The sequence below is a fragment of the Lolium perenne genome, chromosome 5, assembly GCF_019359855.2.
Source record: "Lolium perenne isolate Kyuss_39 chromosome 5, Kyuss_2.0, whole genome shotgun sequence".
NCBI classification, from domain to species: domain Eukaryota; kingdom Viridiplantae; phylum Streptophyta; class Magnoliopsida; order Poales; family Poaceae; genus Lolium; species Lolium perenne.
Window position 1 is genome coordinate 249,312,741 of NC_067248.2, and position 141,891 is coordinate 249,454,631.

The 141,891-nt window shown below is 45.1% G+C and overlaps 12 protein-coding genes and 4 long non-coding RNA genes across 22 annotated transcripts; 10 read left to right on the forward strand and 6 right to left on the reverse strand.

The window, feature by feature from the left end:
* Positions 1-16,428: 16,428 nt before the first annotated feature.
* Positions 16,429-18,664, reverse strand: LOC127304294 (uncharacterized). Its single transcript, XM_071821136.1, has 4 exons — positions 18,649-18,664; positions 18,218-18,520; positions 17,037-17,250; positions 16,429-16,955 (listed from the first exon to the last, which is right to left on the reverse strand). The coding sequence occupies exons 1-3, from the start codon at positions 18,662-18,664 to the stop codon at positions 17,066-17,068; spliced, it is 504 nt and encodes a 167-aa protein (XP_071677237.1). The 3' UTR covers positions 16,429-16,955; positions 17,037-17,065.
* A 1,054-nt stretch (positions 18,665-19,718) lies between these two features.
* Positions 19,719-22,326, forward strand: LOC127304295 (cysteine proteinase COT44-like). Its single transcript, XM_051334985.1, has 3 exons — positions 19,719-19,843; positions 20,524-20,648; positions 21,890-22,326. Exons 1-3 carry the CDS (start codon positions 19,719-19,721, stop codon positions 22,324-22,326), a joined length of 687 nt encoding a protein of 228 aa, XP_051190945.1.
* A 3,355-nt stretch (positions 22,327-25,681) lies between these two features.
* LOC127298345 (uncharacterized) lies at positions 25,682-27,280 on the forward strand. Its single transcript, XM_051328231.2, has 2 exons — positions 25,682-26,133; positions 26,240-27,280. Exons 1-2 carry the CDS (start codon positions 25,728-25,730, stop codon positions 26,962-26,964), a joined length of 1,131 nt encoding a protein of 376 aa, XP_051184191.1. The 5' UTR covers positions 25,682-25,727; the 3' UTR covers positions 26,965-27,280.
* A 23,398-nt stretch (positions 27,281-50,678) lies between these two features.
* LOC127302623 (oryzain alpha chain) lies at positions 50,679-53,480 on the reverse strand. Of its 7 annotated transcripts, none has more exons than XR_011745744.1 (3): positions 51,617-53,480; positions 51,345-51,539; positions 50,679-51,123 (listed from the first exon to the last, which is right to left on the reverse strand). XR_011745744.1 is itself a non-coding variant. In XM_051333114.2 (3 exons), the coding sequence occupies exons 2-3, from the start codon at positions 52,059-52,061 to the stop codon at positions 51,032-51,034; spliced, it is 537 nt and encodes a 178-aa protein (XP_051189074.1). In that variant the 5' UTR covers positions 52,062-52,104; positions 52,322-53,480; the 3' UTR covers positions 50,684-51,031. The 7 variants fall into 7 exon arrangements, 6 of the variants coding, with proteins under 6 accessions (XP_051189074.1, XP_051189079.1, XP_051189078.1 ...); XM_051333114.2 differs by lacking the exon at positions 51,345-51,539 and having other exon boundaries at positions 50,684-51,123; positions 51,617-52,104; positions 52,322-53,480; XM_051333119.2 differs by lacking the exon at positions 51,345-51,539 and having other exon boundaries at positions 50,685-51,123; positions 51,617-52,104; positions 53,242-53,480.
* Positions 53,481-54,404: 924 nt separating this feature from the next.
* Positions 54,405-55,876, forward strand: LOC127302622 (uncharacterized). Its single transcript, XM_051333113.2, has 2 exons — positions 54,405-54,864; positions 54,964-55,876. The coding sequence occupies exons 1-2, from the start codon at positions 54,459-54,461 to the stop codon at positions 55,686-55,688; spliced, it is 1,131 nt and encodes a 376-aa protein (XP_051189073.1). The 5' UTR covers positions 54,405-54,458; the 3' UTR covers positions 55,689-55,876.
* Positions 55,877-62,829: 6,953 nt separating this feature from the next.
* Positions 62,830-64,686, forward strand: LOC127302627 (uncharacterized). The gene is made up of 2 exons (XR_011745746.1): positions 62,830-63,515; positions 64,253-64,686. It is a non-coding gene; the product is annotated as an uncharacterized lncRNA (long non-coding RNA).
* A 540-nt stretch (positions 64,687-65,226) lies between these two features.
* Positions 65,227-66,399, reverse strand: LOC139831127 (uncharacterized). Its single transcript, XR_011745745.1, has 2 exons — positions 66,269-66,399; positions 65,227-65,514 (listed from the first exon to the last, which is right to left on the reverse strand). It is a non-coding gene; the product is annotated as an uncharacterized lncRNA (long non-coding RNA).
* Positions 66,400-68,715: 2,316 nt separating this feature from the next.
* Positions 68,716-71,516, forward strand: LOC127302621 (farnesylcysteine lyase). Its single transcript, XM_051333112.2, is given in 6 exon segments — positions 68,716-69,267; positions 69,540-69,713; positions 70,190-70,549; positions 70,752-70,890; positions 70,893-70,926; positions 71,064-71,516. Coding segments are annotated over 6 exon segments (1,524 nt in total). The 5' UTR covers positions 68,716-68,736; the 3' UTR covers positions 71,350-71,516.
* Positions 71,517-71,780: 264 nt separating this feature from the next.
* LOC127304296 (uncharacterized) lies at positions 71,781-75,390 on the forward strand. Its single transcript, XM_051334986.2, has 5 exons — positions 71,781-71,795; positions 72,128-72,469; positions 73,574-73,660; positions 74,161-74,228; positions 74,892-75,390. Exons 1-5 carry the CDS (start codon positions 71,781-71,783, stop codon positions 74,959-74,961), a joined length of 582 nt encoding a protein of 193 aa, XP_051190946.1. The 3' UTR covers positions 74,962-75,390.
* Positions 75,391-76,011: 621 nt separating this feature from the next.
* On the reverse strand, positions 76,012-78,300 carry LOC127302618 (ABC transporter G family member 5-like). Its single transcript, XM_051333110.1, has one exon. It carries the CDS (start codon positions 78,040-78,042, stop codon positions 76,150-76,152), a length of 1,893 nt encoding a protein of 630 aa, XP_051189070.1. The 5' UTR covers positions 78,043-78,300; the 3' UTR covers positions 76,012-76,149.
* A 35,701-nt stretch (positions 78,301-114,001) lies between these two features.
* Positions 114,002-115,094, reverse strand: LOC127302625 (uncharacterized). The gene is made up of 2 exons (XR_011746125.1): positions 114,960-115,094; positions 114,002-114,743 (listed from the first exon to the last, which is right to left on the reverse strand). It is a non-coding gene; the product is annotated as an uncharacterized lncRNA (long non-coding RNA).
* An 833-nt stretch (positions 115,095-115,927) lies between these two features.
* Positions 115,928-117,083, forward strand: LOC127304297 (uncharacterized). Its single transcript, XM_051334987.2, has 2 exons — positions 115,928-116,171; positions 116,356-117,083. Exons 1-2 carry the CDS (start codon positions 115,928-115,930, stop codon positions 117,081-117,083), a joined length of 972 nt encoding a protein of 323 aa, XP_051190947.1.
* A 5,759-nt stretch (positions 117,084-122,842) lies between these two features.
* LOC127304298 (uncharacterized) lies at positions 122,843-123,998 on the forward strand. Its single transcript, XM_051334988.1, has 2 exons — positions 122,843-123,086; positions 123,271-123,998. Exons 1-2 carry the CDS (start codon positions 122,843-122,845, stop codon positions 123,996-123,998), a joined length of 972 nt encoding a protein of 323 aa, XP_051190948.1.
* Positions 123,999-127,286: 3,288 nt separating this feature from the next.
* Positions 127,287-130,041, forward strand: LOC127302619 (farnesylcysteine lyase). The gene is made up of 5 exons (XM_051333111.1): positions 127,287-127,790; positions 128,063-128,236; positions 128,714-129,073; positions 129,276-129,451; positions 129,589-130,041. Exons 1-5 carry the CDS (start codon positions 127,302-127,304, stop codon positions 129,872-129,874), a joined length of 1,485 nt encoding a protein of 494 aa, XP_051189071.1. The 5' UTR covers positions 127,287-127,301; the 3' UTR covers positions 129,875-130,041.
* Positions 130,042-130,863: 822 nt separating this feature from the next.
* LOC127304299 (uncharacterized) lies at positions 130,864-133,883 on the forward strand. Its single transcript, XR_011745747.1, has 4 exons — positions 130,864-130,994; positions 132,099-132,185; positions 132,463-132,753; positions 133,417-133,883. It is a non-coding gene; the product is annotated as an uncharacterized lncRNA (long non-coding RNA).
* A 653-nt stretch (positions 133,884-134,536) lies between these two features.
* LOC127322141 (ABC transporter G family member 5-like) lies at positions 134,537-136,818 on the reverse strand. The gene has a single exon (XM_051351098.2). The coding sequence runs from the start codon at positions 136,568-136,570 to the stop codon at positions 134,675-134,677; it is 1,896 nt and encodes a 631-aa protein (XP_051207058.2). The 5' UTR covers positions 136,571-136,818; the 3' UTR covers positions 134,537-134,674.
* Positions 136,819-141,891: the final 5,073 nt, after the last annotated feature.

Here is a 141,891-nt window from a genome sequence, read left to right on the forward strand (position 1 = left end):
TGTTTATATTTCAGTTGATATTTGATAATTATACTCCAACTTCCGCTCCTTCCAATGTGTCGCCTTCTTCTTCTCACGCGAGGAGAACTTTGCCGACATCGCACTGTCGACGATACCTTGTCGCAAGAATCGGACGAACTTCGACAAAGCAGACTTCTGTATGCAAAGAAGCAAACACTTGTGATGATGGAACAATCTCGCAAGTCATCCGAAGCCGAAAAAGTTGCTCTCCGGCCAGCTCGCGAGGCCGTGGCTGCCAAGGAGTTTGCTGCTTCCGAGGCTGAAAAGGCGACTACTCGAGAAAATTTTATGCTCGAATTAATGAATGAAGCCGATGCAGATATGTCGGGTATGCCTGTTTCATCCTCTCGATATCTTTCATCTTCATGCTATTGTCTCTTAAAGGTTTCCACGTCTTTGTTACGATAGGTGCCTTTACCGATGTCGCCGCCGAGGAAGAGAGAGTAAGTGCTAGGACAAACCTCCTTGTTAATCTTTCCCTGGACCATGGTTCTTTGTTTTGGGCTACCCGGAGAGGACCCGCCAAATTGTCGTATTTCAAGATCGCACCTCTCGGACTCGCGATTTCCTTGACTTCGTACCAAGACCTTGTCCATGGTTTACAACTCCATGTTTCCTCGAACGTCCAACCAAAAACTCTTCCTGAATTGATGGAAAGATTTAAGGATGCTCGCAGTATCCATGACTTTGTCGAGCTCAACTAGTAGCTGGCGCCGCATTTGCTCTTATCATGCTCCAGATACGCCACTCGAAACTTGACCTTACCTGTGTTGTCGAGAAGGTTCACCAAAAGGTAAAACGTCGGAGAGTTGGTGTTGACAGGATTAACACGAAGGTTACGCCCATAGCCGAAGAAATGATTGAGGACCTGCTTCGGATGGATGCCGACTTTTTGCCGATGGCCATTATGCCGATTTTCTTGGTGCTGCTCCTGAGGAAAACAGAGTTACTCTTGATGACATACTGAATCAAGACTAATTATTTTCTTCTTGTAGATACTTCTTCTTTGTAATCCATGACTATATTGTAATGCAATCATTATATTTCTCTGTTTGTCTAGACCCGAGTGTTTCGGTGACTCTTTATTATATTTGTATATTTGCGAGGTTTTAAACCAAGGCATATATATACTTAAGGTGAATATGAGCCCCGAGCTTTTTACTCGAGTACTATTTTGTATTTTTATTGACTCACGAGGTATTTGAATACCAAGGCAAGGTTTTTCTTTTGTCGATGAACTATATTGAAATTCGTGAGCAAAGATTTTGGTCATGTCGATAAAGAAGAAAAGTTATATTGTCACTATCTTTATTATATTGCAGCACCGCGAGCCCGCCTCATTAAAAACCTTCTCCGGCCCCACTCGGTGCCCCGAAAACGGAAAGGAGTGCGTCTGAAAACTCGCGGGCGTTTCAAGACATTGAAGTTTTACAAGGACTATATTTCGACTCTAGGCGTAGAACCGCCTAAGTTGCGCCACGTTCAGGGGTTTGGCTCCTCCACCCCTGTCTTCTTGTCCTTTATCCTATATGCTCCTCCTCCGATTACTTCCGTGACGATGTAAGGGCCAAGCCATGGTGACTCGAGTTTTTCATGACTTTTTTGCGTGAGCCGAAGAACTAGGTCGCCCACCTGAAAAGATCTTGGCCGCAAACGTCGACTGTGGTAATTCTTCAAGTCCTGTTGATATTTGGTTACCCGAGATAATACTTCATCTCGAGCTTCATCAAGTGTGTCGACGTCGTCCTCTAGCGCTCTTCTCGATGTTTCTTCATCATATTCAGCGACACGTGGAGAGTTGTGCTCTATCTCGATTGGTAGTACTGCTTTCGCTCCATGAACCGAAAAAAACGGAGTTTCCTGCGTTCTTGTGTTTGGTGTTGTTCGGATGCTCCACAACACGCTTGGTAGTTCTTCTGGCCAGGTATGTCGAGCTTTTTCCAGTGGTCCTAACAAGCGCTTCTTAATGCCATTGCAGATGATACCATTGGCTTTCTCGACTTGCCCATTGGTTTGAGGATGTGCAACTGACGCAAAGTTCAGCTTGATACCCACCTCTTCGCAATAATCTTTGAATTCATGGGATGTGAAGTTATCGCCGTTGTCCTGTGACGATGCTATGGGGCACTCCAAATCAAGACGAGGCCTTTTACGAATTTTATCGCGGATGCTCCATCTCGGTGAATTTATCGGCTTCGCTTCTATCCATTTTGTAAACTTGTCGACGCTACTAGCATGTACTCCTTTCCTCCCGGCCAGGATTTGTGTAACTTACCCACCATATCAAGTCCCCATTGAGCAAAGGGCCATGACAATGGTATTGGTGCTAGCTCTGCTGCCGGAGAGTGAGGTTTTGCGGCAAACCTTTGACACGCGTCGCAAGTTCTTACTATGTCCTTGGCGTCCTCAATTGCCGTCAACCAAGAGAATCCTGCTCGAAAAACTTTGGCTGCGATAGCTCGACTACTTGCGTGGTGGCCACATATTCCCTCGTGTACATCCTTCGTAATTATTCTTCCTTCCTCTCGGTGTGACGCACCTTTGCAAGACGCCTGAAATACTTCGCTTATACAATTCTCCCTTGACCACCGTGAAAGCTTTGGAGCGTCGAATTACTCGCCTTGCCTCAACTGGATCGTCGGGTATTTCTTTCCTCAGGATGTATGATATGTACGGCTGCATCCACGGTATCCGTATCACCATGACCAGGTCCTGATCTTCTTCTTCGTCCTCTTGCTTTTCCTTGGTAGCCCCCGAGGGTTTCTTCTCCTTCTTTTTTGATTTTGTCGACTTAGTGGATCTCTCTGTTATTTCTTCCCAGAAAACACCTGGCGGGACCGCAAGGCATTGCGACCCGATGTTTGCAAGAACATCGACTTCGTCGTTGCTCAATCTGCTAATATGGTTTACTTCGCATCCATCGAACAACTTCTCGAGTTCGTTGTATACCTCCTTGTATGCCATCATGCTATCATTGACTGCATCACATTGGTTCATAACTTGTCGTGCCACCACCGTGAGTCGCCAAAGATTTTTAGTCGAGTTGCTCCGCAGTGTTTCGCCATCTTCATTCCATGTATGAGAGCCTCGTATTCGCTTCATTGTTAGATGCGTTAGGGAACGTCATCCGGAGGATGTACTTCAACTTGTCGCCTTCAGGTGATATGAGTACTACTCTCGCGCGCTCTCCTTCCGCCTTTTGGACCCGTCGAAGTTCATGGTCCAAGTTCTCGATAAATCTGAGGTCCTGTATTTTGCAACTCCATCCACTCTGCGATGAAGTCCGGCAGTATTTGCGATTTTATTGCTTTTCTTTTTCATACGTGATGTCCCGAGGGGAAAGTTCTATTCCCCAAAGGGAGACACGACCCGTAGCTTCGGGGTTGTTCAAGATATTTGACAAGGGAGCTTCATTGACCACTATGATCGGATGTGCCGAAAAATAGTGGCGCAATTTTCGTTGTCGTGAATACTCCATATGCTATCTTTTGGTACTGCGGATACCTTTGTTTAGATGGTGATAGAACTTCGCCGACGAAGTATACCGGCCTCTCGCACGCCGTGGAGTTTTCCTTCTTCTTCCCTTTCGACAACTAGCACCGTGCTCACCACTTGGGGTGTGGCTGCGATATATAGCAGGAGGGGTTCCCTTTCTTTTGGTGCCACCAGAATTGGCGGTGTCGAAATTGTGCGCTTCAAATCCTCGAAAGCTCTGTCGGCTTCTTCTGTTCCACTGAAATTTATCTCCTTGTTTTATCAAAGCGTAGAACGGCGGTGCCTTTTCTCCCAGCCTAGCGACGAATCTACTCAAAGCTACGACTCGCCCCGTTAGCTGTTGTATCTCCTTCAACTTTGTTGGCTTCCTCATTGTTACGATAGCTCGTATTTTGTCGGGATTTGCTTCAATCCCTCTTGCTGATACTAGAAACCCCAAAAGTTCTCCTGTTTGGGACGCCAAAGGAACACTTCGTCGGGTTCGGTTTGAGGCGAGAACTTATCAAGGTTGTCGAAGGTTTCCTTGAGATCCTCGATCAGCGTTGCCCCCTTTTTTGATGTTATGACGACATCAACAATGTATACTTGCACGTTCTTCCCAATCTGTGTCGCCAAACACTTCTGCATCATCCTTTGATATGTTGCTCCCGCATTTTTTAGACCAAAGGGCATTGTTCTGTAGCAAAACACGCCGTAAGGTGTAATAAACGCGGTCTTTACTTCATCATCTTCTTTCAATCTGATCTGGTTATAACCAGAATATGCATCCAGGAAGGAAAGACGTTCACATCCAGCCGTGGAGTCGATAATTTGATCGATCCTCGGGAGGGGAAAGTGATCCTTTGGACAATGTTTATTGACACACGTAAAGTCGACGCACATGCGAAGGACCTTAGTGTTTTTCTTCGGCACCCGACACGGGATTTGCTACCCATGTGGCTTCGTGGAATATCTCTTTGATAAAACCAGCTTCTTGTAGTCGATTAATTTCTGACGGCATGGCTTTGCGGTTTGGTTCCAAAAACGTCGCAAAGGTTGTTTGATTGGTCTCGCTAGTGGATCCAAGTTTAGGTGGTGCTCGACAAGTTCCTGGTACTCCTGGCATGTCAGCTGGACACCATGCGAAGATTTTCCGGTGCTCACGGGGAACTCGACGAGCGCGCTTTCCTATGCGATATCCATGTCATTTGCGATAGATGTCGTATTTTTGGGTCTGTCGGGTGAATCTGCACCTCTTTTGAATTTTTCTCGGTACTGAAAGTTGATTCTTTGTTTGGCCTTCCAACGTCTGGCAGTACGTCGTAATCAGTCATGCTTTTTGACGCCAAGTACTCAGCTTGCATCCCGAAGGTTTCTGACAACCGGTGGAAATCCTTGTCGCACTTATCGGCTAAGGCAAAGCTTCCTTTAACTGTGATTGGTCCCTTTGGTCCAGGCAACCTCCACAACAAGTATGTATAGTGTGGCACTGCCATAAATCTAGCATATGCTGGTCGTCCCAACAGAGCGTGATATTGCGACGGAAAATCCACGACTTCAAACTCGAGCCTCTCGATTCTATAATTTTCTCGGGTCCCAAAGCGAACGTCGAGATTGATCTTTCCCAATGGATAACTTGGTTTCTCCGGTGTGATGCCGTGGAACCTTGTGTCTGTTGGTTTCAAGTTTGCTAAGGATATGTTCATCTTCCTCAATGTATCTGCATACATAAGGTTTAAGCTGCTGCCGCCGTCTATGAACACCCGAGAGACATCAAATCCCGCGATAACCGTGGCGAGAATAAGTGCTTGATCGCCCTGGTCGAGGAACTTGCTGCGGATGATCTGCTATTGTGAAGCCGATATCTTGTCCCGACCAATTAAGGTACTCAACTGTTGGTGGAGGCATTTTCTCTGCCATAAACACCTGTCGTGAGATTACTTTACGAGCTCTATTGGACGGCCTTCCCTTACGAATCATCAACACCGCTCCATTGGAATTAGGATCAACATAAGGTGGTGGTGCAGTGCTGCCGCTATTCTGAGCTGATGCCGATTGTCGTCATGTAATCGCGGGAGGAGGCGGCAAGTGAATCTCGCTTCGGGTTCTCGAGGATTTCTCTGTGCTGCCCGCGCATTAGCGTTCTCTCGCATACCGCAACATTGCTTGAAAATTTCGACAATCCTTATGCAAGTGCCCTGACTGTCTTTTTCCGTTGCTGTCGAGGAAAAAATGCATCTGGCACGGTCCGTTCATCATCTCTTCAGGGGACACGAAAGGTCTTGGGAACCTAGGCCCGCTATTTTGCCTGTTGCGTGAATCATCCCTGTTATCACCTCGCTGCTCACTGCTTCTCTCGGTAATCATCTCTGTTGCTTCCTCCTGTGTTTGTCCGAAAACTGCCGAAATTTGTCCTGGAGCGTCGTAGTTACGGTACGTCCGAGGAAATCTTCACCTCGGTTGATAGTTTCGACCGCGGTCCTCCTCTGGCGACCCGTGTCGTTTGTTGTGGACGGCGTCTTCTCCGTCTGCCCATTTATTTGCTATCTCCATTAACGCGGATCTTGTCTTTGGATTGGTCCTTCCCAAATCTTCGACGAAATCTCCACGCACGACTCCTGCGACAAACGCATCTATTGCTCTCTCGTCGGATATATTTTCTGCTGAGTTTTTAATGATATTCCACCTCTGGATGTACTTCCTCATTGGCTCATCCGGCTTCGTCGACACGCTCTCAACTCCTCTAACGACGCGGGTTTTTTGCACGTGGATCTAAAGTTCTTGACGAACACATCCTCGAAACTTTCCCACTGTCGATGGATCCCGGAGCGAGTTTCTTTATCCAAGATCGTGCGGCTCCACTCAAATGCACCTGGATACTTTGCATGGCTGTTGCCCTAGTTCCTCCTGTGAGCTTCACCGTCTCCAGATAGTCGACTAGCCAATCCTCTGGATCTTGAAGGCCGTCGAACTTCTTGAAATTATCGGGTAACTTGAATCCTGAGGGGACTCGAGTTTTCCGGACTCTCCTCGTAAAGCATGGCAAGCCACACATATCTTCGTCGGTCAATTCCGGAGATTGCCGATGATCCCTTCGCTTTGCCGCGCTCGTCGACTCTTGCACGTGCTGCTTTGTGTCTCTTGCTCCACTTGGCCCTTCAGTCTTTGCCCCATTTGTTCGCTGCAGGTCGTGGAACTATTTTGCCTTGCCACTCCTTCGGGAGGCGTTGATACAAACGCCGTCCCCATAGCTCCAACTCCTGCTACCGCCATATTGTACAATGTTTCCCTTGGATCACCTGGAGGTGGTTTAGACGCAAGGATAAAAGCATGTGTCGCCATATACCCAGCCTCTGGTGTCTTAGGGATGATGTTTCCTCTTGTATCTATCGACATGAAGGACATGTCGAGGTTCTGGACCAAGTGCTCTCTTTCTGCTTCGGGTATGTATTGCAGCCTTGATCTTGCTCTGTTCCGCGCCTCCCGGTGGCTATCACCCGTAGTTCTAGATTGTCGACTTAGATCTGCCCTTCTCCTGCTTGGATGCAGAAGCTGCCTCCTTTCTCTGTTCAACTCAGCTGTCTGTTTTTCCAATTCCCTGGCAGCTCGTGCGAGCCTATATTGATATGCTTGCAATTCTTCTGGTGTGGCTGTGGTAGCCATTGGTTCTGTGCCGTTCATAGCTCTCGCGGCTCTGTCCCACGCTGCTTGTGAAAGTTGAACTCTATCTCGCGGCTCTGGCCCGACGTATTTGTTGCCCAGGCCTTGTCGCAGATTGGAGGGATCGACGTATGGATTTCCCAAGCGTCGAAAGCCTCAGATGTCTCCTCTTGATCTTCAATGGCGTAAATCTGATGATACTTTGTACTCAGATCTACGTTGGGTTTGGTGACATCATCGTTGAGATTGATGAAGACCTTGCCCACTGTGAGAGATTTGTCGATGAAGTCGTAACTGTCGACATCGCTTGAGCCATCGCTTATATATGAGTCCGCAGATGACTCGAACGACATGTCGTTGAAGATCTTGGCGAGTTTCTCTCTTGCTCTGGTGCTGACGTAACGTGTCGCCGAGGTTTCTTCTTCTCCTGACTCGGTTGACGATGCATAGTTTGAAAAATCGGAATCGACCACCGACGATCCCGACGAAATCGGAATCTCGACACGATACGATCCTTCCTTCTCGACGCGAAAGTGAAACCTTCCGAACGTCATCTCCATGGGCTCCGCCAGATACGCATATGCATCCAAACGGGAGGGTGGGTGAGGAACAAAATCGACAAGACCAGCAGCGATCTGTTTACCTCGATCCATTGTGTTGCTTGCGGTTGACGATGTCGAAGATCTTGAGCGTGCCATCGAGATCAGCTCCTTACGCCTCTAGTTCCCACAGACGGCGCCAATTGACAAGGTATCAACTTGTCAATGCCTATGGATTGTAGGCTAGGGTTTAGTTGGAAGTAGAGGGTAAGTAGATCCCGAAGGTTTCAGCCGGAAAGTACTCGACGAATATGAAAACTAAGGTTTGCAGACAATGATTCGATTCCCTTTTCGTCCCTCGCCTCCCCCTTTATATAGGAGGTGGAGCCGAGGGATTCGTGCTATACAAGTTACAGAGTCCGGGACGGTTTCTAACTCATCCCGCCAGATTACAAATAACACTTCCTATTACAACTCTTGACTTTCCTTAATATATCTTGGGCTCCCGAATCTTCTTATTCTTCGGGTAGTGGGCCTTCAGTAAACCCCGGGTACTATCTTCGGTAGGCCCATTTGGGATGCCTATGTCACTTGGCATTTTTCTGTGAACGGGGGCTTCCATCCATATCTGACAGCGACCTCCCTCTTTTTGAAGCTGCCACATTTGCAAGAACTCCAAGACGAGACCTCAGCATATTCACTCCAGGAGACCTGGTCACTCCGCAAGGAGAACCTCCTCCCTAGAAAAGAAAACAAAGGATATTCACATGGATCAGTGATCCATCCAGATAGAGAGGTGATGCGTGTGGTTGGCACGTCCGTTGGGAACCCCAAGAGGAAGGTGTGATGCGCACAGCGGCAAGTTTCCCTCAGTAAGAAACCAAGGTTTAATCGGACCAGTAGGAGTCAAGAAGCACGTTGAAGGTTGATGGCGGCGGGATGTAGTGCGGCGCAACACCAGAGATTCCGGCGCCAACGTGGAACCTGCACAACACAACCAAAGTACTTTGCCCCAACGAAACAGTGAGGTTGTCAATCTCACCGGCTTGCTGTAACAAAGAGTTAACCGTATTGTGTGGAAGATGATTGTTTGCGTAAAAACAAGTAGAACAAGTATTGCAGTAGATTGTATTTCAGTATAGAGAATTGGACCGGGGTCCACAGTTCACTAGAGGTGTCTCTCCCATAAGATAAACAGCATGTTGGGTGAACAAATTACAGTTGGGCAATTGACAAATAAAGAGGGCATGACCATGCACATACATATCATGATGAGTATAGTGAGATTTAATTGGGCATTACGACAAAGTACATAGACCGCCATCCAACTGCATCTATGCCTAAAAAGTCCACCTTCAGGTTATCATCCGAACCCCCTCCAGTATTAAGTTGCAAAGCAACAGACAATTGCATTAAGTATGGTGCGTAATGTAATCAACAACTACATCCTTAGACATAGCATCAATGTTTTATCCCTAATGGCAACAGCACAACACAACCTTAGAACTTTCTGTCACTGTCCCAGGTGTCAATGCAGGCATGAACCCACTATCGAGCATAAGTACTCCCTCTTGGAGTTACAAGCATCTACTTGGCCAGAGCATCTACTAGTAACGGAAAGCATGCAAGATCATAAACAACACATAGATATAACTTTGATAATCAACATAACAAGTATTCTCTATTCATCGGATCCCAACAAACCCAACATATAGAATTACAGATAGATGATCTTGATCATGTTAGGCAGCTCACAAGATCCAACAATGATAGCACAATGGGGAGAAGACAACCATCTAGCTACAGCTATGGACCCATAGTCCAGGGGTAGACTACTCACACATCACTCCGGAGGCGACCATGGCGGTGTAGAGTCCTCCGGGAGATGATTCCCCTCTCCGGCAGGGTGCCGGAGGCGATATCCTGGATCCCCCGAGATGGGATCGGCGGTGGCGGCATCTCAGTAATGTTTTCCGTATCGTGGCTCTCGGTACTGGGGGTTTCGTCACGGAGGCTATTTGTAGGCGGAAGGGCAGGTCAAGAGGCGGCACGGGGGGCCCACACCATAGGCCGGCGCGGCCAGGGGTGGGGCCGCGCCGCCCTAGGGTTTGGCCACCCCGTGGCCCCTCTTCGTCTCTCCTTCGGACTTCTGGAAGCTTCGTGGAAAAATAGGCCCCTGGGCTTTGATTTCGTCCAATTCCGAGAATATTTCGTTACTAGGATTTCTGAAACCAAAAACAGCAGAAAACAGCAACTGGCACTTCGGCATCTTGTTAATAGGTTAGTTCCAGAAAATGCACGAATATGACATAAAGTGTGCATAAAACATGTAGATAACATCAATAATGTGGCATGGATCATAAGAAATTATCGATACGTCGGAGACGTATCAGCATCCCCAAGCTTAGTTCTGCTCATCCCGAGCAGGTAAAACGATAACACAGATAATTTCTGGAGTGACATGCCATCATAATCTTGATCATACTATTTGTAAAGCATATGTAGTGAATGCAGCGATCAAAACAATGTATATGACATGAGTAAACAAGTGAATCATAAAGCAAAGACTTTTCATGAATAGCACTTCAAGACAAGCATCAATAAGTCTTGCATAAGAGTTAACTCATAAAGCAACAATTCAAAGTAAAGGTATTGAAGCAACGCAAAAGAAGATTAAGTTTCAGCGGTTGCTTTCAACTTGTAACATGTATATCTCATGGATATTGTCAACATAGAGTAATATAATAAGTGCAATAAGCAAGTATGTAGGAATCAATGCACAGTTCACACAAGTGTTTGCTTCTTGAGGTGGAGAGAAATAGGTGAACTGACTCAACATTGAAAGTAGAAGAATGGTCCTCATAGAGGAAAAGCATCGATTGCTATATTTGTGCTAGAGCTTTGATTTTGAAAACATGAAACAATTTTGTCAACGGTAGTAATAAAGCATATGCATCATGTAAATTATATCTTATAAGTTGCAAGCCTCATGCATAGTGTACTAATAGTGCCCGCACCTTGTCCTAATTAGCTTGGACTACCGGATCATCACAATGCACTGTTTTTACCAAGTGTCACAAAGGGGTACCTCTATGCCGCTTGTACAAAGGTCTAAGGAGAAAGCTCGCATTGGATTTCTCGCTATTGATTATTCTTCAACTTAGACATCCATACCGGGACAACATAGACAACAGATAATGGACTCCTCTTTTATGCATAAGCATGTAACAACAATTAATAATTTTCTCATTTGAGATTGAGGATATATGTCCAAAACTGAAACTTCCACCATGGATCATGGCTTTAGTTAGCGGCCCAATGTTCTTCTCTAACATATGCATGCTTAACCATAAGGTGGTAGATCTCTCTTACTTCAGACAAGACGGACATGCATAGCAACTCACATGAAATTCAACAATGAATAGTTGATGGCGTCCCCAAAGTGAACATGGTTATCGCACAACAAGCAACTTAATAAGAGATAAAGTGCATAATTACATATTCAATACCACAATAGTTTTTAAGCTATTTGTCCCATGAGCTATATATTGCAAAGGTGAATGATGGAATTTTAAAGGTAGCACTCAAGCAATATACTTTGGAATGGCGGAAAATACCATGTAGTAGGTAGGTATGGTGGACACAAATGGCATAGTGGTTGGCTCAAGTATTTTGGATGCATGAGAAGTATTCCCTCTCGATACAAGGTTTAGGCTAGCAAGGTTTATTTGAAACAAACACAAGGATGAACCGGTGCAGCAAAACTCACATAAAAGACATATTGAAAACATTATAAGACTCTACACCGTCTTCCTTGTTGTTCAAACTCAATACTAGAAATTATCTAGACCTTAGAGAAACCAAATATGCAAACCAAATTTAAGCATGCTCTATGTATTTCTTCATTAATGGGTGCAAAGCATATGATGCAAGAGCTTAATCATGAGCACAACAATTGCCAAGTATCACATTACCCAAGACATTTATAGCAATTACTACATGTATCATTTTCAAATTCCAACCATATAACAATTTAACGAAGGAGAAACTTCGCCATGAATACTATGAGTAGAAACCAAGGACATACTTGTCCATATGCTACAGCGGAGCGTGTCTCTCTCCCATAAAGTGAATGCTAGGATCCATTTTATTCAAACAAAACAAAAAACAAAAACAAACCGACGCTCCAAGAAAAAGCACATAAGATGTGATGGAATAAAAATATAGTTTCAGGGGAGGAACCTGATAATATTGTCGATGAAGAAGGGGATGCCTTGGGCATCCCCAAGTTTAGACGCTTGAGTCTTCTTGATATATGCTGGGGTGAACCACCGGGGCATCCCCAAGCTTAGAGCTTTCACTCTCCTTGATCATGTTGCATCATACTCCTCTCTTGATCCTTGAAAACTTCCTCCACACCAAACTTGAAACAACTCATTAGAGGGTTAGTGCACAATATAAATTGACATATTCAGAGGTGACACAATCATTCTTAACACTTCTGGACAGTGCATAATGCTACTGGACATTAGTGGATCAAAGAAATTCATCCAACATAGTAAAAGAGGCAATGCGAAATAAAAGGCAGAATCTGTCAAAACAGAACAGTTCGTATTGACGAATTTTAAAATGGCACCAGACTTGCTCAAATGAAAATGCTCAAATTGAATGAAAGTTGCGTACATATCTGAGGATCACTCACGTAAATTGGCATAATTTTCTGAGTTACCTACAGAGGGATTTTGCCCAGATTCGTGACAGCAAAGAAATCTGGAACTGCGCAGTAATCCAAATCTAGTACTTACTTTTCTATCAACGGCTTAACTTGGCACAACAAAACACAAAACTAAGATAAGAAGAGGTTGCTACAGTAGTAAACAACTGCCAAGACACAAAATAAAAACAAAGTACTGTAGGTAAAAACATGGGTTGTCTCCCATAAGCGCTTTTCTTTAACGCCTTTCAGCTAGGCGCAGAAAGTGTGTATCAAGTATTATCAAGAGATGAAGCGTCAACATCATAATTTGTTCTCATAATAGAATCAAAAGGTAACTTCATTCTCTTTCTAGGGAAGTGTTCCATACCTTTCTTGAGAGGAAATTGATATTTTATATTACCTTCCTTCATATCAATAATGGCACCAACAGTTCGAAGAAAAGGTCTTCCCAATATAATGGGACAAGATGCATTGCATTCAATATCCAAGAAAACAAAATCAACGGGAACAAGGTTATTGTTAACGGTAATGCGAACATTATCAACTTTACCCAAAGGTTTCTTTGTAGAATAATCAGCAAGATTAACATCCAAATAACAATTTTTCAGCGGTGGCAAGTCAAGCATATCATAAATTTTCTTAGGCATAACAGAAATACTTGCACCAAGATCACATAAAGCATTACAATCAAAATCTTTAACCTTCATCTTAATGATGGGCTCCCAACCATCCTCTAGCTTTTTAGGAATAGAGGCTTCGCGCTCTAATTTCTCTTCTCTAACTTTTATGAGAGCATTTGTAATATGATGTGTGAAAGCCAAATTTATAGCACTAGCATTGGGACTTTTAGCAAGTTTTTGCAAGAACTTTATAACTTCAGAGATGTGGCAATCACCAAAATTCAAACCATTATAATCTAAAGCAATGGGATCATCATCCCCAATGTTGGAAAAAATTTCAGCAGCTTTATCACAGGCAGTTTCAACAGTTTTAGCAGTTTCAGGCAGTTTTTCGCGCTTTGCATTAGAAGTGGAAACATTGCTAACACCAATTATTTTATTAGTGTTAGTAGGAGGTGCAGCAACATGTGTAGCATTAACATTACTAGTGGTGGTAATAGTCCAAACTTTAGCTACATTCTTCTCTTTAGCTAGTTTTTCATTTTCTTCTCTATCCCACCTAGCACGCAATTCAGCCATTAATTTTATATTCTCATTAATTCTAACTTGGATGGCATTTGCTGTAGTAACAATTTTATTATGATGATTCTCATTAGGCAAAACTTTTGATTTCAAAAGATCAACATCAGCAGCAAGACTATCGACTTTAGAAGCAAGTATATCAATTTTCCCAAGCTTTTCTTCAACAGATTTGTTAAAAGCAGTTTGTGTACTAATAAAGTCTTTAAGCATGGCTTCAAGTCCAGGGGGTGTGTTCCTATTATTGTTGTAAGAATTCCCATAAGAATTACCATAACCTTTGCCATTATTATAAGGATATGGCCTATAGTTGTTACTAGAATTGTTCCGGTAAGCATTGTTGTTGAAATTACTATTTTTAATGAAGTTTACATCAACATGTTCTTCTTGTGCAACTAATGAAGCTAATGGAACATTATTAGGATCAATATTAGTCCTATCATTCACATGCATAGACATAATAGCATCAATCTTATCACTCAAGGAAGAGGTTTCTTCGACAGAATTTACCTTCTTACCTTGTGGAGCTCTTTCCGTGTGCCATTCAGAGTAGTTGATCATCATATTATCAAGAAGCTTTGTTGCTTCACCAAGAGTGATGGACATAAAGGTACCTCCAGCAGCTGAATCCAATAGATTCCGTGAAGAAAAATTTAGTCCTGCATAGAAGGTTTGGATGATCATCCAAGTAGTCAGTCCATGGGTTGGGCAATTTTTAACCAGAGATTTCATTCTTTCCCAAGCTTGAGCAACATGTTCAGTATCTAATTGTTTAAAATTCATTATGCTACTCCTCAAAGATATAATTTTAGCAGGGGGATAATATCTACCAATAAAAGCATCCTTGCATTTAGTCCATGAATCAATACTATTCTTAGGCAGAGATAGCAACCAATCTTTAGCTCTTCCTCTTAATGAGAAAGGGAACAATTTCAATTTAATAATATCACCATCTACATCCTTATACTTTTGCATTTCACATAATTCAACAAAATTATTAAGATGGGCAGCAGCATCATCAGAACTAACACCAGAAAATTGCTCTCGCATAACAAGATTCAGTAAAGCAGGTTTAATTTCAAAGAATTCTGCTGTAGTAGCAGGTGGAGCAATAGGTGTGCATAAGAAATCATTATTATTTGTGGTTGTGAAGTCACACAACTTAGTATTTTCAGCGTTGGCCATTTTAGCAGTAGTAAATAAAGCAAACTAGATAAAGTAAATGCAAGTAAACTAATTTTTTTGTGTTTTTGATATAGCAAACAAGATAGCAAATAAAGTAAAACTAGCAACTAATTTTTTTGTATTTTGATTTAGTGCAGCAAACAAAGTAGTAAATAAAACTAAGCAAGACAAAAACAAAGTAAAGAGATTGAGAAGTGGAGACTCCCCTTGCAGCGTGTCTTGATCTCTGCAACGGCGCCAGAAATTTGCTTGATGCGTGTGGTTGGCACGTCCGTTGGGAACCCCAAGAGGAAGGTGTGATGCGCACAGCGGCAAGTTTCCCTCAGTAAGAAACCAAGGTTTAATCGGACCAGTAGGAGTCAAGAAGCACGTTGAAGGTTGATGGCGGCGGGATGTAGTGCGGCGCAACAGCAGAGATTCCGGCGCCAACGTGGAACCTGCACAACACAACCAAAGTACTTTGCCCCAACGAAACTGTGAGGTTGTCAATCTCACCGGCTTGCTGTAACAAAGAGTTAACCGTATTGTGTGGAAGATGATTGTTTGCAGAAAACAGTAGAACAAGTATTGCAGTAGATTGTATTTCAGTATATAGAATTGGACCGGGGTCCACAGTTCACTAGAGGTGTCTCTCCCATAAGATAAACAGCATGTTGGGTGAACAAATTACAGTTGGGCAATTGACAAATAAAGAGGGCATGACCATGCACATACATATCATGATGAGTATAGTGAGATTTAATTGGGCATTACGACAAAGTACATAGACCGCCATCCAACTGCATCTATGCCTAAAAAGTCCACCTTCAGGTTATCATCCGAACCCCCTCCAGTATTAAGTTGCAAAGCAACAGACAATTGCATTAAGTATGGTGCGTAATGTAATCAACAACTACATCCTTAGACATAGCATCAATGTTTTATCCCTAGTGGCAACAGCACAACACAACCTTAGAACTTTCTCATCCGTCCTGGTGTCAATGCAGGCATGAACCCACTATCGAGCATAAGTACTCCCTCTTGGAGTTACAAGCATCTACTTGGCCAGAGCATCTACTAGTAACGGAAAGCATGCAAGATCATAAACAACACATAGATATAACTTTGATAATCAACATAACAAGTATTCTCTATTCATCGGATCCCAACAAACGCAACATATAGAATTACAGATAGATGATCTTGATCATGTTAGGCAGCTCACAAGATCCGACAATGATAGCACAATGGGGAGAAGACAACCATCTAGCTACAGCTATGGACCCATAGTCCAGGGGTAGACTACTCACACATCACTCTGGAGGCGACCATGGCGGTGTAGAGTCCTCCGGGAGATGATTCCCCTCTCCGGCAGGGTGCCGGAGGCGATCTCCTGGATCCCCCGAGATGGGATCGGCGGTGGCGGCGTCTCAGTAATGTTTTCCGTATCGTGGCTCTCGGTACTGGGGGTTTCGTCACGGAGGCTATTTGTAGGCGGAAGGGCAGGTCAAGAGGCGGCACGGGGGGCCCACACCATAGGCCGGCGCGGCCAGGGGTGGGGCCGCGCCGCCCTAGGGTTTGGCCACCCCGTGGCCCCTCTTCGTCTCTCCTTCGGACTTCTGGAAGCTTCGTGGAAAAATAGGCCCCTGGGCTTTGATTTCGTCCAATTCCGAGAATATTTCGTTACTAGGATTTCTGAAACCAAAAACAGCAGAAACAAAGAATCGGCACTTCGGCATCTTGTTAATAGGTTAGTTCCAGAAAATGCACGAATATGACATAAAGTGTGCATAAAACATGTAGATAACATCAATAATGTGGCATGGATCATAAGAAATTATCGATACGTCGGAGACGTATCAAGAGGCCATAATTCACATGGCACCACACATATGTAAAACAAGAGAGGAATTGAAACAGATTTTCAATCAAATACTCACTTCGGATCTGGCCATCTTCGACTTCTTCTTCATATCCTGTAGCTCATTCGCTTGCTTCTTCTTCCTATCTTGTAGCTCTTTCCTCCTTGCAGCCACCTCCAACTTAATCTTTTTATTGTACTCTTGCTTTAGCCTCCTCTCTTCTTGCTTATGCCTCCTTTCTTCTTGCTTATGTTTCCTCTCCTCTTGTCTCTGCTTCCTCTCCTCTTGTCTCTGCTTCCTCTCCTCTTTCTTTCTCAATCTGCACTCAAATAAGTGTAATCAAAATTTATGGGAATAAAACATAAACAACGAAACGAGAAGATAGAGATGAGAGACTCACTTTCGCTGCTCATCAAGGGCATCCCACACCTACTGGTCCTCGTTGATGGTTTCCCACTTTAGTCTCTGCTTGTCAACATCACCCATGGGATCCAATTCTTCGAGCTCAACCGGCTTCATGGATGGGCCAGCCATTTCTTCGAGGTGAACCGGCTTCATGGATGAGCCAGCCAATTCTTCGAGCTCAGCCGGCTTCATGGATGGGCCAGCCATCCCTATATATTCAAGAACACATATAATGAACAAGGGCACAGTTTATTCCGAGTTTCTGACCAAATGAACAAGGGCACAACATAAGACAGTACAGTACACAGTATAGCGACACAAATGAAGCCATGCCAACTTTCTATAAGTTCTATAGCAGATGAATCAGTAGGGCATGTGTCTGTACTTGCTTGACTCTTGCATAATGAACATGTAAATATTAGGTATGTGACTTCTGTAGTTTGTAGTCCGACATGTTCTTCAGTACTAGTATATGGCTGGTCAAAAATCTGTAACTTGATGTATATATTAGCAGAAATCGGAAGGAGGTTTAAGTTACACTGAACATTGAAAAGTGTTTCACGTGTTTTCCCTGTGATGTGGTCACATTTTTGTACACTTTGAATTCCTGGAGTGTTGGACTTGTATCGTTTTTTGACCAACACATTGAGCAGCGTCCAAGCAACGGCATGCTTATGAACTGGCAACCGTAGTTGCTCGAATTGACTGCTTGCACTAGCTGGATGCAATAGACGTGTGTATATTTTTCTAGTTGTGGCATATTTCTACGATGAGATATAACAATGCAACAACTGAAATGAAATCCTAGTGAAAATAGGAGCATCATGTGATTTGTCTAGTTTGTTGTCAATCTTATCTCCTTGTACAAGGCAAAAATATTTCTGTACAGTTATGTGAAACCTGAATCTACCCCTGTCTTTTATAGTGTCCTAAATTCTGAACCTAACTCTGCTAGATCCATAATTCCTAAACGCCGGTGACCAGTTAGATTATACATTGACAGCAGAAACGTTGGCAAGCCATTCGCACATGTTTTCTAGCCATCTATACTAGGGGCAAAAGATAAAATTGGGAGTATGATGCCCCGACCAGCAAATATTTCAGACAACGCATACCCAGCAAATTCGTGCGAAGCAGACAAGCACAAAAGCCTCGAGTGAAGGAGAAGTTCCTCACCGTCGAGCACGGACTTGCTCCCGCCGCTGCATGGGCCTGCTGGTGCTGGAGCGGCCATGGTCGAGGCGGAGGACACGGGGAAGGTAGGCTCCGCCTGCGGCGCGTGCTGCTCCGTGGAGAAGGTGGTTGGGGGCGGCGCGTGCTGCTCCGCGGAGGAGGTGGTTGGGGGCGGCGCGTGCTGCTCCGCGGAGGAGGTGGTCGGGGGCGGCGTGGAGGAGGTGGTCGGGGGAGGAGGCGAGTGGCAGCGCGGAGGAGGAGCCCCTCCGTGGCTCCGTCTGCGCGTGTCTGCGCGAGGATGAGCCGCTGGAAATCGTGGGCTTTCCGGTTTTGTCCACCAACGTCATATAAATCTCGTGGTGGGCCGCTTACGCCATTTGGGCCGAATTTCGCGAGCGGCGTATGTGGGATCGCGAAACGCCGCTGCCACTTACATCCTGAGTCCTGCATCGTCCCCGTTAGTGTTCTCCGTCGATATCAATGTGTCAAGATTAGGGCTTTAAAACTACGGTATTCTTGAGAAACGGTTGAACTAAAGCGGAAGAGCAAAATGACCATGAGATTTTGCATGTACATAAAACAAGATCTCATTTATAGTGAAACAATGGTAGGATGCTTACTTGGCGGTTTAAAATTGGTTGGCACATTTGCTCACATCTTATTTTTGAAAACCTTTGTTTAGAAATGGTGCTTCTATCTACAAAAATATTATCGCAATTTTATCTAATTGTACACGTACTTGCTCGTGTGCGCGACTGTACTACTATACTTGTACTTACTCATGTGCGTGACTGTACTTTTGTACATTTACTTGCTCGTGTGCGCGAATGTACTACTATACTTGTATTTAATCGTGTGAGCGACTTGTACTTGCTCGTGTGCGCGTCCGTACTTATGTACATATACTCGCTCGTGTGTGCAGATGTACTTGTGATCGCTCGTGTGTGCAGCTATACTTGTGCTCGCTCGTCTGTGCAAGTGTAATTGTGCTCGCTCAAATATGTTCAACGAACTTCCGAAGACCATGATCTTTTAAATGTAAATATTACTTAGGTTGCAATTGTAATACTCTGATATTTCTATTGCGGAATACTGATATTTTCTAAGTATTTTGTGTGTGACCAAGTGGCGGAGCTTGACGGAGATTGTTAAGGGCCTATAACACTAATCATGTTAAACTTTGAGTAACATTCAAAATTTAGCATATGTAAATATCTTTAAGGAATTTTCGGAATTTTCTACAGTAGGGGGGGCATGCTCCCCCCCCCCCCCCCCCGCGCCCTAGGAAAGCTTCTCCACTATTGGGACATTGATGTCATGTCATCCTAGGGCCCCTAAAATCTAAGGGTCGGCCCTGAGTACACGTTGAAGATTGGAAAATGAGTGGATCGATCGCCACAACAGCTCATAGAGTGCAACAGCTAACTTTGTTTGGCTGCCATGGCGGTGACCAGGCTGCCGCATTTCAGAGCATGAAGCAGCTCGTCATGGGATCTTCTCCTGGATGGACTGCCTGTACGTGGCCGTCGCCACCTGGTGCTACCCGGCTTGCTATACAATGGGCATCCGGGACTGGGACTTCGTGGAGCCGAGGAACGAGAGGACGCTCAAGGCGGCCGTGGCGGAAAGGCCTGTTGTGTTGTGGCATTGACGGGAACAACACGGAGTTTTATAACTACAGTGGTGGCGTGTTCGTACTTGGGAGGGTCGTGCACCACGGACCTCACTCACATGATGCACCAGTGGGCTACAACACCACCGTAGAGGGCGCGCGGCCCGTACGGCGAGCCTTCCGACGTGGACTTCTGGATTCTGAAGAATCCGTGGTCGACGGCATGGGGCGTGGCCGGGTATATGAGGCTCCTGTGGGGTATCTAAATTTAGATAAAATATCTATATTCTTTTATGGGCGGAAAGTACTATATATATGTGTATGACCAATGAAATATCGCTTAGGTGATGGATATATATATATCAGATTACAATCATCTTTTTGTAGAGCATTTGTACATAACTACAGACAGACGAACAAAATAGTGAGCCGGCTCTCAAGGCAAAGGGGTGCAACCGGCGTTTGCGAAGAAGACACAGGGTGGTTCGTGCAATTCAACCTGAGAATCCTCACACGTGTCTGGGAAACGTCGCCACGCTCGTCGGGCCACCGCTCCGCGTGTCATCGCGTGGCCTTGGAAGGAGCAGAGACAGCTGCGAAAAGCGGTCGTTGATAACCAGATTCCGAAATGACACATCGCGTAGTGTTTCGTTCCTTGCTGACAAATGATGGAATGGGCCTTGCTCGTGATCATCAGGTTGCGCGCCTCCGCTAGCAGTATCAGGATTCAGGATGTCTCCAACAACGGCCCGTATTTTGGGCAGCCTCTATTTGTTTGGATCCGTTTGCGGCAGGCGAAGGATATGGAAGAGGCCCAGGCCTGTATGTACTAGTTAGCAGCGGACCCAACAACGTCTCACGTTTCGACCACGGTCTGGTTATTTTAGGTATTTTTACATCCAGATTTCAAACATATTTTTAAGTAATTCAAGTAAAACATAATAAATTGCAAATTCATTAAATTTTGGTGAAAATGATTGGAAGTTAAGTAGTTCAATCCCGGCCTTGCCGGCATACCCAAAGTTCCAAAAGTATGAGATACAGAGGGAATCGAGTGAATCGCACGTCTCGATCAAAGATCATCTTCTTCTCCTCCGCTAAGGCTCCAACCATGTCCGGGAAATACAATACATGGCGTCGGTCAGTGGGGTTGTCATGATCTTAGCTTCCTCGGTGAGTAAGGCGAGCTCCAATTTCTTTTACTTGTTATCTACCACCTATGTTGATGCACGTGCATTAATCTCTTCAATCTCAAGCTTCTTTCTTTGTATCTCATAGTAGTTCCTGATTGTCTCCTCTTTTCTCCGGTGCTTCCTCTCGCCCATCTTCTTACTTGACACCTCTTTATTGGGTAAAAGTGTCTTGATCGTCTTTGTGATCGATTGCAACGAGGCATCACGCTTGGGTGGCACCATATACATCGATGAGACTGGATTGCCCGTGTTTTGCGTTCGCATCATAGGACCCATAGATCTCACGACTGTCGTCCGACAATGGACAATGTTGAAATTCTTAATTTTGTTGGCAACCTTGAAGTGGGCCAAAGCTTCGATCCACCAGGTCCCCAACGCCAATGCCACTAGCTTTCCCTTCTTCATCGTGTCATACGAGGCGTTGCAGTTGGTGCATTGCTTACTGATCAGCGACCACCTTACTGTGAGCGAGGCCTCACCTGATCGCTCACAAGTGCTTGTGCTCATGAAAGTAGTTGTAAATCTTCCTCCAAAATGTGTCTCCCTTTTGTGGGAAACCTCAAATTGAATCTTGTCTGAATTCCATCAACACCTCGCAAAGACACATGTCCTTAAGCTTAGTGTATCCTCCGGTCCCTCTGAACCCTCATGTGGCTTGGCGAGCTCCAGTTAAGAGAACCAGGGCTCGTGTGGGAGTTGCTGGGCGTTCGCCATCACGACCGCACTCGATTTCCAGGACACGTTCAAGACTAGAAAAAGAGTGGATTTATGAGCGTGGACTGTGATGGCTACTCTCAGTTTGGCTACAAAGGTGGCGACCCGGCTGCCGCATTTCAGAGTGTGAAGCTCTCTCATGGGGTCTCTTCCTAGATGGACTACCTGCACATGGTCGTCGACAAGTGCTATGCGGCTCGCTATACGATGGGTATTTGGGACTGGGACTTCATGAGGCCGAGGAACGAGAGGACACTCAAAAGGTGGCCATGGCGGAACGGCCTGTTGTTGTGGCATTGAACGGGAACATCACGGAGTTTTATAACTACAGAGGTGGTGTGTTCAGAGGGTCGTGCACCGCGCACCTCACTCACGCAATGCTACTAGTGGGTTACAACACCACCGTAGAGGGCGACCCATACGATGAGCCTATCGGCGCCGACTTCTGGATTCTGAAGAATTTGTGGTCGACGACATGGGGGGAGGCCTGGTACATGAGGCTCCTGCGGGGGATTGAAGCGGATGGGGGAGTCTACGGAGTGATGCTTCGTTCGGTGTATCCAATGGATGCAGTTGACATCATTGAAAATTAAATGGGCGCCTAGCTATATTAATATAGCTATGCGAAAACCTGTTTTGAGCCTAGCGCGGACCTTAGTGGAGGCCAAAAGGGGGCCATGCCCCCCCCCCCCCCCCCCCCCCAACTTAATTGAAATGTACACAATACCACTTATTGTTTACCAATTTTTACCATAGAAAACACAAAATACTCCAAGTTCGCCCCCTCAGTTCCCGTCTAGCATTTTTTACCCCTCCAATAATAATGATCAAGGTCCGCCACTGGTAAATCCCAGGTGTCTTACATGATAGTTTCGATGTCATTCTTAACGTGAACATCCAATATTGCTGACCAGGGGCCACCTTTCAACCTTCTGTCCGGGGTTCCTTGGATCCCAAGATTGAAAACAGTTTTTTTAGCTATATATGGATGATTTGACCTGAATGGAAATTAAGTGGCCGCGGTAGCTTTTTTTTTTTTTTGAGGTCGAACATAGCGTTTTTCTCATTTATAATATTCTGGGGAATACAAACAAAGTCTGGCATATTCATAAGCTAAATATGGCGCCCCTCTTGAAGAGAAGAAGCAGTCTTTGCTAAATTATAAGCATCTACATTGAAAACCCTGTGTCATGACTAAAAATCGCCTCATGGAAGAGATAGGTACTCATGTGCATTATTTCCTGTAGGATCATCGTATACCTGCATGAGCACCTTTCTTCAGATTATCAAGGTACTCTAGTCTGCGATTGATCGAGAGCGGCTTGTTATTGCGTCATGCATGCACGAGGACACGAGGAGGATGAGGGCACTATCTTTGCTTTTCCGTCAGAGCCAGACCATGGGTCGATTCTTCCTTCAAATCTCCTTCCATGCATATGCGCGACGAGCTATCGATCCATCCAACTCCGCCCCGCGATTCTGGTTGTTGCCTCCAGCCAACGCACGTAAAAAAAGCAGAGGAACCGATTCTAGATTTCCGGTCGCTCCGTCCGTCTCTGGTCGATGGGGAAGGGGATGCATGGATAATGAGGACCGAATGCATCTAGTTTTTTCGATAAAGGGAATATATTAATATCGAGAGATACCAATTATACCCAGCCTCTGCAACAACGCACCACCCTAATGGCACTACGGATGCACACAACCAAAAAAAAGGAAAAGAAAACTAAGAAACAAAAGTCCCGCTACAGTATCACGGACCTAACAACAGCAATATATCCACCACCATGACAACACCTGAATTGCAGACTCTCCAAAAAACGACGCCTCCAAGAAGGGAACAGTGCTCCAACACCGTCGTCGCCCGATCAAAGATCTTAGGTTTTCACCCTGAAGATAGTCCCAACTCTCAAAACAATGCCTCCACCAAGGTCACTGCCAGGCACAACCAGTTAAGGCCAGACCTTGGGTTTTCACCCTGAAAGGTAGGACTCTGCGCTTCACATGTGTTGTCGCCCCCACTTTCATACCGCTGCTGTGAAGCCCGGACACCAAGCAAGCCCCTCAACAGCGCGGAGACTTGAACCTCCCTTAGCTAGTCCTCCCCTCCGGCCTTCATGAAATTCTCTTCTTCCGACTTTCATCATGGATCCATAGTCACTTGATGTCAACACAGAAAAAGAGCTTCGCGCCGCTCCCTCCAGAACCAAACGGTCGGAATAAACGCATGGGTGCGCACGACCGAATACCTCCGATCCAGCAAACTCAGGCAAAGCACTGTTACATTCGCCGGCGGAGCCTTCCGGAACTCAACCCTCCGGCCAGATCACGAGTCCAGGCCTCCGGTAGTTCCTCCTCTTCATGCAAGAGAGGCCCTAGGACGGCCGCCTTTATTCAGGCCGGACCCCCACGTCGGCGACCATCCCGGGCTGGCCAACCCAACCCTCCACCGGCGACACCATCGCCGGCTTCCATGCACCTCCATCTCACCGCCGGATGGCGATGATAGATCAAAAATCCACCACCACCAACCGCAGGCCGACCCTCTCCGGCGAAGAAGAGGCCACCTCCTCCGTCAAACCCAATGTTGCTGCCCCGGGCGCCCTCGTGTCGCGGAAGATGCCCGAGATCGCCTCCACGCACCAACGAGAGGCGGGGGTGGATGGCATGGCGCAGACCGAGGGTCTGGCCGCCGCCCACCACCAACCCCTGCCGGAGTGCTGCGGGAAGCCGACGAGAAGAGGGAGACCGCAGCGCCGCCCATCCCACCCGCGCCGACCGGTCCGCCAGGGGACAGCCGACGGGAGGAGGGCCGCCGCCGCCATCGCCCATCACATGCGCGTCTGCTCCGCCAAGCATCGCGGAGGTGGGGATCCGGCCGCCGATCTCCACGCGGCGACAAGGAAGGGCCCCCGCCGCCGCCACACCCCGAGGGACTTTTCCCCGGCGGCGCTACCGGCGGCGGCGGCGGCGGAGGGTTGGGGGCGGAGGGTTAGGGTTGGGGGCAGAGGCAACAAAGCAAGCTGATACTAGCCAGGAACGAGCTCCACTTCCGAATACATCTAGTTGACATGACCAAATTCACAACCGGTTTGAGTTACTTGGAAAAATAGCATGCTCATTCCTAACCGAAGTTTTAAACAGCGCGCTAGCGATGCTATAGAGGATTCACAACACTCCTTCTAAAAATAAGCACTTTCAGCGCTAAATAGAATCACTCGCTAACAGCTTTCTGAATGGCGCTAGAACGCTAAATATGGCTAAAAATAGCGTTATTTCTCCGCCAAACCCAAATATTTTAACATTTAAATTTAAAAGTTAGACCTACTTATGAAATATGCATATGCACTAATTTTATTACTACAATCATCATGATTGTTAAGTACAAGTTTGTATTACTGAATTTCTTGCCATATTTTTAGATGATATAAATTATTGATTATAATTTTTCTAGGGCTTTTTTGTTTTGTAGAAAATTTAAATGACTTGGCTCCTCGTGATAGAGGCTGCTATTTTAAAAAGTAATAGGGCCTAATGGCTTCAACGCATCTGCGTAGGACATGGTTGACGACGTGATCCGAAGAAGCAGCGATATGCCGACATGGCGTCGGGCTTTACAGCTGGTTACGCTCTTCATACTGCATCACTTCATGGATAATGAGGATCCAGAAGCCGACATGGACAGATGCATAATTTTGCATATTGTAAGACTGTTTACATATTCATTATGTATAGCCTATAGGTATAGCTAATGTCAACTGGACGACACTGACTTGGTCATAATGTTCCTGCAATCTGTGAGTATCTTTTCCTCCCCTACGCCACTTGCCAAAACTAAGTCACTTGACCTCTACTTTAGCCCCTTTATTTCACAAAGTCAGAGCCATCCATCGCCTATAAGAAGCTGTGGTCAGCACAGTACAAGTCATCCATATACACACACTGAAGCTTAGATCATCTCGATCGATCCGTTCACCAGTGATTGGCAAAGGTAATGGCCAGGTGCAATGGCGTGGCGGTGGCGGCTCGGCTAGGCTGGTGCTGCCTCCTAGTGGTGGCGCTTGCGCTAGGCGCCATGGGTCAGCCACCGCCTTCTCCCCGGAATGAGGACAACACTCCTCCTCCTCCCAATCCCGGGAATGGGGACGATCCCTGGGGCGGCGGGGGCGGATACGACCCTCCTCCTCCTCCCCCTGACAATTACTGGACCTATGAAGACGGTCATCCTCGAACCGAGGTAAAATCCTACGCAAACGGCCAGCCCTACCGCGCTGACTACAGCAAGCCAAACAAAATCTATACATGTGACGATGACTGGGGTAAAAAGTGCATCGCGCAGTGCCCGGATCTCTGCCCCAAGTCCTGCTACATGTCTTGCAGCGATTGCGAGACGACATGCAGTATGTTCCTTGGTTCACCACCATCCATCCATCCATGCAAGCATGCACACATCAGGACATTGCTTAATTAGTTATCTCGATTGATTCTGATACCACTTCTATCCAGGGTGTGTAGTATTCCCGGGAACATCGTGTGGTGACCCTAGCTTCACAGGCGGCGACGGCATCACCTTCTACTTCCACGGTAGGAGGGACCAGGACTTCTGCCTCGTCTCTGACACCAATCTCCACATCAACGCCCACTTCATCGGCAACCACAACCCCTCCAACGACCGTACCTTCACGTGGATACAAGCACTCGGCATCACCTTCGGCGACCACCGCCTCTACGTCGGCGCTCGCAAGGCCGTCGAGTGGGACGAGGATGATGACCACATCGAGATCACCCTCGACGGCGAGCCTGTAAAAGTAGACACCGTCAACAACGCTCGGTGGGTGTCCAAGGTCCTCCCCGATCTATCCGTGAAGCGCATAGACAATGTTAACTCTGTCAAGGTGGACCTTGCCGGTGTGTTTAGCATCTCGGCCAGCGCGGTGCCTATCAGCGACGAGGACTCGAAGATCCACAACTATGGCAAGACCATGAAGGACAGCCTCGTGCACCTTGACCTCCGTTTTAAGTTCCATTCTCTCACGAACAACGTCGATGGTGTCCTTGCCCAGACCTACCGGATGGACTACATCAACAAGATGAACGTCACCGCCAAGATGCCAATCATGGGTGGGGCGCCAAAGTACCTCTCATCTGGCGGGCTCTTCTCCACTGATTGCGCCGTCTCCAAGTTCCACCGCAATGTTGGCGGTAGCCATTTCCTTGCCTCGGCAGCGTAAACTGAGCCTCCAATCAGATGTTCAATCACATATCTATGGACTATGGTATCAGTGAATAACTCAACTAAGGATGCAAACATGCATGCATGTTAGTTGGCCGCGTATAATTAACTATATTGCACAAGAAGAAATAAGGTGTGTATTTTTTTCGATAAAGGATGTTTTATTACTTTGGCAAGCAATTACATCCAACCTCTGCATAACCAGGATGCACACAGCTGTTTCAAATGTCCAGAACGAGCAATAAAAGTAAAAAGGCGAAATACATATCGAGACGATAAACTATATAACGCCTAAGACGAGTGTGGAGCTTCAATCCTTAGACTATGCTGCCACCCATGTCGGAAAAAAGTATCCCTCGCCGTAGCCTCCAACCGTGTACAGACCTCCGTAAATAGGTTTCGGTTCTCCGCCCGCTGAAGAGGTAACCACGAACGGAGAATACCTGTACATCTGTAGATGACCTGCAACAAAGAACAGTTTTTATCGTTAAAAATCTTGTCATTTCTACATAGCCATAGCGCCCAGATAACTGCAAGCGCCCCCACCCTAAGAAGCAACTTAAACCTTGAATCAACACCATGAAGCCAATTGCCAAAGACATTTGCCACACTAGTCGGGGGATACAGGGTAGACGCTACTTGGATGACTGACCATATAGATTTCGCAAAACTGCACTGGAAGAATAGGTGTTTGATGGTTTCGTCATGATGACAGAAAACACACCGTGAATTTCCATGCCAATTCCGCTTAACAAGATTATCTTTAGTAAGAATAACTCCTCGACGAAGGTACCATCCAAAAATCTTGATTTTTAATGGTATCTTCATCTTCCAAATTTTCTTATTATTATCAACTGGTAAATCAGAATGGAGGATTGCATTGTATAAAGATTTAACTGAGAAAGAGCCATCTACATGAAGATTCCATCTAAATTCATCCGGTTCAGGGGATAATTGAATATCACCCAACCGTTGAACTAGAGTATTCCATGCTGTTAGCCTTTGTCCAAGTAAAACCCGTCTGAACGTCACATTCGAAGGTGAGGTAGCCATGATGGTAGCAATGGTATCACCTTTGCGACGAACAATACTATACAAAGCAGGATATTGTTCACTCAGGGAAGCATTGTCCAACCAAACATCTTCCCAGAAACGTATCTGTGCTCCATTCTTAATAGAAAAAGTACCATGACGAAAGAAAATATTTTTCGTTGCCATGAGACCAGCCCAGAAGTGAGAGTCCCCGGGTTTCCAAACCACTTGGGAGAGCGTCTTCGAGCCAATATACTTTCTCCGGAGAATAGTTTGCCAAGTCCCATTCTCGGTAAGAAGCTTAAAAAGCCATTTACCTAGCAGAGCAGAATTCTTAACCTCCAGGTCATGAATTCCAAGTCCGCCTTGATCTTTGGGACTACACACTATACTCCATTTAACCAATCGATATTTCTTTTTCTCGCTGTCCCCTTGCCAAAAGAATCTGGATCGATAATAATCGAGTTTATGCAGAATTCCTTTCGGCAGAAGAAAGAATGATAACATATACAGTACCATATTTGTTAGTACCGAGTTAATGAGTACCAGTCTTCCTCCTAGAGACAGCAATTTGCCTTTCCAACTACTAAGGCGTTTCTGTAATCTTTCTTCCACAATCTTCCATTCAGCCAGGGTAAGTCTCCGATAGTGAATCGGGATACCCAAATACCGAATAGGGAAATGGCCTTGCCCACAACCAAACAACTCTGTATACTGAGTCATATCGTTTTGGGCATCGCCGAAACAGAACAATTCACTCTTATGGAAGTTAATTTTCAATCCCGATAATTGCTCGAAGGCTGCTGATACGTCTCCAACGTATCGATAATTTCTTATGTTCCATGCCACATTATTGATGTTATCTACATGTTTTATGCACACTTTATGTCATATTCGTGCATTTTCTGGAACTAACCTATTAACAAGATGCCGAAGTGCCGATTCTTGTTTTCTGCTGTTTTTGGTTTCAGAAATCCTAGTAACGAAATATTCTCGGAATTGGACGAAATCAACGCCCAGGGTCCTATTTTGCCACGAAGCTTCCAGAAGATCGAAGAGGAGACGAAGTGGGGCCACGAGGCGCCCAAACCCTAGGGCGGCGCGGCCCAGGCCTTGGCCGCGCCGACCTGTGGTGTGGGGCCCTCGTGCCCCTTCCTGACCTGCCCTTCCGCCTACTTAAAGCCTCCGTCGCGAAACCCCCAGTACCGAGAGCCACGATACGGAAAACCTTACTGAGACGCCGCCACCGCCAATCCCATCTCGGGGGATTCAGGAGATCGCCTCCGGCACCCTGCCGGAGAGGGGATTCATCTCCCGGAGGACTCTTCACCGCCATGGTCGCCTCCGGAGTGATGTGTGAGTAGTCTACCCCTGGACTATGGGTCCATAGCTGTAGCTAGATGGTTGTCTTCTCCTCATTGTGCTTCATTGTCGGATCTTGTGAGCTGCCTACATGATCAAGATCATCTATCTGTAATTCTATATGTTGCGTTTGTTGGGATCCGATGAATAGAGAATACTTGTTATGTTGATTATCAAAGTTATGTCTATGTGTTGTTTATGATCTTGCATGCTCTCCGTTATTAGTAGATGCTCTGGCCAAGTTGATGCTAGTAACTCCAAGAGGGAGTATTTATGCTCGATAGTGGGTTCATGTCTCCGTGAATACGAGGGGTGACAAGAACCTCTAAGGTTATGGATGTGTTGTTGCCACTAGGGATAAAACATTGGTGCTATGTTCAAGGATGTAGTCACTGATTACATTACGCGCAATACTTAATGCAATTATCTGTTGTTAGCAACTCAATACTGGAGGGGGTTCGGATGATAACCTGAAGGTGGACTTTTTAGGCATAGATGCATGCTGGATAGCGGTCTATGTACTTTGTCGTAATGCCCAATTAAATCTCACAATACTCATCATAATATGTATGTGCATGGTCATGCCCTCTTTATTTGTCAATTGCCCAACTGTAATTTGTTCACCCAACATGCTGTTTATCTTATGGGAGAGACACCTCTAGTGAACTGTGGACCCCGGTCCAATTCTCTATACTGAAATACAATCTACTGCAATACTGTTCTACTGTTTTCTGCAAACAATCATCTTCCACACAATACGGTTAATCCTTTGTTACAGCAAGCCGGTGAGATTGACAACCTCACTGTTTCGTTGGGGCAAAGTACTTGGTTTGTGTTGTGCAGGTTCCACGTTGGCGCTGGAATCTCTGGTGTTGCGCCGCACTACATCCCGCCGCCATCAACCTTCAACGTGCTTCTTGGCTCCTCCTGGTTCGATAAACCTTGGTTTCTTTCTGAGGGAAAACTTGCTGATGTGCGCATCATACCTTCCTCTTGGGGTTCCCAACGAACGTGTGAGTTACACGCCATCAAGCTCTTTTTCTAGCGCCGTTGCCGGGGAGATCAAGACACGCTGCAAGGGGAGTCTCCACTTCCCAATCTCTTTACTTTGTTTTTGTCTTGCTTAGTTTTATTTACTACTTTGTTTGCTGCACTAAATCAAAATACAAAAAAATTAGTTGCTAGTTTTACTTTATTTGCTATCTTGTTTGCTATATCAAAAACACAAAAAAATTAGTTACTTGCATTTACTTTACTTGATTCATCATGTTTCCTTTTAATTTTACCACGAAAGACATACCGGTAGGACGTGGGTTTATAGTTGGGAGAAATAATATAGAAGAATTTTTCAATCATGTTAGTACCATTGAAGATTTTGAAGATAGACACTTGGTAGACCTTGCTCCCACTTATGAAATTGCTGCTGCGCATTTAGTTCGCCTGTTGGAATCTAAATTTGTTAATCTCAATCCTATAATCCAACACATGTTCCTTACACTTGGTGATATGGAAGGGGGGGGAAAGAAAGATTTTGTTTTAGAAACCCTTCTTAGAGAATTTGGTGGTCTAGCAAAAGAAGCTAGAAATGTCTTTGCTAAATTTAATATGCTTGGTTCTCATACTAATTTTGTTAGTCTCCTTGAAAAGATGGACATGGATAGAATAAGATACACTAATAATATTGATGATGGAGGGGAGATCAAAGCACCAATACCATGTAAACTCCTAGCTATGAATGATGCACTAGAAAATAACTATGCTTGGCTTGTTCCTGAAAATTTGTTTGATGAGAGTAGCAAGTCTAAGACTAATGAAAAGGGAGCCTCTGAAACTTACATAGATAAGATAACATGCATTGTTGAGGCAACTCCTAAAGCCCAAGGTAAGGATGATGCACCACCCTCCGATAATACTTGATACACACTTTCTGCGCCTAGCTGAAAGGCGTTAAAGAAAAACGCTTATGGGAGACAACCCATGATTTTTACCTACAGTACTTTGTTTTTATTTTGTGTCTTGGAAGTTGTTTACTACTGTAGTAACCTCTCCTTATCTTAGTTTAGTGTTTTGTTGTGCCAAGTAAAGTCGTTGATAGAAAAGTTCATACTAGATTTGGATTACTGCGCAGTTTCAGATTTCTTTGCTGTCACGAATCTGGGCTAAATTCTCTGTAGGTAACTCAGAAAATTAAGCAAATTTACGTGAGTGATCCTCAGATATGTACGCAACTTTCATTAAATTTGGGCATTTTCATTTGAGCAAGTCTGGTGCCGTTTTAAAATTCGTCAATACGAACTGTTCTGTTTTGACAGATTCTACCTTTTATTTCGCTTTGCCTCTTTTGCTATGTTGGATGAATTTCTTTGATCCATTAATATCCAGTAGCTTTATGCAATGTCCAGAAGTGTTAAGAATGATTGTGTCACCTCTGAACATGTTAATTTTTATTGTGCACTAACCCTCTAATGAGTTGTTTCGGGTTTGGTGTGGAGGAAGTTTTCAAGGATCAAGAGAGGAGTATGATGCAACATGATCAAGGAGAGTGAAAGCTCTAAGCTTGGGATGCCCCGGTGGTTCACCCCTGCATATATCAAGAAGACTCAAGCGTCTAAGCTTGGGGATGCCCGAGGCATCCCCTTCTTCATCGACAACATTATCAGGTTCCTCCCCTGAAACTATATTTTTATTCCGTCACATCTTATGTGCTTTTCTTGGAGCGTCGGTTTGTTTTTGTTTTTGTTTTGTTTGAATAAAATGTATCCTAGCATTCACTTTATGGGAGAGAGACACGCTCCGCTGTAGCATATGGACAAGTATGTCCTTAGCTTCTACTCATAGTATTCATGGCGAAGTTTCTTCTTCGTTAAATTGTTATATGGTTGGAATTGGAAAATGATACATGTAGTAATTGCTATAAATGTCTTGGGTAATGTGATACTTGGCAATTGTTGTGCTCATGTTTAAGCTCTTGCATCATATGCTTTGCACCCATTAATGAAGAAATACATAGAGCATGCTAAATTTGGTTTGCATGTTTGGTCTCTCTAAGGTCTAGATAATTTCTAGTATTGAGTTTTGAACAACAAGGAAGACGATGTAGATTCTTATAATGTTTACAATGTGTCTTTTATCTGAGTTTTGCTGCACCGGTTCATCCTTGTGTTTATTTCAAATAACCTTGCTAGCCTAAGCCTTGTATCGAGAGGGAATACTTCTCATGCATACAAATACTTGAGCCAACCACTATGCCATTTGTGTCCACCATACCTACCTACTACATGGTATTTCTCCGCCATTCCAAAGTAAATTGCTTGAGTGCTACCTTTAAAATTCCATCATTCACCTTTACGATATATAGCTCATGGGACAAATAGCTTAAAAACTATTGTGGTATTGAATATGTACTTATGCACTTTATCTCTTATTAAGTTGCTTGTTGTGCGATAACCATGCTTCTGGGGACGCCATCAACTATTCTTTGTTGAATATCATGTGAGTTGCTATGCATGTTCGTCTTGTCTGAAGTAAGAGAGATCTACCACCTTATGGTTAAGCATGCATATTGTTAGAGAAGAACATTGAGCCGCTAACTAAAGCCATGATCCATGGTGGAAGTTTCAGTTTTGGACATATATCCTCAATCTCATATGAGAAAATTATTAATTATTGTTACATGCTTATGCATAAAAGAGGAGTCCATTATCTGTTGTCTATGTTGTCCCGGTATGGATGTCTAAGTTGAGAATAATCAACAGCGAGAAATCCAATGCGAGCTTTCTCCTTAGACCTTTGTACAGGCGGCATAGAGGTACCCCTTTGTGACACTTGGTTAAAACATGTGCATTGCGATGATCCGGTAGTCCAAGCTAATTAGGACAAGGTGTGGGCACTATTAGTATACTATGCATGAGGCTTGCAACTTGTAAGATATAATTTACATGATACATATGCTTTATTACTACCGTTGACAAAATTGTTTCATGTTTTCAAAATCAAAGCTCTAGCACAAATATAGCAATCGATGTTTTTCCTCTATGGAGGACCATTCTTTTACTTTCATTGTTGAGTCAGTTCACCTATTTCTCTCCATCTCAAGAAGCAAACACTTGTGTGAACTGTGCATTGATTCCTACATATTTGCATATTGCACTTATTATATTACTCTATGTTGACAATATCCATGAGATATACATGTTACAAGTTGAAAGCAACCGCTGAAACTTAATCTTCCTTTGTGTTGCTTGATGCGTCTCCGACGTATCGATAATTTCTTATGTTCCATGCCACATTATTGATGTTATCTACATGTTTTATGCACACTTTATGTCATATTCGTGCATTTTCTGGAACTAACCTATTAACAAGATGCCGAAGTGCCGATTCTTTGTTTTCTGCTGTTTTTGGTTTCAGAAATCCTAGTAAGGAAATATTCTCGGAATTGGACGAAATCAAAGCCCAGGGGCCTATTTTCTCACGAAGCTTCCAGAAGTCCGAAGGAGAGACGAAGAGGGGCCACGGAGGGGCCACACCCTAGGGCGGCGCGGCCCCCCCCTTGGCCGCGCGGCCCTGTGGTGTGGGGCCCCCGTGCCGCCTCTTGACCTGCCCTTTCGCCTATAAAAAGTCTCCGTGACGAAAACCCCAGTACCGAGAACCACGATACGGAAAACCTTCCAGAGACGCCGCCGCCGCCGATCCCATCTCGGGGGATCCAGGAGATCGCCTCCGGCACCCTGCCGGAGAGGGGAATCATCTCCCGGAGGACTCTACGCCGCCATGGTCGCCTCCGGTGTGATGTGTGAGTAGTCTACCCCTGGACTATGGGTCCATAGCAGTAGCTAGATGGTTGTCTTCTCCCCATTGTGCTATCATTGTCGGATCTTGTGAGCTGCCTAACATGATCAAGATCATCTATCTGTAATTCTATATGTTGCGTTTGTTGGGATCCGATGAATAGAGAATACTTGTTATGTTGATTATCAAAGCTATGCTTATGTGTTGTTTATGATCTTGCATGCTCTCCGTTATTAGTAGATGCTTTGGCCAAGTTGATGCTAGTAACTCCAAGAGGGAGTATTTATGCTCGATAGTGGGTTCATGCCTCTGTGAATCTGGAGGAGTGACAAGAACCACTAAGGTTATGGATGTGCTGTTGCCACTAGGGATAAAACATTAGTGCTATGTTCAAGGATGTAGTCATTAGTTACATTACGCGCAATACTTAATGCAATTGTCTGTTGTTAGCAACTTAATAATGGAGTGGGTTCGGATGATAACCCGAAGGTGGACTTTTTAGGCATAGATGCGGTTGGATGACGGTCTATGTACTTTGTCGTAATGCCCAATTAAATCTCACTATACTCATCATGATATGTATGTGCATGGTCATGCTCTCTTTATTTGTCAATTGCCCAACTGTAATTTGTTCACCCAACATGTTGTTCGTCTTATGGGAGAGACACCTCTAGTGAACTGTGGACCCCGGTCCAATTCTCTTTACTGAAATACAATCCCATCGTAATACTTTGTTCTACTGTTTTCTGCAAACAATCATCTTCCACACAATACGGTTAATCCTTTGTTACAGCAAGCCGGTGAGATTGACAACCTCACTGTTTCGTTGGGGCAAAGTACTTTGGTTGTGTTGTGCAGGTTCCACGTTGGCGCCGGAATCTCTGGTGTTGCGCCGCACTATATCCCGCCGCCATCAACCTTCAACATGCTTCTTGGCTCCTCCTGGTTCGATAAACCTTGGTTTCTTTCTGAGGGAAAACTTGCTGCTGTGCGCATCATACCTTCCTCTTGGGGTTGCCCAACGAACGTGTGAAATACACGCCATCAAGCATATTTTCCGGCGCCGTTGCCGGGAGATCAAGACACGCTGCAAGGGAGTCTCCACTTCTCAATCTCTTTACTTTGTTTTTGTCTTGCTTAGTTTTATTTACTACTTTGTTTGCTGCACTAAATCAAAATACAAAAAAATTAGTTGCTAGTTTTACTTTACTTGCTATCTTGCTTGCTATATCAAAAACACAAAAAATTAGTTTACTTGCATTTACTTTATCTAGTTTGCTTTATTTACTGTTGCTAAAATGGCCAACGCTGAAAACACTAAGTTGTGTGACTTCACAACCACAAATAATAATGATTTCTTATGCACACCTATTGCTCCACCTGCTACTACAGCAGAATTCTTTGAAATTAAACCTGCTTTACTGAATCTTGTTATGCGAGAGCAATTTTCTGGTGTTAGTTCTGATGATGCTGCTGCCCATCTTAATAATTTTGTTGAACTATGTGAAATGCAAAAATATAAAGATGTAGATGGTGATATTATTAAACTAAAATTGTTCCCTTTCTCATTAAGAGGAAGAGCTAAAGATTGGTTGCTATCTCTGCCTAAGAATAGTATCGATTCATGGACTAAATGCAAGGATGCTTTTATTGGTAGATATTATCCCCCTGCTAAAATTATATCTTTGAGGAGTAGCATAATGAATTTTAAACAATTAGATACTGAACATGTTGCTCAAGCTTGGGAAAGAATGAAATCTCTGGTTAAAAATTGCCCAACCCATGGACTGACTACTTGGATGATCATCCAAACCTTCTATGCAGGACTAAATTTTTCTTCACGGAATTTATTGGATTCAGCTGCTGGAGGTACCTTTATGTCCATCACTCTTGGTGAAGCAACAAAGCTTCTTGATAATATGATGATCAACTACTCTGAATGGCACACGGAAAGAGCTCCACAAGGTAAGAAGGTAAATTCTCGAAGAAACCTCTTCCTTGAGTGATAAGATCGATGCTATTATGTCTATGCTTGTGAATGATAGGACTAATATTGATCCTAATAATGTTCCATTAGCTTCATTGGTTGCACAAGAAGAACATGTTGATGTAAACTTCATTAAAAATAATAATTTCAACAACAATGCTTACCGGAACAATTCTAGTAACAACTATAGGCCATATCCTTATAATAATGGCAACGGCTATGGTAATTCTTATGGGAATTCTTACAACAATAATAGGAGTTCACCCTGGACTTGAAGCCATGCTTAAGGAATTTATTAGTACACAAACTGCTTTTAACAAATCTGTTGAAGAAAAGCTTGGGAAAATTGATATACTTGCTTCTAAAGTTGATAGTCTTGCTGCTGATGTTGATCTTTTGAAATCGAAAGTTATGACTAATGAGAATCATCATAATAAAATTACTACTACAGCAAATGCCATTCAAGTTAGAATTAATGAGAATATAAGATTAATGGCTGAACTGCGTGCTAGGTGGGATAGAGAAGAAAATGAAAAACTAGCTAAAGAGAAGAATATAGCTAAAGTTTGGACTATTACCACCACTAGTAATGCTAATGCTACACATGTTGCTGCACCTCCTACTCATACTAATAAAATAATTGGTGTTAGCAATGTTTCCACTTCGAATGCAAAGCGCGAAAAACTGCCTGAAATCGCTAAAAGCTGAAACTGCTCGTGATAAAGCTGCTGAAATTTTTTCCAACATTGGGGATGATGATCCCATTGCTTTAGATTATAATGGTTTGAATTTTGATGATTGCCACATCTCTGAAGTTATAAAGTTCTTGCAAAAACTTGCTAAAAGTCCTAATGCTAGTGCTATAAATTTGGCTTTCACGCATCATATTACAAATGCTCTCATAAAAGCTAGAGAAGAGAAACTAGAGCGTGAAGCCTCTATTCCTAAAAAGTTAGAGGATGGTTGGGAGCCCATCATTAAGATGAAGATTAAAGATTTTGATTGTAATGCTTTATGTGATCTTGGTGCAAGTATCTCTATTATGCCTAAGAAAATTTATAATATGCTTGACTTGCCACCGCTGAAAAATTGTTATTTGGATGTTAATCTTGCTGATCATTCTACAAAGAAACCTTTGGGTAAAGTTGATAATGTTCGCATTACCATTAACAATAACCTGGTTCCCGTTGATTTTGTTGTCTTGGATATTGAATACAATGCATCTTGCCCCATTATATTGGGAAGACCTTTTCTTCGAACTGTTGGTGCTATCATTGATATGAAGGAAGGTAATATAAAATATCAATTTCCTCTCAAGAAAGGTATGGAACACTTCCCTAGAAAGAGAATGAAGGTACCTTTTGATTCTATTATGAGAACAAATTATGATGTTGACACTTCATCTCTTGATAATACTTGATACACACTTTCTGCCTAGCTGAAAGGCGTTAAAGAAAAGCGCTTATGGGAGACAACCCATGTTTTTACCTACAGTACTTTGTTTTTATTTTGTGTCTTGGAAGTTGTTTACTACTGTAGCAACCTCTTCTTATCTTAGTTTTGTGTTTTGTTGTGCCAAGTTAAGCCGTTGATAGAAAAGTAAGTACTAGATTTGGATTACTGCACAGTTCCAGATTTCTTTGCTGTCACGAATCTGGGTCCACCTCCCTGTGGGTAACTCAGAAAATTAAGCCAATTTACGTGCATGATCCTCAGATATGTACGCAACTTTCATTCAATTTGAGCATTTTCATTTGAGCAAGTCTGGTGCCATTTTAAAATTCGTCAATACGAACTGTTCTGTTTTGACAGATTCTGCCTTTTATTTCGCATTGCCTCTTTCGCTATGGTGGATGAATTTCTTTGATCCATTAATGTCCAGTAGCATTATGCAATGTCCAGAAGTGTTAAGAATGATTGTGTCACCTCTGAATATGTCAATTTATAATGTGCACTAACCCTCTAATGAGTTGTTTCGAGTTTGGTGTGGAGGAAGTTTTCAAGGATCAAGAGAGGAGTATGATGCAACATGATCAAGGAGAGTGAAAGCTCTAAGCTTGGGGATGCACCCGGTGGTTCACCCCTGCATATATCAAGAAGACTCAAGCGTCTAAGCTTGGGGATGCCCAAGGCATCCCCTTCTTCATCGACAACATTATCAGGTTCCTCCCCTGAAACTATATTTTTATTCCATCACATCTTATGTGCTTTTTCTTGGAGCGTCGGTTTGTTTTTGTTTTTTTGTTTTGTTTGAATAAAATGGATCCTAGCATTCACTTTATGGGAGAGAGACACGCTCCGCTGTAGCATATGGACAAGTATGTCCTTGGTTTCTACTCATAGTATTCATGGCGAAGTTTCTCCTTCGTTAAATTGTTATATGGTTGGAATTGGAAAATGATACATGTAGTAATTGCTATAAATGTCTTGGGTAATGTGATACTTGGCAATTGTTGTGCTCATGATTAAGCTCTTGCATCATATGCTTTGCACCCATTAATGAAGAAATACATAGAGCATGCTAAAATTTGGTTTGCATATTTGGTTTCTCTAAGGTCTAGATAATTTCTAGTATTGAGTTTGAACATCAAAGAAGACGGTGTAGAGTCTTATAATGTTTTCAATATGTCTTTTATGTGAGTTTTGCTACACCGGTTCATCCTTGTGTTTGTTTCAAATAAGCCTTGCTAGCCTAAACCTTGTATCGAGAGGGAATACTTCTCATGCATCCAAAATACTTGAGCCAACCACTATGCCATTTGTGTCCACCATACCTACCTACTACATGGTATTTTCCGCCATTCCAAAGTAAATTGCTTGAGTGCTACCTTTAAAATTCCATCATTCACCTTTGCAATATATAGCTCATGGGACAAATAGCTTTAAACTATTGTGGTATTGAATATGTAATTATGCACTTTATCTCTTATTAAGTTGCTTGTTGTGCGATAACCATGTTTACTGGGGACGCCATCAACTACTCTTTGTTGAATATCATGTGAGTTGCTATGCATGTTCGTCTTGTCTGAAGTAAGAGAGATCTACCACCATAGGGTTAAGCATGCATATGTTAGAGAAGAACATTGGGCCGCTAACTAAAGCCATGTTCCATGGTGGAAGTTTCAGTTTTGGACAACAATCCTCAAATCTCAAATGAGAAAATTATTAATTGTTGTTATATGCTTATGCATAAAAGAGGAGTCCATTATCTGTTGTCTATGTTGTCCCGGTATGGATGTCTAAGTTGAAGAATAATCAATAGCGAGAAATCCAATGCGAGCTTTCTCCTTAGACCTTTGTACAGGTGGCATAGAGGTACCCCTTTGTGACACTTGGTAAAAACAATGCATTGTGATGATCCGGTAGTCCAAGCTAATTAGGACAAGGTGCGGGCACTATTAGTATACTATGCATGAGGCTTGCAACTTGTAAGATATAATTTACATGATACATATGCTTTATTACTACCGTTGACAAAATTGTTTCATGTTTTGAAAATCAAAGCTCTAGCACAAATATAGCAATCGATGCTTTTCCTCTATGGAGGACCATTCTTTTACTTTTAATGTTGAGTCAGTTCACCTATTTCTCTCCACCTCAAGAAGCAAACACTTGTGTGAACTATGCATTGATTCCTACATACTTGCTTATTGCACTTATTATATTACTCTATGTTGACAATATCCATGAGATATACATGTTACAAGTTGAAAGCAACCGCTGAAACTTAATCTTCTTTTGTGTTGTTTCAATGCCTTTACTTTGAATTATTGCTTTATGAGTTAACTCTTATGCAAGACTTATTGATGCTTGTCTTGAAGTGCTATTCATGAAAAGTCTTTGCTATATGATTCATTTGTTTACTCATGTCATATACATTGTTTTGATCGCTGCATTCACTACATATGCTTTACAAATAGTATGATCAAGATTATGATGGCATGTCACTCAGAAATTATACGTGTTATCGTTTTACCTGCTCGGGACGAGCAGAATTAAGCTTGGGGATGCTGATACGTCTCCGACGTATCGATAATTTCTTATGTTCCATGCCACATTATTGATGTTATCTACATGTTTTATGCACACTTTATGTCATATTCGTGCATTTTCTGGAACTAACCTATTAACAAGATGCCGAAGTGCCGATTCTTTGTTTCTGCTGTTGTGGGTGTCCGAAATCCTAGTAAGGAAATATTCTCGGAATTGGACGAAATCAAAGCCCAGGGGCCTATTTTCTCACGAAGCTTCCAGAAGTCCGAAGGAGAGACGAAGAGGGGCCACGGAGGGGCCACACCCTAGGGCGGCGCGGCCCCCCCCCTTGGCCGCGCGGCCCTGTGGTGTGGGGCCCCCGTGCCGCCTCTTGACCTGCCCTTTCGCCTATAAAAAGTCTCCGTGACGAAACCCCGCACCGAGAACCACGATACGGAAAACCTTCCGGAGACGCCGCCGCCGCCGATCCCATCTCGGGGGATCCAGAGATCGCCTCCGGCACCCTGCCGGAGAGGGGAATCATCTCCCGGAGGACTCTACGCCGCCATGGTCGCCTCCGGTGTGATGTGTGAGTAGTCTACCCCTGGACTATGGGTCCATAGCAGTAGCTAGATGGTTGTCTTCTCCCCATTGTGCTATCATTGTCGGATCTTGTGAGCTGCCTAACATGATCAAGATCATCTATCTGTAATTCTATATGTTGCGTTTGTTGGGATCCGATGAATAGAGAATACTTGTTATGTTGATTATCAAAGCTATGCTTATGTGTTGTTTATGATCTTGCATGCTCTCCGTTATTAGTAGATGCTTTGGCCAAGTTGATGCTAGTAACTCCAAGAGGGAGTATTTATGCTCGATAGTGGGTTCATGCCTCTGTGAATCTGGAGGAGTGACAAGAACCACTAAGGTTATGGATGTGCTGTTGCCACTAGGGATAAAACATTAGTGCTATGTTCAAGGATGTAGTCACTAGTTACATTACGCGCAATACTTAATGCAATTGTCTGTTGTTAGCAACTTAATACTGGAGGGGGTTCGTATGATAACCTGAATTTGGACTTTTTAGGCATAGATGCTGTTGGATGACGGTCTATGTACTTTGTCGTAATGCCCAATTAAATCTCACTATACTCATCATGATATGTATGTGCATGGTCATGCTCTCTTTATTTGTCAATTGCCCAACTGTAATTTGTTCACCCAACATGCTGTTCGTCTTATGGGAGAGACACCTCTAGTGAACTGTGGACCCCGGTCCAATTCTCTTTACTGAAATACAATCTCCGCAATATCCGTTTGTTCTACCGTTTTACGCAAACAATCATCTTCCACATAATACGGTTAATCCTTTGTTACAGCAAGCCGGTGAGATTGACAACCTCACTGTTTCGTTGGGGCAAAGTACTTTGGTTGTGTTGTGCAGGTTCCACGTTGGCGCCGGAATCTCTGGTGTTGCGCCGCACTACATCCCGCCGCCATCAACCTTCAACGTGCTTCTTGGCTCCTCCTGGTTCGATAAACCTTGGTTTCTTTCTGAGGGAAAACTTGCTGCTGTGCGCATCATACCTTCCTCTTGGGGTTGCCCAACGAACGTGTGAAATACACGCCATCATTGCTTCAATGCCTTTACTTTGAATTATTGCTTTATGAGTTAACTCTTATGCAAGACTTATTGATGCTTGTCTTGAAGTACTATTCATGAAAAGTCTTTGCTATATGATTCACTTGTTTACTCATGTCATATACATTGTTTTGATCGCTGCATTCACTGCATATGCTTTACAAATAGTATGATCAAGGTTATGATGGCATGTCACTCCAGAAATTATCTTTGTTATCGTTTTACCTGCTCGGGACGAGCAGAACTAAGCTTGGGGATGCTGATACGTCTCCAACGTATCGATAATTTCTTATGTTCCATGCCACATTATTGATGTTATCTACATGTTTTATGCACACTTTATGTCATATTCGTGCATTTTCTGGAACTAACCTATTAACAAGATGCCGAAGTGCCAGTTGCTGTTTTCTGCTGTTTTTGGTTTCAGAAATCCTAGTAACGAAATATTCTCGGAATTGGACGAAATCAACGCCCAGGGTCCTATTTTGCCACGAAGCTTCCAGAAGACCGAAGAGGAGACGAAGTGGGGCCACGAGGCGCCCAAACCCTAGGGCGGCGCGGCCCAGGCCTTGGCCGCGCCGACCTGTGGTGTGGGGCCCTCGTGCCCCTTCCTGACCTGCCCTTCCGCCTACTTAAAGCCTCCGTCGCGAAACCCCCAGTACCGAGAGCCACGATACGGAAAACCCACCGAGACGCCGCCGCCGCCAATCCCATCTCGGGGGATTCAGGAGATCGCCTCCGGCACCCTGCCGGAGAGGGGATTCATCTCCCGGAGGACTCTTCACCGCCATGGTCGCCTCCGGAGTGATGTGTGAGTAGTCTACCCCTGGACTATGGGTCCATAGCTGTAGCTAGATGGTTGTCTTCTCTTCATTGTGCTTCATTGTCGGATCTTGTGAGCTGCCTAACATGATCAAGATCATCTATCTGTAATTCTATATGTTGCGTTTGTTGGGATCCGATGAATAGAGAATACTTGTTATGTTGATTATCAAAGTTATGTCTATGTGTTGTTTATGATCTTGCATGCTCTCCGTTATTAGTAGATGCTCTGGCCAAGTTGATGCTAGTAACTCCAAGAGGGAGTATTTATGCTCGATAGTGGGTTCATGTCTCCGTGAATCTGGAGGGGTGACAAGAACCTCTAAGGTTATGGATGTGCTGTTGCCACTAGGGATAAAACATTGGTGCTATGTTCAAGGATGTAGTCACTGATTACATTACGCGCAATACTTAATGCAATTGTCTGTTGTTAGCAACTTAATACTGGAGGGGTTCGGATGATAACCTGAAGGTGGACTTTTTAGGCATAGATGCATGCTGGATAGCGGTCTATGTACTTTGTCGTAATGCCCAATTAAATCTCACAATACTCATCATAATATGTATGTGCATGGTCATGCCCTCTTTATTTGTCAGTTGCCCAACTGTAATTTGTTCACCCAACATGCTGTTTATCTTATGAGAGAGACACCTCTAGTGAACTGTGGACCCCGGTCCAATTCTCTATACTAAAATACAATCTACTGCAATACTGTTCTACTGTTTTCTGCAAACAATCATCTTCCACACAATACGGTTAATCCTTTGTTACAGCAAGCCGGTGAGATTGACAACCTCACTGTTTCGTTGGGGCAAAGTACTTGGTTTGTGTTGTGCAGGTTCCACGTTGGCGCCGGAATCTCTGGTGTTGCGCCGCACTACATCCCGCCGCCATCAACCTTCAACGTGCTTCTTGGCTCCTCCTGGTTCGATAAACCTTGGTTTCTTTCTGAGGGAAAACTTGCTGCTGTGCGCATCATACCTTCCTCTTGGGGTTCCCAACGAACGTGTGAGTTACACGCCATCAGCTGCTAAAATTAATTTGAGATTACGAGCTTTTTCGAGATTATGATCCATAAAAAGAATTGTGTCGTCGGCATATTGAAGGATAGATAAACCCCCATCAACCAAATGTGGGATCACACCTTCAATTTGACCATCAGACTTGGCACGCTCTATGAGTATTGCCAGCATATCCGCTACAATGTTGAATAACATTGGTGATAGCGGATCGCCTTGGCGTAACCCCTTTCGTGTCTGGAAATAGTGGTCGGTGTCATCATTGACCCTAATTGCCACGCTACCTCCATACACAAAATCGTAAATTAGAGCACGCCACTCAGGCGAAAAACCTTTCATCCTGAGTGTCTGTTGTAGGAAAGACCATTTGACCTTATCATATGCCTTTTCGAAATCTAATTTTAAAATGACCCCATTAAGTTTCTTGGAATGCATCTCATGTACCGTCTCATGCAGAACTGCCACTCCATCAAGGATATTCCTTCCTTGCATGAAAGCAGTCTGAGAGGGTTGGACAACATGATCCGCGACCGTATTCAGTCTAATGGTGGCCACTTTCGTGAAAATTTTGAAACTGACGTTTAAGAGGCAAATAGGTCTATATTGTTGAATCCTTTCTGCCTCATTAACCTTCGGTAACAAAATTACTTCACCAAAATTTAGACGAAATAGTTCTAGTTGTCCTGTGTGAAGATCACTGAACAAATCTAGAAGATCCAATTTGATAGTATCCCAGAAAGTTTGATAAAACTCCGCTGGGAAACCATCTGGACCCGGTGCTTTATTGCACTCCATTTGGAAAATTGCTTTCTTAACCTCATCCTCAGAATAAGGCGCAGTTAAGAGGCCATTCTCCTCTGGAGAAACTTGGGGTATATCGTCCGTGCGGTCCTCATTAAGGGAGAAAGAACTTTCCTCCGGAGGCCCAAACAGATCCTTATAGTAATTAGTAATGTAAGATTTGAGTTGATCGTGCCCTTCAATAACCCCTTCATCTTGGATGAGAGAATGAATACGTTTTTTCCGATGCCTTTCATTGGCTAAGCCATGAAAATATCGTGTATTCGAATCCCCTTCCAAAATGAATTGGGCCTTCGATCGTTGATACCATTTGAGTTCCTCTTTGCGAAGAAGGCTCGCTATCTGCGCATTGGATTGATTCTTAATGTCAATCTCTTGCGTGGATAACGGTCTCACTTCTGCTAGGGCCTCTAGGTCATCGATCACTTGTGAAAGGCGAATCTTTTCTTTCTTAAGAATACCAGCCGTACGTGCAGTCCAACCCGTGAGATTTTTACGCGTAGCGCGCATTTTATTATTCCATCTCGACATCGGATTGTTGCCCCTGACTGGTCTTTCCCACACCCTCTTAACCATCTCGTGAAATCCATCTCGTTGTAGCCAACCTAGTTCAAATTTGAACGGCCGTTTACAAACCTGACGTGGATTCCCAGTGGTTAAGAGAATGGGAGCATGGTCAGACAGTTTTTCAATATGCTCTAGGGCGCGGACAGACACCATGGGATATTGATTCTCCCATTCGGTATCCATCAACACACGATCTAGTTTCTCGTATGTTGGCTCAGGCACGCTGTTGGCCCAAGTAAACTGTATGAAGCAATGTTTTAATCATTTCAATCGTTTGAATCTACGCAACATCCTTTTTGGTCACCTTGTTTTCTCAAAATATTGGAAGTGCACTAACTAACATAGAGGCCAGTATGGCCGACGGAGGAATTGAGTTACATATTTGAGTCTGCTTTCCGGGATCCAACGTTCTTGGCAGTTGATCAATGGAAAATTAGCTCCATCAATTTTATGAAACTTAGGTTGTGCATTAACTAATACTAGTATATATGTGATGTCACCCCGGTGCATATACATCCTTTATTTAAGATGCATTTTAAACATATTTAAAAATGTCAAAAAAATACAAAAAATGTCCCATGTATATCTTGATATATTACATGCTCACAACGTTGTCTCAGCAAAAACCGGCATGTTTTATGCCATGTGTAAAAAAGATAAATTTTGGTGATAAAACAATCCACAAAAATGTTAGTTTTACGTGAAACTTTACGTGCACACATAGAACATGTTCCTCTGCATGTGATTTTTTTCCTTAATTTTTTAACTTTTTGAAATATGTTTTGTACATACCGGGTGCATGCACCCGGATCAGTTTTGAGTTTCACGTTTTGGCTTTACTTTTAAAGGTTGAAAACGTAATAAAGTAGGAGTACTGTAGGACTAAGCTAGACTTCTTAGCGTTGTGTTATAAGTTTGTACTGAGTGTTATTTCTGTGCTTATTTGTTTATGTCATGTGTTGATTGTACCCTTTTATTTCGCGGCGATCGGCATGATTGTTAACGAAGGAGAAAGAGGAATAGCCATCTAGCCAAGGCAAGCCACCTCTTGATTCATATCTCTGATCCTACTATTTTACTATGCATTCTTTTACAGGTTTATAAAATTTCATGTTTACCTTTTATTATTATTGTGGGTGACAATGTCTAGCACCCTATATCCTCTTTGTCACCTATTTTCAAAGAAAGACGAACTATAAGAAGAGAGCCCTTTTGACTTCTACCTAAAATATTAGAAAGAATATTTGGAAATAGTTTTAAAGAAAATGAATTCTTTGAAAGCCTCGGAATGGTGCAACCCTGACCAAGTGTGAGGTTTATGAAAAGAAAGGTTTTCGAAAGATGGATGTTGAAGGCAAGTGGAGGAAGAAATGTTTTCAAAAACTTTAGCATCTAAGTATTTACCCGAACCAAAATATAGTGCAACCACATTACCATGAAATAAGATGGGGCTTAGCCCATAGTTTATTGTTATTCTTGTGTGGAGCATTATGGGTCTCCTGTTATGGTGTTGGAGCCATGCTTGGAGAGGTGAGCTTCAAGGGTGCCGGGGAGAAATATCTCACGTTATGGCGTTGGAGCAATGCTCGAAAAATGGAGTTGAGCTTCTATGGTGTTGGGAGAAACACCCCATAGGTCCCCATGGTGGGAATGCGAAATGTTTTGTTCAATTATCAAAAACCCTGCATACTTGTGTATGATGATTCGTGGATGATCATGTACTGAGTCTTGTAAGGAGTGTACAACCTCTGCAATATGTAAAACTATTCGAATAGTCATGTCTACGGTTATGGACGGTTGGGATGGCATGTTACCTAGCCTGAAGTATTTTGGTTTACTAAAAGTGTTTAAAATATTTTGGAAATGATACTAGCGGGTGTGAAAGAAAGGAGTACCATGATGGTAAGAAGGAAAGGTATTGGTCGTTCCGAAATGAACATAAAAGAAAATGGGTAACCCCTATCCTACCTAGTAGTCTTCAAAATAAAACTTGTTTTCTAACTATTTTCTTACAAATATATAGAGAAGCTATATCAACAAGAGAAATTTTTGTTTTCAGATAAAATAAGCCATGGAATAGAGCAGAGCATGTTACTTGTTACATCCATATTGCATTCGATATTCATTCTTACGTGGTTTGAGTACATTCAGACATACTCACCGGCATTGTTATCTATGGCTATTTACTTCGTCACTTTGAGGAGGAGTTACATGAAGAAGGAGGGAGGCTACGACTTCGGAGAAGATACGAACTAGGCCACTCTTCTAGTCAGTCGCATGTAGGGTTAAGACATGACTTGGAAAGCTTCTTTTGCTGAGACTTTAAATTTGATATATAAAGATGATGTAATTTGTATCAGTTCGATTATGTATTTACGACACATTGATTATAAAATCGTAAATATAGATACATAACGGGAGTACCGGACTACTAAGTTCGGGGCCTTACAATGACCCAATAATTCTAGAACGTGGATTTTGCTACAGGATAATGTTCAGCGTGAATCCAGCTGCTCTAAACCATTAGACTTATCAGCCCAATTACCAGAATTGATGCTTATGAGTATCCAGTTTCTGCAATTTTCTCATCATGCGTACGCACAACAACCGGCTGCTCAGAAAAGAAAGAAAAAAACCGGCTGCGCAATCTGTTTGAGAAGGCGATTTTGACAAAAATAATCCTTTTGGCGAAGAAAAGCACGAAATAACTCTCTGGCCAAACTATTTTGCTGGACTAACCCTTTTGTGTGGCGCCCTTGCGAGCGGCGCCACACTTGTCTGTGTGGCGCTCATGCGAACGGCGCCACACATCCAGGCCGACGTGGCGCGGTGAACGCTGCGCGCCGTTGACTAGCCGACGTGCAGGACGTGTGGCTCCGTCCGCATGGCCGCCGCACAATGAATGTGTAGCGCCGCTCGCAAGGGCGCCACACATCCACTTATGTGTGCCGCCCGAGCCCGCCCCAGCCCGAGCCTCTTCTTTCTCCCCTCTTCTTTTTCTCTGCGCGTTCGGAGCCGCCGCCGCGAGCCGCCTCTCCTCCGCCCCCCACCAAATCGTCCACGGATTGGACAGATCTGGCCGGCCAAATCCATCCCCATGCATTTCTCAAGGTATTCCCCTTCGTTTCCCTTCGATTCATCCAAGATTTGCTCCGATTTAATTCGATTTAGACATGAAACCTAGATTGGAAATTTTGGTTGTTGAAATCTATATTGTAGTGTATGTGTTGAAATCCATAGCCTCATGTATGTATGGAACCCTAGATATGAAATTTTACATGTATGTGTTGAAACCCTATGTATGTATGTGTTTAAATGCCTAATATTTGCTTAGGAAATGCATTCTATTGTCTTACATATGCCTAGTATTTGCTTAGGAAATGCATTCTATTGTCTGACATATGTCTAGTATTTGCTTAGGAATGACTCATATTTGTTAGGAAAATCCAAATTTAGAACATGTATGGTGATAATATGGTAGTTCTTATTGTGTGTATTTGTGAAAAAATGTTGGATGGTGTGGCTCATAGATGATTACTATGATAGGCAACACCGGGCCTATCATATCGCGGACCTAGGGAAGGTACTGAATTTATTTTGTTAACACCTCTTGTTTTATTTCATTGGATATGGCATAATATTATGTGTCTGGATGTGCTTGTAGGTTCTTGAGCCCTTGAAGATTCGTTACCACGGTAGCATGCGTGACATGTCGTATGACAAGCGGTACATGAAGCACATCGAGCCTACCGGTCTTCTCCCGTTCATCTCGCTTGTAAGCCGGCACATCAAGCTTCCTCCCCCGACACATGTGAGTGGCTACAAAACTGGTTATGTGCCAAGAGGGCCCTTTTTTAAAAGTTCTTGCACGGACAACCCATGGGCACCTACTATCGTCACATTTTAGCGTGTACCGCGTGTTCAAGTCCGAGTGAACAACGGTGTAAGGGCGATGATGCTTAATTGAGAACTCCTTCATCCATACCTTCAATTGGAAGAAGGTATCAAACGTGATCCCTTTAAAGATCATATTCGTCCTGACATCCACATCTCTCTTGGAAATTGGCCTAGCTCCAAGAAGTAAACTTTTACCACCATCAACCACGGCTCCATCCGCAAGGCTAACATCACGGAACAATGGTATCTGAATATCCGGTCCGGTTACCTTTCTTGAAGATGTCATCTCTTTCGGCTTCCTTAGCCGTCAAGCCATCCTCACCAACTTCTTCATCGGGTCCATCATCATCCGAGTCCGAGGCATAACATCAGGAATAAGGAATTGAGTAGTCCATGTCCTCTTACGTCAAATATGCATCCAAATCACTAACATTGGTGTAATTCATCTCAAAACCATTATCACCATCATCATGCTCGTCATACTCCTTCTCCAACGGTGCATCTTGTACAATGGGAGATTCGGTGGCTTCTTCTTGGCTCATGGGTGGTGGACTCCTAGCATCAACGGGGCAAGAGCGTCGGTTAAGGTCAAGCTCGAAATGAGCATCAACCGTCTTGGTTGCAAACAACTCCAGAGCCTTGTCTTGTGACTCAGCCACTGTCTCCTTGTAAACGGATCAACGTTGCTCGGAGTTGATACGCATTGTCTTCCAACGGGTGTGCATTTTCCAAACCCCACATTATGTCTTCCCTCTAGCTCAACACCATCATTTGGCTCATTCCAATTCAAGTCAATCCTCACTTGTGCTAACACCTCGGCAAAGCTAGGGCTACGGTCAAACACCAAGTCAACCTCTTCCGGGTCCGGCTCTAGGTTTCCCTTCAAGAAAGCATCCTTGTCCACATGATGAACATGAACAATTCTTTCCACCCCTAGCATAATGTGAACAACACATACATACATGTGTTCATTAGTTAACCATAATCAAAACAAATCAACCTAGGGTTTCTACCCATACAACCTACCCCTACCACTTGTCTTACTTCAACAAACCCTAAGATTCAAAATCCATCAACTTCACTTGCCAAATCAACTTAGGTTTCACATCTAGGGTTTCACATCTAGATCCAACCAAATACATCAATTCCATTGGATGAAAAGAAGGGGAACGGAGGAGATTACCTCAAGAAACGGGTTGAGAACGAACTCCACATACAGATCCAACGAAATCCACCAAGATTTGAGAGAGATTTGGGTGGCGGAGAGAGGTGGGGTGACTGGTCAGAGGAGGAAGAAGAAGATCTCGGTGGTGAGTGTGGTGTGGTCGGGTTGGGCGGGCTCGAGCCGCCACACATAAGTGGATGTGTGGCGCCCTTGCGAGCGGCGCCACACATTCAATGTTTGGTGCCCATGCGAACGGCGCCACACGTCCTGCCACGTCGGCTGGTCAACGGCGCACAACATCGACCGCGCCACGTCGGCCTGGATGTGTGGTGTCGTTCGCATGGGTGCCACACAGACAAGTGCGGCGCAACTCACAAGGGCGCCACACAAAAAGGTTAGTCCAGTGAAATAGTTTGGACAGAGGGTCATTCCGTGCTTTTCTTTGTCAAAAGGCGTATTTCTGTCAAAATCGCCGTTTGAAAAAGAAAATGGTTTCTCATGAAAAAATAGGAAAATGGTTTCTACGGAAGAAAATATTCAGAAAGCGTTGACTTTCTCGATGCCGCCCCTCCTCCTCCCCATCGTCCTCCTCCTGCTACCCTCCCTCCTCGCCGCCACCGCCACCGCCGACGACATCTGCATCGTCGGCAGCGGCATCTCGGGCGCCTCCACCGCCTTCTTCCGCACCAACTATACCACATCCCTCCCCCAGCTCCGCGTCTTCGAGTGCCGGGGAAAGGTTGGCGGACGCCTCGCCACCATCACCATCGGCGGGGACGATTTCGAGGCCGGCATCCACCCCCGCAACCTCCACGTGCGCCGCTTCGCCGACCTCCTCGGCCTCTCCGCCAGGGACGACGGCGACGACGACTGGCTCAGAATCTGGGACGGCGGCCGCTTCGTGTTCATTACCCTCCGCCCGCCGCCGGGAAGCTCCTGGCTGCGCCGCAGGCTGCACGGCCTCGCCAACTCGCTCCTGCTGCTCAGGCTCTACGGCCTCTCGCTGCTCAGGATGGACAACTTTGTGCAGGTTTGCTTTCGCCCTCTCTTCTTTTCTCATGCTCTTGTATGATTTCATCAAGACCACATGGCTTCAGTTCTAGGAAAAACAAAACGGCACGGTTAAATTGACCACTAATTGCAGTGGCATCCTGAGATCTCAGCAAGCAGTTCCCATCTGTCTGCTCATCTAATTGATAATCTGACTTTGACTGGGCATGATTGCCTTATAAATCATCTTTGCTTTTCGTTACTACCTTTTTTAGTTGAGATGAACAGATATTATATTCTCTACCGTGGTGAAGTGCATTAAATACTCACACTGTTATGCAGGAAATGTTGCAAAAGTTTCTGCTATACTACTATGGGTTTGAGTCCCGCCCTGTGTTCGACAGCGTTGAGGAGATGCTCAAGTGGTCGGGCCTGTATGGGCTCACTCAGAGGACCCTAGAGGAGGATCTAGCCCATTACAAACCCAATCGATTGGTTGACATACGTGCTGGAAACTGTAACCTGCTGCTGGAAGATGAAGATTTCTGTTGATGTGGATACTGAAACTATCACAATAAAAATCTAGTTCAGCAAGGACTTACGTTGAAGCACAAAGAGTCTTCCCCACCCACAGGCCAGCCAGTTGGTCCAAATGAAGTAAACAATGAGGAAACCACAAACAAACAGCATGTATATAATCAACCTCCACGCTGCCTTGTCCTTGTCGTGAACTGACTGAATAACTAGGCAGGGGGTAGCGCTGAACTCCTCCTGGGTGAGATCGGAGAAATTGTTGAGCCCCAGGCGGTACGAGTGGATCCCGGCGGCGTTATGCTGGTCGATTCGGCGCAGCGAGTCCTTGAACGTCGCGTAACGGCGCTCCTCCTCGCCGGCAGAGCTGTAGGTCTTCCCCATCTTAGCCTTCCACTCCACGAAAATCAGCCTCATCTCCTCCTCGCTCTTTTCCCTGTGCGGTATGGGGATGTCGGCCGCCGCCAGCGACACCAGCAGCAGCAGCGCCGCCATGAGAGCCGTGGAGCCCCTCATCGATCACGACGGGGAAGTGCGTGCGGTGACGGGTAGGTGGGATCTGCGGCCAAGGAGATGAGTGTCACGTTTTTATTAACAGCAAAAAATTGGCTGCAAAGAATGCATCAAGTTGACATGAACAAATTCACAACCAATTTTGAGTTACTTGGAAGAGAGCATGTCCATTCCTAACCAATTCGGCTTCTCATTCGATTCGAAAAAAGAAACAGCCATCGCACAAAACAAAGCACAGAACAGGGGTGGAGGCGGGAGCTCACCTTGCGGGTCTTGGCTAATAAGAAGGCAGTCCCCAGGCGAAGAAGAGCCGCCGGACAAGTAGAAAGCATAGTTTTAAAAACCGGACTGGTGACCGAACCGGCGAGGCTCTCGGTTCAGGTTTTTACCGGTCGAACCATTGGTTTATCGGTTCACTAGCTGGTTTTTTAAGATATAAAATGGTATTTTTTTGTTCATAAATGCTGAAATAAAGATGTAAATATATATAAAAATGAATTCAGGCAAAAGCAAAGCATATATCATTAAGAATTTAAGATGCATCATGCATGTAGCAGGCTAGCAGCGTCCAGGTCTGGCTCCAGCCATAGTTGACGCATGTACACTGTACAGGAGCAAGCCAACAAGTGAACAAACAGGTAACAATGAAAATATACTTCCAAGTTCCAAGGTTCCAGAATTTAAACAAGGAACATAATCTGATAATCGTCTGATATAACAAGCTTCTCATACATGCAACATATGCAAGAAATAAACTTTCAAAGTCTCAAGTTCGGGAAACATGGCGCCAAACTCAACGGTATTCGAAGGTCCAATCTGTCACACTGCCCCGATTCTCTTCATAAAAGGAGTCATCTTCATCTTCGTTATGTTCATCTACTCGAAGTACGATAAGAAATCTGATTCATATAATTCTATAACTAGAAGTATGATAAGAAATCTGATTCATATAAATCTATCAACATCAAATTCAAACAAATAAGCTAATCCAGTAAATCTATAAGTAAATACGAGGTACAGAGTACATACATACATGGGTACAGACTACACACTACACACTACAGAACGGAAGCATAAAGGCATGATGAATAACCGCGTACACGAACTGCAGAACAGCAATAACAAGTGCTAACTGCTGCCATCAGTTTGCTTCAAATTAAAAGATGAATGGTGACCTACTGACCTGCGGACGGAGTGCAGAGCTGAGGAGAGGAGTATGGCCGCACCGGACGGGATCACGGGAACAGGACGAAGACCGGGAGGAGTGAAGACTGTGGAGGACGATATTCTTCCTCTACTGCTGGCGGTCAGCGTCGTGGTAGGCCGGTCAAGCGGCGGCCATGGCCATGGCGTCGCCGCGTCTGCCTCCTGGTGGCGGCGGCACAAAGGGGATGACCGAGGCGAATGAATCGACAGACACGGAGCGACAGAAAACCTAAGGAAAGCCACGTTTTCCACCTTTTCCACTCTTGCCCTTCTATTTTTCACACAAAAATAAGTTAAACAATGGGGTATTTCTGGAAACGGCACTGAACCGTCCGGCTCGGCCTAAATCGTCCGGTTCAGTGGTTCTGGCGAAAACCGGCCGGTTCGAACGGTTTTTCCCGGGTCGCTGGCGGGGGCGGTCTTGTGCGCTTAACAAACCAGCAAGGCCACCGGTTCCGGTTTTTTCCGGTTCAACCGCCGGTCCGGTCCGGTTTTTAAAACTATGGTAGAAAGAGGGGAGTGACGCCGGCCGGGAGCGAGTGGTCTGCCGGCTAGGGTTTCATCGGGGATAAAAGACGCCCAGTCGAAACGTTTTCCTGAGCAAGGCTTCAGCTGGGCCACAATGGCTTCAACTGGGCCGCGCCACCACTAAGGCCATGATCGGAATCCAGGATTACTAGCATAGGAATTCGAAGTAACATCCGCTCAAACAAAAGGAATTCGGCCTCAATGGCTTAAACGCAGCTGCGGAGCACGTCCTTTGACAACGTGATCTGAAGAAGCATGCAGCGATATGCCGACATCGACATGCCGTCGGGCTTTACAGCTGGTTACGCTCTTCATACTGCATGGATAATGAGGATCCAGAAGCCGACATGGCTAGATGCATAATTTTGCATATTGTAAGACTGTTTACATATTCGGGTATAGCTAATGTCAACTGGACGACACTGACTTGGTCATAGTATTCCTGCAATCTGTGAGCATATATCTTTTCCTCCCCTACGCCACTTGCCAAAACTAAGTCACTTGACCTCTACTTTAGCCCCTTTTTTTTCACAAAGTCAGAGCCATCCATCGCCTATAAGAAGCCGTGTGGTCAGCACAGTACATGCCATCCATCCATACATACATACATACATACCCTGAAGCTTAGATCATCTCGATCGATCGGTTCAGTGATTGGCAAAGGTAATGGCGAGGCGCAATGGCGTGGCGGTGGCGGCTCAGCTAGGCTGGTGCTGCCTCCTGGTGGTGGCGCTTGCGCTAGGCGTCATGGGTCAGCCTCCGCCTTCTCCCCGGAATGAGGACGACACTCCTCCTCCTCCCAATCCCGGGAACGGGGATGATCCCTGGGGCGGCGGGGACGGATACGACCCTCCTCCTCCTCCCCCTGACAATTACTGGACCTTCGACGACGGGCATCCTCGGACAGAGGTCAAGTCCTACGCCAACGGCCAGCCCTACCGCGCTGACTACAGCAAGCCAAACAAAATCTACACATGTAACGATGACTGGGGTAAAAAGTGCATCGCGCAGTGCCCGGATCTCTGCCCCAAGTCCTGCTACATGTCTTGCAGCGATTGCGAGACGACATGCAGTATGTTCCTCGGTTCACCATCCATCCATCCATGCAAGCATGCACACATCACGGCATTGGTTCGTTATCTCGATCGATTCTGATACCACTTCTATGCAGGGTGTGTAGTATTCCCGGGAACTTCATGTGGCGACCCTAGCTTCACCGGCGGCGACGGCGTCACCTTCTACTTCCACGGCAGGAGGGACCAGGACTTCTGCCTCGTCTCTGACACCGATCTCCACATCAATGCACACTTCATCGGCAACCATAACCCCTCCAACGACCGTACCTTCACGTGGATACAGGCCCTCGGCATCACCTTCGGCGACCATCGCCTCTACGTCGGCGCTCGCAAGGCCATCGAGTGGGATGAGGACGAGGACCACATCGAGATCACCCTCGACGGCGAGCCTATAAATGTAGACACCCTTAACAACGCTCGGTGGGTGTCCAAGGTCCTTCCCGATCTATCTGTGAAACGCATAGACACGGTCAACTCTGTCAAGGTGGACATTGCCGGTGTGTTTAGCATCTCGGCCAGCGCAGTGCCTATCAGCGATGAGGACTCAAAGATCCACAGCTACGGCAAGACCTTGAAGGATAGCCTCGTGCACCTTGACCTTCGCTTCAAGTTCCATTCTCTCACGAACAATGTCGACGGTGTCCTTGGCCAGACCTACCGGATGGACTACGTCAACAAGATGAACGTCACCGCCAAGATGCCAATCATGGGTGGGGCGCCAAAGTACCTCTCATCTGGTGGGCTCTTCTCCACCGATTGTGCCGTCTCCAAGTTCCACCGCAACGTTGGCGGTAGCCATGTCCTTGCCTCCGCAGCGTAAATGGAGCCTCCAAGTAGAAGCTCAATCACATATCTATGGTATCAGTGAATAATTCAATTGCGGATGCAAACATGTTAGTTGGCCGCATATACGATATTGCACAAGAAGAAATAATGTGTATGAAGCAATGTTTTTAATCATCTCAATCATTTGAATCTACGTAACATCCTTTTTTGTCACCTTGTTAATTTTCAGAAATATTGGAAGTGCACTAACTAACATAGAGGCCAATATGACCGACTGATGAATTGAGTTACATATTCGAGTCTGGTTCCCTGGATCCAACGTTCTTGGCAGTTGATCAATGGAAAATTAGCTCCATCAATTTTATGAAACTTAGGTTGTGCATTAACTAATATATATGTGATGTCACCCAGGTGCATATGCACCCTTTATTTAAGATCCATTTTAAACATATTTAAAAATGTAAAAAATACAAATAATATCCCGTGTATATCTTAAAATGTTACATGCTCATAAAGTTGTCTCAGCAAAAACCGACATGGTTTATGCCATGTGTCAAAAAGATATATTTTGGTGCTAAAATAATTCACAAAAAATGTCAATTTTATGTGAAACTTTACATGCACACATAGAACATGTCCCTCTACATGAGAATTTTTTTCCTTAATTTTTAATTTTTTTTGAAATATGTTTTGTACATACCGAATGCATATGTGCCCGGGATCAGTTTTGAGTTTCACGTTTTGGCTTTATGTTGAAAAAAGTAATAAAGTGGGGGTATTGTAGGACTAAGCTATACTTTTTAGCGTTGTGTTATAAGTTTGTACTGAGTCTTATTTGTTTGTGTCATGCGTGTACTCTTTTATTTTGCGGCGTTCGACATGACTGTTAACGAAGGAGAAAGGGGGATTTTGTTTAGGGACCTAAAGAAGAAGAGTACCAGGGATTGCCACCTAGCCAAGACAAGCCACCTCTTGATTTTTTTTTTGCGAAAGGGATGATATATTAATTCTCCAAACTTACAGAAAGGTCCAAAACCAAAGGAAAAATTACAAGGAAGCCCTCTGGATCCCGACGACGACGACGAGCCGGAGCTGACGATGGCGCGCCGCTGCTGAAGCTCCCCAAACATTGGATCGCCGGAGCCCACCACACCGCAGACGGGAAGTCACCGAGCACCGCCTCCGAAGAGACTACTGCCGGGAACGCCGGCGCCGCCGCGAAGAACCTCTGTATCATCCACTTATTGAACTGCATCCAGATCCACCGCATACCTGGATCTGGCCGTGGTGCTCTTGATTTATATCTCAGATCCTACTATTTCACTATGTATTCTTTTATACGTTTATAAAATTTCATGTTTACCTTTTACTCTTCTTTGTGGGTGACAACGTCACTCTGAGTTTTAGTTTTCCACCCTTGTGGGTGTTGCCCCTCGTTGTACCGGCTGAACCACCCCATTAGTGACAAGGTGATTAGCAGCATGATGGTAAGAAGAAAAGGTGGAAATGTATTGGTCATTCTGAAATGACCAAAAAGTAAAATGGGTTACCCCTATCATACCTAGTTGTCTTCAAAATAAAACTTGTTTCCTAAATATTTTCTTACAAAGATATATAAGGGAGCGGTGTTTTCGAACATGGGTGCATATGCTCCCTATATTTCGTAATGCATCTTACATACATTTTAAATTTTTTAAAAATTGAAACTAAAAGTTTGCACATACATCTTCACATGCTACATGCTCACAAAGTCGTTTCATAAAAAAATTGACTTATCATGTGACGTGTGTAAAAAAGACAAAATTCAGTGCTAAAAATAATGCTTTTCACAAGATAAACTTTCTCTTTTTTATATAGACCACACAAAATATTGACTTTTCGTGAAACTTGACGAACGCACGTATATTATGGAGATGTACATGTAGAATTTTTTGTCCGAATTTTTCGACATTTCAAAATATAATTTTTTGGTAGTGGGAGCATACGCACCCGAAAGCCGAATAGAATTTCCAGATATATAATGCTATATCAACAGAGAAACTTTTGTTTTCAGACAAAATAAGCCATAGAATAGAGCATGTTACTTGTTACATCCATATTGCATTCAATATTCATTCTTAGGTGGTTTGCGTACATTACTACTAGCATTGTTATCCATAGCTATTAATTAGTCACTCGAGGAGTTACATGAAGAAGGAAGGAGTGAGGTCAGGAGAAGATGCGAACTAGACTGCTCTCCCAGTCAGTCGTATGTAGGGTTAAGACATGATGCAGGAATCTTCTTTTACTGAGACTTTAAATTCAACTAGTAATTGTGCACGTGCAATGCACGTGTAATCTTAGGTGATAAATATCATCACGTGTAATGCTTTATTGGAAGGAATCCATCAAAGTACTAGATGCAGTCCATTCTCAGAACAACTACCAAGATTAACCCGTGCTATGTGAAGTTATGAACATGAAGCAGGCGTAAGTTTCAACAAACTGAGTACATGTGTCCATAGATGCAAAATTTCGGGAAGTTTCGTACAATAGGCAAATGAGTAGGTTGTATGATAAATATAAGAAAAATTCAGTATATGTCATGCTATTAATACACTATATGCATGTGGCCAGCAGTACCTGTTGGGTTAGTTTTACATGGTTGTGCTTGCATGTCAGGTGTGCAATGTGAGGTGATCAAGGGGGAAAAAATTTCCCGGACTAATTTCTTATACTCCCTTTTTTGCGCAAGCATATTTCCTTCTCACCATCTGTCATTGATGAGTACCGATCCCTTTCACGTTGTCGTTTCTGATCAGAAGAATCACGCTGTCATTTCTTGTTGCAATATTCACTTTTTTCAGCGAAGCTCTATTGTCCATGTCCTCCTGCAGATGTGGATCCATTTTGCAGATCTTGTCCAGATTTCACATGAGAGATGAAAGTCAAATTACTGTGTAGCCAATCACTATGATCTCCGTCAAGCATTCTTGAGTCGCTGCATTGCTTGGCAGTATCCCTGCAAACCGAAGTAGAAAATAGGATGATACAGATGAAATGAAGCTCGCAGTTACGCTATGTATATTTTGCAAAATTTTCTGAATAGAGTTTTATATACCATTTGCAAGTGTCATGCATGGTTTTTTTTTTTTTTGCGCAGAAAAGGAAATTATATTAAAGTCCAGTTCTTACAGAAAGACCCAGAAACAAAGCCAGAAATACAAAGAAGACCCCTGGATCCCGATGAAGAAGACGAGCTCGATGCCGCCGGTGGCGCGCCGCCGCCGCTGCACCCCTTGATGGCTTGGATCAGGTGCAGCCCCTCCGCGGACGGGAAGTCGCCGGTCGCCAGCTCCTGAGAACTTACACCGCTGCACCCCACCTCCATCGCCGGACTCCTCATAACCTCCTTCTCCTTATTCTTGGAACTCCGGCTCGACCGCCACGCCGCCGCCGGTGAGGGCTTGACAAACTCGACGGATCCGCGGATCCGTGAGCTCGGGGAAGACGAGAGCTCCACCGCAGAGCTCCGAAGAGCACCGCCGTCGAAGAGGACGAGCTCCATCTCAAAACGCCACGCCGACCGCACCACCACCTTCACAGCACCGCCGGCAGGCCACCTAGAGAACCCTACACTATGTACAAGCCATGGATCGACGATTCCCCGCCCTCCCGCCGCCGGGGCGGCCGCCGGAGGAGGAGGAATCGACGACCCGACGGCGAGCGAGGTGGATCTCCGGTGAGGATTCAGAAAATCGCCCCTCCCTACTGTAGCGGGGGAAGGGGAACGACCAAGCTTCGTTTCTAAGTGTCATGCATGGTTACGGTGCTCAATGGGGTAATTTGCATCGGAGATACTTCTGCATGATTAAGAGCAGTCCGAGTTGCAGCATTCTTTCGATGGCGAGCTAACCGCTGCCTCTGTATATAGTCAGCTTTTTTTCTCGTCAGACAATTTAGCGTACCAACTTTTAGCACTTTAGTTTTTTTTTACCTCGATGTGTGTTTGATAGGACAGTACCCGAGTCACAGCCATCATATTGCAAGGTAGATGTTGACGATTGATCAAGAGAAGCATTACTGCAGCCCAGAACAGCTTCAAAACATGTGAACATCAAACATTGTTAGAAGATTTTGAAGATTACGTTCAAAAATGCAAAAAATGGCATGAAAGATTATATTACCAGGTATATGGTTTGGTGAACCGTCTGCATAGAATTGTGATGGTTCCGGATCCGGGCATTGAGATGCATAGGTATGTTGAACAAGTGGAGTCATGTCTACAAAATTCATTGTAGATGATAATTAAGTATTTGCATTCAAAAAATATGCCACATATATGCGTGAGTAAAGAACATATGACCTGGTGTTTTGTATTGCAGCTGGCTGACTCCGGATTGTGGAGGATCTGGTGTATGACATACTGTGTTCTCGTTTTTGTTTGCATCCGTTAAAGGAACTTGTTTTTTAAGTTCTCGTGCTTGGCACCGGCGTTTTGCAATTTCATCTTTATTTTTTTGCATAATACTCTCGGTTTCTCTGCCTTTTGGCCTCTTTAGGATCTGCAGTCATGAACCAATTTACTATATGTCGAAATAATAATAAGAGAGTTGAAAGCATCAGTCATTGTTAATCACCTTGATTCTGGCCGTTGGTGATATCTTGAAAACGGGTGCGCTTTGATGCTGACATGTGTACTGTTGGCTTACACTTTTCGTAAATGTAATTGATATTATAGAATACCTCTTCCCTGCAAAGTTAGAAGACCATAAAATATTACACATGTTATAACTGAGCAATATTGGTTGCAATGTTTCGGTGAAAATAATTGCAGAATATGATGCTGGATAGAGAATCACTAAATTTGTTCTGAGATAAGGAAACGAGTAATGTCGATAGATAACACCGTTCAAGAAAACTTCATTTTCTTGTGAAACAATTATGGTAATTTTCATTTTAGCTGAAAAGTTGTAGGGAGGGAACCGATAGTAGAAAACTAAAAGCTATATCACGATGTTTAATTGCTCTAACCAGGGATATTTATAAAATTAGCACAAAATTAGCAATCCTTAAAAATGTAACTATAAGCATAAAGCACTGCAAAAAAATTGAGACTGGCAATTTTGGAGTGGCTATGAACATCAAGTTACATAGTAGGATCCTAGAACTATGATATGTTACAAGATTGTCCAAATATGCCTATTTTACATATGGTCCTGATCCAAAATCTCATGCATAAACCAGGGAATCCAAGTTAATTCGCACTTGATTAACCACATTAGTAATAAGGAAAAAAAAAGATAACTAAAAGATCCTTGATGTATGTATCAGAGTGGTCGGTTACAGGCATGTGTGACCCTGGGACGGGATCCTCTAACGTTGAGCTACAAAGTTAGGTAAGCTACAGTAGTCTGACTTCTCTTCTTCCTAATTGTATGATTTTGGATTAAAACAACTTAAATTATTCTACATAATACAAATTTATATTATGCATTGAGATTAACTACATACAAATAAAATTAAGGTGTAATAAAATTTCGTTCAAACTTTTGTAGCTACAGTAATCATGTACAGTACTTAATTGCATCACAAAATATGATACTCATTGCTACTGTGCTCTGACTTTACCACACTATTTTCACTAACTTTGCTCCTCAACGTTAGAAGACCCCTTGATGTATGTCTTTCTGTATATAAACATCTATTTTGTAATCCATCTTTTTTTGGTGAAAGAAAAACTATTATAGAAAGACTTACAAAACAGATAATAAAAGTAATGGTTTCTCATGTCGGACCAGATATATGCCTGACATCATGAGGGAAAGTAGATATACGTCAGGCATCATGACTACAATTTTCCTAATTTATTTCTATTGAAAGTAAATGTGATCAGAAAACATGACTCTAATGGACCAGTTAATAACCATGCCCCATAAGATATGCATATATTAATTTCTAATGCACAAATAGACATTGCAAGAAGATTTCTCAATCCAGGAACATGGAAAGCCAATGATTTTCAGTTATAGAACTAAAAAATCATGATTTCTCTAAAGTTCTATAAATTCCTATATTACTCCCATACACAATATAATGTAAATCGTCTAGCATAGTTCATGAACAGGTTTCCTATCCCCTTAAACATTTTATCCTGGAGCTCCACAATGAACCACCTTGAGCAATAAAGTAGCCTCAGGCCAATGATTTTCACTTTTTCAGTTATACAATGCAAGCTTTTCATACATATAATTTATTTGTTTGAAATCTATGGACAACCTGAGTTGCTAAAACTTTATATTACAGTGTACCACTAAAATGATATATGCATAGTATATACCGCACATACATGAAGAAGTGAATGGATGCATATATCCAACCAAACAAAAGAAACTAACAATGTATTTCTGTCCATGTGCTCTGTACCTAACGAAAGCCAGAACAAATTTCTTCGTTAGTCCCTGATGTTCCAGCTACGTGAAGAAGACAATGGATGTTAGTGAACGAAGGGGAAATATTGCATCAGACCTTGATTTTGCAGTGTCCAATTAGTCTGCAGGTCTGCAGCGTTGGTTCTGGCCGGCCAGCAAGACGGCAGTGCAGGGGATGTGATGTCGGACAGCGATGTAGAGAAGCCGGGCGGGCTCGCGCACGGCGGTGGCAGACGTGCGGCTGCGTCCGCGCTTGTGAGGGACGACGCGGGCGACGGGCGGCGGGCGACGGGACGTGCGGCAGGACGTGCGGCGGGCGGCGGGTGGCAGGCGGCGAGCGACGGGCGGCGGGCGACGGGCGGCGGGCGACGGGATTAGGGCCGGGTGATTAGCGTTCTGGAGTTGTCAGCCTCGGCTGTTTTAGCGATAATTGTCGGCCTGGGATGTTTTAGCGCTAATTATGGTGGAGATTTGGAGCGTTAGATGGCCATCTGATGGCCATGTTCCATCCCCCTCTGTGCTTTTTTATAGAGTTCTTTTGTGGTACCCCCAAGTCAATAATAGCCCTCTATTTTAGTCCATCCAAAGGCTCAAAAGAAATCATACTGCTCTCAAAAACGAGAGAGGTATGTATCATACCGATGCCAAATTTCGCAGCAAACTAGAAAGAGGCCCTATCTGGGCCCAGCCCAGTAGACGCCCACGACCCAATTGACAGCCCGACACATGTGTGGATATCCTCGTTCATCAGGGAACTCGCTTCCACTCAAAAAAAAAAATCAGGGAACTCGCTGGGTTGGGTGCGGCCGGCAATCCACAAGTCCGACGCCGGCGTCCTTGCGAGATATCCACCTCCTCCCCTCCGCCGCCCCTTCCCGTACATGTCCTGGCCGCGCTCCCTTGGCCGGCGACGACATTCTCGGTCGCCAAGGCGGTCGATTCTGGGGAAGCGCAACACCGGCGCCCTCTTCCCGGCCGCGGCGCCCTGGGCCTCACCGCTGATTGAAGATGGTGCTCGCCGCCCTCTTCGCACGCGAAGAAGCCCGAGATATTCACAGTGGTTCGGGTGCGTTGCGTGGCGGTCATCGCGTCGCGGCGCCCGTGCCGGCTCGGCGGTGCTGCATGAGATTGGAGGAGGCCGACGATGTGAGGCGTCGCCTGCGCGTCGTCTTCTCCCGCGTTGGTCCTTCGCGGTGGTCGTCCTCGGCATCCAGACCGTGGTGGACTGCGAGCTGGACAGGAATTCGTCCCTAGCGACAAGACGGGGTTCGGCGTGTAGTTCTCGTCGCATAGGGGTTCAGCGGCGAGGTGGCCACAACAACCAGGTGGCCGGCGCTCGTGCGGGTGCCGGGAAGGTGTGCCTGGGCTCTGGGCGACTGCCTGGTGGCCAACATTGGGTCACTGTGCGAGTGCCAGCGCTCTGAACAAGACAGCGACATGCTCCCTGTAAGGTTTGTGTACCACATTCTGAAATGAATACTGAAATTGCAGTATAGAGTATTGGTATTGGTAGTTTTACTACACCATTGTATCATTTTTGGTGGAAACAACAATTTGCTTGATGCATAAAAGTTTACAATGCCAAAGAAATGAGGAGATAAAGTGTGAGTAGTTATGCTAATACAACACATTTTGCCGTTTGGCTGACAAAACATGGAAAAGAGGTGCCATACATCATTCTTGCACTCTAGAATATGTTTTAACAATTTACAAGTTTGTTGCATCCATTTCTTTTCTTCTGTAGTATGGTAGATCTGAACCCTTCCATGTGTTAACAAAAGTGTAGTTAGGCTACTTGTATGTTCATCATAATTCTCAAATACAACAAAAGTGATATTGTGTGCATAAGTAATATTCAAGTTGATGAGCAAAATAAAGATTGCAATGCTTATAAAGTTGTACTGAAGCTTATGGCTTGCACTTTTTTTAATAATACAAATAATATAGTAAGCCTTATGTCTTGTTCTTTCTTGAAAAATCAGTTTAAAATCCACTGAGCAAGTTTAATTTAAAAAGAATGTTTCCATGATAAATTTTTGCCAGGCCTCTTTGGTGGCTTTGATCACCAGTAGCAAGAAAATCATAGTAATTCATGCTTGCTTCCATCAGCTCTGTTTCTGTTTTCTTTTATTATTAGTCTCTGTAAGCATCATCGTACTGCATTGTACAAGTTTAAGACCTGGCGCAGCAAGATTGACGGCACAGGACCTGGATTTCATGGCTTTGATTAATTCAAAGTACGCCTGCTGTGAGCATCTCTACCCTGACGATGACGAAGACCTGAGCTGCAAGCACAAGTTTAAGACCTGGCGCAGCAAGATTGACGGCACAGGACCTGGATTTCATGGCGAGGCGTGATTAGAAGTTGCTATGATCAGCTTTTCTCCGGTGTTTACTTGAATTTGTCATGTTTTAGACTAGCTGTTTTTATCAAGTTTGGTACTAGTATTGTTTACTTCAATTTTTCATTCCGTTTGATACAGAGATCTTGTTATTTAATACTCCCTCCAGTCTGACGCGAGCGTGTATACTAATTAGCCTAGGTTAGGCACAAACGTTGCATCGATTAAATCCGACCAGATGAGTAATACAATTTGGATATCATTTATCCTATTTTTGAAATAGTTCAGTTGCACACTGAAACTCACCATCTACATATTGTTGTTGTGTCTGTGGTCCAGCTCAAATGGATCAACAGGACCAAGACAGCCGTTTTTGTGTCCATGGTACAGATCACAAGGATCAAAACAATTTTGGTTTCTAAAATGGGTCAAGCGACCTAACAAAGGTGGTACAATTTCAGCTCCTCCATGCCATATTTTCCTTAGCCAACAATGGGCTCTGTCGGCTCATCCAGAGAGACGGATACCATGTCCGTGCAAAACATACCTGACTATCGACTACATATGTATCGCTCTTCCGTAGCATTTTCAAGCACCCAAATTCTGGTACCACCAGTCCACCACCCTCACCTAGACCCCGAACCCCACAAGTGCGATCTTTCCCAGTAGCGTCAAAGCCGGTCAGTCCATTTCCGCCTCCAGATTTTGCAGATAGACAAGAGCATTCACATTGCATATGTAAAAACTACCAGATCTGACAACACTTTGTGTACAATAAGAAAAAGTATTATATTCCCTATAAATTTTAATTGATGCACTCTTTCTCAAGACCTTTTACTAAGCCATCATTTCATTTCATTCAAGGGGTACATGGAACGGAGAAAGAAAAACACCAGCAATACTGAGTTTTTTGTTGCAGATTAACTACGGGCTTCTACTCAAAGCAGCAAGAAAACATTTGTTTTGATCTTGCAAATTAACTGTGGCCATGAACATGTGTGCCGTTTGAATCAACTTAACACATCCATGATCAAGAAGGAGCAGCTATCAAATGCATAAGCAGAGATCAAGAATCCCCTGAGGAGCAGCATCCGTACAGTCAATGTACCTGAATAAATAGGAGTTAATATATTAGCATCCATACATCAGCATCTTAACTCTCTCATTATCATTGACCAAATCATGGACTAAACGAAACCCAACAACACTGATGCACATAATTCTTACGGAAACCAATAGTGCTGCACTAGCAAAAGAAATTGCATGCCAGGCATACATACCGTAAATTTTAATTCAGAGTGTCTAGAGGAATTCCAGGCATACACACAGTGAATTTTAATTTTTCCTCCAATCACTGATATCTTATATCCAAATCTACAATAAGGACTTAACATAGTTAGACAAAGTTTCCAAATATAAGGTTAACTCTTACGGGCAGACTGTTCTTTCGGTTGTCCTGACTGTCTTTCGCTGCTCTCAACTGCACAATGGTCTCTACTAGAGTGTCTAAATCGAACATACTCAAATGAAATTTATCATATGAGCAGTTAGTTTCCATAATTTCAGTTCAAGGCTTGTGGCAGATTTCACAATGGTTGACCAAAATAACAGCTATCCTTGTTGATATGTTACTATCATTGTATATATATAATTGACATAACTTTCTCACTCAGACATATGCTGTGCCTATACAATAGGTTGGTACTAAATTAGATCAATGACTTAACATCTCACTGGAACTAAAGTTCACGGTGAACTGAAACTTACTGGGGCTTTGAGATGCCTGTAGAAGCTCCTAGAGTTCAAAGATCCTATTAATACCACCAGAAAGATGAAGGAATTTCTTATGCAACTCAATGTACCTGCCGGCGAGATTGGTTCTGGCCTCTGTTGATGTTGTGGCATCGTCGACCTACTGGTGGTGTCGCTCGCCGGCCACGCACGATAGGGCTGACCTCCAAAATATATCTGCACCATTCAGCTGGCCCATGACCAAATGCAACGGATGTCTAATACTATCTTATACTAGGTTAGCGTGAACATACTTCAATTTTTACTATTTGCCTCATAAATCATGGGTACTGGGAACCTAACTTTGTAACTCTTCAGAGTCTTCTTATTTCCTGTAACAATAGCACTGTAGCCAACTCCACCCATTCTATGCCTACTGCCTAGCCAGGACTAGTTACTGAATTCCGGCAATTTGGTCCTATGGTGATTTGACTCAACGATTTCATATCTTTGCAGGTCATTTTTGTACTATTCTGTCTAAAAGATGCAATGAAGGGACTAGTTACAAACCTAGGAATAGGCCAATACCCACAGCACATGAACAACATACTCATGGCTTGAATACCGATATGGACAAAACAAGTTGCAGCCTTGTCGCCCTGCATCCACAATATGGTGTTCAGTGTATCTGCGGATGCTGGCCATGGCATTCAAGCCTTCCAGATGCACCAAGTGGCAAGCCAGACAAGTAACACCGTGCCTATTTTTCCGTTGGCAGCAGGACCGGGCCGATCCGCTGCGGCGGTGGTCGCCCTTGATGCAGGACTACGGGGAGTCGATGGCGGCGGCAGCGATCGCCCTCGATGCAGGAGGACCGGGTGTCGATGGCGGCGGTAGTGGTCGCGCTTCAGGCAGGACGACGGGATGTTGAGGATGTCGATGGCGGCGGCGGCGGCGGTCGCGCTCCACGCAGAGGATGACGGGATGTCGACGTTTGTGAGTTGTGACATAGGGGTCGCGTGCTAGGTTAATTGTTGGGCCGATGTCAAAACTGCTACTTTTAGTTTTTTTCTCTATTATCTACGTCTTGCTGGGCTGTTGGGCCGTTTAATCCTGACCGTTGGCTAAATCATACCTCTCCCCTCATCAGGTGTGGTAAAAGGTACTGTAAAAGAAGCCTTTTTATATTGGTATAGATTTATTTCTATTGAAAGTAAATGTGATCAGAAAACATGATTCTAATGGACCAGTTAATAACCATGCCCCATAAGATATGCATATATTAATTTCTAATGCACAAATAGACATTGCATGAAGATTTCTCAATCCAGAAACATGGAAAGCCAATGATTTTCAGTTATACAACGTAAAAAATCATGATTTCTCTAAAGTTCTATAAATTCCTATATTACTCCCATACATAATATAATGTAAATCGTCTAGCATAGTTCATGAACAGGTTTCCTATCCCCTTAAACATTTTATCCTGGAGCTCCACAATGAACCACCTTGAGCAATAAAGTAGCCTCAGGCCAATGATTTTCACTTTTTCAATTATACAATGCAAGCTTTTCATACATATAATTTATTTGTTTAAAATCTATGGACAACCTGAGTTGCTAAAACTTTATATTACAGTGTACCACTAAAATGATATATGCATAGTATATACCGCACATACATGAAGAAGTGAATGGATGCATATATCCAACCAAACAAAAGAAACTAACAATGTATTTCTGTCCATGTGCTCTGTACCTAACGAAAGCCAGAACAAAATTTCTTTGTTAGACCCTGATGTTCCAGCTACGTGAAGAAGACAATGGATGTTAGTGGGGGGAAATATTGCATCAGACCTTGATTTTGCAGTGTCCAATTAGTCTGCAGGTCTGCAGCGTTGGTTCTGGCCGGCCAGCAAGACGGCAGTGCAGGGGATGTGATGTCGGACGGCGATGTAGAGAAGCTGGGCGGGCTCGCGCACGGCGGTGGCAGACGTGCGGCTGCGTCCGCGCTTGTGAGGGACGACGCGGCAAGCGGCGGCGGCAGACGGACGTGCGGCAGGACGTGCGGCGGCCAGCGGCGAAGCGACGGGCGGCAAGCGCAGCAGCGACAGCGGCGGGCGGCGTGCAGCGGGCGACGGGATTAGGGCCGGGTGATTAGCGTTCTGGAGTTGTCAGCCTCGGCTGTTTTAGCGATAATTGTCAGTCTGGGTTGTTTTAGCGCTAATTATGGTGGAGATTTGGAGCGTTAGATGGCCATCTGATGGCCGTGTTCCATCGATTCTGCCCCCTCTGTGCTTTTTTATATTGGTATAGATTTATAATGGATGATGTAATTTGTATCAGTTCGATTATGTGTTCACCACATACAGATTATAGGATCATAAATATGTATACATAACAGAAATTTCGGATTACTAAGTTTCGGGGACTTACAGTGACCCGATGATTCTAGAACGTGGATTTTGCTATAGGATAGTGTTCAGCGTGTATCCAGCTGCTCTAAACCATCAGATCTAGCAGCCCAATTAACAGAATTGATGCTATGAGTATAGTTTCTGCAATTTTCCCATCATGTTTGAAAAGGAAAATGGTTTCTCATGATGGTTTATACGGAAGAAAAGATTCACAAAGCGTTGACTTTCCCGATGCCGTCCCTCCTCCTCCGCATCGTCCTCCTCCTGCTACCCTCCCTCCTCGCCGCCACCGGCACCGCCGACGACATCTGCATCGTCGGCAGCGGCATCTCGGGCGCCTCCACAGCCTTCTTCCTCACCAACTACACCACCTCCCTCCCCCAGCTCCGCGTCTTCGAGCGCCGGGGAAAGGTCGGCGGCCGCCTCGCCACCGTCACCATCGGCGGCGAAGATTTCGAGGCCGGCGGCGCCATCATCCACCCCCGCAACCTCCACGTGCGACGCTTCGCCGCCCTCCTCGGCCTCTCCGCCAGGGACGACGGCGACGACGACTGGCTCGGAATCTGGGACGGCGGCCGCTTCGTGTTCAGTACCCTCCGGCCGCCGCCGCCGGGAAGCTCCTGGCTGCGCCGCAGGCTGCACGGCCTCGCCAACTCGCTCGTGCTGCTCAGGCGCTATGGCCTCTCGCTGCTCAAGATGGACAGCTTTGTGCAGGTTTGCTTTCGCCCTCTCTTCTTTTCTCTTGCTCTTGTATGATTTCATCAAGACCATGGTCTCAGTTCACTAACTGCAGTGGCATCCTGATATCTCAGCAAGCAGTTCCCATTTGTCTGTTCATCTAATAGATAATCTGACTTACAGTTTGACTGGGCATGATTGCCGTATAAATCGTCTTTGCTTTCCGTTACCTTTTCTTCGTTGAGATGAACAGATGATTATATTCTCTACCGTGATGAAGTGCATTAAATACTCACATTGTTATGCAGGAAATGTTGCAAAAATTTCTGCTATACTACAATGGGTTTGAGTCCCGCCCTGTGTTCGACAGCGTTGAGGAGATGCTCAAGTGGTCGGGCCTGTATGGGCTCACTCAGAGGACTCTAGAGGAGGAGCTCATTGATGCTGGGCTGAATTCTCAAACTATATCAGAGCTTGTCACCGTAAGTTTCAATTTTTTTTCCCCTTCATCTAAATTGATAGCCCACAGTTCTCTGTTTTGGGGATATTCCGAACTATTCTATGATGCTCTGACTGTTGTATATTTGAAACTTCCTGGTACTTAATAGCCATCTTGCACTTTCTTCATGTATAGTACCTATTTAGCTCAAAAATTATCATCTTAAATATTGTTTGTGACATTTCCCTATTTGAAGAGGGATTCTCTAGGACCAACGGAGATTTAACAAAACACTTTTATACTTCAAATCCTCAGCAGGCCTAACTAGCAAAGCATATTATAAATCAGATAGTAATCAGGTCTAATTTGCTAGTGTGTTCTGCACAATGTAGAGTACACCATTAGCTGAAAAATCTTGACATGGTAATTCTGAAGAAACCTTTGGTCTTGCTGACATGTTTTTTAGAACCACGTTGGTAATCATTGTTCTGCTATAATGTTGCCCCCTGTCCTTGATAGGTGATAACAAGGATCAACTATGGACAAAGCGTGAGTATAAGTGGCCTTGCGGGCGCTGTGTCTTTAGCTGGCTCCGAGTCTGGATTATGGGCTATCAAAGGAGGAAACTGGCAGCTAGCTGCTGGGTTGCTTAAGACTGCTAACGCCACCTTGCATCTCCAAGAAGGCATAGACTCAATCTCTGATGCAGGGGATTACTACGTTCTGAAATCCAATGAAGGGCATGAATATAACTGTAAGGTGACGGTTGTTGCAACACCACTCGACGAGGTGAACATTAAATTTGCCCCTCCAATCTCCATTCCACCGAGGAAGATGCAGCACACCCATGCAACATTTGTCAAGGGCCTCTTGAACCCTGTAAGTGTTCTTTGCTCTTCCGTCGTCCTTCGTTTCTATATGTATATTTCAAGAAAAAGCATGGAGATTTTGGACTTAAAATGAATGACCAGCAAATAACAACTAGTAGCTGATAAATTGATGCTCAGTAAGCACTAAACCTGTCCAGTCTTCATTTGTTATATCACGAATAACCACTTACCTTGTGCCATTTGTAATGCAGGAATTCTTTGGTTTGGGCTCAGTTTCAGATATTCCACAGCTGATAGCAACCATGGAGCTCCCGGATATCCCTTTCTCATCCATCTCAGTTCTGAAGAAGCATGGGGAGCATGACATGACTTACAAGGTGTTCTCGCAGCGAAGCTGAATGACACTTTACTGGACCAGATCTTCAGGTAAGCACTTCAGTAGAGTAGACCGATATACGGTAGTAGTTAAATGAGTCATGAATATTTTTTGTGTGACTGCGTGACATCTTTAGTGCCTGACTCTTTTATGTGGCACGGCCAATGCCAATGCACAACGTATACAGCACAAGGGAGGAGACCATCCGGATAGACTGGCCTGCTTACCCCCACTACCATGCCCCTGAAGATTTCGCGCCGATCATACTGGACGGGAAACACCTGTACTACGTGAACAGCTTCGAGAGTGCTGCGAGCGCCATGGAGACGGGCGCTGTCGCAGCGGAAAACGTGGCAAGGCTCATCATCTCAAGGCTGCCTCTTGGCCTGCGAGCCGGGCTCTCGTCGGCGGTGTCTGAGCTTCACATCAAATCGTTCTCTGGCGAGCAAGATTCTGGGAGGGTAGACCTGTGAATGTTGAAGACAATGCTTAGTTTTGATGCCCAGAGTCGCTGTAGCCCCCCTGTTTCTGTACACGCATTGCAGGCTGTGTAGTGGAGTGTGGACCTGATGTATATACAATACAGGTAAAACAAAATACAGATTTAATAACAATTTTGCACTGTGTGTAATACTTTGAAGTACAGTACGTATGTAGAAGCAAAAAATGTGACATCATGTATCAGATATTCAGTTTAATCCAGAAACAAAAATAAAGCTGTGGTAGAAATGCAAGATAAGAGACATTTGTTTGTAATATTCCTTGGATCCAGTTCCCTATAACATGAAAAAACAAACATTTACTGAAATTTACCAAATCTGTGTGACCTCCAAGTCCCAGGGCAGATTGGTCATTTTCCTTGCTATTCTGAAAACACACTCCACTATAGTTCACTCTAGTCTCAATGTGTCTCCAGCTGGTCTACTTGCAAACAATGCGACGTTCTGCATTCAAAATCTACTCATGCACATAATGTTTGACCATACATAATTTTTTTGAACTGGACCATACATAATTCAACCACATGCATCCCTATGACATACAAACAACAAAATTTGAAATCTGACGAACTTTGTACAGACCAAGACCGAGGGTAGGCTGGTCATTTCCGTTCCCAAGCAAGCTGGCTCGAACACACTCCGCTCGCAAGTCCCAAGCAAGCTGGTCTGGCTTCCTCGGTTACAGTGAGGCGAAGGAGTCTTGCTGCGGAAGGAAACCGAAAATCACCATTTTTCCTCTCACAAAAAAAAGACATTTTCCCACCACCATTACTACGAGTCAGTCTTCCTCCGCACCCCACCCCACCCCACTCCCCACTCCCCCCGGAGAGACGAAGAAGAAGGCGGCGGAGGAGGGGATCCAATTCACTCCGATGGCGATGGCTCCGCCGCGTCTGCTGCGGGGCCTCATCGCGCCGCTGCCGCCGTCCGACTGGCTGCCGTGCAACCAGCTGGTCGCCTCCCTTCTCCTCCTTTCCCTCTACACAGTCTGGCCGATGATGCTCATTGCCCTGTTTCTTGGCAGAATTGCGGCCTGAATAAAGATGTTGTATTTATCAAGAGGGTGCTTGCAACCCCTGGGGATTTCATCGAGGTATACTATTACATTATTACATCTCTGCTACTACTACTTACTGCTTTTTTTTTCGAAATGGGGCAAAGCCCAGCCTCTGCATCAATATGATGCACACAGCTTTCTTTATTAAAGTATCTCCAAAGTGCACCAAATCAAATTCTTACATCACGGATCAGAGAGGGTCGGTACATGCACCAACCAACGAAAAATGGAGAACAACATATTATTATCCATTTTGTAGCCTACTAGTGTGTCGCCACCCAAGAGCTGTGAAAAAGAAGTCCTGAGTAACCGTTAGCAGACGGTTGCATCCAGTAACCATAGTCTCCCGCTGATCCTCCGGGAGAAGTAAAGCCCATTGTTGAATCCAGTACGCCGCACGTCGGATAACCTGCAAAAAATTAGTTCCCTTTTTTTTATTAAAAATTATGTCATTCCGACTCGTCCAAATAGACCAACATATAGCAGATATGCCGATCCTAATTCTGGCCTTTTCTAATTTCTTTACCCCATTAAGCCAGTTTCCAAACATATTAGTAATATTGGCAGGTGGGGGTAAATTGAAAGTTAAGTATACCATACGCCAAACAATTTTGGCAAATGGACATGCTAAAAATAAATGATGTATAGTTTCTAGTTCATACATTCATTCGTTTATTCGTCTTGCTGGTTGAGATGTGCTCCTTGTTCGAGCAAAGGCGGCACTACCAATGCTTTCAGCTAATCCACCCACCTTGTTGTCATTCATACATTCATCCTACACATAAATTCTGCTTGCTGGAGCAAGATGTGTATGTTCATTCATTTATTCATTCTGCTGATTGAAATATACTGCCTGCTTGAGCAATGCGACGCCACCCTTGTCTTCCACTCACATTCATTTACCATGACATATGCTGCTTGCTTGAGCAAGATGCATAGGTGCATTCATTTATTCATTCTGCTGATCGAAATATGCTGCCTGCTTGAGCAATGCGGCGCAGAATTGTCTTCCACCCGCATTGATTCTATCATGATTATTCACAAATGTTGCCTGCGCAAAGACCACATATATCTTCAGATGCATATATTGTCCCTAAGTCTGGATGCCCACATTGTACTTACACACTCACCTTTTCACAGGTTCGACAAGGCCAACTTATTGTTAACGGTGTTGTGCATAAGGAAACCTACATTGCAACCCAAAGCTCATACACAATGGAGGCCATGGTTTGTTGCATCTCTTCTTTGTCTGTGAGCATTGTCTCCTGCGTAAAATGCATTCTTGGTCATCGAACTTGCCATGAAACTTTGAATACGCTAGTTACGGTGATAGTTCCAGCAGTGTTTGACAGAGCCAGTTTGAGGTGCTTTTTGCAAACAAACAAAAAACACTGAGGAGTTGCTATTGCGATGACCAAGGCGGGTCTTGATGACAGTTTCCATGACCGAGAATGCATTTTACTCTTTATCTCCTTGAACAACATTGAGGAGTTGCTATTGCCAGGTCCAGAGATAGCACCCTAAATGCTATCGCAAATTGACTATACCACTGCAAGAGGATGACCAAATGTGGCACAGCTGCTCCGTGTTGTTGACTTCCTGAGTGCCTCGTTGTTCTAACTTAACAACAGGCCTCAGATGGTGGATGATCTCTTCCTCCCCCTATTCTTTTTATCTGCTTAGTTCTATGCCCAGATCCCATACTGAAACCATGCATCTTTCTGCAGCGCCTCCCGGAGGGCCATGTATTTGTCATGGGTGATAACCGTAATAATAGCTGCGATTCCCGTGCTTGGTAAGGAACACATCCACTCCCACTCTAGGCCCATTTTCATGTACATGTTCTGTAAAGCATTGCTCTTGTCTAGAGATTATTATAAAGTGCTTTGACTGTTGAGGAAATCTTTTGCTAAGTTGCATTAGTAGATTGATGTATGATAGGAGATTGAATTGCCATGATAATTGATAAGCATTCATTTCAATCTGTAATGCCCCGCAAGATAAGAACGCACATATGTGTTTGAGTTGCCAGAATGTCCAAGAATTTTCTCAGTTGTAGTTGGTCTTTCATGGCTGTATGGTTGTTGAGGAAATCTTGTGCTAGTAAGAATGTAAGTCCATGCTTTTCACAAAACAAAAAAAAAAAACTTTTGGCTAGATCCAATATGATTGCACATTGAATTGCTGCATGTTATGACTTAAGAGCAGAATGCTAAATATGTTTTGTAGTTACCAGATGATATGTGCTTTAAGGGATTTGTAAGTTACAGTTGCTTTATTTTAGCTGTATGACTACTTTTAATTGTTCTTTTCTACTACCTCGGTTCTGTTTTAATCGACGCGGCCATCTACTAGCATCATGCACATATACTCAACAGGCCCGCGTCGATTAAATGCGTACTGAGGGAGTAGATATTGTTTGGGAACCAGTACTAATCATCGATGCTTGTGCTGACAGGGGGCCTCTTCCTATAGGCAACATTGTTGGAAGATACATGATGTCTTTTACTAGATCCTCTTTCCAATAGCCAAGGTGAAGAGGTTTGATGACCTCCGGCATTGTCAAACCCCTTGATTATGTTGATATCGAGCTATGTTGGGCCTTGTGCCCTTCATCTGTACATCTTTCCACTAGCCAAGCTGAAGAGGCTTGATGATTTCCAGCATTGACGAATTGCATTTCCGTAGTTGTGTACTGACTGAATCCTGGGGAGAACAAATAGCGACTTTGTAGCCTCTGTCACACACCCTGGTCTGTCAGTCGTTTGGGTTACCTAGCTGTTCAATCGTATCGTGATGTTTTAATATGTATCGCGTGCGTGAATCCAGTACCTATTACTCGGTAGAAGTTTGAAAATTGTAGTGGTGTTTCTTTACTGCCTGTTAATAATTCAGTGATTTCCCTTTGGGCGTTGATGCCTCGAAGTTATTATGTAGTGAAATGTGGTTGATGTTGACTGTTGAGGGTGCTGCAGTTTTTTTTTCGATATCATCAATGGGAAAATATCAACATATCACAAGAATTATATAGTCAATATCAAGCGGACTTAAGCTTTCAGATAACGTCATCATACTCTGTAAGTTAGTTCCTGTTAGTGAACCGAGGCATAGCCCGGATGGTTGCCGGGTGCTGATAGGGCTTCTTACCCCAAGTCGCATTTTTTTAAGTTAGTTCTGTTAGATTTGTTTAGAGGAGTGGATTTTTTTTGTTTTGAAACTAGAAGAGTGGATTTTATGCGCACACCCATGGGTGGGAGTGTGTTCTGAACCGTCGATAGACCTCTTTTCTAAATAAAATAAAAAAGAGAAATAATGTATGGGTGTGATTATTTCTCGGTTAGCTGAAAAACTACCTCTCAGTTGACTAAAAGCAAATCCAACTAGTCAGAGTATTTTTCTTAGCTGCATGTCCACTTTCAACTAAAAAATTACAATTTCATTTCCACTTGCACTTGAAAAAAACTTAGTTGCAACCTAGTTTGTAACTCATATACACGAACCAAGATCTAATCAAGAGACGGCAAAACTGCTAACAAGTATTTGCTAGAACATCCTATATTATGGAATATTATGCAACAGAGGTAGTAATAGTTACCTTTACTTATTACTATCCGCCCAATTTACAACCAGAATTGTTTCATGATTGATCGAAACAAGAGATTTAAGCAACACTTGCAACCAAAGAAGGAAGATTTCCAGCAGAGATCATCAGTCCATCATGGTTTGGGATTAGATGAGAAGCAAGACGGCGAGGAGGAGGATAATGCTGATCGTGCGGCGGCGCCCTTGAGCGTGAGGGCGCACCTGACCCTGAGCACGGCGTAGCCGAGCACCCTGTAGAAGACGACGAAGCCCAGCATGACCCCCACGTTCCTCCACCTGCACTCCTCCCCGATCCCCTCCCGCCGGAGCACCTCGTCGCCGGTCGCCACGCACACGCCCATCGCCCTGGCCACGCACCTCCCTCCGAACTCGTTCAGCAGCATCGCCTCGAACGGCCACTTGAACAGCGACAGGTAGTGCATGGGCACCCAGTAGGCCGGCATGGCGGACTTGGTGATGAAGTAGCCGGAGAAGAGGAAGAAAGAACCCATCACGCCTTGGATAGCCGCGTTCCCCACCACGAAGTCCGGCGCCGCCGCCGCGAAGCACACCACCACTGAGTTCGCCGTGTACAGCACCAGCCAGATAAGCAGCATGAAGTACCCGAACGCCGGCGCCGTCCGCCGCAGCCCCGTCAGCCAGTACGCTGGCGTCGCGAACACCGCCGCCAGGACCAGCTGGAACGGCAGGAACACGGCGGCGTTGGCGACGGCGTAGGCGGAGACGCGGTAGGCGCCCGAGGAGGTCTCCTTGGCCAGGATCTCGCGCTCCTGGAGGAACACCGGGAGCGCCTCGGTGGTGGAGGAGAGGAGGAAGGTGAGGAGGAAGGCGAAGAGGCCGACGCGTTCCGCCGCCTTGTCGTCGCCGAGGTCGTAGAAGATGGAGCCGAGGGCGAGGCCGGCGATGAGCATGCACACGGTGCGGCACGCGAAGAGCTGCCGCGTCCGCGCCACGTTCTTGAAGAAGCGCTGCGACAGCACCGCCACCTCGCGCGGCCACGAGTTGGCGTACCCGTCGCCGTGGCCACGCTCGTCGTCGTCGGCCGCCTGTATTAGCTTGTGCTGGTGGAAGAGCTGCTGCAGCGTGCACCGGTCGCGGCGCTGGTGCCGGTGGAGGTGGACGCGGAGGTCGTCGACCGAGTCGATGGCGAACTCCACGGTGTCCACGTGCGGCGGCAGGCGGAGTCCGGCATCGGCGAGTAGGGATCCGAGCGCGTCGACGCTGCCGTGGTGGAGGACGGAGCCTGCCGCTAGGAGAAGGACGGCGTCGAACATCTTGACGATGCGCGCGCCGGGCTGGTGGATGCTGAGCACCACGGTCCGGCCACGGGGCGAGTCGGCCATAGAGCGGAGCGCCGCGACAATCTGGAGTGCCGACGCGCTGTCGAGCCCGGAGGTGGGCTCGTCGAGGATGAGCACGGCGGGGTCGTGCACGGCCTCCACGCCGATGGACACGCGCCGGCGCTCGCCGCCGGAGAGGTCCTTGACCCTGGCGTCCGCCACGCGGGACAGCGCAAGGTCGGAGACGAGCGCATCCACGGCGCCCGGGACGTAGGCGGCGGGGCCGAGGCGGAGGCGGGCGCTGAAGTGGAGCGTCTCACGGACGGTGAGGAGCGGGAAGAGGACATCTTGCTGGGTGACGTAGCCGCAGAGGCGGCGCAGGGCGGCGGCGTCGACGGGGGTGCCGTTGACGCGGAGGTGGCCGCTGTTGGAGGGGTGGAGGCGGCCGGAGAGGACCTCGAGGAGCGTGGACTTGCCGGCGCCGCTGGGGCCGACGATGGCGAGGAGCTCGCCGGGGCGAGCACGGCAGGCGACGTTGCGGAGGACGAGGCGGCACCGGCTGCTGCCGCTCATGCTGCTAGGAGGAGCGTCGCCTGGAACGGCAGGGGCGGCGTCGAGCAGGAGGTCGTCGGGCCTGCTCCATATCTTGAGAGGGTGAGGCCGGCTGGAGACGGTGATGTGGTGGTTGATGCCGCCGGCCTCCACCTCGCACCCTCCTCTCTTCATTGATTCGATCAGCTTGAAGCAGAAGATCGATGGAGCTTCTTCTTCCTCTGTCTCTGGCTCTAGCTAGCTAGAGCTTTATCCTCGTTGGTGTTGGCCAACTTCAACTCAAGTGAAGCTTGGAGGATTGGACGGCATTGCCGAGCTCAATTTGGATGCTTCGTGGGTGTGGTGTGGGAGTGTGAGCTTGCCTTGGAGTGGAGTGGCACATGATACGAGTGGGTGTGTGTATACGTGCTGCATATAGATCGAGCTGGTCGATCTGGTTCTCTTCTTCGAAGGTGGCACATATAAGTAGGGCTTAAATTGACCGGTCTGCCCTTCTTAACAATTTTAATTAACCGGATCAGCCTAGCCAGGCTTTTTTAATTCAGACAAAAGGTTTGCCTCAATCTATTAATTAAAAAGATAGTTGGCTATTCAATTACCGGAAAACTGGGCGGAAAACATTAGTTAGGATTTTGTGACATTCTAATGGAGCCTTAAAAATCTTAACTAACGAAAGATAAAATTTCTCAGTCAATTGCACTGAAAAAAATAGTTGTTTCTTACCACACTCTCGTAATCGTGTGATGAAGATCTTTCGATGTCTTCGTTTTTTCACGGATCGAAAAGCAAATATTTTCTATATCCATAAAATCAAGCTGAAGTAGTCTAGTCAGGAGCAATTCTTCCGATCATTTCTAGTACTCCGTCTATCCAGAGCCGCATCGGAACTTTTCAAGAAAAAAAACCTCCACCTTTTTCGACAAACTCGCCATTCCTTGTGTCGTCCTCTTCCCTCTGTTCACGAACCCGAGCAGCCTGGCCTCGCCTAGCGGTGACGATGTCAATGAGGAGTTCATAATGGAAGATACATGGGATGTCATGGAGAGAGAACTAGGTGAACCAAAATTTATTACATCTATCTCAACAAATAATGAGTGGGTCAATCTTCGAAATGTTCTTGCCCAAGGGGTGTATAATAGTTATACGGCTGCTATGAGTCATCATTGAGGTACAATGCTATTATTTCATCTTGTGCAATATGTAGCTTGGTTTGTTTTTATTTATATTTCAGCTAACAAATGGTTGTATTTAAATAAACTGCAATATGCAAATCATCAGCGTCTTGTGTTAATTCCACGGTTTACTCTTGCAGACATGGATCATTTGGGTAGCTCAAGTATTTTACGTGGACGGGCTTGCCATGTTTCCTTTTACTAGTATTGAAAATATGTTGTTGTTACTCTTCCACAAATTCAATGCAGCTTGAATTTTAGTGTTGAAAATGTGTTGTTATTAGTCAAGAGTATGAAATTATCATCCATACAATCTCTGCTTGACTTGGTTGTTTCTTTGCTGAGATGGGATGCTTTGTTGGCAGCTTGTATTGTTCATGCTCATGTAGCCATGGAATAAATTGTTCATGATCATGAATTGCGTACTTTTTGTGCTCAGTCTTATACATGTGCTTTATTAATTGGCACAGATGAGGAGAACAAGAGAGCCTGACAAGGAAGCTCATTTGGAAGACTATGAACCAGGAATAAAATAATTAGGACTTGGGATTTCACTAGTGGAAAAAAGGCTAACTGTGGCGCACCAAAATCGAATTCTGTGGCGCATATCCAGGTCGCCACAGTTACCACGCGACTAGTATTGAAACTTCTGTGGCGCATATGTACGTGCCAATATGCGCCACAGAATTTTGAAACTTCTGTGGCGCACCATGCCAATATGCGCCACAGAATTGTCTGTCAAACTTCTGTGGCGCACCATGCTAATATGCGCCACAGAATTTTTTTTCAAATTTCAAAAAAAAGTGGCGGCCAGATCTAGATCTAGATCTAGATCTAGATCTGGGGCCGCCGGAATTTCGCCGTTTTTTTGTGTGGTGGTGGTGGTGGTGGTGTTGGCCGGTGGAGGAGGTGGTGGTGTTGGTGGTGATTGTGGTGGTGGTGGTGGTGGTGGTGGTGGTGGTGGTGGTGGTGGTGGTGGTGGTGGTGGTGGTGGTGGTGGTGGTGGTGGTGGTGGTGGTGGTGGTGGTGGTGGTGGTGGTGGTGGTGGTGGTGGTGGTGGTGGTGGTGGTGATGGTGGTGGTGGCCGGAGGTGGTGGTGGTGGTGGTGGTGGTGATGGTGGTGGTGGTGGTGGCCGGAGGTGGTGGTGGTGTTGGTCGCCGGAGTTGTTCGTCGGAGGAGGAGGTGGTCGCCGGAGGAGGTGGTTGTGGTGGTCGCCGGAGGAGGAGGAGAAGGTGGTGGTGGTCGCCGGAGAAGGGAGGAGGTGGTGGTGGTGGTGGGAGGAGAAGTGAGGAGATGGAGAAATGAGAGAAGAAGTGGTGGAGGAGAAGTGGTGGAGGAGAAGTGGTGGAAGAGAAGAGGTGGAGGAGATTGGCGCCGGCCAAATTCAAAGTTTTCGGGCCAAACTTCTGTGGCGCACGGACCAGTGGTGCGCCACAGAATTTTTTTTTTAATTTTTCTATTTTGCAGGAAAAAAACTTTAACTGGTCGTAACTTTTCACTCTTTTCGAATTTGGTGATTCTAAAAATTGTCCAACCGGGCGCCTCATCGATCACGACGGGGAAGTGCGTGCGGTGACGGGTAGGTGGGATCTGCGGCCAAGGAGAGGAGTGTCACGTTTTTAACAGCAAAAAATTGACTGCAAAGAAATGCATCAAGTTGACATGAACAAATTCACAACCAATTTTGAGTTACTTGGAAGAAAGCATGTCCATTCCTAACCAATTCGGCTTCTCATTCGATTCTAAAAAAAGAAACAGCCATCGCACAAAACAAAGCACGGAACAGGGGTGGAGGCGGGAGCTCACCTTGCGGGTCTTGGCTAATAAGCAGGCTACGATCCTCCGGTGCAGTTGGAAGCCTCCGGTGAAGAAGAGCCGCCGGTCTAGGGTGAGACGGACGAGTAGAAAGAGGGGAGTGACGCTGATGGCGTGTATTTCACACGTTCGTTGGGCAACCCCAAGAGGAAGGTATGATGCGCACAGCAGCAAGTTTTCCCTCAGAAAGAAACCAAGGTTTATCGAACCAGGAGGAGCCAAGAAGCACGTTGAAGGTTGATGGCGGCGAGATGTAGTGCGGCGCAACACCAGGGATTCCGGCGCCAACGTGGAACCTGCACAACACAACCAAGATACTTTGCCCCAACGAAACAGTGAGGTTGTCAATCTCACCGGCTTGCTGTAACAAAGGATTAACCGTATTGTGTGGAAGATGATTGTTTGCAGAAAACAGTAGAACAAGTATTGCAGTAGATTGTATTTCAGTAAAGAGAATTGGACCGGGGTCCACAGTTCACTAGAGGTGTCTCTCCCATAAGACGAACAGCATGTTGGGTGAACAAATTACAGTTGGGCAATTGACAAATAAAGAGAGCATGACAATGCACATACATATCATGATGAGTATAGTGAGATTTAATTGGGCATTACGACAAAGTACATAGACCGCCATCCAACTGCATCTATGCCTAAAAAGTCCACCTTCAGGTTATCATCCGAACCCCTCCAAGATTAAGTTGCAAGCAGCAGACAATTGCATTAAGTATGGTGCGTAATGTAATCAACAACTACATCCTTAGACATAGCATCAATGTTTTATCCCTAGTGGCAACGACACAACACAACCTTAGAACTTTCATCACTTGTCCCTGTGTCAATGCGAGCATGAACCCACTATCGAGCATAAGTACTCCCTCTTGGAGTTACAAGCATCTACTTGGCCAGAGCATCTACTAGTAACAGAGAGCATGCAAGATCATAAACAACACATAAGCATAACTTTGATAATCAACATAACAAGTATTCTCTATTCATCGGATCCCAACAAACGCAACATATAGAATTACAGATAGATGATCTTGATCATGTTAGGCAGCTCACAAGATCCGACAATGATAGCACAATGGGGAGAAGACAACCATCTAGCTACTGCTATGGACCCATAGTCCAGGGGTAGACTACTCACACATCACACCGGAGGCGACCATGGCGGCGTAGAGTCCTCCGGGAGATGATTCCCCTCTCCGGCAGGGTGCCGGAGGCGATCTCCTGGATCCCCCGAGATGGGATCGGCGGCGGCGGCGTCTCGGAAGGTTTTCCGTATCGTGGTTCTCAGATGCGGGGTTTTCGTCACGGAGGCTATTTGTAGGCGGAAGGGCAGTCGGGAGCCAGACGAGGGGGCCACACCATAGGGCGGCGCGGCCCCCTGGGCCGCGCCGCCACGTGGTGTCGCCACCTCGTGGCCCCACTTCGTGTGTTCTTCGGTCTTCCGGAAGCTCCGTGGAAAAATAGGCCCCCGGGCTTTGATTTCGTCCAATTCCGAGAATATTTCCTTACTAGGATTTCTGAAACCAAAAACAGCAGAACAAAGAATCGGCACTTCGGCATCTTGTTAATAGGTTAGTTCCGGAAAATGCACGAATATGACATAAAGTGTGCATAAAACATGTAGATAACATCAATAATGTGGCATGGAACATAAGAAATTATCGATACGTCGAGACGTATCAGCATCCCCAAGCTTAGTTCTGCTCGTCCCGAGCAGGTAAAACGATAACACAGATAATTTGGAGTGACATGCCATCATAATCTTGATCATACTATTTGTAAAGCATATGTAGTGAATGCAGCGATCAAAACAATGTGTATGACATGAGTAAACAAGTGAATCATATAGCAAAGACTTTTCATGAATAGCACTTCAAGACAAGCATCAATAAGTCTTGCATAAGAGTTAACTCATAAAGCAATAATTCAAAGTAAAGGTATTGAAGCAACACAAAAGAAGATTAAGTTTCAGCGGTTGCTTTCAACTTATAACATGTATATCTCATGGATATTGTCAACATAGAGTAATATAATAAGTGCAATAAGCAAGTATGTAGGAATCAATGCATAGTTCACACAAGTGTTTGCTTCTTGAGGTGGAGAGAAATAGGTGAACCGACTCAACATTGAAAGTAAAAGAATGGTCCTCATAGAGGAAAAGCATCGATTGCTATATTTGTGCTAGAGCTTTGATTTTGAAAACATGAAACAATTTTGTCAACGGTAGTAATAAAGCATATGCATCATGTAAATTATATCTTATAAGTTGCAAGCCTCATGCATAGTGTACTAATAGTGCCCGCACCTTGTCCTAATTAGCTTGGACTACCTGGATTATCACCGCAATACATATGCTTTAACCAAGTATCACAAAGGGGTACCTCTATGCCGCCTGTACAAAGGTCTAAGGAGAAAGCTCGCATTGGATTTCTCGCTTTGATTATTCTCAACTTAGACATCCATACCGGGACAACATAGACAACAGATAATAGACTCCTCTTTTAATGCTTTAAGCATTCAACAACAATTAATTCTTTTCTCATTAGAGATTTGAGGATGTTTGTCCAAAACTGAAACTTCCACCATGGAACATGGCTTTAGTTAGCGGCCCAATGTTCTTCTCTCACAATATGCATGCTCAAACCATTCAACTCAGAGTAGATCGCCCTTACTTCAGACAAGGCAGAACATGCATAGCAACTCACATGAAATTCAACAATGAGTTGATGGCGTTCCCCAGTAAACATGGTTATCGTACAACAAGCAACTTAATAAGAGATAAAGTGCATAATTACATATTCAATACCACAATAGTTTTTAAGCTATTTGTCCCATGAGCTATATATTGCATAGGTGAATGATGGAATTTTAAAGGTAGCACTCAAGCAATTTACTTTGGAATGGCTGGAAAATACCATGTAGTATAGGTAGGTATAGTGGACACAAATGGCATAGTGGTTGGCTCAAGTATTTTGGATGCATGAGAAGTATTCCCTCTCGATACAAGGTTTAGGCTAGCAAGGCTTATTTGAAACAAACACAAGGATGAACCGGTGCAGCAAAACTCACATAAAAGACATATTGAAAACATTATAAGACTCTACACCGTCTTCCTTGTTGTTCAAACTCAATACTAGAAATTATCTAGACCTTAGAGAAACCAAATATGCAAACCAAATTTTAGCATGCTCTATGTATTTCTTCATTAATGGGTGCAAAGCATATGATGCAAGAGCTTAATCATGAGCACAACAATTGCCAAGTATCACATTACCCAAGACATTTATAGCAATTACTACATGTATCATTTTCCAATTCCAACCATATAACAATTTAACGAAGGAGAAACTTCGCCATGAATACTATGAGTAGAAACCAAGGACATACTTGTCCATATGCTACAGCGGAGCGTGTCTCTCTCCCATAAAGTGAATGCTAGGATCCATTTTATTCAAACAAAACAAAAACAAAAACAAACCGACGCTCCAAGAAAAAACACATAAGATGTGATGGAATAAAAATATAGTTTCAGGGGAGGAACCTGATAATGTTGTCGATGAAGAAGGGGATGCCTTGGGCATCCCCAAGCTTAGACGCTTGAGTCTTCTTGATATATGCAGGGGTGAACCACTGGGTGCATCCCCAAGCTTAGAGCTTTCACTCTCCTTGATCATGTTGCATCATACTCCTCTCTTGATCCTTGAAAACTTCCTCCACACCAAACTCGAAACAACTCATTAGAGGGTTAGTGCACATTATAAATTGACATATTCAGAGGTGACACAATCATTCTTAACACTTCTGGACATTGCATAATGCTACTGGACATTAGTGGATCAAAGAAATTCATCCAACATAGCGAAAGAGGCAATGCGAAATAAAAGGCAGAATCTGTCAAAACAGAACAGTTCGTATTGACGAATTTTAAAATGGCACCAGACTTGCTCAAATGAAAATGCTCAAATTGAATGAAAGTTGCGTACATATCTGAGGATCACACACGTAAATTGGCTTAATTTTCTGAGTTACCTACAGGGAGGTGGACCCAGATTCGTGACAGCAAAGAAATCTGGAACTGTGCAGTAATCCAAATCTAGTACTTACTTTTCTATCAAAGACTTTACTTGGCACAACAAAACTCAAAACTAAGATAAGGAGAGGTTGCTACAGTAGTAAACAACTTCCAAGACACAAAATAAAAACAAAGTACTGTAGCAAAATAACACATGGGTTATCTCCCAAGAAGTTCTTTCTTTATAGCCATTAAGATGGGCTCAGCAGTTTTAATGATGCACTCGCAAGAAATAGTATTTGGAGCAAAAGAGAGCATCAAGAGGCAAATTCAAAACACATTTAAGTCTAAAATGCTTCCTATGCATAGGAATCTTGTAAATAAACAAGTTCATGAAGAGCAAAGTAACAAGCATAGGAAGATAAAACAAGTGTAGCTTCAAAAATTTCAGCACATAGAGAGGTGTTTTAGTAACATGAAAATTTCTACAACCATATTTTCCTCTCTCATAATAATTTTCAGTAGCATCATGAGCAAACTCAACAATGTAACTATCACATAAAGCATTCTTATCATGAGTCTCATGCATAAAATTATTACTCTCCACGTAAGCAAAATCAATTTTATTAGTTGTAGTGGGAGCAAATTCAACAAAGTGGCTATCATCATATATAGGAGGCATATTGTAATCATAAAAGAAAATTTTCTCCTCAATGCTTGGGGGACTAAAAAGATCATGCTCATCAAAGCCAGCTTTCCCAAGCTTAGAATTTTCCATAGCATTAGCAACAATGGTGTTCAAAGCATTCATAGTAATAGCATTCCCATTAGCATGCATAAAAAGTTCCATGGGTTTTTTAATTCTCTCTTCAAACACATCATATCCTAATTCAAGATAAAGTTCATAAAGATCTCTCATATTTTTGTTGTTTTCCATTATGCTTAACTAGTGAAATAAAAACATGCATGATATTAAGTAAAGTAAAACAAGTAACTAATTTTTTTTGTGTTTTTGATATAGCAAACAAGATAGCAAATAAAGTAAAACTAGCAACTAATTTTTTTGTATTTTGATTTAGTGCAGCATACAAAGTAGTAAATAAAATAAAGCAAGACAAAAACAAAGTAAAGAGATTGAGAAGTGGAGACTCCCCTTGCAGCGTGTCTTGATCTCCCCGGCAACGGCGCCAGAAAAAGAGTTGTTGCCGTGGGAGGCAATTCTCTGTGGTGTAGCTTTTCTTCAGTTCCCCGGCAACGGCGCCAGAAAAAGAGCTTGATGGCGTGTATTTCACACGTTCGTTGGGCAACCCCAAGAGGAAGGTATGATGCGCACAGCAGCAAGTTTTCCCTCAGAAAGAAACCAAGGTTTATCGAACCAGGAGGAGCCAAGAAGCACGTTGAAGGTTGATGGCGGCGAGATGTAGTGCGGCGCAACACCAGGGATTCCGGCGCCAACGTGGAACCTGCACAACACAACCAAGATACTTTGCCCCAACGAAACAGTGAGGTTGTCAATCTCACCGGCTTGCTATAACAAAGGATTAACCGTATTGTGTGGAAGATGATTGTTTGCAGAAAACAGTAGAACAAGTATTGCAGTAGATTGTATTTCAGTAAAGAGAATTGGACCGGGGTCCACAGTTCACTAGAGGTGTCTCTCCCATAAGACGAACAGCATGTTGGGTGAACAAATTACAGTTGGGCAATTGACAAATAAAGAGAGCATGACAATGCACATACATATCATGATGAGTATAGTGAGATTTAATTGGGCATTACGACAAAGTACATAGACCGCCATCCAACTGCATCTATGCCTAAAAAGTCCACCTTCAGGTTATCATCCGAACCCCCTCCAGTATTAAGTTGCAAGCAACAGACAATTGCATTAAGTATGGTGCGTAATGTAATCAACAACTACATCCTTAGACATAGCATCAATGTTTTATCCCTAGTGGCAACAGCACAACACAACCTTAGAACTTTCACATCTGTCCCAGTGTGTCAATGCAGGCATGAACCCACTATCGAGCATAAGTACTCCCTCTTGGAGTTACAAGCATCTACTTGGCCAGAGCATCTACTAGTAACGGAGAGCATGCAAGATCATAAACAACACATAAGCATAACTTTGATAATCAACATAACAAGTATTCTCTATTCATCGGATCCCAACAAACGCAACATATAGAATTACAGATAGATGATCTTGATCATGTTAGGCAGCTCACAAGATCCGACAATGATAGCACAATGGGGAGAAGACAACCATCTAGCTACTGCTATGGACCCATAGTCCAGGGGTAGACTACTCACACATCACACCGGGAGGCGACCATGGCGGCGTAGAGTCCTCCGGGAGATGATTCCCCTCTCCGGCAGGTGCCGGAGGCGATCTCTGGATCCCCCGAGATGGGATCGGCGGCGGCGGCGTCTCCGGAAGGTTTTCCGTATCGTGGTTCTCGTGCATGCGGGGTTTCGTCACGGAGGCTATTTGTAGGCGGCAGGGCAGAGTCGGGAGCGGGACGAGGGGCCACACCATAGGGCGGCGCGGGCCCCCCGGGCCGCGCCGCCACGTGGTGTCGCCACCTCGTGGCCCCACTTCGTGTGTTCTTCGGTCTTCCGGAAGCTCCGTGGAAAAATAGGCCCCCGGGCTTTGATTTCGTCCAATTCGAGAATATTTCCTTACTAGGATTTCTGAAACCAAAAACAGCAGAACAAAGAATCGGCACTTCGGCATCTTGTTAATAGGTTAGTTCCAGAAAATGCACGAATATGACATAAAGTGTGCATAAAACATGTAGATAACATCAATAATGTGGCATGGAACATAAGAAATTATCGATACGTCGGAGACGTATCAGCATCCCCAAGCTTAGTTCTGCTCGTCCCGAGGTAAAACGATAACACAGATAATTTACGGAGTGACATGCCATCATAATCTTGATCATACTATTTGTAAAGCATATGTAGTGAATGCAGCGATCAAAACAATGTGTATGACATGAGTAAACAAGTGAATCATATAGCAAAGACTTTTCATGAATAGCACTTCAAGACAAGCATCAATAAGTCTTGCATAAGAGTTAACTCATAAAGCAATAATTCAAAGTAAAGGTATTGAAGCAACACAAAAGAAGATTAAGTTTCAGCGGTTGCTTTCAACTTATAACATGTATATCTCATGGATATTGTCAACATAGAGTAATATAATAAGTGCAATAAGCAAGTATGTAGGAATCAATGCATAGTTCACACAAGTGTTTGCTTCTTGAGGTGGAGAGAAATAGGTGAACTGACTCAACATTGAAAGTAAAAGAATGGTCCTCATAGAGGAAAAGCATCGATTGCTATATTTGTGCTAGAGCTTTGATTTTGAAAACATGAAACAATTTTGTCAACGGTAGTAATAAAGCATATGCATCATGTAAATTATATCTTATAAGTTGCAAGCCTCATGCATAGTGTACTAATAGTGCCCGCACCTTGTCCTAATTAGCTTGGACTACCTGGATTATCACCGCAATACATATGCTTTAACCAAGTATCACAAAGGGGTACCTCTATGCCGCCTGTACAAAGGTCTAAGGAGAAAGCTCGCATTGGATTTCTCGCTTTTGATTATTCTCAACTTAGACATCCATACCGGGACAACATAGACAACAGATAATAGACTCCTCTTTTAATGCTTTAAGCATTCAACAACAATTAATTCTTTTCTCATTAGAGATTTGAGGATGTTTGTCCAAAACTGAAACTTCCACCATGGAACATGGCTTTAGTTAGCGGCCCAATGTTCTTCTCTCACAATATGCATGCTCAAACCATTCAACTCAGAGTAGATCGCCCTTACTTCAGACAAGACGAACATGCATAGCAACTCACATGAAATTCAACAATGAGTTGATGGCGTTCCCCAGTAAACATGGTTATCGCACAACAAGCAACTTAATAAGAGATAAAGTGCATAATTACATATTCAATACCACAATAGTTTTTAAGCTATTTGTCCCATGAGCTATATATTGCATAGGTGAATGATGGAATTTTAAAGGTAGCACTCAAGCAATTTACTTTGGAATGGCTGGAAAATACCATGTAGTATAGGTAGGTATAGTGGACACAAATGGCATAGTGGTTGGCTCAAGTATTTTGGATGCATGAGAAGTATTCCCTCTCGATACAAGGTTTAGGCTAGCAAGGCTTATTTGAAACAAACACAAGGATGAACCGGTGCAGCAAAACTCACATAAAAGACATATTGAAAACATTATAAGACTCTACACCGTCTTCCTTGTTGTTCAAACTCAATACTAGAAATTATCTAGACCTTAGAGAAACCAAATATGCAAACCAAATTTTAGCATGCTCTATGTATTTCTTCATTAATGGGTGCAAAGCATACGATGCAAGAGCTTAAACATGAGCACAACAATTGCCAAGTATCACATTACCCAAGACATTTATAGCAATTACTACATGTAGATAACATCAATAATGTGGCATGGAACATAAGAAATTATCGATACGTCGGAGACGTATCAGACGCCGGTCGGGAGCGAGTGGTCTGCCGGCTAGGGTTTCTGGTTTCATCACGGAGAAAAGACGCACAGTCTAAACGTTTTCCTGAGCAAGGCTTCAGCTGGGCCACAATGCCTTCAACTTGGCCTCGCCACCACTAAGGCCATGATCGGAATCCAGGATTACTAGCATAGGCATAGGAATTCGGGAGCTCCTATATATCGCTTCTAGCGGGAGCGATCGCAGCTCCGCTCAAGGCATCCTGCCTGGGCCGTTTGTAATACGGCCCAATAAAGGTACTGTTTCTTTCTCTTTTTTTTTGTTTCAGTTTGATTTTTTTTTTAATTTTTCTATTTTGCAGGAAAAAAACTTTAACTGGTCGTAACTTTTCACTCTTTTCGAATTTGGTGATTCTAAAAATTGTCCAACCGGGCGCCTCATCGATCACGACGGGGAAGTGCGTGCGGTGACGGGTAGGTGGGATCTGCGGCCAAGGAGAGGAGTGTCACGTTTTTAACAGCAAAAAATTGACTGCAAAGAAATGCATCAAGTTGACATGAACAAATTCACAACCAATTTTGAGTTACTTGGAAGAAAGCATGTCCATTCCTAACCAATTCGGCTTCTCATTCGATTCTAAAAAAAGAAACAGCCATCGCACAAAACAAAGCACGGAACAGGGGTGGAGGCGGGAGCTCACCTTGCGGGTCTTGGCTAATAAGCAGGCTACGATCCTCCGGTGCAGTTGGAAGCCTCCGGTGAAGAAGAGCCGCCGGTCTAGGGTGAGACGGACGAGTAGAAAGAGGGGAGTGACGCCGGTCGGGAGCGAGTGGTCTGCCGGCTAGGGTTTCTGGTTTCATCACGGAGAAAAGACGCACAGTCTAAACGTTTTCCTGAGCAAGGCTTCAGCTGGGCCACAATGCCTTCAACTTGGCCTCGCCACCACTAAGGCCATGATCGGAATCCAGGATTACTAGCATAGGCATAGGAATTCGGGAGCTCCTATACATCGCTTCTAGCGGGAGCGATCGCAGCTCCGCTCAAGGCATCCTGCCTGGGCCGTTTGTAATACGGCCCAATAAAGGTACTGTTTCTTTCTCCTTTTTTTTTGTTTCAGTTTGATTTTTTTTTTTTTTCTATTTTGCAGGAAAAAAACTTTAACTGGTCGTAACTTTTCACTCTTTTCGAATTTGGTGATTCTAAAAATTGTCCAACCGGGCGCCTCATCGATCACGACGGGGAAGTGCGTGCGGTGACGGGTAGGTGGGATCTGCGGCCAAGGAGAGGAGTGTCACGTTTTTAACAGCAAAAAATTGACTGCAAAGAAATGCATCAAGTTGACATGAACAAATTCACAACCAATTTTGAGTTACTTGGAAGAAAGCATGTCCATTCCTAACCAATTCGGCTTCTCATTCGATTCTAAAAAAAGAAACAGCCATCGCACAAAACAAAGCACGGAACAGGGGTGGAGGCGGGAGCTCACCTTGCGGGTCTTGGCTAATAAGCAGGCTACGATCCTCCGGTGCAGTTGGAAGCCTCCGGTGAAGAAGAGCCGCCGGTCTAGGGTGAGACGGACGAGTAGAAAGAGGGGAGTGACGCCGGTCGGGAGCGAGTGGTCTGCCGGCTAGGGTTTCTGGTTTCATCACGGAGAAAAGACGCACAGTCTAAACGTTTTCCTGAGCAAGGCTTCAGCTGGGCCACAATGCCTTCAACTTGGCCTCGCCACCACTAAGGCCATGATCGGAATCCAGGATTACTAGCATAGGCATAGGAATTCGGGAGCTCCTATACATCGCTTCTAGCGGGAGCGATCGCAGCTCCGCTCAAGGCATCCTGCCTGGGCCGTTTGTAATACGGCCCAATAAAGGTACTGTTTCTTTCTCTTTTTTTTGTTTCAGTTTATTTTTTTTTAATTTTTCTATTTTGCAGGAAAAAAACTTTAACTGGTCGTAACTTTTCACTCTTTTCGAATTTGGTGATTCTAAAAATTGTCCAATCGGGCGCCTCATCGATCACGACGGGGAAGTGCGTGCGGTGATGGGTAGGTGGGATCTGCGGCCAAGGAGAGGAGTGTCACGTTTTTAATAAAGAAAAATTGACTGCAAAGAAATGCATCAAGTTGACATGAACAAATTCACAACCAATTTTGAGTTACTTGGAAGAAAGCATGTCCATTCCTAACCAATTCGGCTTCTCATTCGATTCTAAAAAAAGAAACAGCCATCGCACAAAACAAAGCACGGAACAGGGGTGGAGGCGGGAGCTCACCTTGCGGGTCTTGGCTAATAAGCAGGCTACGATCCTCCGGTGCAGTTGGAAGCCTCCGGTGAAGAAGAGCCGCCGGTCTAGGGTGAGACGGACGAGTAGAAAGAGGGGAGTGACGCCGGTCGGGAGCGAGTGGTCTGCCGGCTAGGGTTTCTGGTTTCATCACGGAGAAAAGACGCACAGTCTAAACGTTTTCCTGAGCAAGGCTTCAGCCGGGCCACAATGCCTTCAACTTGGCCTCGCCACCACTAAGGCCATGATCGGAATCCAGGATTACTAGCATAGGCATAGGAATTCGGGAGCTCCTATACATCGCTTCTAGCGGGAGCGATCGCAGCTCCGCTCAAGGCATCCTGCCTGGGCCGTTTGTAATACGGCCCAATAAAGGTACTGTTTCTTTCTCTTTTTTTTGTTTCAGTTCGATTTTTTTTTTAATTTTTCTATTTTGCAGGAAAAAAACTTTAACTGGTCGTAACTTTTCACTCTTTTCGAATTTGGTGATTCTAAAAATTGTCCAACCGGGCGCCTCATCGATCACGACGGGGAAGTGCGTGCGGTGACGGGTAGGTGGGATCTGCGGCCAAGGAGAGGAGTGTCACGTTTTTAACAGCAAAAAATTGACTGCAAAGAAATGCATCAAGTTGACATGAACAAATTCACAACCAATTTTGAGTTACTTGGAAGAAAGCATGTCCATTCCTAACCAATTCGGCTTCTCATTCGATTCTAAAAAAAGAAACAGCCATCGCACAAAACAAAGCACGGAACAGGGGTGGAGGCGGGAGCTCACCTTGCGGGTCTTGGCTAATAAGCAGGCTACGATCCTCCGGTGCAGTTGGAAGCCTCCGGTGAAGAAGAGCCGCCGGTCTAGGGTGAGACGGACGAGTAGAAAGAGGGGAGTGACGCCGGTCGGGAGCGAGTGGTCTGCCGGCTAGGGTTTCTGGTTTCATCACGGAGAAAAGACGCACAGTCTAAACGTTTTCCTGAGCAAGGCTTCAGCTGGGCCACAATGCCTTCAACTTGGCCTCGCCACCACTAAGGCCATGATCGGAATCCAGGATTACTAGCATAGGCATAGGAATTCGGGAGCTCCTATACATCGCTTCTAGCGGGAGCGATCGCAGCTCCGCTCAAGGCATCCTGCCTGGGCCGTTTGTAATACGGCCCAATAAAGGTACTGTTTCTTTCTCTTTTTTTTGTTTCAGTTTGATTTTTTTTTTAATTTTTCTATTTTGCAGGAAAAAAACTTTAACTGGTCGTAACTTTTCACTCTTTTCGAATTTGGTGATTCTAAAAATTGTCCAACCGGGCGCCTCATCGATCACGACGGGGAAGTGCGTGCGGTGACGGGTAGGTGGGATCTGCGGCCAAGGAGAGGAGTGTCACGTTTTTAACAGCAAAAAATTGACTGCAAAGAAATGCATCAAGTTGACATGAACAAATTCACAACCAATTTTGAGTTACTTGGAAGAAAGCATGTCCATTCCTAACCAATTCGGCTTCTCATTCGATTCTAAAAAAAGAAACAGCCATCGCACAAAATAATCAGCAGACGTGAATGTTTCTTTGGTCAACATAACTACTGCACCATCTTAAAAGTAAATGGCATGACCATTTATTTGATTTGATAGCGTGCATTTAGATGGCGTACATTACTATCTCTACTTCCTTGGGTCGCCCAAATCTGGAGTACTAAAAGCAAATCCTGGTGATTCATTTGACAAGACGACACAGATGCATCCAAATTTCTCCGCCCATATTATTATAGTAATATACGAAATCTGGAGTGCGTTGCCTCGTTCCTTCCAAGAGAAGCTGCATTCCTGGCCAAAAAAGAGAGACAGAGAGGCTGTATTTATAACTACCTCACCGGCCGCCACTAGTACAAACCATCACTCCCTCTCCCTCTCCACCTCCACCTCTTCCCTAGTAGCTCCACCTCCATATCGGCGACGGACCACAATCGCATGGCTTCGACTTCCTCTTCGACGGCGGCGGCGACAGAGGCGTGAGGCACCTTCTCCGCGGCGCATCACTCATCCTCGTCCCGCGGCAACAATGGCTGTATGTGAAATCACCATACCCTTGTGTATGGTAGAGATGATGATGCGGATAAAATTTTATTGGTGGTTGCTCATCCTTGTTTGAATATTTGGTGTAGATTCACATCTACGGCAGGGTGTCAAGCGGGGTGGGTAGCGGGCTAGCTAGTTTCAGTGCGAGTGCTTTAAATCTGCTCTAATCTCAACCAATATTTGCTCTAATTTTCTGCTTTGCGGGACGATTCGCGGACGCCGCTTGCAACCCTAATCTTGGGTATTGATCCTAATTTAGTAGACTACTAGGATTTACATGCCAATTTGTTTTTAGACTAGATCCGGATATTTGTCAATACTACTACGTACTTCCCAGTTCGTATTTAATTGACTCTAGTTGAAAGCATCGACAGTTCATTTTCTTCTCTCCCTCGTGTCGACTAATTAATTAAAACTGAACAGAGGGAGTATTAGGAATCCATGTGCATCCGTACTACCAGTAAGGTATTGCGTTGTTGCAGAGGCTCAGTGTAATCAATATCTTTCGATATTAATAAACTCACTTTATCAGAAAATAAATTAGGAATCCATGTTCAAACTTGCTAGTTTGATCGACGTTTGATGATGATTTGTGAGGCCATGTATGGGCCTAGTTTGTTTTGCTTGGTGGTCAGTAGGCTGATAATTTTTTTTCCTTGGTCGATCTGTGGTCGTTCCATGGCCACTGCTGATTAATCATTACTAGAATCAACAATTTTTTGCTTGTCTGGTGATTGGAATTGTATGCGCTCTTCTGAAGAGCACCATCGCACGATGATTAGTCTTAATGGAGATGCAGATGTCGATCAAGAGGGAGAAACATATCTTGATCATGCATTTCTCACGAGATTACTTGGTGATTGGAAGTAGAATCCACAATTTGTTGTGCAAACTTCTCAACATATGCATATATTCATTGAATTGGCTTTATGTGATCAATATTACTTCTTATTGCAGATGGATGGAGGGGAAAGAGCGAAAAAACCGATACTTAGTGAAATGACTTCTCATTCTGTGACTTCTGATATCCCAGATGACAAGGTAAATATATAGAACGATGATTCGTAGGTGATGAAAGCAGAATCCACAATTTGCCGTGCAAACTTCTCAACATATGCATTTATTTGATTAATTAGTTTTATGTGATCAATAGTATTACTTATTCCAGATGGACGTAGGGGAAGGAACGAAAAAGCGGATGCTATGTGAAATGACTTCTAAATCTGTGTGTTCTGATATCCCAGATGACAAGGTAAACATATGGACCGGCGCTTGTTTTGCTGCTGCCCCCGTTAGATGGCTAGATGCTCTGGTCTAATTTCTGTTCATGTGCTTCTTATTGCAGAAACATAGAGTTGAAGAAAACTCTATATTGTCTGATGACAAAGGTGAAATGGCATGCCAGTCTTTTAAACCTCCGACGCCACCTTGTTTACTGTCTATGGAGACTGATGCAGCTGGACCTGGTACTGATGAGCCTATACGTGGCATCATCGTGCCACATGAAGAAGGTTGTGGATTGGGTTTACCCCTTACGTAGAAAGCTGGTGGTGCAGCTGGAGCTGCTAGTGTAGAGCCTCTAGTGAACGGTGTCGTGCCACGGGAATTCTCTCGAATCGGAGCAAGACGGTTTACCTATTGTCAAGACCGATGTAATCGGTGTTGATCTTTGGAGTTGCTACTGATGATCCTGCACCCGAAGTTGCCACGCCACCCGAAGGAGGTTTTGTATTGGTAGAACCCGTCATGACTATGCCCACAGTACTGACTGGTGGTGGACCTGGAGATGGTAGGGTAGAGCCTCTAGCGAAAGGTGTCGTCCCACGAGAATCCTCTGAAGTGGATATTGATGGTTTACCCTCTGTAGAGACTGGTGGTCTACCTGGAGTTGGTATTGTAAAGATTTCAGCAAACGGTGCTGTCTCACCCAACTCCTATGAACTGGAGCATGTACCTGATGTGCCTTCTGTAGAACCTGATGCACCTGTAAGTAGTGGTGATGATTCCGCTGAATCTGATCAAGAAGGATCTGCATCTCGAGGACAAGATGTCAGCTGTCATTCACCTGAACCCGAGCTGAAGTCAGCAACGGTAGCTTATATGGCACGGACTATCCTTCAAGCTCTAAAGATCCAGTTGGGTGGTTCACAGGACCAGCTACTCCAAGCCATTGTCACTACAAAAGACCAGCCAGCATGCTTCGTCATCTCCTGCATACTGTTTGACAAGCTGAAGCAATGCAACTGGCGCATTGTTCAATCCCATCAGCATGGAGAGAGGAGCTATGTTTATGTCAAGATGATTCATGCTGATTTGGTAAGGTTCCATGATAAGATATGTATGGGTGGGGTGAGGCAAGAGCCACATTTTGCAGCATTCACACAGTCTTCGCTCTTGAGCCAGACCCCATGGATGCTTACCCAGTGGTGCAGCTGTCCTGACTTGATATATGTTTTATGATCAGTATGTTGCTGTCGTGGAACTGTGATGTGGAGCTACCTTTCTTATGGTTTCTAGGCTTTTGGTTTCAACATGTATTATGGAGCTTACCTTAGGACTTTCGCATGCGTTTGGCTGTGGACCTGTAATGTTTGTGGTTGGTTGTCTAATCTACTTGGCACAATCACATTGCAAAGGCAAATGTTCCTTTTCTCTTTAATTGTTATTATGACTTATGTGTTATAACCAGGCAAGAATATGCAATCTTGGTTCTCTGACCGATATATATGTACATACAACTTTTGTTCACATAATAACACTTACACGGGAAAAGAGTAGCTTTCTCTGTTGGACAAACACCAAACCACAAAAGGGTAACAACACAATATCCAAACTAGGTACGGCACCTGTTGAGCATACATGACTTTTGGCGTAAAATCACGTTAACCAACACTAGCAGCATCTTGTTCTGTGCAAGGTGCTATGCTTATCAGTCTAATCCCAATACACCACCTACTTCAGGTGGCACGATGATGTTAGGTGCAGGCTCACCAGTACCAACTCTCTTGCATCAGTCTCCATTGAAGGTACGCAACCGCTGCAGTAGACACCATTAGCAATGCAAGCTGAAGGTGTTCTTATCCTCATATCAGGATCACATAATACAAGTGTCAAGCTTCATGCACTAGCCAACACAATCAAAAGTCCGAACTAGGATCGCTAGGAAAAAAACATGAAGATCTTTTTTTCAAATCCCACGCTGAACATCTTTTTCACTAATTGGGTAAGCTCCTGCTGACAAACATATTACAGCAACTCCAGCAGTGGCTCCATATTTTGGCGCTGTGGGCTGATGCTGCGCATGGAGCCGGCAATAGCTTCACCGGAAGCTGCAAACTGTGGCGGCCAAATGCAGGGCTGAAACAGCGTATTTTCAGAGGCGCTATAATGCAGCGCCAAAAACAGAATATAATGAAAAATAGAGTGCAGTAAAACAGAAGATCAAACAAAGACTAGAAATAGACATAAAATAGGAGAAAATTAGCTTGATAGATACTCCGTAGTTCATATTTTTACAAAGTAGTGTGATAAAACTAAACTAAAACTCGACATCTGACGAGTACGGTGTCGTGCCCGACACCGGGCCCGCTTCGTCGCCTTCTCCGCCCTCCGTCGTGCGCGGTCCTCCTTCTTCGCAGCCCGCCTCGTCGCCTTCTCCGCCCTCCGTCTGCGGAAGTGCTCGTTCTCAGTGGCAACGTCCTCGGGTAAGCGGGCCGCCCACTCGCGCGCCGCGCGCTCGTCCCGCTCGGCGATGCGCAAACGGCGCTCCGTCTCGCGGTGGGGGCGCTGTTCCTCCTGTCTAACGATGTACGGTGGCGGCCCAAGATCCTCGGCCTGCTGGTGCGTCCACACGTCATGGAAATTCATCGACGATCGTGGGCGCCCGAGCCGCCACGCCACGGCGTCGTACGCGCGCGTGGCCTCGTGCGCGGTCTCGTAGGTGCCGAGGCCGATGCGCTCGCCACCATCACGTATCTCCGTGTAATACGTACCTTTTGGGCGCGCGCGGACGCCGCGGTACCCCGTGCCCGAGACGCGGCAGTACCGCGAGCTCGACGCGAGACGAGGCATGGCGGCGGCGGTGGAAGCGGAGCCGCGGCGGCGATATTAGGCGCAGATGGGCAAATTTCAGCAACCCATGTTCCATCTTTTTTTTTGGCAGGATTACGCCATGTACCACCTTCCAATTAGAAAATAGTACTGTTCAGCCTTCCCCTGTTGGGCCCAATATTTCACTTTGGGTTGCCAACGGCCATCTACATGGTAATTGCTATCGGCCTACTTGCTCCGGCTGTCGAAGCCCAATAACTACAAATGGGCCTTTCTGCTCATGCAATTTCGGCCCTTTTCTGATGAAACACAGATCCTATGATTGGCAAAAAAAAACGCGGAGATTCTACATAAAAGTTGTTTTTATTTATTTTAAATTATTGGGTTCCAATTTTTGAAACTGCTCATGCCCAATATGAAAATCCTTGATCGCTCCATACCCACATGGATAACGGTATTTTTAATAATTCATAAAGTGGATTTGAAATTTAAAACATATCCTAATAATTCCATCATTTAATCTATCAACTTGCAAGATCTTGGAGAGAAAGAGCTTGTATTAGTCTGCAGAATCCTCAACGTTTCAAAGGCGGGAGTGGATCAAAACAAAAAATGAAGTAGCCAGAAATTAGGGGTAAAAAATAACTCCAAGAAAGGAAACTTTTATTGTTCGTAGAGGATGACATGCGGGACCCATGAGCCAGCAGCTTACTCAACGTTTCAAAGGCGGCATGAGATCGAAAGAAAAAGGCAAGTGACCAAATATCAGGAGCCAAAAATAATCCAAGAAATGAAACTTATTGTACATAGAGGATGACATGCGGGTCTCATTTTGCAGCAGCGGTTTCAACGTTTCAAATGCGGTTTGAGATCAAAAGAAAAAGAAAGTAGCCAGAAATTAGGGGGTAAAAAAACACCAAAAAAAGAAAGTTGATTGTACATAGAGGATGACATGCGGGTCCCATGAGTCAGCAGCTTACTCAACGTTTCCAAGGCGGCAGGGGATCAAAAGAAAAAGGAAATAGCCAAAAATCAGAGGGTGAAAAAAATCCAAGAAAAGAAACTTTATAGTACATAGAGGACTACATGCGGGTCCCATGAGCCAGCAGATTCCTCAATGTTTTCAAAGGCCGCTGGGGATCAAAAGAAAAAGGCAAATAGTCATAAATTAGGGGTAAAAATAAATCCAACAAAGGAAAGGTTTATTGTTCATAGATGCTGACATGTGGGACCCATGAGCTAGCAGCGTCAAGGCAAGTGACCAAAAATCAGGGGTAAAAAAAATCCAAGAAAAGAAACTTTATTGTACATAGAGGATGACATGCGGGTGCCATGAGCCAGCACCTTACTCAACGTTTCAGAGGCGGCTTGAGATCGAAAGAAAAAGGAAAGTGACCAAATATCAGGAGCTAAAAATAATCCAAGAAAGGAAACTTTTATTGTACATAGAGGTTGACATATGGGTCCCACTAATACAAGCTCTTTCGCTCCAAGATCTTGCAAGTTGATTGTACATAGAGGATGACATGTGGGGCCCATGTGTCAGCAGCTTACTCAACGTTTCCAAGGCGGCAGTGGATCAAAAGAAAAAGGAAATAGCCAAAATCAGAGGGTGAAAAATAAATCCAACAAAGGAAAGGTTTATTGTTCATGGAGGCTGACATCTGGGACCCACGAGCCAGCAGCGTCCTCTACGTTTCGAAGGCGACTGGGGATCAAAAGAAAAAAGGCAAATAGCCAGAAATTAGGGGTACAAAATAACTCCAAAAAGGAAATGTTTATTGTTCATAGAAGCTGACATGTGGGACCCATGAGCCAGCAAAGTCTTCAACGTTTCAAAGGCGGCAGGGGATCAAAAGAAAAACGAAGTAGCCAGAAATTAGGGGTAAAAAATAACTCCAAGAAAGGAAACTTTTATTGTTCATAGAGGATGACATGCGGGAGCCATGCTCCAGCAGCTTCCTCAACGTTTCAAAGGCGGCATGAGATCGAAAGAAAAAAGGCAAGTGGCCAAATATCAGGACCCGAAAATAATCGAAGAAAGAAATTTTATTGTACATAGAGGATGACATGCGGGACCCATTTAGCACCAGCAGTCTCAACGTTTCCAAGGCGGCACAGGATCAAAAGAAAAAGGAAGTAGCCAGAAATTAGGGGTCAAAAATAACTCCAAGAAAGGAAACTTTTATTGTTCGTAGAGGATGACATGCAGGACCCATGAGCCAGCAGCTTACTCCACGTTTCAAAGGCGGCATGAGATCGAAAGAAAAAGGCAAGTGACAAAATATCAGGAGACAAAGATAATCCAAGAAAAGAAAACTTTATTGTACATAGAGGATGACATGCGGGTCCCATTTAGCAGCAGCGGTCTCAACGTTTCAAATGCAGCTTGAGATCAAAAGAAAAAGAAAGTAGCCAGAAATTAGGGGGTAAAAAAAACTCCAAGAAAGGAAAGCTTTATCGTTCATACAGGCTGACATGTGGGACCTATGAGCCAGCAGAGTCCTCAACGTTTCAAAGGCGGCAGGGGATCAAAAGAAAAAGGAAATAGCCAAAAATCAGAGGGTGAAAAAAAAACCAAGAAAATGAACTTTTATAGTACATAGAGGATGACATGCGGGTCCCATGAGCCAGCAGGTTCTTCAACGTTTCAAACGTGGCATGAGATCGAAAGAAAAAGTCAAGTGACCAAATATCAGGATCCAAAAATAATTCAAGAAAAGAAACTTGATTGTACATAGAGTATGACATGCGGGTCCCATTTAGCAGCAGCGGTATCACCGTTTGAGAGCCTGCACGGGATCGAAAGAAAAAGGCAAGTGACCAAATATCAGGAGCCAAAAATAATCCAAGAAAAGAAATTTTATTGAACATAGAGGATGACATGCGGGTCCCATTTTGCAGCAGCGGTCTCAACGTTTCCAAGGTGGCACAGGACCAAAAGAAAAATGAAGTAGCCAGAAATCAGGGGGTGAAAAAAATCCAAGAAAAGAACGATTTCAATTGGGCTGCATCTGGACATCTGGGCCTTCGAACTATCCTGCTGGGCCTTTTGACTCGTACAATTTCAGCCCACTCCAAAACAGGATAGTTCGGATTTTTCTAAAAAAAAGGAAAGTCCTATGCTTCACAAAAACAAAAAACAAGGAGATTCAACATATAAATTTGTTTATGTAAAAATAAAGATTTAATTTATCCGTTTGAAATAGCTCAGAGCGCAATACACTGTTTATTGTCTGCAAAATAATCAAGATATCACATGTTTCTTGTACGGGAGGGCGACATCGGGGACCCATGAGCCAGCAGCGTCGTCAACGTTTTAAAGGCGGCAGGGGATGGAAAGAAAAAATAAACCAAAAATCTGTTGGTAAAAAATCCAAGAAAAGAAACATTTTTGTTCTGAGAGGATGACATGCGGGACCCATGAGGCAGCAGCATCCTCAGCGTTTATTGTTCATAGAGGCTGACATGTGGGACCCGTGAGCCAGCAGCGTCCTCAACGTTTTAAAGGCGGCAGAAGATCGAAAGAAAAAATAAGCCAAAAATCATTTGGTAAACAAAATCCAAGAAAATAAACATTTACCGTTCTGAGAGGATGACATGCGGGACCCATGAGGCAGCAGCATCCTCAACGATTCCAAGGCGGCAGGGGATCAAAGAAAAAAAAAGGAAATATCCAGAAATTAATTAGGGGTTCAAAATAAATCCATCAAAGGAAACTTTTATTGTTCATAGAGGATGACATGTGGGACCGACCTGCCAACAGCGTCCTCATCGTTTCAAAGGGGGCAGGAGATCAAAAGAAAAAGGCAAATAGCCAGAAATTAGGGGTCAAAAATAACTCCAAGAAAGGAAACTTTTATTATTCGTAGAGGATGACATGCGGGACCCATGAGCCAGCAGCTTACTCAACGTTTCAAAGGCGGCATGAGATCGAAAGAAAAAGGCAAGTGACAAAATATCAGGAGCCAAAGATAATCCAAGAAAAGAAACTTTATTGTACATAGAGGATGACATGCGGGTCACATTTAGCAGCAGCGGTCTCAACGTTTCAAATGCGGCTTGAGATCAAAAGAAAAAGAAAGTTGACTGTACATAGAGGATGACATGCGGGTCCCATGAGTCAGCAGCTTACTCAACGTTTCCAAGGCGGCAGGGGATCAAAAGAAAAAGGAAATAGCCAAAAATCAGAGGGTAAAAAAATCCAAGAAAAGAAAGTTTTATAGTACATAGAGGATGACATGCGGGTCCCATGAGCCTGCAGGTTCCTCAACGTTTCAAACGTGGCATGAGATCAAAAGAAAAAGGCAAGTGACCAAATATCAGGAGCCAAAATAATTCAAGAAAAGAAACTTGATTGTACATAGAGGATGACATGCGGGTCCCATTAAGCAGCAGCTGTATCACCGTTTGAGAGACGGCAGGGGATCGAAAGAAAAAGGCAAGTGACCAAATATCAGGAGCCAAAAAAAATCCATGAAAATAAAGTTTTACATAGAGGATGACATGCGGGTCCCATTTAGCAGCAGCGGTATCACCGTTTGAGAGGCGGCAGGGGATCGAAAGAAAAAGGCAAGTAACGAAATATCAGGAGCCAAAAACAATCCAAGAAAAGAAAGTTTTATAGTACATAGAGGATGACATGCGGGTCCCATTTAGCATCAGCGGTATCACCGTTTGAGAGGCGGCAGGGGATCGAAAGAAAAAGGCAAGTGACCAAATATGAGGTGCCAAAAAAAATCCAAGAAAAGAAAGTTTTATAGTACATATAGGATGACATGCGGATCCCATTTAGCAGCAGCGGTATCACCGTTTGAGAGGCGGCAGGGGATCGAAAGAAAAAGGCAAGTGACCAAATATGAGGTGCCAAAAATAACTCCAAGAAAAGAAAGTTGATTGCTCATAGAGGATGACATGCGGGTCCCATTTAGCTGCAGCGGTCTCAACGTTTCCAAGGCGGCACGGGATCAAAAGAAAAAGGAAGTAGCCAGAAATCAGGGGGTCAAAAAAATCCAAGAAAAGAAATAATTTTGGTTCATAGAGGATGACATGCGGGACCCATGATCCTGCATCGTAAACGGCTCGATCGGAGAGCGTTGAACGAGATGGTGCGATCGAGAAAAAAAACAATGCTAGAGAGGCTGCCATCTGGGCCCTACATCCCTGGGCGGTGCGGATTTGCGTTGACTCGGCCGGCGAACCCGAGATTTCGTGATGCACCACGTCCCGGGCCACCATACACGACGTTTTGGCCGCTTTCGTCGGGCTAGGTGGCCTCAAAAACGAGAAAAAAAAAAGTTTTGACATGCACCACGGAAAGACCGAAAATCGTCGGCCATGGTGCACCAGCAACCATGGCGCGACTTCAACTTCGTCGGCCATGGAAACTTTTCTTGTAGTGTTGAGAGGACTATCTTTGACCTCTACCTCCCTGAGTTCGATAAACCTTGGGTGATTCACTTTAAGGGAAACTTGCTGCTGTTCTACAAACCTCTGCTCTTGGAGGCCCAACACTGTCTACAAGAATATAAGCACATGTAGACATCAGTGCTCGGCAAGTTCCTTGGGTACTCCTGGCATGTCAGCTGGACACCATGCAAAGATTTCCCAGCGCTCACGGAGGAACTCGACGAGTGCGCTTTCCTATGCGCTATCCAGGTTTGTTGCGATAGCTGTTGTCTTCTTTGGATCTGTCGGGTGGATCTGCACTTCCTTGGAGTTTTTGGTGCAATCGAAAGTTTGCTCCTTAAGCAGCCTTCCTCCATCGGGTAGCACATCATAATCAGTTGTCAAGTGTGATGCTGCGTACTCCTCTTGCATCCTGAAAGTTTCTGACATTTTGTGAAAGTCTTTGTCACACTTACCTGCTAGAGCAAAGCTTCCCTTCACCGTGATTGGGCCATTGGGTCCAAGAATTCTCCACAATAGATATGTATAATGCGGCACTGCCATGAACCTGGCGTAAGCGGGTCGTCCCAGTAACGCATGATATTGTGACGGAATATCTACCACCTCAAATTCGAGCTTCTCCCTCCTGTAATTTTCTCGGGTTCCAAACTGAATGTCGAGATCTATCTTTCCCAGTGGATAATTCGGCTTCTCCGGTGTGATCCCGTGGAAGCGTGTGTTTGTTGGTTTCAAATTTGCCAAAGATATGTTCATCTTCCTCAATGTATCTGCGAACATGAGGTTTAGACTGCTCCCGCCATCTATGAATACTCGTGAAACGTCGAATCATGCAATCACAGCTGGCAGAATCATAGCTGATTGTCCTGGCCGCGGAACTTGGGGTGGATGATCTGCTTGAGTGAACCCGATGTCCTGACCTGACCAATTTAAATACTCGATCGTTGGTGGAGGCATCTTTTCAGCCATGAACACTTGTCACAAGATCATGTTTTGGGCTCTGTTCGAAGGCCTGCCCTTTTGAATCATCGCTACTGCTCCGTTTGTGTCGATGTAAGGACCATTCTGCGGGTTCGCCGCGATTTGCAGTTGATGCCGATTTTCGTTGGTAATTGCGGGTGGAGGTGGAAGGTGGATCTCACTTCTTGGCCCCTGCGGGTGCCCTGTTTTCTGCCTGTGCATTGGCATTTCGTGCATACCTGTGTAAAACTTGGAAAGTTCGGTAGTCCTTCTGAAGATGACCCTACTGTCTTTTACCATCATTGTCGAGGTAAAAGTGCATCTGGCATGGTCCGTTCAGCATATCTTCGGGTGATATATTGTATGGCCGTTGGAACCTTGGCCTATTATTTTGTCAACTGGAACTTGGAGCATCTCTGTGATCATTGCGCTGCTCGCTATCTCTTTGGTACTCCTCCGATGATTTCCTCCCACTACTTCCTCGGAAGCCAGCCGCCACTTGGCTGGGACTGTCGTAGTCTGAGTATTGACGAGCATATCGTTGCCTATTTTGATTATTGTTCCTATTACGATCTTCTTTGGGTGACCTGTTCCGTTTGTTATGCACAACATCTTCTCCATCTGCCCAGCGATTCGCTATGTCCATAAGGTCAGCGATTGTTCTTGGGTTGGTTCATCCCAAATCTTCGACTAGATCTCTCCTTTGAATCCCTCCGACAAATGCATCGATTGCTCTTTCGTCGGATACGTTCTCCGCTGAGTTTTTGATGACATTCCACCGCTGGATGTACGCTCTCATTGATTCGCCATATTTCTGTTTGCAAGCCCTTAATTGCTCTATAGACGCGGGCTTTTTGCACGTAGAACGGAAATTCTTCACTAACAGGTCCTCGAAAGTTTCCCAGCTGTCGATGGATCCCATTGGCAGTTTCTCGATCCAAGATATTGCGGCTCCACTAAGATGGACTTGGACGCTTTGCATGGCTGTTGCCCTGGTTCCACCCAACAGTTTTACTGTTTCCAGGTAGTCAATTAGTCAATCTTCGGGATCTAGCAAACCATCGAACTTTTTGTAATTGTCTGGTAGCATGAAACCAGATGGAACTTTCATCCTACGAACTCGTCGAGTAAAGCAGGGAAGTCCGCACATATCTTCTTCCGCAACTTCTGGCGAGTGTTGCCTGGATCTATTCTCTCTTGCTCTGTCCACTTGATCTTGTGCCTCTGTATTTTTCACCACGTCTGCTCGTGGAGGATCTCGCGCCACCGTGGTGGGTCGAGGGCTGTTTCGCCTTGGCACGCTTTCAGGTTGTGGTGTGATTGGACTTGCAAATGTTGCTCCAATGGCTCCAACTCCTGCCATGTCCATCTGGTATAATGGCTCTCTCGGGTCCCTGTCGGTGGTCTTGATGCTAGTATAAAGGCCTGTGTCGCCATATACCCGGCTTCCGGTGTTTTGGGGATGATATTCCCTCTTGTATCAATCGACATAAATGACATGTCGAGATTCTGGATCAGCTGCTCCCGCTCATGCTCAGGTAAGTGTGCTAAGCGAGACCTCCCCCTGTCGCGTGCTGCTCTGTGATTGGATCCCGCAGTTCCTGAATGTCGACTGAGCTCTGCCCTTCGTCGGCTTGACGCAGAGGCTGCGGCTCTTCTTTTGTCAATTTCGGCTCTCTGTTTTTTGACTTCCCGTCCAGCACGGGCGAGTTTGTACTGGTACGCTTGTAACTCTTCGGCTGTAGCGGTAACAGTCATCGGCTCCGTGCCGTTCATAGCTCTTGCTGCTCTGTCCCAAGCTTCTTTCGGAAGTTGCACCCTCTGGCGAAGATCGGTTCCAACATATTTGTTTCCCAAACCTCGCGTGAGATCAGTGGGATCGATGTATGTATTTCCCAGATCATCGAAAGCCTTTGAAGCTTCATCCTCTTGGCGACTTGATTCTCTGGAATTTCACCTTCTTCTTCAGGGTCGGTGACACCGTCGTATAGATCGGCGAGGACCTCCCGAACAAAAGTAGATCTTTCGACGAAGTCGAAGCTGTCGATGTTGTCTGAGTCGCTGCTTATATTTTAGTCCGCAGACGACCCGAAGGACATGCTGCCGAAGATCTTGGCGAGTTTGCTTGACGGGCCTGGCAAAGCTTGACGGCGAGATCTCTTCTTCGCCTGACTCGAACGATGATGACGATCCCGAGAAGTCAGAATCGACCGCGAACGATCCCGAAGAATCCGGTATCGCGAGAGGGTGCGATCCCTCCTTTCCGACGCGGAAGTGGAACCTCCCGAACGTCATCTCCATGGGCTCCTCCAGATACGCATATGCATCCACACGGGAGGGCGGGTGAGGAAGAAAATCGACTAGACCAATTTCGATATGTTTACCTCTGTCCATTGCGTTGCTTGCCACCGAAGATGTTGTCGATGTTGCAGAAGATGTTGACGATGCCATCGAGATCGTCTCCTTGTTGCCTCTAATTCCCACAGACGTCGCCAATTAAGGGATTAACTTGTCAATGCCTACAAGTTGTAGACTTGGGTTTTCGGGGAACTAGAGGGCAAGTAGATCTCGAAGGTTTCAGACGGAAAAGGTACTCGACTGCTAAAAAACTAGGGTTTGATGACAATGAGATCGATCCTTTCTTTGTCCCTCGACTCCCCCTTATATAGGAGGCGGAGCCGAGGGTTTCGTATTACACAAGTTACAATTGCCGGGAGACTCTTTGAGTCCGACCCGTAAGAATACAAATCTCCTTATTCCTAATCTATCTCTGCTTGCCATAGTCGACTCTTTTCTGGGCTTCTGGGCTTCATAATCTTCGGGTTATGGGCCTTCAGTAAACCCCGGGTACCACCTTCGGTAGGCCCATCCGGGATGCCTATGTCATCCAGTGTTGGGCAACTAATTCAGTCTCCTTTAAGAACCTTGCAAAAGGTCCAGGTTCTTGGCCATATGGAGTATGTCGACCGTAGTAACCCCCTCCACGATCATATCTGACTATCTTTATTCTTTTATCATGCTGATTTTCAACTTCAGCTTTGAATATTTTAAATTTATCCAACGCTTCTGTTCTTTCTTTGATTGGATAAATATAGCCATATCCGGAGTAATCATTTGTAAATGTTATGAACGAATCATAGCCATCCACACTTTTTACAGGAAATGATCCACATATATCAGTGCAAATATTTCTAGTGTTGCGGTTCTTCGATTTGCGCCCTTTTTAATTTGCTTCACAAATTTTCGTTTAATACAATTGATGCATTGTTCTATGTCTGAGAATTCTACTGGAGGAAGAATATCATTTTTAACAAGTCTTTCTGTTCCCCCCTCGAAATATATCCTAAGCGACAATGCCATAATTTCGATGATTCATCACTTCTTTTCCTTTTCTTTTGTTCTTTTTCCGACGTGGATACTTGCTCATTCAGTTTACACATAGAAAATACTTTTTAATGCAAAAAATAGTGAAGCTCGTCACATAAGCATTATTACACCATATAGCACACTTGCCATGCCCTTCCTGTCTATGTGTACTTTTCTGTCACCAGTTGCTTCAGCAGCTAGGTAGCACATATCTTTGAAGAACTAGTGAACTGGCTCTTTATCCTTTCAAGATACTCCCCTACGAACGTACACTCTGCAATTGATCCCACAATAGCGTTCTCAATTGTATTCTTTACAAATGACTTGCACCTTCTTATTTGGCAGTTAGCCACTTTTGGTTGTTTAGGGTATATCCCATCTCCACTAGAGTATGGTTCTTTCATCAACCTTGTCATCTCTGATTAGATCTTTTGGTCTGGCCGGTTATGGGGTGCGCACAACCCAGTCCACCTCAACACAAAATGAAAGGCCAAATCGACCTTCTTTCTCCATTTAGTGTAGTTGTCACCTCTGAGGGTTGGAACATCCTTGATGCAACTCATCAAGTAGTACCCTCCTTCAAAACCACACTGAAATGAGATCATAACAACAATTGCATGCAATAATCCAATATTGGTCAAAATTAGAACATACAACTGTTTGTGCAATTAAATCTATATCACCGTTGGGCAGAAATAGAGATAAATGCACTTCTTATTGCAACAAATCATGATCATGTCATTAATAACGTTGGTCAAAAAATAACAGAACCATAATTGTCACAATAATCACCTTAATCATCTCTTTCAAAATTTCATTGTCACTTTTGCACATATTATTACAACAAAACATGATCATGGTCATAAAATGACAGGATCATAATTGTTACAATAATCTCTTTTAATCAACTTTTTGAATTTTAATCATCAATTTTGCATTTTTCAAATTTAAATGCACTTTATAACTATTTGCAGTTGAAACTTTGAATTCAAACTTTAAACTTTAAACTTTTCAGATGCATAAACTTTTACTTTTTAATTTCTGAACAAATATTTCGTTGGTCCCATTTATTCAGAAAAAATAGAAAAAATTTAGCCAAAAAAATGACCCAAAACTGTCTAAAATGCCTTTGGAAATTCATTAAACAGAAAACTGGGTGCAGCCAAAAAATTGCTCCCGCGGCCCACAGCCCGCCAGGGCAAAAACTGTTACGTGCCGCTTGGTGCGCCACTCTGCGGCCTGCTGGCCACGGCCCATGGCCCGCCAGCGGCCCGCTCTTCATGCACCAGCGCAGCGCCCACGCACGCAGCCTCGCACGGCCCGTTCGGCCTGTTGCGGCCTGCCTACACGGCCCGCTTGGCGGCCCGCGGCCTGCCTAATCTGTTCCCACCGCATGGTGCTCTCCCGGTCGTCGGATTGCCAACGATTACGCGTGGCTTTCGGCCGGTATAAAAGGGGCCCGAAACTGCAGCCCCCTTTAAACCCTAGTCATTTTCCCCCTGACCCCTCTCTGTAGCTCTCTGTGGCGGCGGCAGCGGCGGAGAGGTTTCTCCTCCCGCGCACGCTTGCGGCCCGGCGATACGCCGGTGACAACGGGGCCCTCCCCTCGAGTCTCCCCCGCGCCTCTCTGTGGCGGTGAGGAAGCGGCGGCGTCGCCCGGCAGCTGCTCATGCGAGCATGCACCATCGTCGAGCTACCCTTTCTCTCCTCTTTCTTTCTCTTCCACCACCACAAAATGACAGCCATGGCGGAGACAGTGAAGGAGCGGCGCCCCCCATGGCCCTCTTGCCGGCATGTGCGTCCGCCCGAGGGTGGGCGCACCACCGGCAAGCGGCTCATGTGGAGGGCCCTTTGCCGCCAGCAGCAGCCGGTGGTGGTGGCAGCGCGGTGCTCCTCTTTGCCGGCAGCAGCAACCCTAGGCCCTAGCCGGTAAGATCGGTAGGGTTCTTTTCCCCTCTTTTCATTAGGGTTAGGGTTTTACTGTGTGGGATGAACTAGGGTTTCTGTGAATCTATTCTACCCGAAACACAAGATCTACAAAGCTAGCAAGGCTCTGATACCAATGTTGAACCCGCTAGATCGACTAGGTGTAGAATCTGTGTCGGGTAGGAGTATAAGTACTGTGGGTTTACCTTCTCTTTTGGAGGAGGAACCCATCGAAGTCGAGATGGTGGTGATGGCGATGGCGTGAGGTCGAGGGAGAGGGTTGGCAGCGGAGCTTCCCGTCGGCACTGTTGGTTGTAGTTTGGCGGAACGTACCGTGGAGCTGGGTACGGTTTCATGTTATATAGTGGGGCATAAAATCCGTATAGTACATGATGAGTATCCATATACAAAGACATACGGTATACAACTTAACATCTAACACTCCCCCTTAATCTAAACCTTTGGAAAGGTTGAGATTACGCTTAAACTCATCTAACCTTCTAATAGGAAGAGCTTTTGTAAAACCATCAGGAACTTGATCTTTGCTAGAAATAAACTTGATATCTAAGAGATTACTAGCAACTCTCTCTCACACAAAATGAAAATCAATCTCAATGTGTTTGGTTCGAGCATGAAACACTGGATTTACAGACAAATAGGTAGCACATAAGTTGTCACACCAAAGACATGGCTTTTCCCTTAACTTGACTCCAAGTTCAGCAAGAAGGCTTCAACCCAAATTAATTCAGCTGTAGCATTAGCCAACGCCTTATATTCAGCTTCAGTACTTGATCTAGATACAGTGTCTTGATTTCTGGCACTCCAAGAGACTAAGTTTGGCCCAACAAATATGGCAAAACCACATGTGGATCTTCTATCATCAAGAGAACCGCCCAATCTGCATCGGAGAAAGCACTGAGAAATATGGAGGAAGATCTTGCAAATGTGATTCCAACTTTCAATGTGTCAAAAACATATCTAAGTATAGGCTTAACTGCTGTCCAATGCTCTATAGTTGGAGCATGAAGGAACTGACAAACCTTATTAACTGAGAAGGCCAAATCCGGACGTGTCAAAGTCAAGTATTGCAATGCTCCAACAATGCTTCTATATTGTGTACTATCGTCAGGACCTAGAGGTGTACCATCATAGAGAGATAACGTTTCTGCAGAGGACAGAGGTGTAGGTGTAGCTTTGCATCCAGTCATTCCAACTTTCTCAATCAAATCATTTGCATATTTCTCGTGTGTCAAAACCAAACCATTGTGAGTTCTTTTGACTTCAATACCAAGAAAATAATGTAGATCACCTAGATCCTTGATGGCAAAGTTCTCATTTAAATCTCGAAGCAAACAGGTAATGGCATGATCAAAGGAACTTGTTACTATGATGTCATCAACATAAATGAGCATATATATAATGATACCTGACTTGTTGTAAAGAAACAGTGAAGTATCAGCCTTTGAGGGAACAAAACCAAGAGCACATAACTTGGAACTGAGCCTTGAATACCATGCTCGAAGTGCTTGTTTCAACCCATAGAGAGTCTTGTCAAGTTTGCAAATATAATGTGGTACAGAAGGATTTTCAAAACCTGGAGGTTGCTTCATATAAACTTCCTCTTCCAGAACACCATGAAGAAACGCGTTCTTGACATCTAGTTGTTGGGCCAGAGGAGCTCCAAGGGCGGCGACGAGGCCAGAGCTTGACGAGGAAGAGCTCATGGCGGCGGCGGGCACGGGATGGGATCTAGGGTTTTAGGGCTTTTTGGTGGTGGGGTTTTGGGATCGGCGGCTTCTGGCTTGCAGCAGCGGCCGGGTTTCTTGTTGTGTGGCGGCGGCGGTGGCTTTAGGGTTAGCACACGGTGGCGGCGGGTTTTGCCGTTTTTGGTGTCGGGTTTTGATCGCGGTGACGGCAGATAGGCTGCGGTGACGGCGAGATGTAGGAGGAGCGGCGGCGACGGCTTGGGATCGGCAGCTAGGTCAGGGAAGAGCCTGCTTTGATACCATGTTGGTTGTAGTTTGGCGGAACGTACCGTGGAGCTGGGTACGATTTCATGTTATATAGTGGGGCATAAAAGCCATATAGTGCATGATGAGTATCCGTATACAAAGACATACGGTATACAACTTAACATCTAACAGGCACTGCACAAAACCCTAATCGGTGGGTCATCTGGTGGGGCGAGTGACAGCTCATGACAACCTCGTGACGAGTGCCACCGGTTCCCACCACTCTATATAGTGCAGGCGACAGGGACCCACGAACCAGTGAACAGTTGGGCGCCCCCGATCAGACGATCGGGACGCGGTCAAAGGACACGTCGAGCCGTTGGTCTCATACGTGGTGATCAACCTAACAATCCCATCCACCACCGGCTGCATCTACGCGCTTGTTGGCTTCCTGATTGTAAGCGGGAGCCCCAGGTAAGTGAGGGGCAGCTCAACAGCAGGGCATGCCAATAGTGTGATGGCCGGTTCCACCTCTTCCGGCGCGCAGGGGATGAGCCTGGCGGTGCTCTTGGGTGTAATTAACTCGCACAGCCCTGAAGCACGGCCAAAAAGTGCCTCTATTTCCTTCGGGAGAGGGTAGCAGAACATGATTATATCGTCGGGGTGAAGTGAGATCGACGGAATCACGCGTCTGCACGGCAGAATAGGCGCCCTAGGTATCTATGGCAATGACGAACAACCGATGGGGACAACAGGTCGCCAGGACAAAGACCACGTCGGTGCCAGATCTCAAGTCCATATCAACAGTGTCAGATTGCTAATTCCTTTGAGCCAACACATACTCTAGAGAAAACATAAGAATATAATAATCCAAACTATCATGATTACATATCCTCGTGGTTGTGATTCTGCAGAAAAAGTTTGTTCATTCATAATTTATTTGTATCACGCATTCATGGTAAGAAACACATATGGAAACAATTATTTTCGTTGGATTTATTTTATCATTTCATCTTCCTACGATGCATACAGTTTCATCTCACTCTACTATATGAATAACACAGTGAAATACCGTATTCAGATCCACATGTGCTTTATCTCTCCAAACTTTACTTTTGTTGGGTGGTGGATACTTAACTAGTAAACTGAAATGGATGAGAATACATATGAAAGAACTGTAATGAATAAAACAAAATGAAATAAAACAGGAGGTTTGTGCCAATGATGACAATATAGAGGAGGCGATGCTGTCAGTAAGAATGTGAAACATTCACTCGAGATGCATATGCTCGAATGCCCTCTTTAAAAGGGAAGAAGGAGCTGTGGGATATCTTAGATAAAGCGCTTTCGTTCCCTCCGTCCTTCAGGCAGTGAGCTTTGTAAGATGTTACAAGAGGCATTATGTCAAATGTAAGTTGATGGTTCTATTAAGAAAAAAAATGACAGTAAATGGTGGATTGTCCATCAGATTAAAATGTCATATGTATCCCACAGTTTATCAAACATTAGCACACTAAGATTGTTTTTCTTTTCTCTCCATTTGAGCTTTTTTCAGCCTAAATGATGACAAACTTAACTGCCCCTTGTTTATTAAACCTACTTCAAAATTAGTTTTTCTTTATTACTCGTCAACCATGCATAAAACAAAACTCTCTTATATCTCTTTCATCCATAATACACTTGAGTAAAAGAATCACTTGATTATGTGAGTGCCAGTTTGCACCATATAAATTGTGATGTGATTGCTAATTCCTTAATAATAATAATAATAATAATAATAATAATAATAATAATAATAATTGTAATTGTCATGATTGTGTCCTGGGGCTGTAATGCTGCAGAAATACTTCTATCTTGCATTGTGGTCAGAAACACATACGGAAAACAATCCTATTCATTGGATTTATTTTCTCATTTCATCATCCTGAAATGCATACACTTTCATCTCAATTTTATGACATAAACAACACAGTGAAATACCATAGTCAGATCCACACGTGCTTCGTCTCCCCGGAAACAGTGGTACCTCCAAACTTTAACTTTGTTCTGTGGTGGACACTTAAATAGTATAATGTCATGAATGAGAATACATAAGAAAAAATTGTAATGAATAAAATAAAATAACAATGGAGGTTTGTCTGAATGATGACATAATAGAGGAGGTGCTGCTATATGTCAAATGGAAGTTGATGGTTCTACTAAGAAAGAAGTTACAGTAAATGGTGGATTGTCTATCAGAGTAAAATGTCATATGGATCCCCCAGCTTATCAACCATTAGCACACTAAAATGTCATATGAAAAAAGGAGAGCACTAAAATTATTTTTCTTTTCTCTTCATCTAATCTTTTTTCAGTCCAAATGGTGAAAAACTTAAATGTCCCTTGTTGTTAAACCTACATCATTTTTTTTTGTAATACTCATCAACCATGCTAAAACAAAACTCCTCCTATATCTCTTCCACCCATAATGCGGTTGAGTGAGTAAAATAATTACTCGATTATGCCAGTGCCCAAGTTACACAACAAGTTGTGATGTAAGAATTATAAGAATGAATAGCTAGGCTAATCATAAACTTCACATGCTCTAGAATATTCTATGATAAGAATAAATTGTAAATGTGTCATTGAACTTGTTTATCTATATCAGTATACCACCACTCATGATAGCAGGCACATGGTTATTTGTACATAGTATGAAGCTAGTCCATTACAAACCCAATCGATTGGTTGACATACGTGCTGGAAACTGTAACCTGCTGCGGGAAGATGAAGATTTCTGTTGATGTGGATACTGAAACTATTGCAATAAAAATCTAGTTCAGCAAGGACTTACGTTGAAGCACAAAGAGTCTTCCCCACCCACAGGCCAGCCAGTTGGTCCAAATGAAATAAACAATGAATAAACCACAAACAAACAGCATGTATATAATCAACCTCCATGCTGCCTTGTCCTTGTCGTGAACTGACGGAATAACTAGGCAGGGAGTGGCGCTGAACTCCTCCTGGGTGAGATCGGAGAAATTGTTGAGCCCCAGGCGGTACGAGTGGATCCCGGCGGCGTTATGCTGGTCGATTCGGCGCAGCGAGTCCTTGAACGTCGCGTAACGGCGCTCCTCCTCGCCGGCAGAGCTGTAGGTCTTCCCCATCTTAGCCTTCCACTCCACGAAAATCAGCCTCATCTCCTCCTCGCTCTTTTCCCTGTACGGCATGTGGATATCCGCCGCCGGTATGGGGATGTCGGCCGCCGCCAGCGACACCAGCAGCAGCAGCGCCGCCATGAGAGCCGTGGAGCGCCTCATCGATCACGACGGGGAAGTGCGTGCGGTGACGGGTAGGTGGGATCTGCGGCCAAGGAGAGGAGTGTCACGTTTTTAACAGCAAAAAATTGACTGCAAAGAAATGCATCAAGTTGACATGAACAAATTCACAACCAATTTTGAGTTACTTGGAAGAAAGCATGTCCATTCCTAACCAATTCGGCTTCTCATTCGATTCTAAAAAAAGAAACAGCCATCGCACAAAACAAAGCACGGAACAGGGGTGGAGGCGGGAGCTCACCTTGCGGGTCTTGGCTAATAAGCAGGCTACGATCCTCCGGTGCAGTTGGAAGCCTCCGGTGAAGAAGAGCCGCCGGTCTAGGGTGAGACGGACGAGTAGAAAGAGGGGAGTGACGCCGGTCGGGAGCGAGTGGTCTGTCGGCTAGGGTTTCTAGTTTCATCACGGAGAAAAGACGCACAGTCTAAACGTTTTCCTGAGCAAGGCTTCAGCTGGGCCACAGTGCCTTCAACTTGGCCTCGCCACCACTAAGGCCATGATCGGAATCCAGGATTACTAGCATAGGCATAGGAATTCGGGAGCTCCTATACATCGCTTCTAGCGGGAGCGATCGCAGCTCCGCTCAAGGCATCCTGCCTGGGCCGTTTGTAATACGGCCCAATAAAGGTACTGTTTCTTTCTCTTTTTTTTTTGTTTCAGTTTGATTTTTACAAATATTTAAATCCGAAAAAGTTTATATTTGGGAATGTTTGGATTTAAAAATTTTCAAATTTAAAAAATGTTCAAATCTGAAGAATGTTCGAATTAAAAAATGTTCATATAAAAATGTGCAAACTTTATAAATATTTGAATAAATTTAAAAAATGTTCACATCTAAAAATTGTTCTGAGTAAAAAAAATGTTCAAATTTAACACTGTTCAAAATTTTAAAAAGTTCAAAAAATGAAAAATGCTTGGATTTAATTTTTTTGAAAAGGTTGAAATTCAAGATTTGAAAAAAGTTAAAAATCTGGTAAGAAAAATCAGAAAACCACGGAAAACCAAAACCGAAAACCGGAAAAAAAAAACAAGAGAAAACCTAGCCAGCACAATTCCTGTCATATCCATATACACACACTGAAGCTTAGATCGTCTCGATCGATTGGGTTTGTCAGTGATTGGCAAAGGTAATGGCAAGGCAAAGTGGCATGGCAGTGGCAGCTCCGCTAGGCTGGTGCTGCCTCCTAGTGGTGGCGCTTGCGCTAGGCGCCATGGGTAAGCCAATGCCTTCTCCCCGAAATGAGGACTACACTCCTCCTCCTCCCAATCCCGAGAATGGGGACGATCCCTGGGGTGGCGGGAGCGAATACGACCCTCCTCCTCCTCCCCTCGACAATTACTGGACCTTGGACGATGGGCATCCTCAGACCGAGGTCATGTCCTACTCCAACGGCCAGCCCTACCGTGCTGACTACAGCAAGCCAAACAAAATCTATACATGTGAAGATGACTGGGGTAAAAAGTGCATCGCACAGTGCCCGGATCTCTGCCCCAAGTCCTGCTACATGTCTTGAAGCGATTGCGAGACGACATGCAGTATGTTCCTTGGTTCACCATCCATCCATCCATGCAAGCATGCACACATCATGACATTGCTTAATTAGTTGTCTCGATTGATTCTGATACCACTTCTATGTAGGGTGTGTAGTATTCCCGGGAACATTGTGTGGTGACCCTAGCTCTAGCTTCACCGGTGGCGATGGCGTCACCTTCTACTTCCACGGAAGGAGGGACCAGGACTTCTGCCTCGTCTCTGACACTGATCTCCATATCAACGCCCACTTGATCGGTAACCATAACCCCGCCAACGACCGTACCTTCACGTGGATACAGGCCCTCGGCATCACCTTCGGCGACCACCGACTCTACGTCGGTGCTCGCAAGGCCGTCGGGTGGGACGAGGACGAGGACCACATCGAGATCACCCTCGATGGTGAGCCTGTAAACGTAGACACCGCCAACAACGCTCGGTGGGTGTCCAAGGTCCTCCCCGATCTATCTGTGAAGCGCATAGACAATGTCAACTCGGTCAAGGTGGACCTCGCCGGCATGTTTACCATGTCGGCCAGCGCGGTGCCAATCAGCGACGAGGACTCGAAGATCCACAGCTATGGCAAGACCATGAAGGATAGCCTCATGCACCTTAACCTCCGCTTCAATTTCCATTCTCTCACGAACACCGTCGACGGTGTCCTTGGCCAGACCTACCGGATGGACTACGTAAACAAGATGAACGTCACTGCCAAGATGCCAATCATGGGTGGGGCGCCAAAGTACCTCTCACCTGGGCTCTTCTCCACCGATTGTGCCGTCTCCAAGTTCCACGTAAACACTCGTGGTAGCCATGTCCTTGCCTTGGCAGCGTAAATTGAGCCTCCAAGCGGATGCTCAATCACATATCCATGGTATCAGTGAATAGTTCAATTGCCGATGCAAACATGCTAGTTGACCGCATATAATTAAGGCCCCCTTTGTTTGGGCTTTGGATTCTGAGATTCTGCTGTCAATCCTGATTCCTGATAATCAGCTGTGATTCTTGATTTCTGAGAATCAGAAGCAGTCTGTTTGTTTGCCCTGCTGTGGGATCTGAGAATCAGAATCTATCTGTTTGTTTACTTTGCTGTTTGGACAGCTTTACGGATCGAAATTAATATAAAATGTATGTTATGGCTTCATTTGTGCGTGCTCTAGTTATTGCTTCTAGCGGGGTTTCATCGAAATGACAAGTATGTATACCAATCATCATCAGCTACCACAGTATTTGCTTCATCATTCCAACCTAAACCTGTTGTCTTGTTCTTGAAGGTCATAAAATTGGTGTACTCCTTCTTCATACTATCCCATTTATTTTTGAATTATTGTTTGTTATAATCTCTCTTTGTTTCTCTAAAAAAACCCTCAGCAAGGTTTTTGTAACCAACGGGACTCGAAAACTTGAGAGGTCTTTTCCCTTTTCTTTCTCAATCACACAAAGTTTGCAAAAAATTGCAGTGGCTTTCGCATCCCAAATTGCTTTCTCTTTTGCCATCTATAGGTGTATACGATTAAATTAAATTTGCACAAACGAGAACTAGCAGTCAACATTATAGCAGTAATATTCACAGTTTCTAACAGCAGTTATATTACTTTCTAGCGACACTCATATTACATTCTAACAAACATTGCAGCACTCATAGTTTCTTAACATCACTTTATATGTACCAGCAAATAAACATCTATAGAATTTCAAAGGCAAGGTGCTGTGAATCAGTGGCAATTGAACGGGATTGAAAACATGTGCAGGCAACGTCTACAGTGGCAATTGCAAAAACAGTATGCAGGAAACATCTAGAGTGGCAAACTGGCAATTTCACCGGCATGTGCCCAGACCCCATGTTTTGGCGGAAGACCGAGGCAAGGTGATGTCAATCAAATAAAAAATTGCAATCGTGTTTGCCTTGGTGAGGTTGGAGCCATTCATTCGAATAAACTACTGCTGAACGAATCTACTAGCAGCGCTGGAGCAAACCAAGATCGAGTGTATACCTTCACACGGACGCGAGGCGCGAGCGGCAACCGGATGAGCGAGCGCGACGCGCGGGTCGGCGGCCGGATGAGCTGGCGCGAGGCGTGGGTCGGCGGCCGGAGAAGCAGGAGGCGGCGGCCGGATGAACGGGCACGACGCAGCGGATGGATGAGCGGGCGACGGGCGGAAGTCGTGAGGAGTTGCCAGGAGGCGGCGGCCTGATGCGGGGGGCGGGGCAGTAAATCTGGAACTGGATTCCCCAAATCCAGAGACTTTGGACCTGAAATTACACGGACCTAACTGGACTGGGCTTCGTTGGACTATGGGCAGAGGTAAGCGTCGTTTTGTCCAGTGGATACAGGATGGTCAAAAGTCAAAAGTCCATAGGAATCCACCGTTATGGACCTCACGTCCAGTTCACGCCCATAGTCCAACGAAGCCCAGTCCAGTTAGGTCCGTGTAATTTCAGGTCCAAAGTCCGTGGATTTGGGGAATCCAGTTCCAGATTTACCCCCGCCCCCCGCATCAGGCCGCCGCCTCCTGGCAACTCCTCACGACTTCCGCCCGTCGCCCGCTCATCCATCCGCTGCGTCGTGCCCGTTCATCCGGCCGCCGCCTCCTGCTTCTCCGGCCGCCGACCCACGCCTCGCGCCAGCTCATCCGGCCGCCGACCCGCGCGTCGCGCTCGCTCATCCGGTTGCCGCTCGCGCCTCGCGTCCGTGTGAAGGTATACACTCGATCTTGGTTTGCTCCAGCGCTGCTAGTAGATTCGTTCAGCAGTAGTTTATTCGAATGAATGGCTCCAACCTCACCAAGGCAAACACGATTGCAATTTTTTATTTGATTGACATCACCTTGCCTCGGTCTTCCGCCAAAACATGGGGTCTGGGCACATGCCGGTGAAATTGCCAGTTTGCCACTCTAGATGTTTCCTGCATACTGTTTTTGCAATTGCCACTGTAGACGTTGCCTGCACATGTTTTCAATCCCGTTCAATTGCCACTGATTCACAGCACCTTGCCTTTGAAATTCTATAGATGTTTATTTGCTGGTACATATAAAGTGATGTTAAGAAACTATGAGTGCTGCAATGTTTGTTAGAATGTAATATGAGTGTCGCTAGAAAGTAATATAACTGCTGTTAGAAACTGTGAATATTACTGCTATAATGTTGACTGCTAGTTCTCGTTTGTGCAAATTTAATTTAATCGTATACACCTATAGATGGCAAAAGAGAAAGCAATTTGGGATGCGAAAGCCACTGCAATTTTTTGCAAACTTTGTGTGATTGAGAAAGAAAAGGGAAAAGACCTCTCAAGTTTCCGAGTCCCGTTGGTTACAAAAACCTTGCTGAGGGTTTTTTTAGAGAAACAAAGAGAGATTATAACAAACAATAATTCAAAAATAAATGGGATAGTCTAGTTGAGACATGATAAATAGCTACAATGCACACATCAAAACAATCATGTCTACATGACAATCAACTACAAACATTTATATATGATGCACATATGTAAGAAATTCACATGTACCCTAGCCAAACATCAAACAATGAGTCAAAACTAGAAATTTTATACCTCCAATTGGCCTCAGCTGCTAGTTCTTCTCCAAGAAATCTGCAATTAAAACAAATCACAATATCAGCCCAAAATTGCTACTGTATGGATGCTGCATAGCAAGGAATAAATGGAGTTGAGCAAGGCCATGGAGGGAGCCACCCAAAACCGGTGCTATTCACCCTCCGACGGCCACCGTTTTCGCACATGTGCCAATTTCGGCAGCCCAATTATGACCCTGGTTGGATAAGGAGACCAGAGGCTACAGGACCATTCAATCCCTTGCAAACCGATTCCCAATTCCAGGAGCGACGACTAATTCCTGTGACGTTCACCAACGGCGACTGGTGCGGCCGCCACATTCGTCCTCGTCAAAGGATCCGCCGGGGAGCTGAGTCCCGGGTGCAACGCCGTTCGCATGCCCCAGCGCGGTCAGGCTCCACGAGCCGGCACGGCGACTGCGGCTGCTCGATGGCGAGGTCGACGGCAGGACATCGGGGCTCTTCCATGGGGATTTCTAGGGTTAGGACCGGCAGAGGAGAGGGGTGGCCAGGGGGTAGGGCTAAGGCGCGCGCCGGAGCGGCCATGGGATAGGGCGAGGAGAGGGAGGCGCGTCCAGGGAGAAGAGGAGGGGGCGTACCTGGGCGCCGCCGCCGCCGACCGTCGCGTTCGCGTCTGGAGTCGCTCGCCTCGCCAGGGTCCGTCGCTCGCCAGGAGTCTCGGGACGAAGGGGTAAGCGGGGGAGAGTCGCTCGCGGGGACACTTTCCACACGATTCCGAGGTCCAACCCTCGGAAAGTCCCGCGCGCGGCTTGCACGGAGCGAAGCGGTACCTCGGAATTTCACCGCATTTCCAGTCTCTAATTCCCAGGCCACTCCAAACGGTGGAAATTGACCTCTAATTCCAGATTCCTTGATTCCAAGGCCAATTCTTTACATCCAAACACAGCATAAGGGTCCTCCATTGCTGGCAACCTCCCCTCCGCCGCCGGCCACCGGAAACCGCCCCCCCCCCCCCGCCGTCGGCAACCGCCCCCACGACTCCGGCAGCCGCCCCTCCGCCGTCGGCAACCGCCCCCGACTCCGGCAGCCGCCCCTCCGCCGCCGGCAATCGCCCGCTTCGCCGCTGCCCTCCGCCCGCTCCGTCGCCACCGTATATCCCTGCCCGTCGGCGACCGTAGATCCTCCAAGCTTGCCGGGAGACTCGATGGCGATCGCGAGCCGGGACTACCTTCCCCGACTATGCCGTTGGTAGCCAACGACGCCCGAAGAGGAGCCTACAGCCTAACAGTCGCCACCTCCTCCTCAAGACGTCTCCGCCATCCCTTCCACCCGGACTCCGACGAACCTCTCCGCCGCTGCCTGCACAACCCCGAAGCTCCTGGCCACCAGTACCAGGACCCTGAAGCCCGCCCCTTCCCCTAGCTCAAGGTGAGCTGCCTTTTCTCTGTCAAGGTGGCCTCTTTCTTGTTCTTGATTTGCACTAATTGGTGTACGTACTTGGTTGCATCCGCTGTTGCCTGCAATTCGTCTTGCAAAGTTGTATTCACATTCTGTATGTAGAAAGATGTAGCTACTCATTCAAGCTTGCTTAGACTGAAGCAGTCCTCTACTTATTATGTTCTGTTCTCCGGTATGGACTATGGTGTGGTGAAACACTCTGGGGATTATTTGCATTCAGTTTGGCCATTTCAAATGTCTTGTTGCCTGCAGTATCTCAGTTCCCTGAAACTGACCGAACATTAAAATTGTTGACTTCTCTTTCTGTCAGGTGAATCCTAACATTAAAACTGTTAGGATGTGTGCTATATATTCTTCAGAAACTTTGCAGTAAAAATCAAGTTTCTTCTTTGCGTCATGTAAACCAATCGATCATGATATGAAAGCTATAATGTGTTGGGACAAGGTTTAGAATTCTCTGCTTGGGTTATTGTGAATCTTTTGGAGTTATCCATATATTTATTTTATTCTTGGGTTATTCCCGTTAACAAGCCTCCTTCTCTGTTACCTTTTGTTATTAGTTCCTATCGCCACGGTAAATGCTCTCGTGTGAGGGTTTATATTCATAGCAAGCACTCTGTCTTTGATGATCTCTAAACTAGCTTTGTAATCTATATATATGGTGTTTAGTCTATAAATCTGAACAGTGACAGATCTCTTGTTGCAGGTATTGTTTGCTCATATTTACTGCAGTTGCACTGTCTCACTTGGAGCATCTTAAGTTTCTGATACTCAGTAGTAATACTTCAATTGTCAGAATGTCAACCAGTCAAACTGCGGAGCAATCACAGTTTCGTGAAGGAGCGGATGAAGTGACTCAGCTCAACAATCGCAGAAGCAAGAAAAGATCAAGAGTTTGGGATTTTTTCAAAGAGCTACCTGCTGAAGGAAAAGCTATCTGTGTTTATTGCCAAACCAAATTGTCGTATCATCAAGGGATTGGTGTGTCACACTTCAAGCGCCATATCTTGTCTGGATGCCAAGAGTTCCCACAGGATCTTGACCGAAATGCAATATTTCCCATGAGTGACCCTATGGCAGATTGACGTGGTTTTGTGGTGGATCCAGCTGTTACAAGAGATTTCATGACCAAGTTCTGGATCAGTGCTAATATTGCTTTCAGAAAGATTGAAAATGGTTTTTTCAAGAAAATGATGAAGTCAGCACACCCAAGTTTGAATGTTCACACCTAAAAATTGTTCTGAGTAAAAAAAATGTTCAAATTTAACACTGTTCAAAATTTTAAAAAGTTCAAAAAATGAAAAATGCTTGGATTTAATTTTTTTAAAAAGGTTGAAATTCAAGATTTGAAAAAAGTTAAAAAACTGGTAAGAAAAATCAGAAAACCACGGAAAACCAAAACCGAAAACCGGAAAAAAAAAACAAGAGAAAACCTAGCCAGCACAATTCCTGTCATATCCATATACACACACTGAAGCTTAGATCGTCTCGATCGATCGGGTTTGTCAGTGATTGGCAAAGGTAATGGCAAGGCAAAGTGGCATGGCAGTGGCAGCTCCGCTAGGCTGGTGCTGCCTCCTAGTGGTGGCGCTTGCGCTAGGCGCCATGGGTAAGCCAATGCCTTCTCCCCGAAATGAGGACTACACTCCTCCTCCTCCCAATCCCGAGAATGGGGACGATCCCTGGGGTGGCGGGAGCGAATACGACCCTCCTCCTCCTCCCCTCGACAATTACTGGACCTTGGACGATGGGCATCCTCAGACCGAGGTCATGTCCTACTCCAACGGCCAGCCCTACCGTGCTGACTACAGCAAGCCAAACAAAATCTATACATGTGAAGATGACTGGGGTAAAAAGTGCATCGCACAGTGCCCGGATCTCTGCCCCAAGTCCTGCTACATGTCTTGAAGCGATTGCGAGACGACATGCAGTATGTTCCTTGGTTCACCATCCATCCATCCATGCAAGCATGCACACATCATGACATTGCTTAATTAGTTGTCTCGATTGATTCTGATACCACTTCTATGTAGGGTGTGTAGTATTCCCGGGAACATCGTGTGGTGACCCTAGCTCTAGCTTCACCGGTGGCGATGGCGTCACCTTCTACTTCCACGGAAGGAGGGACCAGGACTTTTGCCTCGTCTCTGACACTGATCTCCATATCAACGCCCACTTGATCGGTAACCATAACCCCGCCAACGACCGTACCTTCACGTGGATACAGGCCCTCGGCATCACCTTCGGCGACCACCGACTCTACGTCGGTGCTCGCAAGGCCGTCGGGTGGGACGAGGACGAGGACCACATCGAGATCACCCTCGATGGTGAGCCTGTAAACGTAGACACCGCCAACAACGCTCGGTGGGTGTCCAAGGTCCTCCCCGATCTATCTGTGAAGCGCATAGACAATGTCAACTCGGTCAAGGTGGACCTCGCCGGCATGTTTACCATGTCGGCCAGCGCGGTGCCAATCAGCGACGAGGACTCGAAGATCCACAGCTATGGCAAGACCATGAAGGATAGCCTCATGCACCTTAACCTCCGCTTCAATTTCCATTCTCTCACGAACACCGTCGACGGTGTCCTTGGCCAGACCTACCGGATGGACTACGTAAACAAGATGAACGTCACTGCCAAGATGCCAATCATGGCTGGGGCGCCAAAGTACCTCTCACCTGGGCTCTTCTCCACCGATTGTGCCGTCTCCAAGTTCCACGTAAACACTCGTGGTAGCCATGTCCTTGCCTTGGCAGCGTAAATTGAGCCTCCAAGCGGATGCTCAATCACATATCCATGGTATCAGTGAATAGTTCAATTGCCGATGCAAACATGCTAGTTGACCGCATATAATTGTATATTGCACAAGAAGAAATTAATAAGGTGTATGAAGCAATGTTTTAATCATTTCAGTCGTTTTAATCTACGCAACATCCCTTTTTTTGTCACTTTTTCCCCCATAATCTGTAATATTGGAAGTGCACTAACTAACATAGATGCGAATATAAATCGGCTGGGGACTTGAGTTACATATAATTGATGGAAGCTGCAAGATTAAGCGGCATGAGGCAGCCGTATTTGTTTCCTTTCTTGGCAATTGTTAGTTATATATGTTGACATATGGAAAATTAACTCGGTCTTTTTATGAAAGTTAGGGTGTGCATTAACTAATATACGGAGTATATGTGGATGTGCCTGATTGTGGACCTGAGTGGCTGAGTTACAGAATTGGCTTTGCTTTTTCTTTGATCCAGCCTTCAACCTCGTAGGGCGCTAAAAGCGTGTGATGGCAGCAGCCAGGTTAAGCTGCATCAGACAACTGTAGTTGTTTTCTTTCTTCATTTGCAAGAATTAAGTTGACATGTTCTATTTGGACAAAAATTTCAATCAATTTTAATTTCTAAATTGGAAAAGTTGTGAGTGAGCAGGTGCTCACTACACACCCATACTTTTTTGAGTTTGCCATTTTTGTATCTCACAAATTACATAAAGTATGATTTTGAAACTTCGTTGGTAACTGAAAAAAGTACAATTGGAATGTAGGGAAATTGTTCATATTTCCTTTCAGAAATTTAAAATTTCCAAATATTTAAATTTAATTTTTTAGTTATATATTTAATATTATTTAGTATCATAAAAATCCTGAAATATTTTTCCTATACTCCCTTCGTTTCAATCTATAATGCCTATAGATTTTCTACACAGTAATTAGCGCAAGTCAGTTTTTAACACAAAACCTCCTAACGAGTCCAACCACGATCTCAGAAATAGGAGAGAAATAAGGAAAGTCAAAACAGAATCTGGGAAATCTCTCTGCCATTAAAGAAAATCTCCCGATCCCCCATTCAGTTGATCGGTGGAAGGGGTTTTTTGCAAATAAACACAGATCTACTCTTATATTATGAAACAAATGCAGAAAATCTGTAGGCATTATAGATTGAAACGGAGGGAGTACTATATATATGTTTCAGTGAACTGAAAATTTTAAAGCTCAAAGGTTCTATAGTGTGAGAGTCTGAGAGATAAAAAAAAGAGTACATCGAGAGATAAAAAATTCTAGCGCGAATCTTGATGCACCTATGAGCACCTGCTCAGGCAATTTTCTCTCAGCAGTTTCTAAATGTTCGATTTGTTCAAAGATCATGCATCGGTGCACACATTTCTTATTCATTTTGTATGAGCTCGCTGCGGTGACTCATGCGCTGGTGAAGAAGGGTGACAATGGTTGCATTTTGCCCCCCTCCTCCTCAACCTAGCTTGTTCATCATTCTCCATCTGCTCCCATATAGGAAGGTCATTGAAGTTGGACGGTGGTGGAGGTGGTAGATCTCACGGTAGGAGGACATGTATTGGGCCTAGGCATTTGCGAGGAAGTTATGGTTGATGGGAAGAATAGCTTTGTGTGGCTGACATACCTGGCCAAGGGAAGCCCGACTCGAGCATGCCTCCGAGCCGGACCTAGGCCTGATTTTTTGGCCAGACGGTCGGGGCGGGCCTAGGACTTGATTTTTCGCAATTTAATGAAGAAGCCCGGGCCAAGGCCCGACGGGCTTTCTATCTGATGAGCCGGGCTTAGGCCTAATTTTTCGGCCCGACAGTCGGGCCAGGCTGGGCCTAGGCCAAGATTTTCTGCGTCGGGCTTTGGTCGGCCTAGCCCGAGAAATTCCTAGGTATAGTGGTTGCGTTATTGTGTCATAGAGTAGCCGACGTTAGATGGCGTCGGGGCCTAGGGCACGACGCGGGAGGGCGAAGGGTGTGCCATTGAGCCGAAGAATCACTCAATAATATTAGAATTTCTATTAAAGGTTAATCTATGATTTAGACCTATGTGCAACAAAAGATTTACTATTTTGTAAATAAAACAATATAAAAGTAACTATTGCGCAGCCGTCTTAGCAACTACTAGAGGTTATATATGCACATTGCACGTCTTGACATTATAGAGGGTGTTTGATAATTAACAGAAGAACTATACGGTCCCTTAAATGTGTGATGGTCTGTGCAATTTTCTCATCACCCGCACGCACAACAACCTGCTGCCTTGAAGATAACACTTGAGCGTTTCACCCATGATTGTCTTCCTTGTGGCCCTCACCTCCAGAAACAAAAGATTCCAACAATCCCGGATTGTTTTTTTTGTGTGGACGACATAAGACTATTGAGCATACTGTCTTATTCTGTCAATTTGCTCGTGAAGTCTGGAATCTGTTCAGATTATCTGATTAATCTTCAGCATCAACATTTCACCTTAACTCGGGTATGGACACTAGATTCCTAGAACCATGCTCGCATGAAAGCGACAACGATGGTTGTTACAATTTGGCACATTTGGGATGCAAGGAACAAAGTTGGTGCCGGTGAGCCCATATGATGCATCACAACTCTGTTGTTGCAAAAGCTCTAGCATACATCCAGATGATTACTACACATCTATACAAACCTTCTATCAGTCATAGACGTCGGACCACTTCTTCAGTTTTTGAATGGTCTGAGCCCGCCGGCTAGTACGATTCTTTTTTTTTTTGAGATCAGCTAGTACGATTCTGATTAATATCGATGCAACGATCTTCTCTGCTTCCCGTCGGATGGGGGTGGGCTTCGTTATTCCAGACCACACCGGAGATCGCGCAATCAATCTTGCAAAAGATGAAGGCTTTCCTAAGATCATCATCAATTCTATTTTCCTTGTTGTTGTGAATCGAGTGATTTCAGAGCATGATGACATATCTCTTTATGGCCCTATTATACATGACATTAGATGACTGGTGGCCTCTTTTTCTTCATGTTCCATGACATGTTCTTCGTGGTTTAAACCTTGCTCTTCATACTATAGCCTGAGTGAATCTTTAGATCGTGTTGCGTGGCATGGTGTTGCTCTGGATTGCATATGTGAGATCCTTTATAATGACATTATAATTATGTGATCAATAAAGTTCAGTGCTTGAAAAAACCCGGCTGCCCAATCTGTTTTGAAAGAAAAATGGTTTCTCATGAAAAGATACTATACTAGAGTAGGAAAATGATTTCTATGGAAGAAAAGATTCAGAAGGCGTTGACTTTCTCGATGCCGCCCCTCGTCGTCCACATCGTCCTCCTCCTGCTACCGTCCCTCCTCGCCGCCACCGCCACCGCCACCGCCGACGACATCTGCATCGTCGGCAGCGGCATCTCGGGCGCCTCCACCGCCTTCTTCCTCACCAACTACACCACCTCCCTCCCTCAGCTCCGCGTCTTCGAGCGCCGGGGAAAGGTCGGCGGCCGCCTCGCCACCGTCACCATCGGCGGCGAAGATTTCGAGGCCGGCGGCGCCATCATCCACCCCCGCAACCTCCACGTGCGACGCTTCGCCGCCCTCCTCGGCCTCTCCGCCAGGGACGACGGCGACGACGACTGGCTCGGAATCTGGGACGGCGGCCGCTTCGTGTTCAGTACCCTCCGGCCGCCGCCGCCGGGAAGCTCCTGGCTGCGCCGCAGGCTGCACGGCCTCGCCAACTCGCTCGTGCTGCTCAGGCGCTATGGCCTCTCGCTGCTCAAGATGGACAGCTTTGTGCAGGTTTGCTTTCGCCCTCTCTTCTTTTCTCTTGCTCTTGTATGATTTCATCAAGACCATGGTCTCAGTTCACTAACTGCAGTGGCATCCTGATATCTCAGCAAGCAGTTCCCATTTGTCTGTTCATCTAATAGATAATCTGACTTACAGTTTGACTGGGCATGATTGCCGTATAAATCGTCTTTGCTTTCCGTTACCTTTTCTTCGTTGAGATGAACAGATGATTATATTCTCTACCGTGATGAAGTGCATTAAATACTCACATTGTTATGCAGGAAATGTTGCAAAAATTTCTGCTATACTACAATGGGTTTGAGTCCCGCCCTGTGTTCGACAGCGTTGAGGAGATGCTCAAGTGGTCGGGCCTGTATGGGCTCACTCAGAGGACTCTAGAGGAGGAGCTCATTGATGCTGGGCTGAATTCTCAAACTATATCAGAGCTTGTCACCGTAAGTTTCAATTTTTTTTCCCCTTCATCTAAATTGATAGCCCACAGTTCTCTGTTTTGGGGATATTCCGAACTATTCTATGATGCTCTGACTGTTGTATATTTGAAACTTCCTGGTACTTAATAGCCATCTTGCACTTTCTTCATGTATAGTACCTATTTAGCTCAAAAATTATCATCTTAAATATTGTTTGTGACATTTCCCTATTTGAAGAGGGATTCTCTAGGACCAACGGAGATTTAACAAAACACTTTTATACTTCAAATCCTCAGCAGGCCTAACTAGCAAAGCATATTATAAATCAGATAGTAATCAGGTCTAATTTGCTAGTGTGTTCTGCACAATGTAGAGTACACCATTAGCTGAAAAATCTTGACATGGTAATTCTGAAGAAACCTTTGGTCTTGCTGACATGTTTTTTAGAACCACGTTGGTAATCATTGTTCTGCTATAATGTTGCCCCCCTGTCCTTGATAGGTGATAACAAGGATCAACTATGGACAAAGCGTGAGTATAAGTGGCCTTGCGGGCGCTGTGTCTTTAGCTGGCTCCGAGTCTGGATTATGGGCTATCAAAGGAGGAAACTGGCAGCTAGCTGCTGGGTTGCTTAAGACTGCTAACGCCACCTTGCATCTCCAAGAAGGCATAGACTCAATCTCTGATGCAGGGGATTACTACGTTCTGAAATCCAATGAAGGGCATGAATATAACTGTAAGGTGACGGTTGTTGCAACACCACTCGACGAGGTGAACATTAAATTTGCCCCTCCAATCTCCATTCCACCGAGGAAGATGCAGCACACCCATGCAACATTTGTCAAGGGCCTCTTGAACCCTGTAAGTGTTCTTTGCTCTTCCGTCGTCCTTCGTTTCTATATGTATATTTCAAGAAAAAGCATGGAGATTTTGGACTTAAAATGAATGACCAGCAAATAACAACTAGTAGCTGATAAATTGATGCTCAGTAAGCACTAAACCTGTCCAGTCTTCATTTGTTATATCACGAATAACCACTTACCTTGTGCCATTTGTAATGCAGGAATTCTTTGGTTTGGGCTCAGTTTCAGATATTCCACAGCTGATAGCAACCATGGAGCTCCCGGATATCCCTTTCTCATCCATCTCAGTTCTGAAGAAGCATGGGGAGCATGACATGACTTACAAGGTGTTCTCGCGCGCGAAGCTGAATGACACTTTACTGGACCAGATCTTCAGGTAAGCACTTCAGTAGAGTAGACCGATATACGGTAGTAGTTAAATGAGTCATGAATATTTTTTGTGTGACTGCGTGACATCTTTAGTGCCTGACTCTTTTATGTGGCACGGCCAATGCCAATGCACAACGTATACAGCACAAGGGAGGAGACCATCCGGATAGACTGGCCTGCTTACCCCCACTACCATGCCCCTGAAGATTTCGCGCCGATCATACTGGACGGGAAACACCTGTACTACGTGAACAGCTTCGAGAGTGCTGCGAGCGCCATGGAGACGGGCGCTGTCGCAGCGGAAAACGTGGCAAGGCTCATCATCTCAAGGCTGCCTCTTGGCCTGCGAGCCGGGCTCTCGTCGGCGGTGTCTGAGCTTCACATCAAATCGTTCTCTGGCGAGCAAGATTCTGGGAGGGTAGACCTGTGAATGTTGAAGACAATGCTTAGTTTTGATGCCCAGAGTCGCTGTAGCCCCCCTGTTTCTGTACACGCATTGCAGGCTGTGTAGTGGAGTGTGGACCTGATGTATATACAATACAGGTAAAACAAAATACAGATTTAATAACAATTTTGCACTGTGTGTAATACTTTGAAGTACAGTACGTATGTAGAAGCAAAAAATGTGACATCATGTATCAGATATTCAGTTTAATCCAGAAACAAAAATAAAGCTGTGGTAGAAATGCAAGATAAGAGACATTTGTTTGTAATATTCCTTGGATCCAGTTCCCTATAACATGAAAAAACAAACATTTACTGAAATTTACCAAATCTGTGTGACCTCCAAGTCCCAGGGCAGATTGGTCATTTTCCTTGCTATTCTGAAAACACACTCCACTATAGTTCACTCTAGTCTCAATGTGTCTCCAGCTGGTCTACTTGCAAACAATGCGACGTTCTGCATTCAAAATCTACTCATGCACATAATGTTTGACCATACATAATTTTTTTGAACTGGACCATACATAATTCAACCACATGCATCCCTATGACATACAAACAACAAAATTTGAAATCTGACGAACTTTGTACAGACCAAGACCGAGGGTAGGCTGGTCATTTCCGTTCCCAAGCAAGCTGGCTCGAACACACTCCGCTCGCAAGTCCCAAGCAAGCTGGTCTGGCTTCCTCGGTTACAGTGAGGCGAAGGAGTCTTGCTGCGGAAGGAAACCGAAAATCACCATTTTTCCTCTCACAAAAAAAAGACATTTTCCCACCACCATTACTACGAGTCAGTCTTCCTCCGCACCCCACCCCACCCCACTCCCCACTCCCCCCGGAGAGACGAAGAAGAAGGCGGCGGAGGAGGGGATCCAATTCACTCCGATGGCGATGGCTCCGCCGCGTCTGCTGCGGGGCCTCATCGCGCCGCTGCCGCCGTCCGACTGGCTGCCGTGCAACCAGCTGGTCGCCTCCCTTCTCCTCCTTTCCCTCTACACAGTCTGGCCGATGATGCTCATTGCCCTGTTTCTTGGCAGAATTGCGGCCTGAATAAAGATGTTGTATTTATCAAGAGGGTGCTTGCAACCCCTGGGGATTTCATCGAGGTATACTATTACATTATTACATCTCTGCTACTACTACTTACTGCTTTTTTTTTCGAAATGGGGCAAAGCCCAGCCTCTGCATCAATATGATGCACACAAATTTTCTTTATTAAAGTATTCCAAAGTGCACCAAATCAAATTCTTACATCACGGATCGTAGAGGGTCGGTACATGCACCAACCAACGAAAAATGGAGAACAACATATTATTATCCATTTTGTAGCCTACTAGTGTGTCGCCACCCAAGTAGCCAGGAAAAAGAAGTCTGAGTAACCGTTAGCAGACGGTTGCATCCAAGAAACCATAGTCTCCCGCTGATCCTCCGGAGAAGTAAAGCCCATTGTTGAATCCAGTACGCCGCACGTCGGATAACCTGCAAAAAATTAGTTCCCTTTTTTTTATTAAAAATTATGTCATTCCGACTCGTCCAAATAGACCAACATATAGCAGATATGCCGATCCTAATTCTGGCCTTTTCTAATTTCTTTACCCCATTAAGCCAGTTTCCAAACATATTAGTAATATTGGCAGGTGGGGGTAAATTGAAAGTTAAGTATACCATACGCCAAACAATTTTGGCAAATGGACATGCTAAAAATAAATGATGTATAGTTTCTAGTTCATACATTCATTCGTTTATTCGTCTTGCTGGTTGAGATGTGCTCCTTGTTCGAGCAAAGGCGGCACTACCAATGCTTTCAGCTAATCCACCCACCTTGTTGTCATTCATACATTCATCCTACACATAAATTCTGCTTGCTGGAGCAAGATGTGTATGTTCATTCATTTATTCATTCTGCTGATTGAAATATACTGCCTGCTTGAGCAATGCGACGCCACCCTTGTCTTCCACTCACATTCATTTACCATGACATATGCTGCTTGCTTGAGCAAGATGCATAGGTGCATTCATTTATTCATTCTGCTGATCGAAATATGCTGCCTGCTTGAGCAATGCGGCGCAGAATTGTCTTCCACCCGCATTGATTCTATCATGATTATTCACAAATGTTGCCTGCGCAAAGACCACATATATCTTCAGATGCATATATTGTCCCTAAGTCTGGATGCCCACATTGTACTTACACACTCACCTTTTCACAGGTTCGACAAGGCCAACTTATTGTTAACGGTGTTGTGCATAAGGAAACCTACATTGCAACCCAAAGCTCATACACAATGGAGGCCATGGTTTGTTGCATCTCTTCTTTGTCTGTGAGCATTGTCTCCTGCGTAAAATGCATTCTTGGTCATCGAACTTGCCATGAAACTTTGAATACGCTAGTTACGGTGATAGTTCCAGCAGTGTTTGACAGAGCCAGTTTGAGGTGCTTTTTGCAAACAAACAAAAAACACTGAGGAGTTGCTATTGCGATGACCAAGGCGGGTCTTGATGACAGTTTCCATGACCGAGAATGCATTTTACTCTTTATCTCCTTGAACAACATTGAGGAGTTGCTATTGCCAGGTCCAGAGATAGCACCCTAAATGCTATCGCAAATTGACTATACCACTGCAAGAGGATGACCAAATGTGGCACAGCTGCTCCGTGTTGTTGACTTCCTGAGTGCCTCGTTGTTCTAACTTAACAACAGGCCTCAGATGGTGGATGATCTCTTCCTCCCCCTATTCTTTTTATCTGCTTAGTTCTATGCCCAGATCCCATACTGAAACCATGCATCTTTCTGCAGCGCCTCCCGGAGGGCCATGTATTTGTCATGGGTGATAACCGTAATAATAGCTGCGATTCCCGTGCTTGGTAAGGAACACATCCACTCCCACTCTAGGCCCATTTTCATGTACATGTTCTGTAAAGCATTGCTCTTGTCTAGAGATTATCATAAAGTGCTTTGACTGTTGAGGAAATCTTTTGCTAAGTTGCATTAGTAGATTGATGTATGATAGGAGATTGAATTGCCATGATAATTGATAAGCATTCATTTCAATCTGTAATGCCCCGCAAGATAAGAACGCACATATGTGTTTGAGTTGCCAGAATGTCCAAGAATTTTCTCAGTTGTAGTTGGTCTTTCATGGCTGTATGGTTGTTGAGGAAATCTTGTGCTAGTAAGAATGTAAGTCCATGCTTTTCACAAAACAAAAAAAAAAAACTTTTGGCTAGATCCAATATGATTGCACATTGAATTGCTGCATGTTATGACTTAAGAGCAGAATGCTAAATATGTTTTGTAGTTACCAGATGATATGTGCTTTAAGGGATTTGTAAGTTACAGTTGCTTTATTTTAGCTGTATGACTACTTTTAATTGTTCTTTTCTACTACCTCGGTTCTGTTTTAATCGACGCGGCCATCTACTAGCATCATGCACATATACTCAACAGGCCCGCGTCGATTAAATGCGTACTGAGGGAGTAGATATTGTTTGGGAACCAGTACTAATCATCGATGCTTGTGCTGACAGGGGGCCTCTTCCTATAGGCAACATTGTTGGAAGATACATGATGTCTTTTACTAGATCCTCTTTCCAATAGCCAAGGTGAAGAGGTTTGATGACCTCCGGCATTGTCAAACCCCTTGATTATGTTGATATCGAGCTATGTTGGGCCTTGTGCCCTTCATCTGTACATCTTTCCACTAGCCAAGCTGAAGAGGCTTGATGATTTCCAGCATTGACGAATTGCATTTCCGTAGTTGTGTACTGACTGAATCCTGGGGAGAACAAATAGCGACTTTGTAGCCTCTGTCACACACCCTGGTCTGTCAGTCGTTTGGGTTACCTAGCTGTTCAATCGTATCGTGATGTTTTAATATGTATCGCGTGCGTGAATCCAGTACCTATTACTCGGTAGAAGTTTGAAAATTGTAGTGGTGTTTCTTTACTGCCTGTTAATAATTCAGTGATTTCCCTTTGGGCGTTGATGCCTCGAAGTTATTATGTAGTGAAATGTGGTTGATGTTGACTGTTGAGGGTGCTGCAGTTTTTTTTTCGATATCATCAATGGGAAAATATCAACATATCACAAGAATTATATAGTCAATATCAAGCGGACTTAAGCTTTCAGATAACGTCATCATACTCTGTAAGTTAGTTCCTGTTAGTGAACCGAGGCATAGCCCGGATGGTTGCCGGGTGCTGATAGGGCTTCTTACCCCAAGTCGCATTTTTTTAAGTTAGTTCTGTTAGATTTGTTTAGAGGAGTGGATTTTTTTTGTTTTGAAACTAGAAGAGTGGATTTTATGCGCACACCCATGGGTGGGAGTGTGTTCTGAACCGTCGATAGACCTCTTTTCTAAATAAAATAAAAAAGAGAAATAATGTATGGGTGTGATTATTTCTCGGTTAGCTGAAAAACTACCTCTCAGTTGACTAAAAGCAAATCCAACTAGTCAGAGTATTTTTCTTAGCTGCATGTCCACTTTCAACTAAAAAATTACAATTTCATTTCCACTTGCACTTGAAAAAAACTTAGTTGCAACCTAGTTTGTAACTCATATACACGAACCAAGATCTAATCAAGAGACGGCAAAACTGCTAACAAGTATTTGCTAGAACATCCTATATTATGGAATATTATGCAACAGAGGTAGTAATAGTTACCTTTACTTATTACTATCCGCCCAATTTACAACCAGAATTGTTTCATGATTGATCGAAACAAGAGATTTAAGCAACACTTGCAACCAAAGAAGGAAGATTTCCAGCAGAGATCATCAGTCCATCATGGTTTGGGATTAGATGAGAAGCAAGACGGCGAGGAGGAGGATAATGCTGATCGTGCGGCGGCGCCCTTGAGCGTGAGGGCGCACCTGACCCTGAGCACGGCGTAGCCGAGCACCCTGTAGAAGACGACGAAGCCCAGCATGACCCCCACGTTCCTCCACCTGCACTCCTCCCCGATCCCCTCCCGCCGGAGCACCTCGTCGCCGGTCGCCACGCACACGCCCATCGCCCTGGCCACGCACCTCCCTCCGAACTCGTTCAGCAGCATCGCCTCGAACGGCCACTTGAACAGCGACAGGTAGTGCATGGGCACCCAGTAGGCCGGCATGGCGGACTTGGTGATGAAGTAGCCGGAGAAGAGGAAGAAAGAACCCATCACGCCCTGGATGGCCGCGTTCCCCACCACGAAGTCCGGCGCCGCCGCCGCGAAGCACACCACCACCGAGTTTGCCGTGTACAGCACCAGCCAGATAAGCAGCATGAAGTACCCGAACGCCGGCGCCGTCCGCCGCAGCCCCGTCAGCCAGTACGCCGGCGTCGCGAACACCGCCGCCAGCACCAGCTGGAACGGCAGGAACACGGCGGCGTTGGCGACGGCGTAGGCGGATACGCGGTAGGCGCCCGAGGATGTCTCCTTGGCCAGGATCTCGCGCTCCTGCAGGAACACCGGGAGCGCCTCGGTGGTGGAGGAGAGGAGGAAGGTGAGGAGGAAGGCGAAGAGGCCGACCCGCTCCGCCGCCTTGTCGTCGCCCAGGTCGTAGAAGATGGAGCCGAGGGCGAGGCCGGCGATGAGCATGCACACGGTGCGGCACGCGAAGAGCTGCCGCGTCCGCGCCACGTTCTTGAAGAAGCGCTGCGACAGCACCGCCACCTCGCGCGGCCACGAGTTGGCGTACCCGTGGCTGCTGTTATCGTCGTCGTCGTCGGTGGCGGCCTGGATTAGCTTGTGCTGGTGGAAGAGCTGCTGCAGCGTGCACCGGTCGCGGCGCTGGTGCCGGTGGAGGTGGACGCGGAGGTCGTCGACCGAGTCGATGGCGAACTCCACGGTGTCCACGTGCGGCGGCAGGCGGAGCCCGGCGTCGGCGAGGAGGGAGCCGAGCGCGTCGACGCTGCCGTGGTGGAGGACGGAGCCCGCCGCGAGGAGAAGGACGGCGTCGAACATCTTGACGATGCGCGCGCCGGGTTGGTGGATGCTGAGCACCACGGTGCGGCCACGGGGCGAGTCGGCCATAGAGCGCAGCGCCGCGACGATCTGGAGCGCCGACGCGCTGTCGAGCCCGGAGGTGGGCTCGTCGAGGATGAGCACGGCGGGGTCGTGCACGGCCTCCACGCCGATGGACACGCGCCGGCGTTCGCCGCCGGAGAGGTCCTTGACCCTGGCGTCGGCCACGCGGGACAGCGCAAGGTCGGAGACGAGCGCGTCGACGGCGGCCGGGGCGTAGGCGGCGGGGCCGAGGCGGAGGCGGGCGCTGAAGTGGAGCGTCTCGCGGACGGTGAGGAGCGGGAAGAGGACGTCTTGCTGGGTGACGTAGCCGCAGAGGCGGCGCAGGGCGGCGGCGTCGACGGGGGTGCCGTTGACGCGGAGGTGGCCGCTGTTGGAAGGGTGGAGGCGGCCGGAGAGGACCTCGAGGAGCGTGGACTTGCCGGCGCCGCTGGGGCCGACGATGGCGAGGAGCTCGCCGGGGCGGGCGCGGCAGGCGACGTTGCGGAGGACGAGGCGGCACCGGCTGCTGCCGCTCATGCTGCTAGGAGGAGCGTCGCCTGGAACGGCAGGGGCGGCGTCGAGCAGGAGGTCGTCGGGCCTGCTCCATATCTTGAGAGGGTGAGGCCGGCTGGAGACGGTGATGTGGTGGTTGATGCCGCCGGCCTCCACCTCGCACCCTCCTCTCTTCATTGGTCCGATCGGCGGCGACGGAGCTTCTTCTTCCTCCGTCTCTGGCTCTAGCTAGCTGCAGGTTTATCCTCGTTGGTGTTGGCCAGCGTCAACTCAAGTGAAGCATGGAGGATTGGACGGCATTGCCGAGCTCAGTTTGGATGGTTCGTGGGTGTGGTGTGGGAGTGTGAGCTTGCCTTGGAGTGGAGTGGCACATGATACGAGTGGGTGTGTGTATACGTGCTGCATATAGATCGAGCTGGTCGATCTGGTCCTCTTCTTGGAAGGTGGCACATATAAGTAGGGCTTAAATTGACCAGTCTACCCTTCTTCAATTTTAATTAACCGGATCAGCCTAGTCAGGATTTTGTTTTTTTTAAATGGAGGCAAAAGCTTTGCCCCAATCTATTAATTAAGAAAATAGTTGCTAGGCTAATTACCGAAAAACTGGGGAAAAGTACACTAACGAAAGATAAAATTCCTCAGTCAATTGCACTAAAAAAATAGTTGTTTCTTACCACACTCTCTTAATCGTGTGATGAAGATCTTTCGATATTTTTGTTTTTTACGGGTCGAAAAGCAAATATTTTCCATATCCATAAAAACAAGCTGAGGTAGTGTAGTCATGAATAATTCTTTGGATCATTTCTAGTACTCCATCCGTCCAGAGCCGCATCGGCACTTTTCAAGAAAAAAAGAACCTCCACCTTTTTCGACAAACTCGACATTCCTCATGTCATCCTCTTCCCTCTGTTCACAAACCCGAGCGGCCTGGCCTCGCCTACCGGTGACGATGTCATCATGTCAATGAGGAGTTCATAATGGAAGATGCATGGGATGTCATGGAAAGAGAACTAGGTGAACCAAAATTTATTACATCTATCTCAACGACTAATGAGTGGGCCAATCTCCGGAATGTTGTTGCTCAAGGGGTGTATAATAGCTAAAGGGCTGCTATGAGTCATCATTGAGGTACAATGCTATTATTTCGTCTTGTGCAATATGTAGCTTGGTTTGTTTTTATTTATATTTCAGCTAACAAATGGTTGTATTTAAATAAATTGCAATGTGCAAATCATTTGCGTCTTGTATTAATTCCACGGTTTACTCTTGCAGATATGGATCATTTGGGTAGCTCAAGTATTTTACGTGGACGGGAAAAGAAATGGCTTGCCATATTTCCTTTTACTAGTGTTGAAAATATGTTGTTGTTACTCTTCCATAAATTCAATGCAGCTTGAATTTTAGTGTCTAAAATGTGTTGTTATTAGTCAAGAGTATGAAATTATCATCCATACAATCTCTGCTTGACTTGGTTGTTTCTTTGCTGAGATGGGATGCTTTGTTGGCAGCTTGTATTGTTCATGTTCATGTAGCCGTGGAATAAATTGTTCATGATCATGAATTGCGTACTTTTTGTGCTCAGTCTTATACATGTGCTTTATTAATTGGCAGAGATAAGGAGATCAAGAGAGCCTGACAAGGAAGCCCATTTGGAAGACTATGAACCAGGACTAAAATAATTAGGACTTGGGATTTGAATTATGGAACTAGTCTGGACTTATGAATTGGTTTCGAGTACACCATCCAATTGTAGTGCAATGGAATTCTAAAATTATAATTATGAAGCGCGTTTAAATTATTAGGATCTTGTTTGTTAACGGGCGTCAAATTTTGTCAACTTGTAGCATTTGATTCTTCAATGTTGAGAGATATTTGCCGCATGGTTTGTTTGAAGTTGGAAGTTTAATTTATTTTATCTGTTCTAGATAACGTTGCCAATTTTAAAGCTTGTTGCTCTCTGGTTCTGTCTAATACAATGTTGAGAGATATGCAGCTTGCTGGACCAAACAGTGGTAAAAGGAAACACTTTCAGTTACTACACCGAACCAAACAGACCTGGCATTTTTCCATTACATTCATACCTGTTAACTGATACCTGTTAACTTTGTGGAAGAGGAAGAACAACACATTTTCAACACTAGAAAAAGGAGTACCAAAGTTGAACCAAACACGAACTCATGTGCTTTCCAGCCATAGATTAACCACTGCCTGCCCCCTGCTTGCATGTCCAAAACCCGTGCTAAAAAAATATCTGGACGCACCTGCATCCATGTCTGTTTTACAACGTATCGCGCATGCGTGCATTAATTAATTTTCATATGAGAAAACAGCTGCCTGCCTGCTAGCACCTTTTTTTTTACATGCGCCTAGTAGGCATATATATTTGTGATCCGAAAATAGAAGATATTTTAGCTCTGTATGCATTTTGTTGGCTGCTACTCCGTACTAATCGTGGTGTCAGTAGCTGCCTAGATGATGATAGGAGTACATGATGATATAAATCCATACTGCATGTGCATGCATGCTAGCCAGGTCGATCTATCTGGTTTCTACATGGTACGTATATGCAGCCAAACAAAAACTTATCACTACTTGATCATCGATCGACTCATGTACAAGTACAACTAATAGAATGTATATATCTGCATGCGGCCTCGGCATCAAAGACTTTGAAACAAACAATGACAGTCTGCCAGTAAGATGGTTGTTTAAGTTAATTAGCGAGCATGCTATGTGACAAGACACTACGGGACAGATGGAGTATGCCGACGGCCGCCAGCCGTCGGCATAGCCCAGAAGGCCGTCGGCACAGGCTATGCCGACGGTGACCGTCGGCGTAGCATCGTCGGCATAGTTCTGGTCGGGGACTGTCCAATCACCGTTGGCACAGACTGGCGTCGGCACAGATTGTTGTGCCGACGGTAAAACCGTCGGCATAGTATTTCAAAATTTTCAAAAAAAAAAATTCGAAAAAATATTAAAAAAAATAATTTTTTTACTTTTCTTCTTCTACTTTTTTACTTGTTAATCTTTCATAATCATACTTACTACACTTAATCTTAGGTCAAATTGCACTTGTCGTCAAACTTCCCAGTTGGTCACCCATCCTCACACTACTCCCACCCCGGCACGCTTAACTTCTTGGTTCTCTTCAGATGAGCTTGCATTAAAGAAATGACACCTTAATGTTACTATTACCATATCTATCATATTAACCCTTTGACTGTGATGTCACACCTCTATATTTTTGAATTCTAAACAATTACTTAAGTAAACAACAATGAATATATATAAATAATAATAATATAGAATTTGAAAAACAATTAAATGTTTTTTTTGTCTTTTTATTTAATATGGAATAATTAATATCAGTAAATGCGAATTTGGCAAATAATATATCTAAATTGATCAGAAAAATGAGAGGAATACAAATATGATATCCATATCATCTTTTAAACCTACAAAGTAAACTTACCGAAAAATCATGAGCATTAGATCAAGTACCTCTAGTTTAAATTTGACTCACTTTATCGAAAATGAGGTGGAAAACGGCCTCGACATGGCATAGTTTGCCGAAACAAGGTCATATTTGGCACGTGTGTGGACCCTAGGATGGGAAGCAAGACCCCGGACACGGATTTCTAATCCGACCCACGGACAGCCATCTTTTCATTTTTAGCGTGCCCAAACAATTTTTATTTGTGAAACAGCTACATGGGGCGCATTTTAATATGACAGGGTGGAAACGGCCTCGACATGGCATAGTTTGCCGAAACGAGATCATATTTGGCAAGTATGTGGACCCTAGGATGGGAACCAAGACCCCGGACGCGGATTTCTAATCCGACCCACGGACTGCCATCTTTTCATTTTTAGCGTGCCTGAATGGTTTTTATTTGTGAAGCGGCTACATGGGGCGCATTTTAGTATGACGTGAAATCTCTGTGCGATGATAGTAGACCACCTATCACATGACATGTGCACGCGTTAGCTTTTTGGGAACCCATGCGGCTTCCGGCGGTGTCCCGCCGAATCCGTTGGAAACTGACCGGATTTGAACTAGGGGTCAACTATCCGTCGCTCCAGAAATTTCGGAAAAACTGTTTTTAGTTCAACGACGCATCATTATATGTGCTAATTTTTGTCCGTTTAGTTTGTTCGCGAATGGGTGCACCCGCACGCCCGGTACGGCGATACCGCATGTCCCGGGGGTCCTGTTTTGGCCAGATGGCAATTTAAACGAAGTCAAAAAATCTCACGGAGCCGCATGACGTCATTTTATATGTCATAGTAACTATTCCGTTTGTCAAAACTGGGATACGGCAATTATTTTGAAAAACCCTTCATGAAAAGGGCTATCACGTCCGGAGTTCTATGGATTTCATGGGAAATGAGGTGGGAAACGGCGTCGACATAGCATAGTTTGCCGAAACGAGATCATATTTGGCAAGTGTGTGGACCCTAGGATGGGAAGCAAGACCCCGGACGCGGATTTCGAATCCGACCCACGGACTGCCATCTTTTCATTTTTAGCGTGCCCGAATGGTTTTTATTTGTGAAGCAGCTACATGGGGCGCATTTTAGTATGACGTGAAATCTCTGTGCGATGATAGTAGACCATCTATGCACCACCTATCACATGACATGTGCACGCGTTAGCTTTTTGGGAACCCATGCGGCTTCCGGCGGTGTCCCGCTGAATCCGCTGGAAACTGACCGGATTTGAACTAGGGGTCAACTATCCGTCGCTCCAGAAATTTCGGAAAAATTGTTTTTAGTTCAACGACACATCATTATATGTGCTAATTTTTGTCCGTTTAGTTTGTTCGCGAATTGGTGCACCCGCACGCCCGGTACGGCGATACCGCATGTCCCGGGGGTCCTGTTTTGGCCAGATGGCAATTTAAACAAAGTAAAAAAAATTCACGGAGCCGCATGACGTCATTTTATATGTCATAGTAACTATTCTGTTTTTCAAAACTGGGATACGGCAATTATTTTGAAAAACCCTTCACGAAAAGGGCTATCACGTCCGAAGTTCTATGGATTTCATGGGAAATGAGGTGGGAAACGGCCTCGACATGGCATAGTTTGCCGAGACGAGATCATATTTGGCAAGTGTGTGGACCCTAGGATGGAAAGCAAGACCCAGGACGCGGATTTCTAATCCGACCCACGGACTGCCATCTTTTCATTTTTAGCGTGCCCGAACGGTTTTTATTTGTGAAGCAGCTACATGGGGCGCATTTTAGTATGACGTGAAATCTCTGTGCGATGATAGTAGACCACCTATGCACCACCTATCACATGACATGTGCACGCGTTAGCTTTTTGGGAACTCATGCGGCCCGGCGGTGTCCCGCCGAATCCGCTGGAAGCTGACCGGATTTGAACTAGGGGTCAACTATCCGTTGCTCCAGAAATTTCGGAAAAACTGTTTTTAGTTCAACGACGCATCATTATATGTGATAATTTTTGTCCGTTTAGTTTGTTCGCGA

What these genes read in the sequence shown, in the direction of transcription:
- LOC127304294 (XM_071821136.1), bottom strand. An exon ending in GAGCAAGTCCGTGCTCGACG is followed by an intron (nt 17,251 to 18,217) that starts GTGAGGAACTTC and finishes TTGAATATATAG; the next exon opens with GGATGGCTGGCCCATCCATG.
- LOC127304295 (XM_051334985.1), top strand. Translation starts at nt 19,719, where the DNA reads ATGGACTGCCTGTACGTGGCCGTCGCCACCTGGTGCTACCCGGCTTGC. An exon ending in AAGGCGGCCGTGGCGGAAAG is followed by an intron (nt 19,844 to 20,523) that starts GCCTGTTGTGTT and finishes CGTGATCATCAG; the next exon opens with GTTGCGCGCCTCCGCTAGCA. An exon ending in TATGGAAGAGGCCCAGGCCT is followed by an intron (nt 20,649 to 21,889) that starts GTATGTACTAGT and finishes GTCTCTTCCTAG; the next exon opens with ATGGACTACCTGCACATGGT.
- LOC127298345 (XM_051328231.2), top strand. Translation starts at nt 25,728, where the DNA reads ATGGCCAGGTGCAATGGCGTGGCGGTGGCGGCTCGGCTAGGCTGGTGC. An exon ending in CGATTGCGAGACGACATGCA is followed by an intron (nt 26,134 to 26,239) that starts GTATGTTCCTTG and finishes ACTTCTATCCAG; the next exon opens with GGTGTGTAGTATTCCCGGGA.
- LOC127302623 (XM_051333114.2), bottom strand. Translation starts at nt 52,061, where the DNA reads ATGAGGGGCTCCACGGCTCTCATGGCGGCGCTGCTGCTGCTGGTGTCG. An exon ending in AAGACTCTTTGTGCTTCAAC is followed by an intron (nt 51,124 to 51,616) that starts GTAAGTCCTTGC and finishes TGTTTTTCCTAG; the next exon opens with AACTGAAGCCATGTGGTCTT.
- LOC127302622 (XM_051333113.2), top strand. Translation starts at nt 54,459, where the DNA reads ATGGCGAGGCGCAATGGCGTGGCGGTGGCGGCTCAGCTAGGCTGGTGC. An exon ending in CGATTGCGAGACGACATGCA is followed by an intron (nt 54,865 to 54,963) that starts GTATGTTCCTCG and finishes ACTTCTATGCAG; the next exon opens with GGTGTGTAGTATTCCCGGGA.
- LOC127304296 (XM_051334986.2), top strand. An exon ending in CCCCTGGGGATTTCATCGAG is followed by an intron (nt 72,470 to 73,573) that starts GTATACTATTAC and finishes ACCTTTTCACAG; the next exon opens with GTTCGACAAGGCCAACTTAT. An exon ending in CATACACAATGGAGGCCATG is followed by an intron (nt 73,661 to 74,160) that starts GTTTGTTGCATC and finishes ATCTTTCTGCAG; the next exon opens with CGCCTCCCGGAGGGCCATGT.
- LOC127302618 (XM_051333110.1), bottom strand. Translation starts at nt 78,042, where the DNA reads ATGAAGAGAGGAGGGTGCGAGGTGGAGGCCGGCGGCATCAACCACCAC.
- LOC127304297 (XM_051334987.2), top strand. Translation starts at nt 115,928, where the DNA reads ATGGGTAAGCCAATGCCTTCTCCCCGAAATGAGGACTACACTCCTCCT. An exon ending in TACATGTGAAGATGACTGGG is followed by an intron (nt 116,172 to 116,355) that starts GTAAAAAGTGCA and finishes ACTTCTATGTAG; the next exon opens with GGTGTGTAGTATTCCCGGGA.
- LOC127304298 (XM_051334988.1), top strand. Translation starts at nt 122,843, where the DNA reads ATGGGTAAGCCAATGCCTTCTCCCCGAAATGAGGACTACACTCCTCCT. An exon ending in TACATGTGAAGATGACTGGG is followed by an intron (nt 123,087 to 123,270) that starts GTAAAAAGTGCA and finishes ACTTCTATGTAG; the next exon opens with GGTGTGTAGTATTCCCGGGA.
- LOC127302619 (XM_051333111.1), top strand. Translation starts at nt 127,302, where the DNA reads ATGCCGCCCCTCGTCGTCCACATCGTCCTCCTCCTGCTACCGTCCCTC. An exon ending in AGATGGACAGCTTTGTGCAG is followed by an intron (nt 127,791 to 128,062) that starts GTTTGCTTTCGC and finishes ATTGTTATGCAG; the next exon opens with GAAATGTTGCAAAAATTTCT. An exon ending in CTATATCAGAGCTTGTCACC is followed by an intron (nt 128,237 to 128,713) that starts GTAAGTTTCAAT and finishes TGTCCTTGATAG; the next exon opens with GTGATAACAAGGATCAACTA.
- LOC127322141 (XM_051351098.2), bottom strand. Translation starts at nt 136,570, where the DNA reads ATGAAGAGAGGAGGGTGCGAGGTGGAGGCCGGCGGCATCAACCACCAC.